Source organism: Rissa tridactyla, chromosome 5 (genome assembly GCF_028500815.1).
Source record: "Rissa tridactyla isolate bRisTri1 chromosome 5, bRisTri1.patW.cur.20221130, whole genome shotgun sequence".
Lineage (NCBI taxonomy): Eukaryota > Metazoa > Chordata > Aves > Charadriiformes > Laridae > Rissa > Rissa tridactyla.
The window spans coordinates 66,283,814-66,427,660 of record NC_071470.1 but is presented as its reverse complement, the minus strand read 5'-3'; the positions used below and the strand labels follow the sequence as shown (position 1 = coordinate 66,427,660).

General features: G+C 38.5%; 5 protein-coding genes and 2 long non-coding RNA genes across 23 annotated transcripts; 3 read left to right on the top strand and 4 right to left on the bottom strand.

The window, feature by feature from the left end:
- Positions 1-20,500: 20,500 nt before the first annotated feature.
- On the bottom strand, positions 20,501-27,486 carry LOC128910552 (uncharacterized). The gene is made up of 3 exons (XR_008466756.1): positions 27,415-27,486; positions 24,691-24,791; positions 20,501-20,613 (listed from the first exon to the last, which is right to left on the bottom strand). It is a non-coding gene; the product is annotated as an uncharacterized LOC128910552 (long non-coding RNA).
- A 7,440-nt stretch (positions 27,487-34,926) lies between these two features.
- On the top strand, positions 34,927-47,880 carry PGRMC2 (progesterone receptor membrane component 2). Its single transcript, XM_054202574.1, has 3 exons — positions 34,927-35,275; positions 45,139-45,294; positions 46,042-47,880. The coding sequence occupies exons 1-3, from the start codon at positions 34,927-34,929 to the stop codon at positions 46,137-46,139; spliced, it is 603 nt and encodes a 200-aa protein (XP_054058549.1). The 3' UTR covers positions 46,140-47,880.
- Positions 47,881-51,796: 3,916 nt separating this feature from the next.
- Positions 51,797-83,379, bottom strand: LARP1B (La ribonucleoprotein 1B). Of its 7 annotated transcripts, none has more exons than XM_054202562.1 (19): positions 82,893-83,376; positions 74,986-75,047; positions 73,872-73,931; positions 71,647-71,815; positions 70,135-70,278; positions 67,605-67,748; positions 67,186-67,354; positions 63,261-63,405; positions 62,877-63,045; positions 61,886-62,058; positions 61,023-61,397; positions 59,153-59,276; positions 58,067-58,272; positions 57,578-57,684; positions 56,883-57,043; positions 56,428-56,572; positions 54,963-55,072; positions 54,608-54,735; positions 51,797-53,801 (listed from the first exon to the last, which is right to left on the bottom strand). In XM_054202562.1, exons 1-19 carry the CDS (start codon positions 83,128-83,130, stop codon positions 53,568-53,570), a joined length of 3,063 nt encoding a protein of 1,020 aa, XP_054058537.1. In that variant the 5' UTR covers positions 83,131-83,376; the 3' UTR covers positions 51,797-53,567. The 7 variants fall into 7 exon arrangements, 6 of the variants coding, with proteins under 6 accessions (XP_054058537.1, XP_054058540.1, XP_054058539.1 ...); XM_054202565.1 differs by having other exon boundaries at positions 56,883-57,040; XM_054202564.1 differs by having other exon boundaries at positions 58,067-58,269.
- A 128-nt stretch (positions 83,380-83,507) lies between these two features.
- LOC128909962 (uncharacterized) lies at positions 83,508-90,118 on the top strand. 2 transcript variants are annotated; one of them, XR_008466569.1, is made up of 3 exons: positions 83,508-83,756; positions 83,995-84,156; positions 90,036-90,118. It is a non-coding gene; the product is annotated as an uncharacterized LOC128909962 (long non-coding RNA). The 2 variants fall into 2 exon arrangements; XR_008466570.1 differs by having other exon boundaries at positions 83,508-83,790.
- ABHD18 (abhydrolase domain containing 18) lies at positions 88,684-111,132 on the bottom strand. Of its 4 annotated transcripts, XM_054202572.1 has the most exons (14): positions 110,945-111,132; positions 108,684-108,832; positions 108,186-108,294; positions 104,777-104,861; positions 103,582-103,682; positions 101,810-101,888; positions 101,636-101,720; positions 100,808-100,835; positions 98,405-98,543; positions 96,335-96,424; positions 95,523-95,624; positions 92,921-93,299; positions 91,313-91,475; positions 88,684-90,286 (listed from the first exon to the last, which is right to left on the bottom strand). In XM_054202572.1, exons 3-14 carry the CDS (start codon positions 108,275-108,277, stop codon positions 90,235-90,237), a joined length of 1,395 nt encoding a protein of 464 aa, XP_054058547.1. In that variant the 5' UTR covers positions 108,278-108,294; positions 108,684-108,832; positions 110,945-111,132; the 3' UTR covers positions 88,684-90,234. The 4 variants fall into 4 exon arrangements, with proteins under 4 accessions (XP_054058547.1, XP_054058546.1, XP_054058544.1 ...); XM_054202571.1 differs by lacking the exons at positions 101,636-101,720; positions 101,810-101,888; positions 103,582-103,682; ... (2 more) ...; positions 108,684-108,832; positions 110,945-111,132 and adding an exon at positions 98,948-99,036 and having other exon boundaries at positions 98,405-98,548; positions 100,808-100,874; XM_054202569.1 differs by lacking the exons at positions 101,636-101,720; positions 101,810-101,888; positions 103,582-103,682; ... (2 more) ...; positions 108,684-108,832; positions 110,945-111,132 and adding an exon at positions 98,948-99,036 and having other exon boundaries at positions 100,808-100,874.
- A 212-nt stretch (positions 111,133-111,344) lies between these two features.
- MFSD8 (major facilitator superfamily domain containing 8) lies at positions 111,345-123,710 on the top strand. 6 transcript variants are annotated; one of them, XM_054202818.1, is made up of 13 exons: positions 111,443-111,512; positions 112,379-112,447; positions 113,070-113,155; positions 114,102-114,145; positions 115,319-115,559; positions 115,877-115,990; positions 117,406-117,550; positions 118,188-118,246; positions 119,325-119,433; positions 120,526-120,660; positions 121,044-121,147; positions 121,246-121,505; positions 122,263-123,710. In XM_054202818.1, exons 2-13 carry the CDS (start codon positions 112,428-112,430, stop codon positions 122,476-122,478), a joined length of 1,533 nt encoding a protein of 510 aa, XP_054058793.1. In that variant the 5' UTR covers positions 111,443-111,512; positions 112,379-112,427; the 3' UTR covers positions 122,479-123,710. The 6 variants fall into 6 exon arrangements, with proteins under 6 accessions (XP_054058792.1, XP_054058791.1, XP_054058793.1 ...); XM_054202817.1 differs by lacking the exon at positions 112,379-112,447 and having other exon boundaries at positions 111,345-111,512; positions 115,928-115,990; XM_054202816.1 differs by lacking the exon at positions 112,379-112,447 and having other exon boundaries at positions 111,346-111,512.
- A 2,286-nt stretch (positions 123,711-125,996) lies between these two features.
- Positions 125,997-143,573, bottom strand: PLK4 (polo like kinase 4). 2 transcript variants are annotated; one of them, XM_054202815.1, is made up of 16 exons: positions 143,429-143,573; positions 142,825-142,920; positions 142,012-142,107; positions 141,805-141,919; positions 138,791-139,823; positions 136,645-136,745; positions 134,623-134,999; positions 133,656-133,760; positions 133,172-133,274; positions 132,186-132,335; positions 131,147-131,277; positions 130,301-130,392; positions 129,766-129,907; positions 127,940-128,080; positions 126,909-127,015; positions 125,997-126,192 (listed from the first exon to the last, which is right to left on the bottom strand). In XM_054202815.1, exons 1-16 carry the CDS (start codon positions 143,456-143,458, stop codon positions 126,093-126,095), a joined length of 2,919 nt encoding a protein of 972 aa, XP_054058790.1. In that variant the 5' UTR covers positions 143,459-143,573; the 3' UTR covers positions 125,997-126,092. The 2 variants fall into 2 exon arrangements, with proteins under 2 accessions (XP_054058790.1, XP_054058789.1); XM_054202814.1 differs by lacking the exon at positions 143,429-143,573 and adding an exon at positions 143,061-143,165.
- Between the last annotated feature and the right edge of the window lie 274 nt (positions 143,574-143,847).

Genomic DNA, 143,847 nt, shown 5'->3' with positions numbered 1-143,847 from the left:
ATTGCTTCAGTCTGGTATTTAATTGTTTAAGGTTTCTCTTTCTGTATGTTTGCAGCTGATTTTTACCTAAAAAAAAAGCAGAACTAAAAGAGAAAACTCACTATATATTTTTTAGATAAGTAAAACCTTTTGGAGATGAAGTAGGTGTTTTGAAACTGCTGTTTCTCTTTTAGCTTTAGTGCATAACCGAGCAAGTTTGCAACAACTTATGGATATACATAAACACATTATGGCTGCCTACCTGTATAAATGCCATGATCAACACATGGATATGTTGGGATGCAATGCAGGTGTGTTTTGCAACCAAGCCATAGAATCTTAGAATCATTTGGATTGGAAGGGACCTTAAAGATCATCTAGTTCCAACCCCCCTGCCCTGGGCAGGGACACCTCCCACTAGACCAGGCTGCTCCAGCCTGGCCTTGAACATTTCCAGGGATGGGACAGCCACAGTTTCTCTGGGCAACCTGTTCCAGTGTCTCACCACCCACACAGTAAAGAATTTCTTCCTGATACCTGACCTAAATCCACCCTTTTTCAGTTTAAAACCATTACCCCTTGTCCTATCACTACAATCCCTGATCAAGAGTCCCTCCCCATCTCTCCAGGTGAGACTGACCAGCCTGTAGTTCCACAGGATGCCTTGTTTTCCTTTTTAAAAATGGGGGTTATATTTCCCATTTTACAGTCGGTGGGAATCTCACCAGACTGCCATGATTTCTCAAATATGATGGATAGTGGCTAGATAGATGCATCTATATAGCCTGACCTAACACATGATCAATCACACTTTTGAGAGAAACTTATTTTCAGAGAAACTTATTTACAACAGCAAGTTGGAGTGAGTGAAGAAGGGCAAAGGACAATATGTTTCTGTAGAGCAAAAAGTGAAGTCTTCAGACTTTTCTAAGTAAAAGCTTGAAGGTTATTTTTTTTCCTTCATTTAAAAAAAAAAAAAGTTAAACCAGACTTCAATAATACAAAGGAAAAAAGCAAAACCACGGGACTGAGTACAGGAAAATAAGAGCTATTTCTATCACACTAACCTAAAGCGACTTGAGTGGTATGACATGTTCTTCCAGTGCATAGCTAAGGTAGGAATAAAAAGCTTAGTTCAAATTCAGTCTGGAAACAAGAGGAAAATGCTTTCAGTTACATTTTGGTCTTGTCCAGAACAGTTATGTTGTCATTCAGGATGCATCCACAATTTTTAAGATATGGGGTACCTCCCATCAATTGTTCGGCTGCATTTCAGCCCAGAGTGCAGCAATAAGGTCAAGAGAAGTTCAGCATTTATTACAGAGAAAAGATTGCTGCTGTGGGACCTCTCTGGCATCGAGCCCCGGAGAGCAGAAAGCAGCCCCCCCATAACTGCTGGTCTACACAATCTCCATTGTTCTCTCAGGTTTCACAGCTGCAAAGGTTGCTTCCTCTTGCAGAAAGCAAGAGCTCTCCTCCCTGCAAAGCTGCACAGCAGCTCCATGACAGGAAGGATTTTTCTCTTTCTGTCTCATTTCTGTCAGTGGTGGTGCTGACCTTGTACGCTCTTCACCGCTTATATCGCCCTGCCCCAGAACCAATTAACTTGGCCCAATCACCCAGTGGGTCTCAGGTGGCTGGGGCCTGATAAGGCATTTCCTCTCTGTGTGCTAGTCTTGATAAAAATTACTTGAAGGATACACCTCCTAAATTATTTAATCTTTTTTTATTTAATCTAAAACCAACTTTTGCCTCATATATAAGAGTTTGAAGACAGGCCAAGAACGTATGAATTTATATTCTAAAGCCCTGTTTAGTTGATTAACTGTGTTCTTCAGAGTCACTCTTGATAGTTACTATCTAAGAGGATTCTTCACTCAACAATTTTCTTCAACGGAGGGAGCTTAGGCTAAACATGTTTCCCAAAATTTTTAATAACTTGATCCCTTCCTACATTGGGATTCCCCTAAGTCTCCTAGCAGGAATCACCCGCAATTCCCAGCTGATGACCGTGTGAGAGGCAGGATATTTGTGGCATAAGGAAACTACAGTTTGAACAAATCTCTGGAGTTTAAAAAGGGCTATATGCATGATATAAAATGGGAGCTGTAGACCTGGTATCCTAACACCCTGCTGTGGCCTAGTGCCATCTCGTGGACACCAGTGGTTTCTATCAGAAAGCAGAGGGGGCAAGGAAGGTGGGAAGGGGAGAGAGGAGGTTTTTTCTGAAAAGAAACTAAACCCCGTTTCATCTGCTATGTTCCTGGTGTAGTAGAGCATTCAGAGCAACTTATAGGCATCCGATTACTTAATTAGCATTGCATATGTTTATCCTGGAGTGCCTTCATGGTCTTTTCCTGGCAACGTGTGTGAAATCTGGGTGTGACCACTCCAGAAAGCTCAAACATAAAACATGTGAAGATTTGGCCCAAAATCTGAAATTTAATCATAAGTATCTCTAAGTCACAAAGGCAGTAAAAAAAATTTACTAAAATGAAAGATATCTAAGAGGTTAATATAGTCCTTCCATATAATTACTATTGTTTATTAATATTTGTGCATCATTTTTCATATTTAATGCAGTTAAAAATAATTAATTTACCCACAAAACATCTCTGTGAGCTAGGTACCAGAAAAACCTAAAAAAAAAAAATCTTTTGTTTTACTTCACAAATTTGGTGGTCTGAGAAAGACAATATGTCATTGTTTTTTTTCCAATGAAGTGATTTCATGTTGTTTACAAATGATCCTATTCCACTCCAAAGGGAAGTGAAACAATTTTGATTTATAATGCGTTAAAATCACAGACTTTCATTGGAAAGCTAATCTGTCATGCTTCTGAATTCCCACTTTGGCTGTGCAGAGGCATTATTTTGTCAGTACAGTAAGCTTTTAGTTACTATACTTCCCAAAATAAATGCATCACTAATCAGCAACTACTAAAACAGCATCCAGTCTGAATCTAACCTTTTGCAGTAAAGTAATAAAAAAAAATATTATCCAGATTAAGAACTACTTTGTTTTCCTAGGCAGATCACTATCTCCTTCACTGCTTTGTCTAAATTTTTTTCTGATATGACTGGAAACTCTTTTACTAAAGGAAATGTATCTGCCTTTATTAGATTAGGATTTGGCAGCAAACTCTGAAATATTATAGTCTGTCATATCAGATGACACCAGGGCTTAAAACTTTTCACATTCCTTTAGTTACACATTCTAGCAGAGCTCTGCACGAATTCTCACATCTGAATTTTTAAAAAGCCTCATTTTTGCTTTCTGTCTGATACTGAATGAGCACAAAGAACTCTGGCATTTTATTTTGTTGGGAAAACTCAGTTGTTTTTAGAGTAGAAAAAAAGAACTTGGCTTACTTCCATCATGGATGTATGTGTTGCAGTAAAATTCACATTCTTAAGAGAAGGTGCCCACACTCCCCATAAAATGCAGGAAATTTAGGCATTCAAACCAGCAAATTTAATGGACTGACACCTCGGCTACCAGTAAAAGATGCCAAAAAAAGGAGAGGATCTAATATTTGCCACCCATAAGTAGTTAGGGGCCTATCCTTATTCGTGATTCTCAGCTACTGACTGTCTTCTAGAGAGATTCAAATCTTCTGCTCTAGGGAAGAGCTTCGACTACTGTGTTGGGGGGGGGGTGCACATAGAAAAACTACATGTCTTGTTCCTACACGTCTTTTGCATAGATGGATCTAGACCCAGTTGCCATTAAAAGAAAAATAAAAATCACAAGCACACTGTCCTTCACATAACATTTCCAAGATTCCTTAATCTACCAATACAGTTTAATGTCAAGCTGGTTTTGTGGACATTCCTTATAAAAACTAAGTTGTTCAATTTCTGACAAAAATACATATTGAGAAGGTCTTTTTCTCTTTTTTAAAATGGAAAGACATGCCTGTCAGGCACAGTAAGATTTTAAAATGCTACTCCAATCTTAGAATACATAGCTGACATTGACAGAATGTTTTATGATGTGATCTCTCTCTCCTACTTCCAGCTAAGATTAATAAAGTCCTCACCTCCCCTTTGGCCTCCAGATCTTATTCCAGCAGGAAATCACACCTTAAAGCAAGCGATCCTGCCAGATACTTCATAGATTCTCATTAATAGTGAAAGTGGCGGGCATGTTCCATCACAGATCTTCCCAAACGCATTGAAGTGAAACAGGAAAAAAAATAGGTGTGTTTATCTACACATGTAAGTATCATCTGTTGTTATAATTAGTATCTTTTCTTTCTCGACAATACACATGTAAGAATTTGGTTCACCCTGAAGTTTTTAGGAATTTCTTGAAAAATTTTACCAGAGATGAGCCAATGTGCTGGAGGTACTTTTTTAACCAGTTCTCTTCTATTCAGGCTGGGCCCAGTGAGGGGACTGTATTCAATGCCATACGTGACTGTCAATTTTAAGTATGGTGTGACAATGCAGCCACGTGTTCAATCACCTTTTTTCATTACTCTGGAAAGTGATATCAAACCTGTGTTTTGTAGGCTTTTTTTCCTTTTTCAAACAGTAACTTTTCCAGGATATAACTAGTTTATTGTTCTATACTGCGAGTTATTATTCTAGATTTCCAAGGGGAAAGGACTGGTATTTTTGCCTTCAAGATTGCTCTAAGAAAACACCTGCATTTAAAATAAGAACTTCTATAGAGCCATGAGATATTGTTCAGGGTACAAGTGGAAATATTAAGACTTATATCCCATCTGAGGCTGAAATTAATATATTTTAAATTTCTTTTTCACTCTTGCACATATGGAATATGTTTAATATAATTCTCAATGCCTGTAGACTTCTTTAAAGCCTAACTGAGATAAATTTACTGTCAGAAGAAGGAACTGTGTGTCCACACAGGAGTCATTACTTTTAGCCTTATTGCACATTTTAGCCTGAAACCTAGTGAGCATTTTTGTTGCCACCACAGAGAATCTGACATGAAGAAAACACCTCTAATTGTAATCCCACAACCTCTAACTTATTTTTAATTTAACTCTAGCTGTTATTATGATTACACTATAAAAACAACTGCTGGAAGATCAGTTGTGAATAGCACCAGAAAAATAAACTTCTTTTCCTTCACTTCATACACTATCACAACATAGATGAGATTTGATCAACTAGCCAAGTTGAGCAAAAGATTTGGATATCTACATATTGACAAACACTGTCTAGCATGTTTTCTCAAGCCAAATTTAGTACTAAGTAGCAGTGTCCAACATAATGGCTCAGTCCTGCTGCCATGACAAGACTTTTGCCTGGCAAATGCACTTGAGGTCCAAGAGGTTGGCTAGAGTTTTCCAGATTCCAACACAACAGAGCCACATAGCCAGTCCTACACTTCCCTGCACACCTAGAAATCACAGCTGAGTCATAGTGCACCTCATTTTTGCCAGGGCAACATATTTTAGTAACAGTATAATAAAATATTCTGTAGTTTTATAGAGCTTTACAAAGGATAGAGAAGGATGGTAGTGCAGAATAATCACATCCTCCTCATGGTCGTTGTCCTTGTCTATTTTTTCAGATTTGAGATACGAATATGTTATGGGATTTTGGGGTAATTTAAAATAAATATTCACAGATAAGACACACCTTGCATTTTAGCAATGTTACAAAGGTAATTCTGCCTAGAGGTCTTCACGGTTTTATAGATTCCACACACACCCCTAAATGTCAGATGTTCTTCTGACTAGCTTTTAGATACTGTATTTTTGGGCTAGACCTTTAACCTCTGAAACAAATTATGTTGTTTACATGCTTAAAGCTCCTTCAGACTAAGTATAGTAAATATGGAACATCCTTCAACGTGACCACAAATTATTTCTTATGATTACTATGCTGCACAATGTGAAAAATAGGTATTTCTATAGAAACAGGTTATTTTTCGCTGTGACTGAGTTTAAGCCTGATAGCTTTGGCTAATAGACAGGACATGCTGTTATTTTGTCTTTTTCATTCATTTCATTCAGGGAACTCCTCCCCCTCTGGGTCAGAAGCAAATGCAGTTGGGCACTGTCACTCTGATTCTGCCTACAGGTTTCAGAGTAACTGAAGTGCAGTGCAATTTGCAAAATATACCAATTTTTGTTACTAAAGCTTATGGATTATTTTTCAGGAAAAATTTAGTTCAATTTATTTTTTTCGGAATGTCACTCACTGAGGTTATTCCTCCTTTGTTACTACTGATTGTCATCATTGTATGGAAATTTTAGATTCTTAGTCTTAAAATTTTTCTGTTGCATTGCCATGACAATAGATCATTCTGTTATTCTTTAGTGCATAATTTATATTAATTATCTTCCTAACTTGGCTGCTTAAATCTGTACTGTACTAACATGTTTTCTCGTTTTATACTTCAATTTATATACCAACAGCATCTTAAAGCCCAAGATTGTTCTATGTAATATCTAATTACAACAGCATTACAGCCAGGAAATTAAGTAAATTGTATTGAATAAGCTCAGAATTCCTGTTTGAGCTACATCCATGAAACACAATTGTATGCATCTGTCTGTGGCAATGATAGAATAAGACATCTTGTAAATGTTTACAGTTACCATTTCAGTGTCTAAGCTTGATTTCTCTATTAAATACCATTGGCTTTCTCTTGCTATTTATAAAGGAGCCCTGCTTCACAGAGAATAGAAAAACAGCAAAACCAAGCAGGACAGTAAATTCATCTCAGGGTTCTGCTGACATCAGAAACCACTCAAGCGTTTCTTGAGAGACTCTTTCTGTATTTATAACCCTGTAGTTTACAGTTTCCTTCCATGTACTCTATACTTGGTGACCTACCAAATATATGCATGACAGCCAATACGGATCCCTTATATGCTCACTGTGCGCTGTCTGATGTTAGGACCCACACTCCAATCAGGTTTGAAAATGTCCTGGACAGAAACATTTATCATGTAGCAAAAACTATAGGAGCTGCCTGCTAAATACTATCTATAACCCCAAAGCTATTGGAAAGTGAGACTGATGATAAAAGTAACTTAAGAGTCACTTCAGAGATGAGAAGAACATTTGGTTTTTGCACAAACAGTGCTGGTTTTGCTTTAGTAATATATTTCTTTGTTAATAGATTTGTGCTGGGTCCCAAAGCAGAACTTTTTATGCCATGTACTCAGCCTTTCCCCAAAGCCAGGTGAGGGTAGCATTTAATAAGGGATGCTGCACAGCTGCTACCTGCTCAGGTGATCTTAAGTTATGTTATGACAGTGGTTACAGTAGCCTTGTTCTCCTCCCAGTAATTCCATGGATGTCCTTTCTAGGCTTTTTTCATCATTCTGAATAGTTCCTGCCTTTTTTGAAAGCCATTACCAGCAAGCACAAGTTTAAGTAACGAGACTATTAAAGATCAATGCATTGGTCCCAACAGCTTTTCGGCAGCACACAGAACATGAGACAAGATACAAAACTCTCCGACTACAGTGAAATCCATATATTGGGTTTTTTGGCTAAGAGGGGTGATCTGATGAGCCAGGGATGTTTCTGGTGTGCATGTTAGTATGAGCATGCTCCATCAGCATTATATCCTTCACTTACAGAAAAGTAGAATAATTTTCTGATCTTATCCAGAAAGTAGTACAGTATCATTCATGTTGAATAAAAACTTGTTCTTAAATGGGCTTGATGGAACAGTTTCTGTTAACATCTCTTCCAAGGTAAGCTAGGGCTTACAGCAGGAATAAATCAAATGACTGGGCCCATACTACTCGTGATGTGTGCTCCGAAGCAAGTCATTGCTCTCTCTGCCACACTTCCTTCAACTGTAAAATGAGCATATTGTAGTACCTTCCCCAGAGCAAGAATGGAAAAATAAACAGTAATGTAAACACGTAAAAAAATTTGTGATCCTTAACTATACACTTCTAAAAAGAGAAGGGCGATGGGACTGGCAGCCTTTGTTATACTGATTTTACTATAGTAAAATTAAGAAACCGTCAGAGAAATTACCAGAACATGAAGATTTGTTGTTTAATCTGTCACTAAACAGTTGTCAGTTATCAGTTTCTGTAGGCAGGATTATGGGAGAGTGAACAGCCCTTAGGACTGGGTACCCAAAAGTCCTACAGCTTTGTCAAGAGATTAATTTAAGGGAAGCCCAGGAGCCTACACCACCAGCTGCAGGACTCTGTGCAGCCAACAGGAGCAAGCACACCACTCGGTACTGCCTCCAAACTGAAATAATTAAGAATCGGTGTATGACTCATCTATAATATGCTGTCTTTTCAGTCTGTGCTTGGTTCATAAACAGATGGACTGTAAATATTCATGAAATAAATTTTTCAAAACCAACTTGTAACCTCATAACCAAGTACTAAATGGATAAACCTCTGTGAAAAGATAATTGAAACAGATCTCCAGGTTTAAGTGTAAGAAATACAGAACATAACATCATAAACCCAGACTAGACATTTTTAGAATGATTTTAGAATTTGAAAGACACTATTAAATGACATAATGACATTTTTACGTGACACCCAGCTCTTACGAAACCTATGTTATGCTTCATCCCAAAATATGCTGAGAGTCACAGCTCAGAGGGAAAGGAGAATTAGGTGCTGATTCAGTGGTTCTATATCACTCAGATCTTTACACTTACAGCGGAAAATGAATCCGTAAGATATCAGCCAACTTTGTGAAGTGGGAACCATGCAAAAAGCTGCTAGAGTGGGGTCCAGAAGTGAGTTGAATCCTTTCTGCGTTTTTTGGGTTTAGTTCATAATGGTCCTAAAAGTATAGTTTCATTGTGTTCCTTTGCAGCCATCTTATTTTAATTTAAAATCACATAGAGCCCAAATAAAGGCCTATGTTTTCAGCTCTGGAGAGTATTTAGGTTCCCAAAAAAGGTGCCATAACTGGAACTAGGTATAAATTCATTGTTGCCCTAGTTTAAAACAAAAAAAAAGAAAACCAAACCTGAAAGCAGTCGCTGTAGCAAAACAGGAGATTTGAGTTTCGTTATATCCACAAAACACTGACGTTTTCATTTTTATTGTAATCATTGCAGCAAGAAAGGAATGGAATATTCTAACTTTAGATGTTATGACTAAAACCAGATATCTTGTTGGAGAGAAACTGCAGGAGTTTACAACCACAGAAACCTCAGTAGTGGCACTTCTAAACTGAAAATAAACAAAGATCTGAAATGTATAAAAACCTCAAAAGGAATATAAAGACAACTGTTGTACCACAGCATGCAATAGTTACTATATGGTTATTTCAACATGTACAAAGTACCTACCATGATAGGATCTTAGACACACTTCTGAAATTTTCTAGGGTAAAATTTATTTATGTTGATTGAAAAATGAATCACTTAAAATTTAAGAAAAGCTAGATTTAGGTTGGTGTTATAAATGTCATTCTCTCTTTATGCCTTCCCAACCCATGCACTAACTGAAGCAGGGCACACCTAGGCAAATAGTAGGCTATTGTGTAATTGTACACTGTATCATAATGTAATCACTCTAGAAGGCAAAATTAAAGATACATTTACTTTTATGGGAAGAAAAAAGCAAGTAACGATGGTGAAGATTTTAGAAGCCTGTATTTGTCAAGAACAGAGAATTAAAAGGCTTTTAGCAAATGGACTTTTTCTAACTGATAAAAGTATCACATTGATATTCTCCACAGTTACAACTCCAGCCCTGGTAGCAATAATGGAAGTGATGTTAGAAGTAGAGCTCGAGGCACTGAGGCTCAAATTGCTGTCATCACCAAGGGGAAATGCTACATCTAATTGTAGATTCTCAAACAATCAGCTAGCCTGTTTTACCCTGATGACCCATCAAGATTCAATACTGAACTGGAAATAGTCTGTACATAAATTCTTAATGTGACTTATGGAACACACTGTTCAGATCTTGTCCTCTTTACATTCAGTTTTTGAATTACTTTTTGTAGTATCTTATGGCATTTAACAAAGGACATATTTAATGATCAGAAGATGTAATTTCGTACAGGTTCACTTCAGTAGTAACAGAAGCATGCTGAGATCTAAGAGGACAACTCTCACAAGAGCTTGTATTCACAATTACCTCAGTTGTCTCAGTTTCAGAATGAAAATAAGCTAAAGCTTTTCACTCAGCAGGTTTCTTTTTCTTGTTCTAGTAGGTAATTAATTTAAATACTAAAAAATTATCATCAACTTTTATCCTGGTCCTGTTACTGCGATAACAAATCAATTCTCAGTATTATTCAAAGGGTACTTTACAGATATAGACTTACTTACCACCAAAGGGTGGGAGTATTCCAATTGTACATTTTGGTTCGTTTATTTCCAGTAATAATATTAACTACACTACTCAATAAACTAAATTGCACAAAATTGGAATTTACCTTCTAAAATATGCAATTCCCATATGCAGCCACTGGATGGACTTACAGAGCCAGTGAATATTTTTTGATTGTAGACAAGATGCACAATTAAGCGAGCAACTGGGAAGAAATTTCCCTTCTGGGCAGTAGGAGAAGTTTTCCATAGGAAAGGCCTGAGCCTAAAAAGCAAGGTACAAGAAGGAATTTTAGCCTCTCCAATCAATCATTATTTTTCAACACAATCAGTTTAAGAAAAACTAGGCCATGGAAATGAAACAAACAGAGTGATAAGGAAATTACTTTGTAGGAGAACATACAGGTCAATTCCAAATGCAATTATTTGGCATTAAAGTTTTAGGGCAAAAGCACTAAAAATTGTATGGAAAAGAAGCTGGGGTTTTTTTGATAGCTCAGTTTGCAAACAGAAGCAGATCATAGTATTAAAAGTTCTGCTTAATTTTTAAAACATATGCTACTTAAAAATGCTCATATTCTTTAAGAATAAATTAGAAGTATTTGCTTAAGCTATTTTACCTTTTTCTGGAATAGAAACCACATGAAACTTTGAATTACTTGGTAATTACATAGTAAGTATAAAACAAGCCCTGCATTAAGTAAGAGTACGATCATTCATGAATATAAAATTTTTATTTCCTTTTTTATTACAGCTGGCTGTTGCAATTACTTCAGAACATTTTGGGTGTATTATATTTAACTTTACTACAATCTATTTAATTCACTTCTTACCAGTTACCATTTCAGTATATACTGCAGTGATAAAATATATATGTGATTCCATATCCTGTGCTCTGCTGTTATGTAGCTAAGAGAAGTAGTAGATTCAGTTGTAGCAGGAAAATTCAATAAATTCACCTCAAAGAAACTCCAAGTAAATAGAGTTGCTGTGGGGAGAACTAAGTGAAGTTGGGGAATGCAAGCATACATGTACGAGCCTAGGAGAAAGAAGAGCTGTTGCATAAATCTCCCCATACCTGCTGTTCTAAATCTGTGGGCAGTGACAGTGACTAGCATGGCCCCTTCACTCCCCCTCTACAGATACACTCACTTACAGGATCTAAATGTGGATTGCATGGTTTTAGCATTTTATCTGACTGCCATCGCCCTATTCTGTCCCAAACAATTTAGAATGGCACCAAACTTAACTATAGTTGAGGTTGCTGCGCATGCCTGAATTTCTTTTGTCCTTGTACTGTGAAGGTCATATGCAGAGTCTGTGTAATGAGTGAATGTCCTCTGACTCTTTATTTAATTGCATGAGATAGTCTTACTGGGTATCTATTATAGCCAGGATGAATGAGATACAGTTTAAAAAAGCATGCAGCTGGGGAAGGAAGGCTGGGTCAGGTTCAGTGCTACCATCTACTGCTTTCAGTCCTCTTCTCTTCTGGAACAAAACATGAAAGGAGACTATAGACATGTCTCAGCTAACAAACTCTTCCCCATCCTAATTCACTTCTTAACAGTGTACAGCAGCAACTCTGTGCATAAAACGACACCTGCAGAAAGATCAGTCTAGATCTCACCTGTATTTTGCTGCTTTCTACCATAATCTGTAAATTCCTGTTATTTTTTAGAAAAGCAAGCAAAGCCTAAGATAAAGCCCAAAACAAACTAACTTAGTAGACACATTTAAAGTTATGCATGTACTTCATCTCCATTCTAAGTCAGGAGCTGATATCCATGAATTAATTGCCTGCGATGATCACACAGGCCATGGAATAGGATGGAATGACACCTCTTACAATTACAATAATTGCGGTGCCCATCACTGGACACGAAATGCGTGCAATGTGTCTCTGGCGTGCCAGGGCTCCTGAATGCCATATGCTGTCCTGACCTCAGGTGGGGGAATACCATCTGGCATAGAAGCCCTGCAGTTGGCACTGCAGACTGCAGGCTCCTCTCTCTCTACCTCCCCACTTCCCACCCTACGTCTCTGACAATTGCAAAAACAGCGATCTTGCAGGAATGAAGTCAGGCCACAAGGATATTGAATGACTGAGTCAGAGACTAGGAATGGGGCTGGCAACTCTAGAGACTGCCTGATGTATATCATTGCCTAAAAGCAAAATTGTGACAAATCAGGTTTTCCTTTACCTCTCACTAGGTAATGAGATCCCCTCCCTGTTCTCCCCACTGCATACAGCGTCATGTCACAGGTCTGCGCCTCCCTGCTAAAATCCTCCTGGAAAACATCATACCTCAGCCAAGAATGCTTCCCCCTGTGAAGCCCCTGAGCACGACTTGCTATTCTTGGCTTGTTCTGACCTCCTTTAATTTCCTGACCTTGTTCTGGAACTAGGTGTTGGTCTGCTTTTGATCATGCCAGACCAACCAAACCGCAATCTTCTCATACCAGTGCTGATTTAGGAAGCCTTTGCTAAGCTGCTGCATTGGGAATCTTCAGCCATTCAGAGATTAGGTCACAGACTTCCTTCCAGGGTAGGTGGCACAATGAGCTGCCAGCTCCAAGCTGGGACAGTATACTGGGTGGGGCAGCATCCTAATATTACAGAGGGCAATGTAGACAGAGCCTATGGAATTACTAGTACCACTAATCTAACCACCTACATAAGCAAATCAAGTGAATCATCTACCTTGCTGGTCTATCGAGCCTCAGACACACATATGATACTGGATATATAATGGTGGACTGTCTCACATGAATTAGAGTTTTAAAATGCTTCTAAATTACATGTTACAGTTCAATCTACTTAAAGACACATGCTCAGTTTGGGAGCGGTCCTCCTTCAGACAGAAAATCTAAGTAATTTATTATTCTAGATGAACCACTGAACACAAAACCGTATATTCCTATGAATAGAATATTTGTCTAAAGTTCTAAAACCAAAGAATTGCAGGATAATCTCATTATTCTACCACTATGTCAAACTTTTCAATCTACTCTAGTTAGGAAATAGGAAGTAAATATCTATACCTATAATGTTGCTTTTAATTAAAACGCTGTCAGGCAATTAGTTGTTAGATCCACAAACGACAAAGCTGATGCAAAGCTCTGAATCTTTTCACTCACAGATCGTTTGGTAAATGGCTTTATTTGCGTTGGATGCACTACTAAAATCATTCAAATTAGTAACCAATCTGTTCCTGTTACTGTACACCTGAAAGTGTAATAGCAAATCTGTCCTATTACAGCCAAATGACAAATATCAGAAAAAACATTGCCAAGACTGCCTGGTTTGTCTGTGTTGAGGCCTGTGGATTCCCACCTGTTCTGTGCAATGCCACTGCGTATATTATGTCGCAGCACAGCCTAAGCACAGCTTGGAACACTGCAAGTGTGGGTGACATATGACATTCAATCTGAATTCCCCTCACTTAATTAACATCGTGTACTTTCTTTGACACACAAAAATTTTAGTAGCATATTCTTAAAATTTAGAAAATTGGCTTTGATTTCTTTTTGGGCATTCGTGAGTGCCATTCTGAAGAAGTAACAAGATTACAGTACTCACATTGCTCAACCCCGACATTTGAAATGTCTAAACCTCGTGCCAAATTATTTTCTGCATATCCAAAGTGCTTGCAAATACTCATGCCGATAGGTATTTCTTATCTCCTGACATTTCAGTGTTGATTTCAGATTAGCTTTTTAAAGGCATAGACTATCAATACATGCTTCCATGTGTCCTGTAACCTATTTCTACTCAATTCAGAGTTTAATTTCTGACACCACATACACAGCCTTTGCTCGTTGAAAGCAAATATCCATGCAAATATGAAGGAAGAAGGAATTTGAAAGAAAAAATAATAATTTGCAATTCCTGAACAACAGATGAAAAAAATTGATAAACCTATCTTGGAGAACACCTGCTTTTATTCAGGTATAATCAAATTCCAAAGCCAGAAGTTGGTAACAACAGGCTTCTCTCCCCACTAGCAAATGTGTATCCAGAGCTGACCAATTAAGTTCCTAGGCATGCTCAATGAAGCAAGTCCTGATCCAAAGGTAACCCTACCCCTATTTTGCTAGTCTTCAGTGCTTTAAGACTCCTTGTTCTTTGTCCCAGCTATCCGTACCTGACTTCGATCCTCGCTGCTTTATAATGAGGTATGTGTTTTTACAAATTGGTTCTTTATTTAAATTTAAGAAAATGAGATGTGAGATGTGAAAGCATATTACACTGTACTTTTTACTTGAAAATGTGTCTCACACTGCTTTCTGATGTGCAAATTGCATGCCACAAATCCACGCTCATTAGACATCCAATCCAGCCCTAATGAGGGAATGGATTCCTTCAAAAGGAGTGGGTAGAACAATGCAGGGTATTAATTTCATGTACCAATATGCATACTAATTTCATGTACCACTACGCATTTTCCTTATCCATGGTTCAGAGCCTCTGGATGAGCTCAGAGATAATGGTGACTATGAAAATCAGGGGAATAGTCCTTATACGTACACTTGAGGCAAAGACTGAGGGAAATGGATGCCACAATTACATGGGGAAGATGTACATTCATGTGTGTGGTAATATAGTGGTCTAGCATAAATTATAAAACTTGTAGTACTAATAGTATGGAGAAGCATACTGTGATCTTTTTTTGTAGTATGTTGTTCTTGCATTAAGGAGTTCAGTGATTTCTAAATATAGAAGTATTGTGTAGCAGCATTGTGTAGCAGCACTACTTAGATAAACTGGAGTGGCAATGTCATTTAACCTAAAAATAGAAAAATGCTTCTCCCTAGAAATACCTAAAGACTGTAACTGTGGTTTCACAGGCAGCTTAAGGCAATCTAAGTTTGCACAGTCATGGAAAGCAGCTGTTCTGTCCTCTCCTCCACCTCTGGCTGTAAGTTTCTTCTCTTCCCTTGACAGGGCACTATGCCGTAAAACAACAGCATGCCATCACACAGCCATTCAGTTGCCTGAACAAAGCTACCTTACATCCAGCCAGCTCAGAGAACACAGCAGTGTACAAACTCAGTGACAATTTGTATGGTGGTCTTAGGTAGCGTTTAGGTTAGATATTAATGAGATGTGAGTGAGTCTGGAACCCAGAGATCTGGTTTCATGCTTAAGCTCCTGAGAAATAGATGTCTGCATGCCTCAAAACTAAATCTCAGTAAATTCACCTCAAAATGAAATCCAAAGCAACTAGTGAGCTGATCAGGAAGCTGCTTGAAGCCATTGTCTTAGGAAGTACTTGCCTACAGTGGGTGAAGAGGGAAATGTCAGTGCAGGGCTGCAGATGCTCTGTTCCATCTACTTGTCTGTCATCACGCAGAATTTCCAGAAGGAAGTCAGGACAGATCATTGTCCTCTGCTAATGTGATCCAGCAGGGGAGAACACCATGGTGGTAGCTCTCCGATTTACAAAATGGTATTAGTCCTTGGTCAGAGGTGGGATATCTGGCCTAATTCCTTCTTTGGCCAAATGTAGTTAAACACAGATCTCTCTGAGGTGTGCTCTGGTCATCAGGCTAACATTTTGCTCTCAGATGAGGGCTGTAGTGAAGTAAATGGTCAGGCACTTGCAGTTCTTGAAGTTGTGCCACTTGAAGAGAAAAGGGAATGTCAGACTCCTTGGGCAAGATAGGAAACGTGACACTAATCCTTTAATGTAAAAAGAAATAAAGAAAGAACATATCCTAATGACATGATGACCAGTTTCCCAGTATGGGAAACACAGCTCGGCATCTGAGTATAGGGGGAAAAAAAGATTTAGCTTTCTTACATGTGAGATGCTAATTACTGTAAATTAAAAACAAAACAAAACAAAAAAAATGAACCCAAACCACAGATTTGTCTTATAAAACTTTAAGAGTCTGGTCTTTTTTCATGCATCCAGATGGAAGCTGCATGTGTCACACATTACTTTATCAAGCCTGCAGTTTCTACTGCAATATAGCACTCACACAGAAGTCCCTACTTCCATCAATGCAAGGTTACATGAATAATGATGAACGATAAGAGGTAAATGTGGCTTATATGACTGTATTTTCACTCTCTCAGTCAGAATGCCTCTAGGTCAAGTAGCAGAGATGCATGCCATAGCCCCATCTGTCAGACTTTTTGAAAAGGTACAGACATATCACTGTTCCTATTTTTGGATTCTTCTTTCCTGAATTATACAAAATAGTAATGAGGCTACAGAGCAATTTCTACTTCTTTCCCCTCTTTTGTGCTGCAATGATTACCTTTCCTTTTTAAGATGCTTCCAATTGTTAATACCAAGGAGCACAAAATATATATTGCCGCTGTAAAGACTGTAAACAAGGAGACTTCCCGAAATCCTGTGTCACAGGCCTTCTAACATCTTTCCACATACATCATGCACAGAACTTGCATCCTCAGCCTTAAAACCAGTTAAAGCAACCTGAAGACTATTTCAGATTGGACTGTCCTGCTAAACCAGTATCACTGCTGCTCTTTACCTAAGAGTCTTTTTATGAGTTGCCAGACAGGTCACCGAAATTCTCAGTTCAAAGAGCAGAAGCATCAGCTACCATGTTATCATGTTTCCACAGGAGCTCTCACATCAATGCAGAACATCTCACTTACATGAATTCCCAAGTGCAAATCAATAGAAAGGATACAGAAGAAAAGACCAAGTATTAGCCACAACCTCTGGTGATCATCAGATTTGTATTGAAAAGACAATCATAAACTGGCTGTTCTAGTTAAAGACCACATTCAATAACAGAGCTTTGTTTTGTTTTGGAGAATGAAGATCAATTGCAATGTTATTTCTAATCCACTTTCACAACACAGAGTAAAAAGATATTTAAACAGGGAGGTGAGGCTGTATTAGCTGCTCTTTGAAGCAGTCTATAAAAAAAGGAATTGCAGCTGCCATAATGAGGTAACACCTGTATTGCTGGCTGTAAAACGTCTGGAATTCAATCAGATTTGAACTTTGCAGAGTGTTTGCATACATGGGTCAGTTCACAGTTCTCTGCTCTCCGGACAGACCAAGACAGCACGGACTGTTCCCCTTCGCAACTAGAAGAGGAACTGGCTTTCTTTCTAAATAAGTAAAGCTTTTCTACCCATCTTAGCAAAATTAGCATTAATGGACAGCTTGGGACTCTACATTTGGTCACTGATTACAGCCATAAACAGCTACTAAGCCTGATGCAGTTCTGCTGTATTTAATGAGATAATTTGTGTATTTCAGAGTACTACATCTTAAATTCAGCCTTACAGCCAATCCATCAGGATAGGAGGAGAAAGACAGAGAGAGAACACCCCAAATTTAGCGGCTATGACTAAAGCACAAGGCAGGACACTGCAAGCTGTTTGCCGTATCTGAGAGACATTTTACAGGTCTAGATCTGAGAAAGAAACAGAGACTGCTGAGGGTGACCAGGTGACGACGGGCTGGTAGCTGGAAGCGCTATGGCACCCTAAGAACAGCTGAGAGGGTATTAGTGATACTGCAGCATCTTAGAACGCGGAAATATTTTCTAAAATAATCTGTTTTAGCTAGGCAGGAGGAGGTAAAGGGAGCTGTTTTCTTCTGAATCTGCTACTCTTGAGAGGGCCTCATTCTGGTTGTTCTCTACTAACCATGATCTACTTCAGACTAGAGAAAGAAGGAGATGTAACCAGCTATATATGGGACTCCTGCAGTTAAGAAATCTGCTGTTTCCTGCAGCACAGCTAGAGTCATAGAAAATTTAGCTACAATGTGAGATTTTATGATTGTATTAGCAAATATCTAAGTACCACTGCAGAACACATTATATAAATGGGATGGAATGGAACTACTCACAACTGATTGTAGGAGCAGCAGAAGGGAGGAGCACAGGCACGAATTATGACAAACACTGCTATACTGATGCATGAGGGACTGTAGTCTTGTCAGACCAGCAGAAGATTATTCCCCTTCCCCATCTCATTTTGTACAATGGAAGAAACAGAACTTATGTGCACATGATGGTATATCTCCAACTGGGCTTCTTGAAATTAGAAGTCTCTGATGGCAGAAATAGAACTCCTGCTTTTTCATAGGCAAGAATAATTTTTAAACTTTCTAGCCCTGAACAACCTTTTTGTAAAAAATATAAAATGTCTTTTATGAAATCAAAAGCAGAGTATGAAGGGTCCCACAGTGAAAGTATTTAATTTAAAAACTCTAGCTGTGCTTCATTTTCCAAGTTTAATTATCAAAAACTGCTAAGATCCTACTAGAAGGAACGGAACTTTTTTTTTAATACTAGATCAAATTTTATCTTTTAATAATTCTATTCCATAAAAGAAAAGGCTTTTTTCTCTTCTTCTCATGTATGCAGCCTTTAATTAGTCTGTTCAGACACAGGCAGTATTAGCTAGACTCTGTCACAATTACCCACATTTGGTAGCTAATTACTCCTTGAATAGTCTTAAGGCTACCAGCAATTTTAGTACAATTGGCAGCCTGGGGCCCCTAGGAGCTGTTCCAGCAACCAAGAATAGCTGGAACGGAGAGGCGGGCCAGCCATGACCCTTTCTCCTCAGCCACAACCTAACATATCTGCTATGCCAAAGGCAAGAGCAACACAAAAATGAAAATATTCCCAAGTGGCTAAATGTGCTCTCTTTATGGCCTTTTTAAACTAATGGAGTAGCATAAAGGGACTATGGGGAAATGGGAAATAGGACCTTTTAAATGCTAAAGCATTGGCAGGACTACTAATGATTTTTCAATTTTGCAATGTTCCATTAAAACAACAGTACAAAACACTTATATGGGATCAGATTCTGACACAAGAGTTTTATTCTAGTGTAATTTTATTCACTGATGCCTTATATTGCAGTAATTTACATCACTGCAATATGAGTGTCAAGTGGGTATAAAATGCTGACTTGATTTAGTAACATTTCAGATGTATTTTACACAGGTAGAAATTACTCCACGAGGGACACAGCAGTGTCTGTGATTTCAGTAAAATGATTATTGCTGTACACTTTTGTGACATCAGTGGAAGACTAAAATTAACATAAAAATTTAAATGAGAACCTCAGTTTTAAATACACTGTTAATTCAGATTCTATTCCACAACTCCAGAGTGTTGCTTTGCAAATTCAGCAGTAATGGGTCTGCAAAGAGCAAGGAATTCCTTTTAAAAAACTTCACAAGGTTATGAGTGATCCTTTCTTAGTGTCTCTGTAGCTACATCCTCACTGAAGCAGTAGCTTATTACCTCTGTTTTTCCTAATCCCTTCAATTTAGGCCAGTGTTCCCACAAAAAAAAAAAAAACCAAAAAAAACCCCATTAGTTATACATTAGATTCTCAAAGTGAACTGTCTCTTCTTGCATTGCACAGCCATTTGATCTGGTGCAAGAGAAGAGGTGCCAGCACTCAATGTACACAAGTTTGGGGGAAAAGTAGAATTGGCTCTTCCACTGGCTGCTCATTGTTACTCTGGATAAAGTGTATGCTAAAACTGCGCCTCATTCAATGCCTCTCTGGAAACTTTTCTGCTGAACTGTTGAGACCATGAGAACTGACAGATGTTGCAAGATTATTAGCCCTCAAGTTAGTAGGTATCCATAGTGCAGAGTTGGCAACTATATTCTTTAAATTTAACTTTTAGCTTATCACTGCTGATGAGCAAACTGGTACAAGTATACCGATGGATGTATCAGCATTGCTGAGGTTGCCTATACGATAGACACTGGGCTCTGAGCAACAGCAGTAGCTTAGTTCAGCTGTCACCAGCAACACCTCAAAGCTGTAAGTTTCAAGATACATTGCCTTTGCCAGCAATATTGACTCAAGGTACTTCTAACAATTTTTCCTTCCTTCCTGCCTGTCCCGTTCTCTTGACAGCCATATGACTTTCATCAAGACAACTGTCTGTAAGGCCACACTGCAAATCAGGCCCAGGGAATTAAACAGGTATTAAAGAAAAATTCTGCAATAAGAGCATTGTTAGGCAGTTTAACCCAAATTAGTCTCATGATTTGGTTCCCAAACACACACATAAACAGCTGTGTTGGCACAGCTGAAAGGGTGACAGGGACAAGCAGCTGGCAGTTGAGGTAGGTCCTGGGAATGCCTTAAAATAGGCTGCTGCTGGGAAAAGTGTGCATGGAACAATACCTTTACTGGGTCTGTCTTGGCACTGTGTACCTGCATGTGCATTGGCCAGTTCCAGAGCTACGGTCCATGACTTCATGTACTGCAGTAAGTTGAGGCATGAGTAATCCTTTCCCGATGTTTGTGAGGGAATTTGTCTGCCCTTCTGGGAGCAGAGCAGGGATTGGAGAAACAGCAGTTGTCTTAGCACCTGATTGCAAATCACCAGCCTAAGGGAAAACAAAAGTGAAACGTATCAAATTTGGGTTCCGCTGAAGTACACATCCAAACGTTGACCCTCCTGACTATCTACAGCAAAAGATACTCCTCAGCTCAGTTCCTCAGTGGAAGCTATGCTAAGACGATGTCCAAACCACTGCACAAAATCCTCTTCTGGCTGCAAGAACCGGAAGGCTTCCCAAACTAATTCTATGGTGTCCTGAATTGCGATTTCAGAGATATCAGACTCCAAGACTGGAAAAGCAGACAAGAGCAGCAGATTCTGAAGAAGACATAAAATGACTTCCTGAAATGGTTCTGGTCATGGATTGGATAATAGGATGGACAGATTGTAGGGCAGATAAAACAGATATTGTGAAAAAAAAAAATCATAATGTGGGTAGTCAAACACTGGAGCAGGTTGTCCATTGGGGTCTATTGACTCTCCATCCTTGGAGGTATTCAGAACTCAGCAGGACATGGCCCTGATCAACCTGATCTCAAATGGCCCTGCAATTCTGTGACCAAGAAGCATGATGCACATGAGTCTGATGAGGCTTTAAGTGCAAAAGACAACATGATTTAAACTTGGCAATGCTCAGGATTAATCCTAAACAACAGTCAAAGCAAACGTCAGCCTATCCTTTTATCATTTATCCATTTCCCCAAGCTCTTCTTTCTTTCTCTCTCGACCTTCTCCTTTCTTAAAGTATTTCATAAGGTCACCACAACATTTCCTTTTTTTAAAAAAAAATTAATTCCCCACTTAAGTTTGCCATGTAAGCACTAGATAATACAGGTGGTTTTGAGGAGCTCAGAGCCTAGAAGCAAAACCTGAAAGGTGAAGAGTTACTGTTCAATTTTCAGTTTTTATAGGAGCAAAGAAGGTGTTAATTTTTTGTTGTTTTGAGTCTCTTTCCAGACTGTGGAGATCATATGTCTCTTTCCACCTCTTATTTCATATGCTTACGAAATTAAGGAAATGTCTGTATCTCTTATACTGTTAGTAGTTGCATCAGAGCAGTGAGGGAAATGGGGCTGGTTTGTAGTAGTTGCATGAGAGCAGTGAGGGAAATGGGGCTGGTTTATGGCACAGGGCATGTTCTCACTCTTCCTTAATATTGCTTATAACAGTAGAGAGCCCACGTGAAGCCTTGATATAGGGAAAACAAGGCCGTAACTAAGTGCAATTCAGTAATCATTTAGAGGGCTAAAGCCTTGGGATAGGTGTAAGGCCTTGATTTATGTTGCCAAAAAGAAAAGAAAAAAAAAAGAAATGTCCTTATTTACAAGAACATTATTATACTCATTTTCTGTAAGGCTGGAAGGCCTTATAGACCTACTCAGGAAATCAGAAAGTGGTTTTGTCTTGCATTAGGGCCTTTCCAAGCATTTTTTGGTTTGGAGAATTTCTTTTTCTGTCATCTGTGGGCAAATCCTAAGTTAGGTGTGCCATTATCATTGCTGTGCAATGAGATTTAAGCACACTGGGAGTTAACAGCATAACAACTATAATAATTGTATATAATTATAAATTGTGTTGTATAAAATGTTTCTGTGCATTTTTCCTTACTGTTGCAATGTAAGGGTTTTCTTTTGTAAAGATTTATATCTGGAAAAGGTTAATTAAGATTTTATTGATTAAAAAAATGCATTGTTAAGGTTTTATTACTGTATAATGATGAATTATTTCTTGTGCGATCAAAATGTTCTTACTCATACATGTGTTGATGAGAAGGCATGTTCTCTGGCGGCTGATATGATTGGCATGGGAGCATAAAGAATGGTGCCTACTTCACTGCAGAAACTACCAGCAAATGAGCTGGCTCTTACCATTTGAAGCCACCATAATTTTAAGCATGTGTTAAGCACAGGCAGTTGCCTAGAAGGCTGAAGAGGGAACTTTGAATGAAAGAGGGAAAAAAGTTTGCGGCTTCCTGGCTTACTTCTGGGAAAGAAACTGTCATTTGGAACATGTAAGGATGACAGTAATTTAAATAGAGTTAAGCAATATCATATTTACACCAATATCTTACAACGGTAAGACCAACGCTTCTTAAGAAACTCTTCTACAGTGCAGCTTACAGACAGAGTATTTCTTCGATAGAAGACCAGCCCACAATAAGGACATTGGGAGGAAGGTAAGCAGGAAGGAGATGGAATACAGAACTACACCCATTCCTGAGGGATTAAGCTTCTGTGCACCAAAGATCCCTTGAAGACATGGTTACACAAGCATTCCTCAGTCGCACCACACTAACTGTTCTCTTCCACATTGTCCATGTCCAAAATGGAAGAGTGAGTTGTCAATGTCTTTTAAAAATACCCTATTTAGTTTGAATTCTGATAAAGGCACAGCACGTATCAGTTCTCTTGGTTTTGGATATCTTCACGTCTTTTGCTCTAATGCGATGTTGCGTGAAGCCTGCCTGTGACTCAGCTCAATTCACAAGTTCCCTCAAAAAGTTTGAATTCTAGTCTTTCTGTACTTTTGCCTCTTCCATAGAACAAGAAGACTTAGGACCTCAGCACAGCACTTACGGGAAGCACAAAGGAGAGCTAGACCAAAATGCTGACTCCTAGGGCGTGTGTACAGAGACATAATAAACCTGGCTGTAAAGGAGCATTTTAACATTTAATCCACCCAGCTGTGGCTTCAGAGTGGAAACAAAAGCAGGTTGTTTAGACAAGCGTGGAATCTATGTGCACGGTAGTTGGGGGAATATAAAAAAAAATCTTATGTAGGTAGAGTTACACAAGTATTATAACGAAGTAACAGTATAAGATGAAATGAACAAGGATTTTAATTTTTAAAGGTATTACACAAATTTCCCACTATTTTATAAGAAATTTCTTCAGGAGAAATCACACACTTTTTTTCACATCACTCTCATTCCCACATGGTTTACCACAAATTAACAGGCCCTATCATTCAAGGAGACAGTAGTAGTATCTGGGCCAACCATACTCAATAGTCATCAGTAGTTTCTTTGCTTTAGGATTTGTGGTGACTCCTGAGTCTCTGAGCATCCGAAGCAGCCGATCTAAGAGAATGCCTGTATAATGTCTGCTGCTCAGTAGCCGGACCCATTCAGTCCCAAGTGCACTGTAATCACACATAGGATGGCTGTTGTTTCTCTTGCAGGTGGAAGTCAAGTACACAAATCACGTTTTGGATTAAGTATCTACATATGTAGCAAACTGCTATATTTAATCAGCTTTCTCTTGGAAGTGTTTTCTATTGATAAGCTATTATGAAGTATCACTTTTTGCAAAATTCAACCCCAAAGCATGTTTTAAGTTTTCTTTGTTTCTTGTATACATTTAGTACTTGCATATAATGTAATGTGTTTGCAGATAAAAATAGCACTGCAAGTACAGATTACATCGTAATGGTCATGAGCCCAAGCCTGTGTCTAGAGTAAATGATGTGAGTGCTTTGTATGAATTGAATAGTGGTAAGTTGCCAAGAGCCTAGGTTATTCCTCCACAGGAAACTGTATTGAAAATACCAATCTCTCAGTACAATCTGGCCCCACTCTGAGAACAAATATAAGCTGTTAAGAGGTGGTAGTGGTAGAGGAAATAGTAGTAGAAGAATGCTAAAGTTGCTTCAGCTGTGCCGGTAATTATTTTGGAAAGTTCACCAAAACGTATCAAGAGAAACGGAACGGCTCTTCAGCTTTTAAAAAGGAACTTCTGCATTCTCCCAAAGTGCCAGCTTAGTAGAATTACAGCTCTACAAACTCTTAACTAAGATCTGCATAATAGGAATTCTTGCTGAATTCGGGGTGTGCCATGTTCACATTAGATAGGTATACTATTTATCAATTATTCCAATTTTTAGGGGTCTTGTACCTGTAAAACTTGTATTAGCATGACTCTGTCAGGAGAACATTTTTATTAACATTGTTATACCAGCATAATTGGTATGGATGTAGTCATACCAGAACAAAGCTGACTTACAGCCCCCAGAACATGCTGTACTTTTCAAAAGTATTTCTGTATTCATATGACTGCATCTACTTCGGGATACTTTTTTCTACTTTAACTTATTCCGTGGAAAGAAGGTACAAGTGTGCTCTTACCTTGAGTTTGTCAGGAATAATCCTTCTTTCAGTTTATACCACACCACCATTCCCTTTTGGCAGGTCTGCTGTAAGTTCCCAGCTCCATTTTTTTTCATACACTATGTAGTTGGAGGAGAAAAAAAAATATCAGTGGCAGTGCCACTTTCATAATCCCTGCTATTCTTCAATTAAATCAGTTCCATGGGCCAATCCACTATGCACCCCAAAAACTTGCTGTGCTAGCCTTGTAAAGACTGCAGTGCAGGTGCAGAAATGAGTAGCCAGGGTTGCCTGGACAATGTTAAGCAATACTGTCATTCAGTGTTGAACTGCAGTTAGTTACAATCCCTGGCCGAAGACAGACAATACTGCAGTGACAAAATTCATAAATTCTAATAGAATTTAGATAGCAATTAACAAAATTCCAACAAAATCTTAAATATACTCAACCAATTTTGTATCAAAGTTATAAAACCTGCACTCATGTACTGACAGATTTGGCCCTTTGACTTTGGAAATCTCAAAAATCATCTGGTTTACACTGTAATGTTTGTGTTTACTATCTTCACCTCCCCTAACTAGTGTCATGATAATTCATCTTCAGAATGAAATTCCAAGGATCCATAATATGACACAGCAGCTGCATATTTAAAAGAACAAACATAGCGGGAAGCACAGATTTCTCTTCCATAATATGGGCCCAAACCGAACCCCATAATTTCAAGGATTATGTTCCTAATTATCATTATGACTCATTTTTCCCATCTCATTATTTACATTTATACATGGGTACACTTGAGATTTCTAAACAAATCATATTCTGAAACATTTCTGTATTTGCCTAAGGTGTAAAATATAATTTGAATTTGTGACTCTCTCCTTCTTTCCCTCTGAGGAAAAAATTGTCAGTCTATTTACAGCTAATCAGATATAGATATGCTCTGACTTGAAAAGATTTGTTTAAGGACTATATAGGGTTTACAGCATATTAGGGTGGTAGGCTATCATTCTGTGAGACAGTAAATAGCTTGAAGAAATAATTTTGTCCCAGGAGAGTTCCTATCAGATGAGATATTGTCTGTTCATACCACTCTAACTTTATGCTGGATCAGGCATAATTTATCCTCCTGAACTGACAGAAAGCTGGCATAAAATCTGAATAAACACTGTAACACATGCTCTGGCTGATTCGATAAAAATGCAGTCGTGTGCTCACGCCAATACAGATCAAATTTTTACTGCCAGGAAATCCAGCATGCACAGATTTTATATTACTTAATGCAGAATCACAGACTTATATTGCTTCATTTTTTTATGCATATTAATTGATTTTTAATTACTTTATTATGGGTACAAATAAAGAATACAGGTTTATTTGAAATCTCCCTGACAAATACTTGCATGGAGTGAGTCTACTGTAGTATAATGGTTCTGCAAATAGGGATAGATCTCCAGACAGTAACAAATGTCTTTCATAACATGGGCATGTATGATTTTATACCTTTATGGTCTAAATAGAAATTAAATTACTCAAGGCAAAACAGGGCGTAACACCCCTCTGTAAAAAAGATGTTGCATTGGCAGTATATCTGCCCCACTGGAAATACACTCATGGGCAATGTAGCTATGTTTGTGTTATTTTTCACCTCTTTGCAGCCACTAGCAGCACTGGAACAGAGAAGACAGGCTACTCTGGTTTTCAACGAGAAATAGTCCTGCACAACCTTTATGCTGTGTCTGATTTCTCCTGCTCACGTTGCACTGTCTGCATAGCTGAATCCCTGTTTATCACAGATTACTAGAAGTACATGGCTGCTGTTAGCACTGGAGGAAAACTTTAGTCTCTAAAGACTACTTCTGCAAGACTGCGTTGAACATGGATGTTAACAGGAAAGTTCCCAAATCCTTACTTGTGTTAACTCTCTCTGACTCTCTCCAGGCTGTTTCTGTCTAATGCCCCTCCAGCTTCCAATTCTAACAAACTGATTATTAAATCATAATATTGTATTGCTTCTTTGGAACGTGAATTTCCCATTTAGATTCAGCCTAGCCCTGGTCATTATTCAAAATGAAAAGGAGGAGACAGGGGTGCAAAGAGATAAAATATGAATACATACACAATAAGCCTGCTTTTCCAGTGTCTTGTGTTTTATTTAGTTGCACACAACCCTGCTAGGTGAGTGCAAAACTCAGGTCAAGGGCTCCTGTTTGGATTTGTTAGTATTTATATTTATATTGCAAGGCATTCTAGTCTAACTCTCTTGTTGCTACAGTATCTAAAAATTTGCCATGAATGTATTGAGGAAAGTATGTATTTAACAGCAGAGTGAGCTTTAAAAGATTTCAGTCCCTTCCCACTCAACTTCCCTCTCCTTGGTAGTGCAGGCTAGCTTGGCAGACGCCATCCTGCTCATATGATACAGCAGCAACCATGTGACTGAGCAGCTCTATCATCCCGGTGTAGCTGCACCTGACCCCTGACTGAGTAATGCTACCATCATCTACCATATGTCTGGTGGTCTTTGTATCTGTCTCTTCCAAGGGGTGGGATGTAAAACACATGCACTGGAGTGTTTTGCTTGCACAGCATTTTGTTTTGTTTGGTGCTTTCACTTTTTCTGGCAGTAAAGAATAAAGGTTTGCACCCTTATAATATATAAATAAAAGATGAATTGGAATGAGACAACTAGTTAATATTATCCTTCATTAAAATGTTCCCTGTAAAATGTAACTATTCATTACCCTTCTAAAAAGCGCCTTCTTTCCTCATTTTTACTCATGCCATTAAGTTGTCAGAGTTGTCCCTTGTTCCTGTTGTACCTGCAGCAAATCTTAGAATGAGATGTCTTAGAATGACATCTCCACAGCGATGTCACTGGGAATGAGATGCACTTGTTTGCTATCTGTAGCAATGGCTTTGCTCAGTCTCGTAACTGGGCCTTCCATACTCAGAGTATCTGCAAAATTAGAGAAAGGGAATTCATTAATCAGAAATTCAAAAGAAAAATGTTGCCAACCTCATTTGTGATAAAGATTTTTTTTAAAAAAAAGTTTACAAATTTTAACACAATGGCTATGCTGCCTTTCTAGGCAAGGAGAAGCTATTCTGCTCCAGTACAGGAATTTCTTCAGCCAATGAAAAGAATAATTTGTAGACCTTGGTGACAATACCACATATCAGTGAACGTGCGTGTTAATAACAGATGTGACCCAGAAAAATTTACCTTATTAACTAAACAAATCGACCAAAATTCTGGCTGCATAATAAGTTTGGAAACATTATTTATTAAAAAGGGGCAAAGGCTGCTGATGAGTTACTGATGTAATTGTTGCTACCTGATAAGTATAACCTGGCTGTATTCTGCAACTTCCTCCCCTTTCCACATCAAAAATAGAAAAACAGAAAAAGGAAGGGCAAAAAGTGAAAAACATGGACTTTGCCACAGAGGACTTCAGCAATTTACTCCTCACTATGAACGCTTGCCAAAGAACAGGAGCTGCATGTGTGCACAGTTTTCACACAGTCCTCTCTCCCCTCAAAAAAAAAAAGAAAAGAAAAGAAAAGAAAAAAGAACTTATAAGGACAGACTGACTTTTGGTGACTTTGAACCCTGACACATTTTGTCCAATAAAGAGGTCTGTTATCAGTAGCCTAAGTGATGACTTAATTCTATCTCAGTTTGCCATTATGTGAGAATTATGTAGTTATACGGATTATGACAACACACTAAAGAAAAGACATCTAATTGCGTGAGTGGTCATGTATACCTATTTAAAATGATTGACTACTTTGACACATTTGCTCTTGGTTGTGTACCATTTTCCCCCCTCAATAATGGATGTGGACTTTGGGATGGAAGAGAGGCAACAAACTCCTGCATAAGCTGCTTAAATGGCTTTTGCCCCTAATAGAAGCCAATCTCTCTAGAAAAACCAACACTGTAACAGATATGGCTAAAAAATGTATATTAGCTTGAAAAATTGGTTCCTTCACTTTGATCCTGTGGGGGTACCTGTGAATTCATTGCTGAAATCTCCTAGGATAGCTAATGACCATTTCTGAAATGAACTCAAAACTGGGGTGTGCGGTCTATTTCCCACCTCTACTTATCAAAGACAGGTCTGCTTCTGCAGTCAGCTACTATGAATTGCTGGCTTGTCAAAATAGGGGTTCATTAGCTGTCTCTGACCAGTAGCCCGGAATAGTCCATAAAAAAAAATTGTGATTTAAGACTGAATAGAATGTAAAATGCCTCAAAGACTTAATGGAACTGAGATGGAAAGGCAGGTAAGCAGGACAGAGAGATACAAGAATGTCGAACGGGAGCAATGCCAGCAGTGGCCTATTTCTGTTTGCAATCTTTAACTCACAGCTAGCAGTGTTGTGTGTCAACACTAACACTTATAGAGAGAAGAGCAGCTGAGGTAGACACCTGTGGACAACCTAGCAGATGACGACTGTGGTGAACCAAGGAAATTACCATAGGAATTTCTAATGTAAGTGATATCATGCTACAGAAAAAAAAATGTGCATGTAAACACAGCAGTATTTTACAAAGATAATCCCAAGACAGAGTTAAAATGCGGAAAAAAAAAAAAAGCATCAACTGAAATTGGGCTAAATCAGTATTAGTTTTAAAACTAAATAAAAAGTATCTACATTAGTGTTTTTCCTATGGGGAAACAAACAAACAAACAAACAAACTCAGCTCTTTTTAAAATCAAGACAAGGTTAATATTATTAAATTTGTGAAATTAAAGCCACTGGAAAAGCTCTCATTGACTTCATGGGATTTAACTCTCACTGCACAGGTAAACATAGTCTGGTTACTTAAGCGCTTGGTTTGCCAGTGTTGTAGTAAAATACACATGGTACAATTCTGCCCAGTATGCAAAAGGTCACACCTGTAAGGTCGAGAACTGAGTTGGAAGAATGGAAGCACTAAAATTATCTGCAGTTGCATTGAGGAGTTCAAATTATTTTCTGACTTTAATTCTACATCTTACGTACACTATTTCATTATCTATAGTGCAATACGCTACCAGTGCTAAAGCAAGAATACACATACCTGAGCTCATGAACTGCAATGTACCAGCAAAAAGTCTACCTCCTTATCAGGTCTTATCCCCAGACTCCTTGCTACACTTTTACATCTGTGTAACTTGCTATTTTTGTCTTTTTGTGTTCCTTTAAGGAGAGCTGCTAGAGAATATTCTTCTGCAGCTCTTACGTAGTGTCTGTACTTTTTGTGGATATATCCCACAATACAGTGAGGTTATACAATCTAATAATGATAGCTCTGCGCATTTAGTATTTGTCCTATAAGCACCTACAGTCAAATATGAAAACATAGCTACTTAGTTACTTGAAAATCTGCCTTCTTCCCTACACATGGCTATGCCCAAAGGCCTGCCTGGGTACTTCCTCTGCTGTTTCATTACAGCCTAATTATTGCAGTTCTGAAGTTAGTGTTTGAAAACACAGCTGCATACATACAGTTGCAAAAATCCCAAATAAGTTGTTTTGTTAAAAACCTGGCTTTCTAAATGCATTGGCATACGTTTTTTGAAGATGTATCTCTAGTACACAAGTCAGTCATTTACTTGACCAGATTTGGAATAATAAATGCCAGAGCCACTCTGAGACCAAGAGCTGAGAGCCAGAGTAACCTGAGCTTTTCATCTTTGAAGGAAAGCTGCTCTCAGCTCCTACACCAAGCTGAGCTCCAGTTGCAGCAAACCTACCCCTAGATCTGTAGCAAGGCACCACCAGTTACTCATCTGGTCAGCGCTTGACTGGTGCTTACAGGTTTCTGCTGGTCCCAGTCTGGGCTATAGAGACTTTTCTGTAAAGCACACCATCGGACAGAGTAACTTTATAATGGATGAACAATGTTAAAGATTAACTTAATCTATTTCTGCTATATCACAACCATGCACTTCAGATATCACACCATTTACAAAGACTAAGAAATAACAGTGGACTTTTTACCAATGAAAAATTGAGCCCCATACCGGCAACTATGAAGAATATTACCTCTGTCCTAGCCAAAACTAGCAAAATGGGTTGATATGAATTTCACTATATTATTCATACTATATTTTGGAATTTTTGAAAGAAATTTCTGAATAACTTGTATGTGTTCAGCATTCCTTCATTGAAAGACCCTATGACATTATATAAAAAAAATTTAGATAGGTCTACATGTAGCACTGAAAATAAATATGAAAAAAGATGTGTTAAAGAATGTAAGCAGATACTATTTTGAAATAAGACATCAAGCATTGCATTGACCTAAACGGTAAGCATTTACCAGCTGTATCAGCATAAAACAAAACCATCAGTGCATCCCATACATTAAGCTAGGTTTAAAAATATCCAAAATCAATGGAGCTGATTGATTGTTCTATTATTCCAAATTTACTGAGACATCCCTACATTCCTTCACACACAATTAACTTCCTAATCTGTCCTGAACATAGCCCATCTTTGCATTATGAGATGCTTCTTCAGCTTCAAAATCAATGGAAAATAAACTTCAGACATGATAGTGGCTTGTATCAGAGCTCAATTTCTGCTTGTAAAGTTGTGCTCTCATTGTGCTTTTCACTGAGTTCAGTCTTCTTTCCAGAGCCTGTAATGAGCAGTGGTTGAAAAGAAAAAGTGAAGAACGTAATTCTGAGTTGAGGCGTTCACCTCCTAATGGAAAAGTCATCCAGAAGCATCCTACCTGCTTCTCTTTAATAAAAAAAGTTAAAGAATTTTTTCATATGTGGAGCAACAAAGTAGGCGGCAACTGATCTATTTGTGAAATTCTTAGGACAAAGTTGCAATAGTCAGTCATAGTATATATCTGACACATTACAACACAGAAGGCTCTATTCTGAAGAAGAAAATGTATATTGATGTAGAAAAATATTGAGCATATAACACCAGTGAACAAATAACTTTAAAAGATACTACTGTTTTTCCCTTGTTGCTAGAACAAATCATGTCAGATATGGCAGAGAGACTGCTATGAAAGTTAATGGCTATTAACCTCCAAGAACTAGAGGATAAACAAGTAACAATAGATGAGATTGCATACGAATATAGCAATAAGTTATTCATTTTCTAGGTATTCTTCAAATTTTATTAGGTAAAAAAAAATCTATAAATAACTACTCAAGAACAACAAAAGCTATAATATAACTAATTAGAAATTTGTTAATATTCTTTCATATATGTTTTTTCAGGACTCACTAAGCCCTTTATGTGAAACTGTGATATGCAAGTATTACCACTTCGTTTGCTCTTCAGATCAAATCAGTACAAATGTGCTGTGCATTAATTTCAGAATTTGGAAAACTCTGAGATTTTTTCCACAGGTAAGCCGGAATGCCCAATTTTCCTTTCACTCCTCTCATCATATTGCTGTACTGACACTGAATTACATACATTAGCAATACCTGAGCTCCCCAACCATGGGTCAGGATCTATGACAGCTGTCTGTCAATTAGATCAAAGTCAGATTTGTTCACACGACGAAAAAAAAAACCACCAAGAAGCACAGAAAGAACAGCAGAAGCAACACAATAATGCTAAGAGACTTTTGGGGGACCCTTTACCAGTTGTAGGTTTGTAGAACATAACTTTTTTACTTTACAGGGACAGACTTTTTGTCTTGGCAAACCAAAGACAGGCAACAAAGAAACGGCTGAAAATGTCATAGTGGAGAAACTTTTTTTCTGGCATTTCTCTGGCAGGTAACACTAACAGCAGGGTAACAAAATTTGACTGAAGTTGAAAGTAGTCTGCCCTGAGACGGGAAGACATTTGTTTGTCCTATTTGAGCTAGCAGATCTTGAGTGTTTGTCTTCTACTGATGGTGCTCCAGTACTGAAGGTGGATGTAGCTGCACTGGGATCTTAACATCCTTGGTGCTGCATATCTGGACTTGGTCTGAGGTGTACACTAACAAGGGGACAACCAGACAGTGTTCCTCCAGGTCAGAACCTACGTGTTTTCAGTGGTTTCTTTCCGCTAGGTTTGAAAACGTTCTAATCCAAGTATACTTAATATATTTAGTATTTGCCTTATATTATTTCTAATGTATTTGTCTATTTTCTAGCATTTAAATTCTTTTAAGTAGAAGTCTTCTAAACTTTCACTTCCTTAGGGTGGGTTCCTGGAACTCCTCTTGGCTTCCAGCTCTTATCTGGGGATCAAAAATAGCCACTATTTTGTTGCGCTAGATCCAAGGCTCACAGAAATAAATCAAGGTATTTTAGCCAAGCCCAGGTAGCAATATAATCTCTTAAGCAGGCAGCCAGAACTGACAAATGAAGGCTAGAATGTTTACAGTAGCCATGCTGATTTCTGAAAGAATTCCTTCCAGAATATAGCAGAACACTACATTCGCACAATGGGAAACCATGCTCTTTCAAAGAAATGTCTAGAATAATCTAGCCAGTCTGTATGAATTTAGAGATAAGATCATGGTAGGCAGATGGGTAAAATATCCCTTACTACTTGTTTTTGTTTCCTGAAACCTTCTTTAAAATACAAAGGAAGTTAAGAGAATGTAGTAAAATGTTGTGGAAAATCTAAATTAAACTAATGACGGAAGGAAATCTGGAGGTAAGAGTGCAACTCGTCTTTTTCTGACCTGAACCATAGCTGTGCCCAGACAATCCAAACATATTATGATTCCTTGATAAAAACTTGTTAACCACAATCAAGCTGTGACTTGTGGAGATGAAAGGACTTTCTTAATAGAGTTTACTTACACACATATTAAATAGAGCCTGCTTGATTAAGAGGAATAGTAGTAGTATTTTAATTGCAGGTCTTTAACTGGCAAGAATTTCATCGTGTTTCCTCACAGAGGTAGTCATTACCAAACTGGCTCAGAGGGCAGAAGATTAAACACCTAAGCAAAGGTGTTGAAAATGCAGAGCTTTATGTAAATGCTATCATTAATGTTATTTTCCACTGGGTTGAGTCTCTTGCACTGTCTACCAGCCTTTGTGAAAAACATTTGAGCTTTCCAACTTTTTGTGACTGAGTTATGTTAATTGTGATTTATTCTGGAGGCTGAAGTTATCAGGCAGGGAAGCTTTAGCACCACAGGGCTACATGGAATAACAATGTTTCTCAACTCCAAAGTACTTCTTGAATCACCTTCCAACCACCGAGAGGGCAGCTGAGTGCCGTTTGGGTTCCCCAGGCCCAGTTACACAATTGTAGAGCAGCTTTTCAGCATTAACTGATGAGACATTAAGTTTTGCTTGGGAGCACATCATTGACAAGATAAGAGGAACTGGAGGGATAAATTTTGCCCAGGTCTTTGCCTTTTCTGCAGATGTGTCGTCCTACTGAGATGCACCCACTCTCTCTTTGAAAATAATAAAAGCTTTTAGTCTTTCTCCTCACATAACTGAGCAAACTCGCTCCTGGGTATGGGTTCCACTTAACATGATATAGTAAAGCCACCTATGGGCTGCCACTGCTACATTTGGCAGCACAAGGAGTAATTCTAGTGTATCAGCCTACTGTTGGTAATCACCCCTTTCTCTGACAGGAAAAAAACGGAAGGGTGTATTTACCCTCAGCGCACCAAGCAGTCCCTTGAGCTACCTCCAAAGGTTTCCCTCCAAAACTGGCTGCTGTGTCACCTCAGGCGCACGCCTGTCTTCGCTCAAGCGGTCAGCAAAACCACCTCCGCCCCAGAGCTGCGGCCAGACGCGCCGCTTGACTCGGCAGCCGCCCAAAGGGCGCTGCACAACGGGGCTGCACCACCGCCGCCGGCGGCAGCCCTCGACCCTTTTCCCAGCGGCGGAAAGAACGGCTCTTAACGCCTCAAGGAGGGCTGCCAGCCCCCCTCGCCGCCACGCCGCCTCCTCCCCGCGCCGTTTGCTGTGGCGGGCAGCGGTACCCACTCGCTCCCGTGAGGCAAGGTCTGAGGCGATTCCCCCCCCCCCTTTCTCCCCGCTCCCGCCAACGCCACCTCCACGCGCTCTGACGGTGTGGAGGGGGTGGGGGTGGGTGAGGGTGGGGGGTGGTCACTGCGCAGGCGCGCTGGCGGCAGCGGTGCCTCTCGCGAGCGGCGGCGCCCGTTGGGCTGGCGGGGCGTGTCCGCACCCCATTCGCCGGGGGCGGTGCCGCTTTACCCGGCGGCCAATGGAAAGCGGGAGAAGGGGCGGGGCGCGGCGGCGGGCCCCGGGCGCGAGCGGGGCGGAGCCGTTGGGCGGGCAGGCGTTGGCCTGGCAGTGATGGCGGACGATGGGGACGGGAGGCTGAGGACTGAGGGGAGCAGCGGCGGCGGGCGAGGGGGCGGGGGCGCGGAGGAGCCGCCGGTGGGCGGCGGGATGCTGCTGATCGCGGGGCTGCTGGCGCTGGGGCTGCTGGCGGCCTACCGGCTGTACCTGCGCTGGGGGACGCGGAGCGGGCCGGGGGGCGCGGCCCGGCAGAGCCAGGCCGCCGCTCTGCCGCGGATGAAGCGGCGGGATTTCTCCCTGGAGCAGCTGCGCGAGTTCGACGGGACCCGCAACCCGCGCATCCTCCTGGCTGTCAACGGCAAAGTCTTCGACGTGACCAAAGGCAGCAAGTTCTATGGGCCCGGTGAGACCCCGGGGTCGGGGGAAGGGGGTCCCGAGGCCGAGGACGCCCTCCCGGCAGCGCTGGCGGGAGGCGGGGGCGGTGCTGGGGAGAGACGGCGGGGATCGGCGGCGGCGGGCGTGCCCTGCCGCCGCGGGCTCCCTGCTTGAAGGCTCCCGGGCCTCAGCCCCACCGGGGGCGGGGGTGGTGGGTTTCGGGGAGGCCTCGCTGCCTGTCAGCGGCGGCGGCGTCCCGCGGGCCCCTGGGTTTATCTCGGACGGACAGCCCCGTGCTCGCTGTCCCCACGCCTGATAGGGCCGCCGGCTGCCGGTGGTGGTGGTGTCAGATGGGAGACAGCCCTGCAAACCGCGACCCCTCACCAAACCGCGACCCCTCACCAGGCTGGCCGGCCGGGGGACGAACGGTAGTTTTAAATAGGTGGTGCAAAACGGGTCTGGGTTCTGTTCAGGCTTCCAGCTTTCCAGTTGCCTAGATTTGGATGTGCAATGTTTAATTTTATTTTATTTTTTTTTCCTTCTGTCTTTTCTAGTAGGTTTCCCAAGCGCAACTGAGCAATGCTTCCTTCATTCTAGCTCTGGCAGTTCAGAAAAGAAAAAAAAAAAAACCAGCTGGTTACTTATTTAGGTGCAAATGCCATACTGAGTATGAATCGGGATAGGGGTGAGCAGGAAGAGTTCAGGGACTGATATGTTGCTACCATTGAGAGTGCAGAAATCAACCCAATCTCTTAAATAGAAGGACAGACAATAGTTCTTTGGAGTGGAAACGTATATTTAAAAGGTTCAGAAAAGTATGCTTCAAAAGCAATGTTGTGTTTCCATATTCACAATGTAGATTGTGAAAATGCAGCATATTTTCTCATAATAAACAGTGTTCTTAATGAAGTGGATGAACTTACTAGTGAACACCGTGTTCACATCTGATGCCAAAGGAAATGAGGGTTATGACTGCTGATAATTTTCTTCCTTAAACAATGGTGGTTTGGAAAACTTGATCTAATCAAATTATGCAGGAGTTTTCATAGTAGGTATGGCAGGTGTTCTTGTATGAGGGGTGGAGGAGAGAGAGGATACTTTTTTTCCCCCCCAGGAAATAGTTCAAGTTAAGTAGTAGTAGTAATAATAATAATAATTATTATTATTATTATATTTAATAATCTTAGGTTACAAAAATAAAAATGCAGAACTGGCATGTTACAAGTCTTTGGTTCTTACCAAGGAAGTGACAAGCAGTTGTACAGTTGAGCTGGGCTAGTATTTTGTAACTCTTGTTACCCTCAAAGTTTGTGATACCAGTTGCAGAAATTAAAACTGCCATAATTGAACCAAAATGCTTTTCTGACTGGGTACTGTAAAGGTTAACAATGTAATCTTAGCTACCTTGCCATGCCTTATTTTCTTTATTGACTAGTAAAGCTGAGAAAATGCGGTCTGGTGTGCTGCAGCTTTCATGACACTTAATCGGGCCAGTTCTTTTGTCTCTCTCACTTCAGGGTTTTTTAAACTGAGGCCTATGGGCTGATAGAAAATGCAGGTAATACATATGCTATGTGAAGCTTAAAACACCAGTAAGCCGACTGATTGCTTCATAAATTACTCTATGATATAATAATCGACCATAATCTAAACATTAACTCTTTTGTGTATCAAATATAAATTAAATTTTAGACTCTCCGCTGTAGATATCATTGCTGGTTCACATTGCCAGCCTCTGGAGATCTATTATTGAGAGGAAGCTAAAGCTTTAAGTTCTAGGACATCATTCTGCTTTTTTGATAACTGGCAGCAGCTGGTTTCCCTAAAGCAGTGCTTCCAGCTTTTCATGGAGAGGAAAAAAGGCTTTTCTTTTTCTCCCCCCTCTGTGGTGAAAGATTGCCTTTTTATAATAGAACTGATGTCATCTTTGTCTGTCACATCTCCATTACTTGGGACCACGCATATTAGGACAGTGATGCTCAACCTGTGCATCATCAGCTGTGTGCTTTCTGCCAAACATGTTGATTTTTGAATCACGCTGACGTGGTTTCCCTGTACAGATGCATGTCGGGGAATATTTTCTTGCAACTGTTTTGTGTCTGAAAAGAAAAAAAGCTAGTAGATGGTTTGGAGGCCTTAAAAGATCTGAGAAGGGTTAGGTGGAAAAGTCTTCTACAGCTGGTTGAGAGCTTTTCAGAAAGACTTCAGTCAGAGGAGCAAGATGTCCGCAGCAGTTCTCTTGGTAATTCTGTGCCTCGTAGCTGGAGTATGCAAGAGAAGTGCAAAGCATACCAACAGAGCCATGGCCAAATTTTCTTTAACAGAAGAAATATTTGAAGGCACTGGCTTTGCTGATGTTGCAGGTTCGGACTGTGAGCCTTTTGTACTTTGTTGCAGTACTGATGTGAAATAGTCCTTCAGCTTTGAAGGCAGCAAAAAGCATTGGCTGAGGGCTCACTATCAAGTCTTAAGTATGTCTTGACTGCTGGGTTAACATTGAATAACGTGACTGTCTCAGAAGGCTTCTGATGTCTTGAAATTAAGGTCTGGGTTTTTTTTGCTTCAGTGTAGTTTGGATGCAGAGGTGTTCCTTATTTTTCTACTTATAGCATAAGGCTAAAAATGCACAGAATTGTCATCTAATCCAGATTTTTGTCCAGCAGTTGAGATTCCCTTAAAATTCCCACCAAGCTTCTGATTTTATTAGAAGCTCTCCTGGTTTTAAGTTTCCATCCGCTGAATCCTGTTATACTTTCGTCTTTTTTCATTGAAGAGCCCTTTACATATGTAGAGTTAAGATATTTTTAAAAATTGATAGACTGTTGAAGTCATCCTTTCAAACAGACATGATTGAAAACTTCAGTTTCTTGAACATTTCATCAAAATGTTTTCCAAATTTTTTTGTTTTTTCTCATGTTGTCTTCTGTAAGTCTTCCACAATTTATCTTTGATATGTCTAATGCGTTTTAGCTAAGAGCAAGAAAAGGTTACATATCACACATTTAACTGTCTGGGCCTCCAAAAATCACTTCACTTACATTGAACTCTTAATTTAAAACTTTACTTGCCAAGTTCCTTTACAAAATGCTGCTTCCTGGGATAGTCCTCTGTCCTGCAAGGATACCCCTTGTTTCGGCACTTCACTTTTAGTTGTATTAAATGCCACCTCTGTTTGTGCCCAAATGAGTAAGTGTCCTAGAATGCTTTGCTTGGTTATTAAATTAATTACCTTTTCTTTATCACCCACAAACTCTAAAAGAAAGAAAGTAAACAATTAGCAGTTTGCTATTAAAAATATCACCTAACCAGAATTTCACAGAGGCTGTTTTGGGGTGACTTCCCCACCTGTAATCATATCTCATGACTTGAGTCTAATGATTAATAGCTTTAGTGTGTGCCGTGTTGGTTTTATATCCATATAATGAGAGACAGTTTTTACTGTTTCATTTATTGCAACATTAATTTCATGTTTGTTTGTGTCAAGGTTCCTAGTAGTGTACTGTCAATAGAAGGGCATAATAAGAATTAAAGTAATATTGGCAAATCTTAATATTTAGCATTTAAATAAGCATGACAAGATAATGCTGCAAATATGTTTTGATTAACTTATCAAATGCCTTGTGCAGTTATGAAAAATATATGGCTTTGAGCATGACAAAGCAAGATTACATGCAATACAGTGTATGCAACTGTTCCACGTCACTTCTTGGTTCTTAATGTTTCATGATCTTGAAAAAAATCAATTTCCTGAGTTTCCTTTGCTGCAGTACATTGTCACTGTCATTCTCATCCCACTCTTGTCTTTGAAAGCATCATGTAGATTTCTGCTTTCCAGTTTGCCAAGAGGAATAGATTAGGTAGTAGTAGTTCCTTTTACAAAAAAAATCCATCATAGTTCTTTTTTCATGAGGGGGAAATTACCTTTATTTCATGTTGCAAATCCAGTTAAGAACTGTGATTTCTGATGTTAAATACTTTGAAAAATTCTGTAGTAAACAGCTGTCAATTTTTCCCATCATCTGTGTAAAAATAATCTGATGCTGTTAGACTTCCTTTGGAATCGAGTGCTGTAAACTTCATTGTGTCTCTATTTCGAAGGTAGCATTGATGCTTTTCAATACATCCTTTACAAGGGTATGGTTAGAGTGAAGTGTTGGAGGAGGGACATCATATATGTTGTGTCTGGAGAATTCTGTAAAGGGTGGCCTTATCTTAAGAACACAACAGGCCGAGGGGTTACAGATAAGTACAGAGGATAAGACTGGGGGAAAGAAGTGCTTCCTGTAAGGTGTATATCTTCTCTGTGTTTTTGATGTTTGTCAGCTCTTTGGTGTCTGTGTAATGGAGGTGTCTCTTGCCTGAGACTCAGCTTTTGAAAGAAACTGCGTTTGTGGATAAAGAAGTTCCTACCAGTAGTTAACCTAGAAAGGTGTATACGTGCATATTGGTGAGAGATAGTTCCCATACTTCTGATTAAAGGGAGTAGTGCCCTTGCCACCAGTATGAAGGGGTTGGTGTAAGCCCTCAGCCCATGTTCATGGGGAGCAGTAAAGTGGTTTTGTACAGGAAGATGCATCACTCTGTCTCCTCCTCTGCTTCTGCTTTGTGTGTCTGTCAGCTCCCTGTGTTGTTTGGGTTTTTTTTCCCCTTTTTTTAATAACCTGCATGTATTCCTTCAAACTCGAACAACTCTGTGTTTGGTAAAGAGTCTGTGTAAATCTGTAGTTCCTATTTAAACCATTCAGGTTCCAGTCACCTGAGGTTTGAGGGGCCTGATCAAGCAGGTATGCTTAAAGCAAGATATATTAGGATGTGATAGCGGCATCATTGTTAATGACATATAGATGTTAAATCCAGTATGTAGCAGATCTCTTTCATTTAATCAAAAACCTGGCCAGCATTGCTTGCCTTATTATGAAATAAACTAGTGGCCAGAGCGCTTCTCACTAAAGCGAGATGTGGGATCCAGGTCCTTCTCAATTATGGAGCTGTCTTCCAGGAATCTCCTGACTACTGAACTAGAGGCTCCCTAGCAGTGCTCATTGTCTGCCCCTTTAGTTGAAATTGGGTCATTGATTCTTGCACTTTTTTTCACGGAGTTAAAAAGGAAGCAAGCGAAATAGAGAGTGAGGCCCTCTGGTCTTGTGCCTAAGAAGTCAGGTTTAGACCCTTCTTTCTAAGCACTTCCCATCTTAGCATGCAGACTTTGTGGGTTGCTTTCCTAACAACACTTACTTTCCATGCAAGTTGTAACTTAAAATTGACCCACATCTTTCCTTTCATGTAAATCTGGAGCAGTAAAGTTAAAACTATGTCACCTTGAGTTCCCAGTGATAAATGTTATTAGAAAGCTTCTGCTTTCAAGCTGCATCTCAAAATGGCTTTGTCTAATTTGTAGCTTTTTCATTCCCTCATAAAAGATGCAACAGTGAACAAACACATGTCAGGATTCAGATGGAAAATTTTAAACAGACAGTGGAGATGTTGCTTTGATTTGGAGTGGAAAAGGTAGACAAAGTGGCAGAATAGTGCAGCTGTCAATAATTTCATGGTCTGTATTATTTTGTTCCTTTAACTTACACTAAAGAAGAGATTAGTCTATTCTTGTCTGCAGTTTGAGAAATGTTGTCCATGAATCTCTAAGCTTCAGACAAAACTAGGTTTTATTTGCAGTGGCTGCATGGAGCCCGCAGATGCAAAGAACACCTGGTGTGCTTTGCATATTTGATGATTGCTTCAAAGTGCTTTTTGACTACTTGAAGAAACCAAAGCTGGTTTAAAACTTAACCTTGTTAACCTGTGTGGCCTCACCAAAGAACTTGTATGGGCCTTGTGGCAATGAATACAATTCTTAGATTACAAATCACTTCATTAGATATAAAGTCCGCATGCAGCTATCTGTACTGCGGTCCCTGTGCTGAACAGTTGGAGCAATCCAAAGTTCAGTGTACAGTGTTCACCTTCATTACTAGTCTTGGAGCAATAGTTTGGGGTGTTCTGCAAAGCTAGTAGAGAACTAAAATGGCCAGATAATCTCTTTGGTAAACCAAGAATATCTGCTCTAACACTGAACACCAGCACAGGTTTTGCTGGGGGAACTATTGACCAAACCAGTTGACAATTGTAACATGTGCTGTTCCAAGATCCAGTTTAGCCTGTTTTGGAGCAAGTGACTAGAAGCAGCACTTCCAAAGAAAAGCTTCAGCTTGGACAGCTTCGTATCTCAAATTTCTAAATACAGTGCTTTAATATTAGATTTATTTTTCCTCACCTGCTGTTGTTTTAGGTTGTCTGCAAAGACAAAAGGTAAATGCAGAATTTATACAGGGGAAAAAGGCAGCGCATAAATGTGGTGGTACAGATGTGGAGATAAGTAGGCAAATATGTTTTCTTGATAGCTGTTTGGTCTCAGTGCTAAAATAAATGCAGCCCCTGAAACAAAGTGTTTCAATATGTGAAAGCAAAGATGGGAAGAAAAGCATTCTTCAAGGAACAAAGTTTTCCTTCACATAAGGCTCATAGCTGCCTGTAGCCAACTAACGTGTAGCAAGGTGTTTTAATGGGTTTTGACACTTCCCTGGCTTTCCTTTTGTTCTTGTGAGATGGCAAATTGGAGTGGGAGGAGAATTTTTTAAAGAAATATTTGACTATGAAATAGCTAATTTTGGGGGTACAGCTAAAGAAAACCACTGAAACTTCGTGATATGGTCTTGAAAAATCAGTTTGGTATATGTACCTATGCTAATAGCATCTATTTTTGCAATCTCTTAAGTATGTAAATCATGTCATGGGGTGCAATCAATTATTTAGAACAGGAGCCAGTCTAAATAGATAGGCAGACAAAAGGAAAGAAAAGAAGGACTACGGGAAGGGCTTGCAGAGTAAATTACATCTGGTAGTGAAAGAACTCTGAGGGAGTATGTCTAGGGTTGCACTAATGTCTCTACCTCAGAATTGTGTTCTTGAAGCACGTTTTTTTCCCCAGGGTTCTCTGAGTTGGCACCTTTCTGGATGCTTCTCCAAGCGCAACAAAATCTGATATGCAAAATACCTTTTTAATACTGTTGCACCAGTATTTATATAAAAGCAAATAAAAGGCTAGGGCTTAGAGCAAAACCCCAGACCTGTAAATTCTATATTAATGTAAAATACTGTACTTCATCTCTGTGTAAAAGAATCTGAATGTAAGCTTTAAATCTTGAAGTAGATTGCTCATACTGAGATCTCTGAACTTCTGCTTTAGCAGCCCTGCAACTAAGGTGAAGCCAGGCTTGCACTTTTTTTTTTTTAAATCATCATAATTCAATATTTGCTGTTTAGTAAAGGATTAAAGAATGGGACGCGTTCCTAAGTTACATTTGTGGAGCTGGAATTTAAGATGCTGTCTGCCGAGTCCAAAGGCTGATTTTTAGTAGTTAGCATTCTTTTTGAGTGCTTGGACCCAGCTTGATGGTTTCTCTGTGACTCCTGAATACTTCTGTAGTAAACATGCTGGAATGTTAACGTTTAAATTCAATTTTAGAAAATAAAAAAAAATATTGGTATAATAACATCTGACATTAAAATATATTTGCAGTAATTTTGCGTCCATTAAACTTAATGCAAACTGATACATTCTCAAAGCATTCATGCTTTCAACTAAGTATATTATTGAAATGTATGGTAAATATAATGTAATTCTCTTTTTAATAGAAATAATTGGAATCAAGCTGGTGGACGAAGAGGTGGCATCTCAGCAGGTGCTGTAAAACTCCATAAACCACTAAATGCAGGGTAGAAGGGAAGGGGAACAGCGTGCTTCTCTTAACTCTGGTTAGCCAGAATTTTGAAAACGCATTATGCAAATACCTAGTAGGGTTTATGGAAATATTTGGTTTAAACACTTCAGAGAAAGGAAAAAGGGACAAAATACTGTTGGTGGTGAGCTTAAGTAGCAATTTATGATTGGTCTTAAGGATTTACTGGTTGTCTGTGGTCTTTGTAAGAGCTGTTTATAGCTCCTGTGTTCTTCATTGAGAACATCAAAAACTAGATCGCTTGAATGATAGCTATTTTGGAGTGAAGCAAGACTTTTTGTTTGAAGAAGCTCTGTGTTATGTTGCAAATGATGGCCATCACTACCTTGTACACTGTTTCATGGGAAGTGACTGAGCATGCAACTTGGAATTGATTTCAGTCTCTGAATCCTGTTTTTCATATAAATATCTAATTCAGGATACAAATAGGAGAAATAGAGTTCACAAGGGCTCTTGACTTTGATTCTCTTAAGTAACATGAATGTAGTCCCTGATCCCAGAGGTAGTTATTGTGAATGCCATTAAGATGCTGTTAATCATTATGGTTGTCTCTTATGGCCAGATTTGTACAGTGCAAGCTTCCAGTTGATAGTTCTTTCTCTGATGTGTACTTCTTGTGAAATTTTGCTTCTAAATCAGTTGGTTTATTTCCAGAGAGACAGGGAAATTTTCATTGGCACACGAGACACCCTTCTGTTCTCAGGTTTGACTGTAAGCAACTTACAGTGCCAAGCACTCTGGGGTGGAGAGGTGACACCAGTTCTGGTGAGGACGTAGTTTCTTCTAATCCATATGGTGCTCAGGTTCCCTGCCTCAGGAGTTCTTCCTGCTGCATCCAGCCTCTGTCTCAACCCTGAAGCCAATGCCCGGCAAGAGCAGATAGGTGTTGTGGCTGGAGCAAGTGGCCTGGGAGGAAACCAGCCTCTTGGAATGATTTCCCGTGGCTCGCCCTGGTGCAGAAGAGGTCTGAGGTGCTACAGCAGGCAATAGAGGGGGTGAAGGACAGTGTGTTGCCACTTGCTTGTGTTCATTCTTGCCCATGGGTGCTGCCTTTTCTTCAGGCTGACGGCCACTGTCGTCTTCCGAGAGGTAAGCCAGCGAAGGGGTCTGGCCTGTTTATCTTCATGTAGTGACCACTCTTTATGATGCCTTGGGCATTTCCCTGCTGCTTAGCTGCTGCAGTTAGTGCAGAAAATTTTAAAGTGTTTTTTTTTGTTTGTTTTGGTTTTTTTTTTTTTGTTTTGGTTTTTTTAAATTGAGCTGAATTAAGGTAATTGTTTTTAGGTAAAGAAAATCTAAGGTAACAATACGCTTGAAGTTCTTTAGATTAATTAATATTCAGGAAAGCCAGTTATCAGCCTCGTCCTGAAAGTTGTTGGTTTGCAAATCATCCAGTTCTCTTTGTAGTAATATTTATTTGACAGTCATTGCTCAAAATTTTGTTAGTGTATTTGTGGTGCTTGACATCAGTCAAAAAGCACAAAAGAAGTAGTTGCTTTACATTCTTAACATGAAGATTTGTGCAGTTTTCAAGAACAATATAGGATATGGGTGATCTGCTGCCCAAAATAAATGAGGTTGTTTCCACAGAAGTAAGAAATGTGTCAAAAGACGCACTATCACGTATGTAGAAAGTCGTGGTGAGTCTATAAGTGAAGTGAAAGTATTAAGTTCTATTTATCGATGAAATTGATTTCTAATTAAGATGTCTATATAGTTTGCTTCTGTTCATGCTTAACTTGTAAATATTCTATGTTTTGCTTAATAGAAGTGCGTTTCTTTTGAATTCCAGCCTCCAGTCTCTTTGGAATTTCATTTACATCAACTGACTTGCATCAAATGACAGGGATTTTTTCCAGATATCCCTTCAAAGCTATTTTCCTGGTTCTGCTTTTCCCAGCAGACTTTATCTCCTAGTGACACTTTAGATTTAATTGCGGTGCTGTTGAATATCGAACAGCTCTGGCACTGAAACTACTGCTGTTCCCATCACTGCCAGGGTTTAATGTATGGCTTCGGCAGACTACATAAGGAACTGAGATTGGTCACCATAAACAAAGACTTGAAGGTATCGCTTTTGTCTTTTTGTTTTCAGAGGGTCCATATGGAATATTTGCTGGCAGAGATGCCTCCAGGGGACTAGCAACTTTCTGTCTAGATAAAGATGCACTCAGAGATGAATATGATGACCTATCGGACTTAAATGCTGTACAGATGGAAAGTGTAAGAGAGTGGGAAATGCAATTTAAAGGTAAATTCTCAAATTAGCAGCACATCTTTAGTTTAAGGAAATGTGTTTCATAAAAATGACTGATTTGGGCTTGGGGCAGCTTTTAAAGAAATGTTGACAGTAACATAAATAATGCAATGTAACTTTCTTAGGAAAAGACCAGGGGTTTCAGGCCTTTCTTCCATAGAGAGGATTCCACTATATCCAACTAGAGCTTTTTCAACCTTTTACTTTTACAAGAAAGCGGTTCCCTTCTCAGCTCTTCAGCACAGAATTTCACTCTGGAATCTCATTGTAGCTTAGCTGATGGAATTCCCGCTCATGAGTTGTTGGCTTTGGCTGCCATGGAATCATGATTAGGACGAAGAGTTGTTTTGGCATGAAGGGTTGAACAAGTTTGTCTTGAAATAATTTCTCAGAAGTATGCCTCTGGAGGGAGGGGGAGTCATTTTTCACAGTAATGGAAATCAGAACAGGCTGAGGGAATTTGTGCCGGTTTTAACAGCAGCGTTTTCAGCCATTGTGTGATAAAGCTTGCCTGATTCACTGTGGGAGAATTGAAACAAAGTACTCAGAGTTGAGAAGGTAGTGAGCAGCAATGGTAGCAAGATTGTTTTAGGAGGCTGAGCTTGCTGATAAATTGCTATCGGTTTCAGTGATTCAGGTTGAGAACCTGCGTGTGTAAGAGAAAAAGGGATTTGCAGCAGTGCAGGCTAACGAGCAAATGCAGCTGTATTTGATTGTAATGGAATCGTAAATCTTTTTCAGAAAAATACGACTACGTAGGTAGACTCCTAAAACCAGGGGAAGAACCTTCAGAATACACAGATGAGGAAGATACCAAGGATCACACTAAACAGGAATGAACTTTGTAAACAACCAAAGTCAGGGGCCTTCGGAACTGCAACCTCTTATTCCCCATCACAGAATGTCCTGCATCTTTGGGTACAGTTCATCTGCTGCGAAAAACATTCAACAGGTTTTGTACAAGGAAAATAATAAACTCACAAATGAAGATTTGAATACTAGACATTATTTGTGCTGCCAAACCTTTTGTTGCAGTTTATTTGTAATGTCTGGTTAGGCTTCGTTAGTGAAGAGGGGCCAGGGATTTAAAGACAAAAACGCTATTCCTTTTTATCAGTAAGCTGAAGCCTTCAAATAGTATATATTACAAGCTCTCTAAAAGACGTGAGTCTTCAAGCTCAGTGAAAGGTTTGAATCTTGTTTCGTATGTGTCTTCTCCTTCAGCATTAAAGACGTACTCATGTACATCAGTATCAGTAGGTTAGACTACTGAAACTGGTGTTAAAATGTGAATTTCCAATTTTGTTTTGTATGTGGGCGTTAGTAGCCCTGGCAGAATACTTCAGTTCTCTAAGAGAAGTCCATGTAGATTAGGATGGGGGTAAAATTCATCCTTTTCTCAAAAGGATTGGGTAAAACTGTTTCCTCTGCAACAACTATTATCTGAAGCCTGCCTCTCCCCCTTTTCCCATCCTCTAAATCAAATCAAATATTAATTGTGCCTTATTTCGCTTACATAGACTTGAATTGTTTTAAGGGACAGCCCCAAAATTGTGGTTTCATAGTCACTACAAGCAGCATTGAGACTGAAGTTAGAATGTTCTGTTGACTGGAAAACCTTTGATGTTATTCTGTGTATAGAATGTAAAAGAGGAATACTCAGTGTTACTGCCATATGTTAATACTACATATACTTAAATTAGCATTGTGATGGCCAAATGCATACTCCCATGCTTCTTTTTAAGTAATTACACAAAAAAGTCACCCTTCCTCCTCTTCCAGAAGCTGCCTAACTTTTGGGAGCATAGCCTTCACACCCCTGTAGAGCGAAGGGGCCTGCGCGCGTGTGTATGTGTGTGTGTCTGTCTGAATGCAAGACTTGGGAGGAATTATTTCTGCAGATATTGTAAATACGAGTTCCATTTTAATAAAGCATGTACAATACCAAATGTGCTGTCAGACTTTATGTAGAAGCTGGTAAGCAGAGCTGGAATGTGGTGGGATACAAAGTAAGGGGAAGAAGTCTTGGATATGAAACATCCACCTCTATTAATACTGTTTCCTTGTTCTTGTGGTGTTATCTTGCATTTTGAGTCCCAGCTTTTGAAGAATCTTGAAGACTTACTCAGGTAAGCTGCATTTAAGAGAATAAACCTATGCCGATGCATTTGTGGTGGGGAAAAAAAATAAGTAATGTAAATAAAGGAGAAGCATTTTAGGAAATCACCTAATGTACAGTAAAAGGAGCGTGTCTCATGGCACTAATAGGACAAGAAGGCTGGAGATCCAGACGTGCGTATCACTCAACATATTGTAGAAATTTCACTGCCTGTTCTGCTAAAGTGGTAACAGTGACACCATTGAGTTTGTGACTGGCGGCTTTGTGGCCGACATCTGTACCTCTGCAGACTTTCACCTGTGATAAGCCTACAGTAACAGATTTCTATGGATACATTCTGTTGAACTGTAAACTGTGAAATGCCGGGAACTACTTCCTTTTTATTACTGCTTGACTGAAAGAGATTTATATTGATGTACATGAAACAAATAAACAAAAATCCTCCCTTGAATCATGTGTAACTCACGTGTCCTAGAAGGCAGGTTGAATTCTCTTCCTTGCGTATCCAAGCTTGGAATAGAGCAGCTTTATCGCAGCAGAACTGGAGCCATTTCTCCACAGAATTTAGGTGACGCTTGCTGGATCTCGTACGGGAGATCTTGTACGTCCCGTGTGGGGCTGTTCAGCTACTGACTGTAATTCAGTAAAGCACCGGTTTCTGCTTAGGTCACATCCTTATAAGCTGCACGTTGGGGCGGTGCCCAGACTCGGGTTTGCACGTTAGTACTATAAGTGTCTGCTAATTGTCTTCACACTGCTGAAAAGCTGGCCACACTAGTGTAACTAACCACAAAAATATGTGCTTTAGATGGAACAGTGGAAGCTGCCAAGGGATGAAGAAAACTTTCTTGCACAGGACAGGAGGTAGGAGTCCTTAAGCACCAGTTCTTCACCTGGCTGCTTCACTAGGGAATTTTTTTTCTTTTGACTAAATCTCACTATAAAAGGTTTTACATTACACTTCATTGACAGTATGCCTTTCACTTTTAGCTTCTGTGCCAGCTGGTGCACCTCGCCATGGCACCAAGATGTGTGTAGCCATGGAGCAGGAAAAGGCTTACCCAACTGTCAGACAGGACAACCAGATGATTATTTTTTTTTCCCCAGGCTTCCACATGAAAATACCGGCACAGTCTGTGTGACAGCTTCTGCTGTATGAAGTCAGGGCTGGGGGTTCCTGGTATTTGCTGTGAGTTACCTCTGCTCTTCGCTCATTACAGCTATTTGCATTGCTACGTCTGGCACAGCTGTAGTGTTAGCAGTCTATCACACTTTTATCTGTTTTACGTAGAAACTTTTTACTGGAGAAAAAAGGGTAGTTTTGCACATGCCGTGACTCCCTAACCCAAGTTTCCTTGTAAAAATCACAATGAAGTTACGTGAAGTTTTGTTTTCTTTTGCCTTTTTTTTTTTTTAATTATTTTAAAAGAACAACACTCAAATCTTTATGATTTGGGATCAGTTGGACAGCAAGCTGGGTAAAGGATGAGATTTGCTTTGAAGCAGTTTAACTGTGAAGAATACAAAACTGTCATCCTATGGCAGCAGTATGTTGCATAGACTTAATCCTGTATTTTGATGCCTAGTGGATCTAAATTAGCCTCGTTCATCCTACATACAAAGTCACTAGTGATTTACAGCTGACAACCTAAAAATAAATTATTTAAAGCACACTAGCTTTCATTTTTATAAAAAGTTGACACACAGAGAATAATTTAGGATAACAGCAGATCCATCAAAACCAGCGCAATTAATGTAATAATTTTATGGAGGTGTTCATCCTTGTCACATTTGCATCAATCACTATTGACACAAAATTCACTATTAACTAAAATGACAGGCAGGTTGATACTGATAACGTGTTAAATTTTGTTTAAGCAACATAAAGGACTTGAAGGGAATATTTCTTACCATCTTTAGAAACAAAATATATTTCCAGTTTAATACATCGCTTGTTTTCCCAGGCTAGACTTAGTGTTAAGCTAGTTTGAGTAGTCATTTGTTTTGACACTTCTGCCTCATTTATACACTGCTTCCCAAAAATGCTTTATTATGGCAGGAAATCTATTTCTAAACCTTCTTGATGCTGTTACTTGATACGAACATCTTGAATTTCCACTAAGGACTACAGAATTATCCTTTTATGTGCTTGCACTTGGGTGTATCTTTTTAATGAGCTAGAGCTACTTTTCTTTGGCTAAGGTTCAAATTTTCTGTCCTTCAGAGTTGGACACGGCCCGTAAAATCAGTTTGACGCTCTGCTTCTGATCTTGTTTCACTTCTAAGCTATTTTCTAATTTATTTATTTTTTCCTGCAAAATCAGTTTGATTTTACTGCCTTCATTGTAAAGGTCAAGGAATAGTTAAACCTTACTTGTGCTTTGAGTCTCTTTGATAATTGTTTTCTCTACAGTGAAAGTTTGTGGGGGTTTATTTCCTCCAGGAAATACACACATTGTTGTGTAGAATAGTACAAAATATTGATCAAGACCTAGTGCTCTGAATATAATGGTCTTCCTGGCTCTGCTTTGGGGTGGGTTTTATTTTTTTTAGGACAAAGCTGTGCAGTTTTTCATGATGTATAACTCACTAATTCAGCAACCCGTCTCTGAAGCGTTGCTGAAGTTTAGTGATGAAGCTGAGAGTCGGTTTGTGATGAAGTTCTGTGCCCTTGGAGTCCTTCCTGCAGTCTCGGTTCTCTCCCATTCCCATGCTGCAGGGAAAAACCCCGCTGTCCTCTGACTGCTTTCTCAGGCATGAATAGAATGATGCAATGGCAACCCTAGATTTGGCTATTTACTCCTTTTCCTACTTAACGCTAGTAATAATGTAGCCCTGGCCTCGAAGGCTTACTTAAATATGGAAACCAAATAATTAAGTATGAATGTTACTGGCAAACCCTTCCACTGGCTTCTAATTTATGGTTAAAGGTGAATGTTTACTAACAGGTATTAACAGATTGCATTTTAAACTTGCTTTTGGTAGAACATGTGTGCCAAGGCTGGGTCAAATGCAGGTGAAGGGCTGCTTACCTGAAAACTTAAAAAAAACAAACCCAAACTGTTCCTCACCCTTTTTCTTTGGGGATTGTTGCGGTTTTGTGTATTTCTTCCTCTACCAGAAGGCAGCAACTTTAAGGTGTTTCACAGCCGTCGAGTCTGGTATTGCAACCTTCCTGCCAAATCCATCAACAAATGGAATTGTCCCCGTTCTGGTTACAAAGTTTACGTCTTGGGTTTTTTTTTGTGACGATCATATTTTTACTGATCTGTCACATTTTCTAGGTAACTGGGCAAAGCCTTCAAGCATACACTCTGTAAGCATCTAAAAATAAAGCCCTTTGGAGGTGTGGAGTTCCGGTGACAAGTCTGGATTTGTCACTTGACCACAAGCATTCAATTACTGTTTGTATATAAACTCCCTTTCTCTTGGCTGGCTCTAGCCCCCACGCAGGCTCCTTAGAGCAAAACATTATCGGGTCTCCATCAAAAACAAGAGCCACCTCAACTCTTCCCTTCTAAAAAGCCTTTAGAATCCAGTATCTTGAGCATGACTAAAGAATTCAGGGTTTTAGAAATATTTGTACAGTCATTTCTCAACAGGAGAAATGAAGAGAAGCCTAACCAAAATTCTTTAATAAGCACAGGGGAGAATTTTTATACAAGGAAAGGTCTAAGACTTCGTAAGTGTTCAGTAATAGACTACTGTTGGAAAGACAAACGGAGGGTTGGTTTAAATGGACCTAAAAGGCATCAGAAAGGATGCTGGACACACGCATGGGTGTTCAGAGACAAATTTCTGGCTCTGCAACAGGCCGTTATCAACACCCGTTATCAAAAGGCGATAACCACTTTAAGCCGTATAGAGAAACAAGCTGCTGAGCCAGCAGAGCCTTTGGGGTTTATTCTAAAATTCAAGGGTTTTGTTCTCAGTTCAGTGTGCAAACAGCAGTAATGTATCATTTTCTCCACCCATCTGCAAGGGAAGATTTGAGCCTGGGGAAGTGAAATGGGGCAGCCAGAACTGGGGACGGACTTGCGTGGGTTTTTGTCCACCTAAATAAGGGGACACTGAGCAAGTACCCCAAGGAGGCCAAGAGTAAGGCAGCAGTAACATATTTACTCTGTGCTTTCAGCCATATTTACCATTCACCTGCCATATTCTTCTTTGACAAATACCCAGTCACATGAACAAAATAAATCGCTATTGAACTTGACGGTATCTCACATTCTAAGAAACTGCTTTAGCGGGTTCCCCCAATACCTTAGTGCACCAGAGGCAACAGAAATTCCCAGGCACAGCTACAGCCTTACACTCTTTCAAGTTGTTTTTCTTCACACTTCGGAGGAAAAAAAAAAAAGTTGATATACAACACTGTTAGGGTTTTTTGTTGTTGTTTTTATAAAATTTGTCAAGATATCACAAAATTACACACACTAAAAGTTTAATCTGCACATTTTCCAATGAAAAAGTGAAAGGAAATATCTTAAATCTCTTACTTGTATATACAATTTCAATCCAAATTTACATTCGCATCATTTTCTTTATAGCAAAAGGCATGGATCAAACACAGGACTGAGATGTGTCACTTCAGCATATTTATAAGATATTACTTTAAATATTGGTATGTGTTCATTTAAATTCATTTAGGACAGGCCACTTACAAAAGGCTCAATTTTGTACTGAAATTGTATTAACTATTGGGAAGGCCACTGCTAATTATAGACTCCTTTACAGTGCAAACATTCCTCATTTGTTTCACTGAGATTCACAAGACAATGACTGAAAATATTAATGGTCTTTTTATAAACTCTGAGATCAGATACAAGTTTGAAACGCCCCATGTGGCCGTGCAGTCAGCCAGGACACCTTCATGGATTAAGGCATTTGTGCTAGATACAACTTTTTAACTTGAAAAGTTAACTGAAGTCTCTTCTGCAGTTGACTAACAAAAAGCGGAAATCCTTCTCACCTACCCTTGGAAGAGAGAAGTGACCCACTCCGTTCTTTTTGAGTCTTTAAAAACAAAGTAATGAAGTTAATAAGAAATTACAGGATATAAACATCCTCATCTTTCAGCTACAGAAATGGATTTGTATTTGAATAACTTACATTCAGTGAAATTCTAGTTAGACCCGTTTGAAATTATTTAGGCTTAGCTAGCACAATTCTATGCAGAACTTCATTCAGATATTGCAAAATAAAGCAAAAAGTAAAATTTACAAGGAATACTTTGTTTCCCTCCAAACTCACTTTTATTACTTGAAATATGGATAATTTATTTTTTTTAATTATGCCTCTCCTGTTAGAGTACTTCATAATCATGAGAATTCAAATGAAGACACCTCTCAAGCCAAGAATAATTTGAATAGTTTGCTATTTTAACACCCTGCACAAACTGTAGATACTGTATGTTAATTTACGACACTACGAAATTAACAGATCCATTTTCCCCTGTGTTTTTCTGATGCTTCAGTTAGTAAGAACCAGTACTGAAGGAAATACCTGCAAAACTATCCCAGTTATGTCCACTCAAACTCCATACTTAATAAAATACTAACTATGGAGACCCTGAAAAATATAAACTATGTCTTTAAATAGAATCCAGAAATGCAGTTTCATATATAGCTGCACATTCTTGAGCGTGCTTTTGCACTAAAACATACTTTTTAATAGTTAGATTCAAGAGCAAACCAATCTCATAGATCCTTCCTTTCCATTTAAAATTCTACATATAATGTAAATCTTTTTTGCTTTGGTAAAATACAAATAATGGGAAAATCCAGGTAAAGACAGCACAGTAAGTAACATGGGTATATCATACCTTTTTTAAGAAATAGGAGCTGAAATGTAAGGCATCCCCAAAGTATTTTTTGCATATGCCAGGAATGCAGTTCTTTGTAAACAAAAGCTTGAGGAAAGCAATACTGAAGCCAAAGAATCTTCCCTAGGATCCTTCCGATGATCCCAAAACCAAGAGCAACTCTCCTAGGGTGTTTTGGAACTAAATCCTGTGAAAAAGAGAATCCAATCCTCTGTCTTCCCATACATTTTTTTAATCACGTGTTAGATTGGCTCGCCTTGAAGGTCTCCAAATTAGAAGTGTGACATAAAAGTTGATTCTCAAGGGTGCAAGCTTGTCTTAAGTCTATTTTTCTGGTACATCGCTTTCTATAGATTTTGTGGCAGCGTTGTTATGGCCTACAGACGCTTGCACAGTGTTCCCACCGGTGACATTTCCCAGTGCCTGGGACTGACAGGCAGCCGTGGATTTAGCGGCAAGAAGTGTTTTAGAAGAATTAGGCTGATGTCTGCGATGACCTGAATCCTCACCTGTTGCAGCGACCGGTCTCTTTCTGCCAGATTCTTCACTAATAGGAGGCTGAAAATAAACATTGGCAACCCGTTAAATGTTTTTCTGTAAGGCCAGGTATTTGCCTTTTCATATACTTCAAAATACTTACACTTCATATACTTAAATACAGATCAAAGAAAGACAGAACATTCCATAATTAGGCCCTTACTTAGTCCTAGTAATCTTAGTTATTCACAACTCACTGATGGTATTCTGAAGGTTTCCTGGCTAGAAGTGACACATTAAGGACTTTAAACAGTCTTACAGCATTATATAATTGCCACAGCTCCTAGGAAATGGGGGATTTTAGAGGATGGTGGTAACGTAGTTCACCATAGCCCAGTTATGAACAGCACGGCAGCACTACACTCTGGAATCACACAGCATAAGAATTCAGTGTTCTACAGGAAGGATACATTGAATTTGGCATATAAAGCCTCAGTAAGGACAAAGCTTGTCACAGTTCACTAAGGAATGCTGGTTGGGCATTAATTCATTTGCCAAATTCTTAAATAGTATAGAAAGTTATCAGTCTTACCAGATGACAAATAAGCTATTTTTTGCTATTTATTTCATTACAGAATTAAAATGGATCAACACTTCTTACATTTTTAGCCACCACACCTCAACACCATACTATGGTTCAAAAAAAGAATGTCTAGAATAAAACTGCATTTTTAATTTGAATTTAATTTTCTTAAGCATGCTTTTTCTAGTCACTGACAGGATTTGTAAAGCTGCCTTTTTGTGAATTGGAGTACTGTTCTCAGTTTACCTAGCAGTAAAAATATTTGTACACCAAATATTTATTTAAAATAGGTATTGAAACTTACATCCACTCTGAAGTCCTCCAGTCTCTTAAATTTACTAAGGTATTCTTGCAGTTTGGGGTCAATGGCTGGAGTCTTGTGCTGAGAGTATTTTAGATAAGCCCAAAATTTTTCCAGTCCATATAGCTGACCTAATAATGGAAAAAGATAATTTTACCAATTCACAAAGGTCAGATTTAATTAAAAACTTAATTATTCACTGGTAACTAGATGTTTAACAGAAAGGTAAGATAAATGGAACGTAAAGAAAAGCTGCTTTTGGGTTAGTTAACAAGTCAGCGCCAAGGAATTGGGATTATCTCCCAACCCAATCTCCGGTTACCCCGGTGTGAGCAGTGACTGGCCTAAGATAAATTACCAGCTTCGTAGTCTCTCTTTGTTTCTTCTTGGAAATCCTTGAATATTTCTTGCCTGAATTTCTTTTCTAAGCCATAGCTGTAAAATCTAAACAAGCATTCCAATCCGTACCTGTAACAGAACAGAGAGGTACGAAAATCTTATACATACGCTCCTCATTCCTCAGAAGGATGCAAGTTTTCAGTTTTTCCTTGCATTTAAGTAAATGGCATAGTCTCATTTCACCCTTCTCGTAAAAAACACTTCTTTTTCACATCAATTTTTATCGCTCTATTGTTCTGAAACATCTTCACAAATAATCAAAACTGACTTGGGAAAACCAGCTTTGTCCCACAGTTTGAACTGATAAACTACAGACACCATACACACATACAAGATGAAGACAAATGCTTTCACGTTTTCAGTATATTTGTATACACAAACAAACAGTTTCAACATCAAACCAGACACAGCGGGTCGGACCGAAAGTCAGCCTAACCCCCTATCGGTGGGCAACTCGATGTGCAGGGCAGGACCCAGTCTTCTTTCAGCTCCCACACACCCCAGCGCCAGGGCTTCCGGCCTAGTATTTAGTCACACTCTGGCTTTGGCTGCAGCCCTGTCACCAGAGCTGCCTTCAGCCTCTAGATATGTGGGACCTCCTCCTGCTCTGCATTCATCTGCTGCCACCTTAGTCCCCTTTAGAGCCTTCTGAAGTTTCTCCTGATAGAAAAATCCTAGAATGATTCGGGTTGGAAGGGACCTTTAAAGACCATCTAGTTCCCACCCCCTGCCTTGGGCAGGGACGCCTCCCACTAGACCAGGTTGCTCAAAGCCCCATCCAGCCTGGCCTTGAACACCTCCAGGGATGGGGCCTCAACAACTTCCCTGGGCAACCCATTCATGTCTCACCACCCTCACAGTGAAAAATTTCTTCCAGATACCTGATCTAAATCTACCCTCTTCCAGTTTGAAGCCATTACCCCTAGTCCTATCACGACATGCCCTTGTAAAAAGTCCCTCCCCATCTTTCCTGTAGGCACCCTTCAGATACTGGAAGGGGCTATAAGGTCTCCCCAGAGCCTTCTCTTCTCCAGGCTGAACAGCCACCTTTTTAGAAAGCAAGAAGCAGTTTGAACAAGTTGAACGAGGTTAAGAATGTCTTCACATATGGAAGGAAGAATCTTCTGAGTATTAGTAAGTACGGAGCTAACTTGTTACAGTCAACAAGTTACAGGATTTTGTAGAATTCAGGACCTATTACGCATCAGGAAATGCTGCACGTTTAACTATTTAACTGCAATGCACAAATACATACTAACAAATTTTTGGTATTAAAATAACTCATACAGACTGCTATTTTAAAGATTTAAAAACAGTCAAAGCCAATACTAAAAATGTTTACTTCAGATATACGTAAACTTCACAGTCATTAAAACGAAAGGCGAGGCCTCAACAGTTTTTAAATTCCAGGAAAAAACAAATACCTGTAGTGTTCTTTTGCATCATCTAGAGCAAGTTGTTTGAATTCTTCATACATTTTCTTGTTAAAGTGATCTCTCAGAAAAAAGGACCAGAAACGAAAAAGTGTGTTCATTTCTTGGGACTGGCCAATTCCCAACCGTTTCCTCTCTGGAAGAAAAAAGAAAGGAGGAGGAAAAAAAAAGCTATTTTAAATTTCTCAGCAGAATATTTTCAAGTGCTTTTCCATTAGTAATACACACACAAGATCTTCCAGTAACTTAAGTTTAAATTTGAGGGTAATTTTTTTGTCAGGGGATGTAAGGTTAAATGGAAAGCAGAGTTCATAAAATAGAAGCATCGAATAAATTTTACTTTCCCAAGAAAAATTGAGGATGAGGAACAATGTGGAGAAAACTGGTATGAGATGACATGTGGTAACTTCTACCTAAATTTTGAGGAAGGACATTTAGCACCTTACCCATTAGACACCTTCGACGATATTTGTGGTACACCTGTTGAGTAAAGCCATTTTCCTTTAACAGTTCATGAGAAGGATGCTGAAATTTTGGAAGAGAATTCGGGGTACACCCATAACTTCCTGCTATTGGAGCTCCTTCTGAAGGCGAAGCATTGGAACTGCTGAAGAGAAAAAAAACCCAAATGTATTTATGTATTTCTGTCCTATAAACAGTGCTTTTCTAAATCAGTTTTCAAGCACCCTAATCTACACAAGAGCTGTCAGAATAGTACAGTCACCTGATGACCGCTACAATGCATGCTTGGGGTCCCAGTCATCTGTTTTCCGCTGCAGCTCAAGAAAAATCAGATTCCGTGCAAGTATGTCAAAAATCAGGCAGTTTTGGATGATGATAATTAAACATTACTGTAATGCCTGGTTTTAAATGACACTTAAAGGCAAAATCACTGAAGTGAACATCAGTACTTCAAGTAATATTACTGCTACTATATCATGGATCAACGATGTTGTGAACATAGTCAGTTTAGCTAGCTTACTTGCAGATAGCCTTGTATTCTGTTTTTATCTTTCTTAATCACTCTTTTCTTGCTTCCACTGTATTTATAAATTGTCTTTGATCACAGCCTGTTTCTCTATTAGCAGTGAGAACTAATGACACTGCAAACAAATCTTCTACAAAAAAAAAAAAAGTTTACCTCACAGAGGAAGTTCTTGGCCTGTGGTCTCTGGAATCCATCACCCAACCAACGTGGCACTCTAAGGGAGGATTTGTACTGTGTCGTGTTTTTCTTTTTCTTGGAGTCTAAGAAAGTAAATGAAGTATTTATTTCCCTAATTTGATTTCACTCATTCTCTCACTCTTAAAACAAAGTTCTAAAAATTTTATATTCTATCTATCACACTCCAGGTTCATAACCTAAAGATCAGTCTTATGTAACAAATTAAAAATCTTCAGACATTACACTTTTTCAGCAAGGACTTAAATGGTACAGACAAAACTCAGAAACCATTTTGTAGGAATAAAAAAGAATGAATATGGTAAATATTTTGAAGATAAAACAATTAAAAAGCAGAAGTGTTTTATTTTTTGCCTTTTCATTCTTTTTAAGTTGTATGCACAGACATGAGTTTTCTAGGCATTTTCTGGTTTAAAAAAAAAAAAAAAATTATATCTTTCCATTTACCTTTACATCAATGGACCGGGCTTCTTTAACAACAGGGTAGAACCTGGGTGTTTTGTTGGGATCCTGTAGCCTCGGGGTGCGAGGTGTTCGTGGGGTGAAGCCAGGATGAACGCAGGGGGAATCCGGAACTGCTGTTGGCAGTGATCGAGCTATTGCTGCTGCTGGAGGTACTTCAATCCTTGACAAATTACAAGCCACCTCCTCTGCTAAATCGTAGGCAGGAAGGAGAAAACATTCATGTTCAAAAGAAACTCAGGATTTCAAAGCCTAAGCTCCCCTGGTATCTAGTATCTCAAAGGCCTGTTTCATTTCAAGTGAACTAAATCATCCCCAAAGGATAATCAAATTATAACAAAAGCACTTGGTATACAAGCAGCACTAACTCCTCAAAACTATGAAATAATGTCTCAAGCATGTCCTTGCTAGAAAATTTAAACCCACTTCTTTCTTACCTGCTCGTTCTTGTCTGTCTACACTAGCAAAGTAATGGAAAATAAACATTGGTGAAAGCATAACCACGTTCTTGCTTTTTGGTGAGGTGATGCTTTTAGTGAGGTGGTTTTCTTCAACTATAAAAATGCTATTAGCATGTATCCTAGTAAATGTTAACACTACTACTACTACATCAGAAATACCTCAAAAGATAAAATTTGGACATTGTGACTGCTCAGCAAGGTTATGATACAAGTAGGAAATTCTTCTAATCTCACTTTGTTCTATCCCCGTTTCCCATAAAAATATTGGTTTCTAGAAAATGTTTCACAACATCGCTAGCTATTAACTTTACACATTGTAAATGCCAAGTTACACAAAAAGCACCTGGTGTTGGTATACGGTGACAATGAAATACAACACTGGCTACTGATGCTCATATATATCCTGAAAAGTACGAGTACTGGCTTCTTCTAATTCCATGGAAACCACACTACTGATGAACAGCTGACAACTTGAAAAATTAGCAAAGAAAAAGCCCCTCAGGCTGCTGACTGAACCAAAACTAAAATATTACACAGGCAGAAAGAGTTAACACACCTAGAAAATTGTTGTTTATTACAGAGATTCTAAAAACAAATATGTATTACCTACCTTTCCGTAACCCTGGAGGTCCTGGAAGAACTTCTTGGGTTGGGTCGGCAATTGGTTCTGGTGCAAGATTATCAAATTCTTCCTTACTAATGAGATTTAGCTTCTTAAAGTTCTCAATCTCTTGCTGAATTAGAGAAAGCAAATTGTAAATGCAAAGCACAGTGATGGATATCACCCTAAGAAACAGGTGAATTTCACAGAAGAGAAAACAAGCAAGCCAGAATTGACACACAACTACCTATACACAGCCAGTACAGATTTCTTTTAACAAAGATGGAAGGAGTCCCTAGCACATGTTATAAAAAAGTTGCCATAAACACCGTATATAACCGAACACAGCTCACACTGCACTAGGCTAAAAGAAACAGTTACGCCAACAGATGGGCGAATGGAGGCAGGTAAGGCCATTTACATGTGACTTTTCACAGACAAATGAGAAACAGAAATGACTAAGATCCTGCCCCTCACCAAGCTTAAAAAAACCCTGTTTTTCTTCTGCAGTAAGTGTGCCAAGGAAGGTCCTAGCAATTTAGGATAGCAGAAGAGTCCCTGCTCCCTTCCTCACGCTACATATAAAGAAAAGCCAATATTTGTAAATAGTGTGTTCAGCTTTTTTTTTAATCTTTTTTTTTTTTTTTAATGGTAGCTGAAACTGCAAAAGTATGGGATTTCCCAAGATGTGTAGCAGGATCTCAAATCACTCATGCCTCTACTCAGCTGATGGGGTGGGACGTGTGTGTGTGAAAAATCTTGTTTAAATCATTGTCAGAAACATAACATTCACAAAAAAGAAAATATTTTTTCTTGCTGTGTGCTATTTCTCACTGTCCTCTTCCAGTTTGCTGGTTTTCTCGGTCCATTTCCTTTGTAATAAAAACTCCACATTCTGAATTCTACCTTTATTTCTTGCTCTTATTCTCAACATTCATTTCTTTGTCAGCTCTTTTTTGTACCTACATGCTCCATTTGTCCTCTAAGCTACTTCCCCACGCCCCCCTTTGCCCATATGCACAGATGAAGTTCCTTCCCCTCACCACTTAGTGTTTAGGTAAGTTTGAATTTCTGTAGACGTAATATCTGCTGGTGATACCGTGGGATCGCCTGCAGACCTGCCACTGGGCTCACTCGCACAAAAGAAGGGGGTTTCTTGATAAATCAAGAGTAGTGACAAGACTGCAGTGTTACGTATTGACCTCTGCCTAGGCAGTGCTGGAGTTCAACTCATCGGCAATTTTACAGCTGCTTAGTATATTTTAAAAAATAATATTTTTTTTTTTTTTTAAATCACTAAGTTGACAATCTCCTTGCAAAGTTCTGAAAGCCTCAAGGACAAGGGCCCATGTACAGGCTAGGAAATAAAAGGGTTTCTATAATAAAATAAGGTGTGCCATCCCAAGTTTCATTTGCTCACAGAGCTATCGTTCTAACAAGCTACAAGGCAATCAGAATCTTAATATAAAAATACTTTAAAATGACTGTATTACCTTCCTCTCTTATTATCTCATCTCAGAAGTGTGCCCCTCTTCCCCTCTGGTAGGGGTTTGGAAATGTTATGAAAGAAGCTATTCATAGAACAAGAAAACACTGGAAAAGTTGATCCATCTCCAAAATGTTAAAAATAGTTCTAAAAAGCATTCATTCAATGTTTTTGGTCAAAACTCTGACAAGAAAACCTTGCTGGTTTTGCTTTCAACTGTTTACAATATTATCAAAATAAAGCAAAATAAAGAGAATAGATCTGTAAATTGAACTACTATCACTTTTCTTTCAAAAAAGTGTAGCATTTTACAATTACATAGCAGACAGCTAGAATTAATTTTGGAACTGTTAGGACAGGCATAGTTTTCAGGTCAAAAATGAAGAGAGTTACCTTCGTCATAGTGTCATTTTCACTCTGCAACATCCACAAATCCTGTTCATAGTAGTATAAGCCATCGTTAATAACTTTAGCAAGTTCTGATGTAATCTTTGCCCGGCATACATGGTTGCCAGTACGATCTCCACCAGGATGTTTTCTTATATATGGTGGTGTCTGTGTTACAATCAAAATCTTGTTGACGTCCTGATCATCAATTTCATAATCGGAATCGCTGTCTGACCAATCAGTAAATTTATTCTTCCGGCCTTGAATTTGTTCCATCTCTTCGTCAAACAAAAAATCAAGTTCTTCTTGTTCTTGTTCCTCTGAAGGTGGGGGTGGTTGATGTTGTTGATCTGATGTTTGATCAGGTATAGGAACACTTTCCTAAGTTGGAAAAGGTAATGCATTTTATATTTTAATTGTATAGTAATTATCCAAATGGGAGACAAACAAAATGTGATAAAACATTTTCAATAAATGAATGTACAGGAGTTAGAAACAACACAACCACTTTCAGATGTTTATTAAGTAAATTACTGTTCTAAATAATTCTGCCATAAGCTTTTAGAACAATTCTCAATGCACATTACAATACATTTTTTAATAACCAACAGGTACAACTATCCCTCAGCAGGAAAAAAAACAAACCAAAGAGTATTTCCTTTTTATTTCAGTGAGCTCTGGATCAGGATTTTAAATGCACTTATTGCATTCTAGGTCTGGTAGAGTGAGAAGTATGCCTGCTAACTGTATTGCATTATCAAGCACCACGTACGGGAAGACGGGAAAAATCTTGTTTTACAGTACAATCTGAAAGTTGACAGGTTTTAAATTTGTTTATTTAAACATTACTTGAAGGCTTTTGATTTTACCTTTAGTTTGACCGTGGATGCTCGATGCCTCTTCTTCACTTCTATCCAAGGTTCAGAGTCCAAATCAGGCAAACTTGTAGACAATCCTTTAGACATTGCCTGAAAATTACTTGTTTCAGTGTTTTCCTTTGGACTCAGCGGGCTTCCCATTCTTGGAGAACTCGGTGCAGACTCTAGCAGTAGAAAACAGTAGTTCAGTTCCTGTCGTGAGCTGTTTTGGTTTTGTTTTGCTGTTGTTTTAATTGTTTCGATAGTCTTTAATTGCAGCGACCATTTTTCTAACTCTCTGGTCAAACATAACACTGATCAGCAGAATTTGTTTTCATTTTTAGGAGATAGCTTATCACAGTTCACTCAGCATTTTAGGAAAAGATTGATTCTAGCAACTTATTTACGTGGAAAGTTTCTAACAGTCAGAGAGAAAAAGAAGTGTTATTCAGAAAAAAAGAGCAGCAGCATTAGGGACGTGTTTTCTCCACACCATCCTCTAGCTCTATGGACAGGTGCCTAACTCGGTCTTTGTTCTTCTCATTTAATTCCAGCCAACATTTTAGTGAAAGATTTCCTTGCCAAGGGTTTGTCAGCAAACAAAGCCATCTCCCTATTAATAATGAGAATGAGAACCCCATCCAAAACCCAGATGCAGATGCACCAAATAGAGTTAACTTTCAGCAGCTGCCAACACGAAGCAAACTTTATGACTAATTTAGGATTACTATTACTACTTCTACTACTACTGCTACAGGACTGTAGTCGATCATACTAGATTCTGGAGAACGGTGACAGCCCTAACACATAAAAGACATTTTTATCCACTTCACATCAGCCATGCCAGCTATGTGACTTGGCAACTGCAAGGCTGACAGGCGTATCAGCTGAATAAAACGTTACCAAATGTACAACTTCTATTATGAAATCGGTATCAAGGGGCAAACTTCCTAAGCTAGACAGACAGTCCCGAACTTATGTTTCTATAAAAGAAATCCTTTACCAGTATGTGAGCCAAAAATTTGGCCTGGTATGAATTCTGGACAATTGATGAGCTGAGAAAAGTCAGTTGGTGGGAGACTGCATGGAGTTGGAATTGGCCACTTTTCTGGATCAACCCTTTTTCTTATCCTCTGATCCACAGTTTCAACTTCTGTACTGTCCTTTAGGGCCTGTGTGACAAGCATATTATAACTTTAAAAACTTTACATATCTAGCACTATATAAAAAAAAAAAACAACTTACAAACTTCGCCACTTATAGCCTCTTTATAAAAAACCTTGTCTTTGCAAACAGAAATCTTTCTTAACTTTACAGCACTGACTCTAAACGGCAGTACAAAATTAACCAAGCAACTTTCTACAAATGTACTTCTGAATTATTTTACCTCCAAAATGAGTGCAGCATTTGTAGTCAGAGCTTGCATGCGACGGAAGCTAGCAATCAATGAAACAGGCAGAAATCCTTGTTGGTCCATCTTTCTCCTCAGAAAAAAGTCTCTTTCCAAGTTTTCTGTGCTGAAATAATACTCACTGAAGAAAGAAATATACAAACATGAGCCTACTGTAGGTTAAAGAAAATCCTAAAATAGCAACTTAGAGATTCCTTGTTAAAGTCTTCCATTAAATACAGAGCATACTTCGTCGTCAACAAAATTGTTCCTTTGACAGGTGTATCATTATAAGCAAGGCTTACAGAACAGCGTGAACGCTCGACATGTTAAGGACTTATGATGCAGTACAGCACATAGGGGTATAAATCAAAGCCTTGTTACATTTGCATATATGAACTGCATAAGGAAAAACTATGCTCTATTTTTCTTTCACCCATCCCCTCCCTTATTACTTACATGACCAGAAGGAAACAACATTCTCTTAGCCTCCACAGAGATGAAGGACAACTACTGCTTACAGTCAGGGCATAAGTTACTTCCCACACAGCAGTACCAGTGCACCTTCATCCTGAACTGTATCTTTTTTCCCAGTTTCCAGTACATTAGAAGGTTTAAGTATCCTATCTGAGTGTTGAGGCACATATATGTACTCTGAATCATTACTTCAAGCATGCTTGTGGGAAGATGAGAAAACAAAAATAATGATGTTGTATTTGTCAGGAAACTGTACCAAAAGGCACAACAGTTCGTGGAGAAAGGTAAGGTCTAAAAGAAGAGATGATGTTTAGTGGGTAAAGAGAAGAGGGACAAGGACCATTTCGGGAATCTGACAATACCACAGAACAAGCGAGACAAGGGACAAAGAAATAGCAGAAAGACAAATCTTCTTAAACAATGAGGCTGTTTTATGAAATGATCAGCGTGTCAAGGTGTTTTATACTTAGTGAAGAGAACAAGTAAGGAATTCAAATCATGATCTGTCACACAAAGCAAGGGAATGAGAAAACATCCTATGATAAAAGAATGGAAAAAAACCCCAATTTAATAATGACGACTAGAATCTTGGCCTTTCACAGAGTTTACACATCATACCATGATTTTGCATATTATATCCAAGGAATACTACTCCTCATCAGGTTCAGGAAAATGTAGGTAGTGAAATATTTAATGGAGAGCAATTAAAAGTCTATGACACAAAGATAGAGGTAGTGCAAAAATAAAACAACAGAGCATTACAAAGCTGAGAAAAAAACCACACATGCAAATGTAAATAAAGTTAATTCTAATTTCCATAAAATATAAAATACTACATGTCTCCACTGAAGTTGGGATCAAGGCCAAAGTTACCCAGAGGAGAGGACTCTAATGCCCTCATTGACCCAAGGAGAAGCTTGGTACCATTTCTTTCTCTAATTTTTGGTAGCTAAAGAAATTCGAAGCAAAAGCTCTCTACATGAAACACTCAGCTCCAAGACAGAATGAATATAAAGTCTCAAAGTTGGACAACAAGACATACGACAAATGAAAACATCGCCATTAAATCAGAGCAAACAAAGAGAAGAGAATAAGACTTTCGCAGAATTAAGCTCTTACTCAGAGCTAAGTAAACTGATCCGTGAAGCAACTGTGCACAAAAAGAAGGTTTCTTTCAAGAATATCCTATTTACTGTTCTGAACTGCTACATTTCTTTTCCCCTCCCAATCTAGAAGACAAGCAAGCACAAAAGCCATATATCAACATTTTACTAATGTTACCTTTACAGTCATACAGTAAAGGTAAAATCTTGTAACGATTCACCTAGTTAAAAATTCCACAAGCAGAAATGGACAATGACTGAACTTGACTCAAACTGCCTCACTTGATGTCCATCACTCTAGAAAAAGGAATGTGAAAGACCATTAATGATAAGTGAAGACAACGCACAAGTTTGCTCCAAGCAGAGGGACAAACCTAAACACACACATCCCCTTCAGCTTTTGTTTTCATTTTCCTCAGAGTCCCTTTGCTTATTCTTGAATTGATGCAGACTTGGATGCATGTCTTTTATTTATTTATTTCTTAAAGAAAGAGGACTTTAGAGTTCTACTGCATGTTGCAGACTGAGGAGTTGCTAAGCGTTGAAAATTTTCAGGCTGACAACTTCAGCCTGTAATTAAAAACGCTAAAGATATTTTTGTATGTAATACAAATATTTCTCTTGTACATCAATCTTGTTCTTGGGACAAGCATAAACTGCTTGATAGCAGTGTATTTCTTACTGTAATTACGCATCAACTCCATTGGACACAGTCTCGAAGATTTTTCCCTATTAAGCAGGTAAACTGTTTGAAAATTCATCAGTTCACTAGGATTCAAACCAATCTCACTTCTCTAACATATCCTGACTTACTCTACCCTCCATAAGGAACTCTGAGACCTAACAGTCCTATGTAGCCTTATTCTGTATATACTTCTTTCTTTAGCATAGTCACTTTAATATTTTATAACTTATTTATGAAAGGCAGACAAAACCAATTAGAAGCTAATAATTGGCAACTGATGAATAAAATTTGTTTCCCATCATTTTTAATGTGATAAAAGAAGTGAATGGATAAGAAAAACACCACCTTGTTTGTTTGTTTGTTTAAGGAGCATAAAAATAGTGAAGTTATGTTCTAAACCTGCTCAAGAATCTCCCTTTCTCTCACAGAGGCAAACTCCATCATCAAACTGCCTTAGGAGTTCATATCAGACAAGCAACCAGTGGCTCTGGTTAGCCAGCCATGCCGTGTCTTCTATTGACACCTGCCAACCTCTTGTTGCTAAAATAAAATACAAATATAACCAGAAGTCAGATGTGACCAATGCTGTAACTGACATTTTTCTCAGCAGATGGGGACATCATCATGTCCTACCTTAGAAGGTCTGGATTCTACACTGCATGCCCAGAAATCTGGCCAACAGTGGAGTGTCTGTGCTCCTCCCTCACTTGTCTGAGGACAGTGCAGGCCGATTATCCTGACATGGGGGTACATGTCCACTGTCAGGTCTCATAGGGGCCTGGCAGCAAGAGTAACAAAAAAGACTGCAATAGAAGTTTTGAAGTTGATAGCCACATGCCAGATACTTTCTGCCCTTAAAGAGGCTTTTTTCTTCCTTTTTGCGTCAACTGTAACAAAAGAAGCAAGAATAAAATAAGCAAGTTGCTTTACGGAATACAAGGGCAATCAAAAACCACCACAAAGGCATCACAGAGAAATGCCGTTGCAAGTACAGAAGATGAAATATCTGCCAGTGGTGGAAACTGTCTCTTTAAAATGAACTAGTGGTTTCCAGGCCCTTTCTGACTTGTCTCCTGGTGATAATCAGTCTTCCAGATGGTTTCTCATTGCCTAATGGTGTACACGAGAAAGTAAACATTCAGATTATTGAAAAATCAAGTATCATTGCAAAACTACTCTCTTTCAGTTAAATGTTTCAGATGAAACACTCTGAAAACATAAAACTAACAAGACTTCTCAAAGTGAAATTAAGAGCAAATAAGGGAAGCGTCTAGCTACATCACCCAAGAAGAGCTTTATAGGCAAACAGAACAACAGTACTCAAAAGCACAAGCTCAGAGACATCCATATCTCCATTACGTGACAACATAAAAAGAGGGCTATGTACCATAAATAAAGCAGGTATACAAGTTAGAGCCAGACTACAGTACAAGATGCAGCACCACTTCCTTAAAATTCCTCCCCATCACTCAAGTTTTTCCACCCCCCTAGTGAACAAATTCCAACTGGCACTGGTAATGGTCAAATCAAAAAGTTAAACTGAAATGCCTTAATCTCCATCTTTATATGGATAATCAGGATTAAACGCTGATTGAAGTGAGTTATTTTATCTTAACTAGATGTCTAAAAAGATTTGTACATTAAACAATCTACTTACATTTGATGTCTTATATATTCTTTGAGAAGTGCTTCATCCACAGAATACATCTGCACTCCTGTTCCATCACCATAGTAATACATCACACTAGCATTAAACTCAGGCTGAAATACTTGGTCAGTTCCTTCACCATACAGTTCTTGATAACCAACTGAATATTCAAAGTTCACTTCAAAATAAAGGAGAACATAAAAGAAAGATGATGAAAAAATACTAAGTCCAGCACACAAGCATTTTAAGGCATGATACACACTGCTATTTTACTGTTGGTTTTCAGCATCTGATTTTAAAAAGACTCAAGCTACTTAATTATATTAAGTTACAGGATATGTTTTTTGAGACAAGCCTTAATTGATGTGCAAACAATAGCGTTATAAACATAATTTTTAAATTTTTTGCTAAGCATCTACTTTGCATACTTCTAGGGTTTCCTCTGCCTCGTCCTCTTCCTCTGCCTCTACCTCTTCCTCTGCCTCTGGAGAATCCTCGAACACTGCCACCCTCACTCCTCACGCTGCACACTTCGTCATGGTCATCTCTCTTTTCTCTATCACGCCGCCAATCTTTAAGAGAAAAAAGCATAATACTTGCAATCATAATTAAATATCACAGTCCCAAAAAGTCGCTTGTAACAGAGTTCCTGGCTTGCACCCAGGCAATCCACCGGTTCAGTCATGCTGGCTGAAGCAGAAGGTCAGATGTGAAGCTGCAAGGGTGAAATAGTAAGGTTTGCCTGGCCATACCCAAGTGGCCAGAAGCTGTTAGCAATAGAGTGAAGGGGCTTGACTGGCATTCAATCTCAAATGCTTCTGAAGCAACCCGACACTCTGGTGCCAGCTCTGGGATCACAATACCTACAGCCGGCTTGGGAGGGGAAGGAACGATCATGCAATTCTCCTTCCAGGCATGATAATACAGTCTCCTCCTGTGGGCAAATTCCAGTACCTAGACAGCGCTAGGAAGACTTGTTAGCTCTTGATCCTGATTGGGGTGGGATTTCCACAGCAATGGCTCTCTGGAGCCACCCTTTTGTTCCCAGAAGCAGCCATCAAACGCTGCCCTGACTGCCCGTGTAACAGCAATTGTTTATCTTCTGCTGGTCTCATCCCAGACTGAGCTTTGAAGTTAAGGACCCCTTTTTGGTAACACACGCAAATCTAAGACAACTCTGTAAGAATCTATGTAAGGTTTTCATATAAATATGTGGTCTGCACATAGCAAAAGAGAGCAAGAGAGAAGCAGAAGAAAGGAAAGCAAGCAGATCCAAACCAGATCCCAGAGAACCTTGGCTCCACTCACCACAAAACTTAAGAACAGGTGTAATTCTCACTTTACTCTTGAAGCCCTTTCTTTCTCTTTTCCTAACACTCTCGGAGACTTCAGTCTTCAGTCAGTCACCTTTGCTTAAAGTTTCTTTAAGTTGCAATTGGATAGTCTTGCGGATACCAGGGGACCTCTTTGTCAGATGAATGCCTGGGGATAAAGCCCCTACTTGATCGAATTGAGAGTTGCTAAATTTAACAAAGGACTGACTAAAGATATGATTCTTTGTTCTCGTTTTACTAGCAACCATTTTAAGTGAACCCTTCAATAAAATATGCATGCTCATACATTCAAGTTCCTGTACTTTATTTTCTGTCAAATAAGACTCTGAATTTATGAATATCGTAATCTGTATGTGTGTGTCTCACTGGGAATTCAGACTCTAGCCTTCACACCTGCTACCCTCAACCTTAGAAATCCCAAATGCGTAGACATTATTGGAAGTATTTCCCCAAACCAGTTTCATTTTTGCACTCTGAGAGTACATGTGGCTCAGACACATGCAAAAGTCCCACAAATAACATCTTAATGAGCTAGCATTTTATTTAAGCCTGAAAAAAGTGTTTAATTTAAATAGCCAGCGTCCCTGAAGAGCAAGACATGTTTTATGTTCTCTGATATTGAAACTGGTCTTGAATCACGAGAGCCTTGAAGTAGAGTTCATGCTACAAGTTTCTGGTCATTTGACCATCCTGAGAAATAATTGCTGAAGAAAGCGATACGCTAGTAAAAATCTTCCCCCTGACCATCCCTCAGGCATCCAGATCAAACCCTTATATCCACGTTCCTAAAATGACTTCATAAACAAATCCCATCTTAGTAGCGTCCAGCACTTATTATAATGAGCAAACATTTAAATTGTTAATGTACATTGCGATTTTAAAACTTAAATGCAAATACATAAACCCAGGAGTTACTCTCAGCCTAAGATTTCTGCCATCTGACAAGCTGTATTCAGAACACCCGACAAGCAGAAGCAGTACCAGCTGCGGTGCATTTCTCCCTCTGTTGTGCTAGTACAACTTTTTGCATGGCTGTGCTGAGAAATAGGTCAGGGAACTGAGGGCATTGGTCCAACTTAAAGGAAAAAAACATCAGTAGAATTGCCAAAGCAGGGTTCAAAGTGTAGGTCCACAAGCAATTGCTCTGCTAGCAAACAGCTGCGGGAATAGCAGCCAAGCAGAACAAAGCAACCACCTTATGAGAATATCTCCAAACTTTCTGCATCATAAAGCTGTGGCCCAAGACTCTGTACAGAGCCGTGAAGAGAAAAATATATGCTGCTCTGATTCAGAGGACCAGCACATGCTGTGAAGATAGACTGTTTCCAAACTCAGTCACTCATCACAGCCAGTGATTGAGACATCAGAATTCTGATCAATTTGTGAAGAGGTTAAAAAAAAATCTGATAGTAAGGTTTTAAACAAACTTTCCAATTTAAAATCTGTTAAACTACAGTGCAATTTATTTTTTTTTGCTGGTTATTGGCAAATATTAACATTAGGTTTTACTTAGTTATCGGCAAAGTCAAGTTTCCAACATAAACTGCCAATCTAATGCCTGCTCAAGTGGTATTATACTTTATTTGCCACAAATAGGAAGACCCAGAGATTGAGAACTACTTACTTCTTGTCTCATTCCGTCTGTTGTTATGAGGTATTAGCTTGTTTGTTTCCAGCAGAAATCTCGAGCTAGTTCGAGAGCCTGGTCTTTCTTGACTGTCTGACCTTACGTCATCCAAGTGAAGTGGCACCCATTTCTGCTTGTTACCTTGAAAAGTTAATATATTACTCTTAATTATAGTACTACTTGGGGTTTCAGCTCCTGAAAAAGATTCTATAGAATTCTTCTTGTAGAACTAGTAACAGTTAATTTCAAGGGTTAAGTACTGGGAGAAGCTTAACATTGAAATTTTAAGATACGACGAATGACTAAACAATAATAAATGTAAACAGGAATTTTCCAAACTGTAAGGCAACCTTATCTAAGTTTTAAATATAGGAAATGAAGGTAAACTTTTTCATTTAATGAATTTTTAGATGTATGCTCCATTACCAGGAATTTATAGCTACATAAGATGAAACTTAAAGGTAAAAAATAACACATCAAGTTAACCACTGAAGTAAAGACTTCAGACACAAACCATAAACATTTTCCTGAGAATTTAGCTGTGGTACTGTATTTTTACCTTGAGGTGTATTCAGAGCAAGTTCATTCATGTACATCAAAAATCATTAGCAAAGCTGTATTTTGTTGTAAGCTGGCCTAAAATATCCATTAACCATTTATTTAATGATAATATTTGCTGTTCTATATTTGATTGGTATTGTGGACTTTATACCTTTGTAGACAAGAAATATAAGCAAATACATAAAATGCATTATCCACACTGGGGGGGGAGCAGGGGAATAGGCTGTACCTGTGGAATGCTTTGCTTTAAATTTCCACTTAGACTGAAAAAAATCAAAAGCAATAAAGGATTTGGATTTTTAACATATACATAGGAAGATTAACCAAACAAAGGTCTAGGATCTGAAGAAATATCATCAGGGAAGCAAGAAAAAAAAACAGCTGATGTCAGCAGTATCTTAAAACTCTCTCAGCTGTTTCTCCAGCCTACTCAAGTCTAATGACCAAATGAGATACACGTTTGCTACTTATTTTTAACATAACAGATTGGATCAAAAGGAAATGAATAACCTGGTTTAGTTTTCAAGTGATCACTTCAAAGCGTAAGCTAATAGTAAAACATGAAAAATTAAAATGTTAGTATGTATAGTAACACACACACATATATATGAAGTTAAATTCACATAGTACTATCAAGTTACTGAAATAATGATGTGAGAGACAGTAATGGTTTGTACAGCCATGCCAAAATTTTCCAGAAACTGTCAGAGCTCCATGGACCATCAGTAGGACACGAACTGCTTTTTCCCCAGAATTCCTATTTGACTAAACAGGACACTCCAAAACCTGAGATAGAAAGCCTGTTTTAAACTTTCTAGCAGAAAGCAATATATCCTGTTATCATCTAGAAAATGCAAAACACAAAAAGTTTCATCAAGTCATTCAACTGGAATTAATGTAACTGTATCAATGGTGACTTACTGCATTATACATACCGCCCAGACTGACCTTTTTTCCTTTGGTTATTAGTTTGAGCTTCATCTTCACTAATATTATCTCCTGGACCATCTGGCTTTGCCTCCGGGTTGTCCTTGATTCCATTATTGCTTTTTTGATCAGATTTCTCGTCCTTTTCTCTTCTATTTGTTGGCTTCTTATTGTGACTTACAGTCTTACACTGCAAGAGATACTGGTAATTATTTCTGACAGTACAGCCGCTGATAGCAAAAGTATAAATTCCCTTTACCTATTAAAATTCCTTCAGTATTACCTGTTCTCAACCTTTTCAGTAGGGTGAGTTTTAAGAACTGTGCTGTTTTGTAAAGTCTCATTTTAAATCATTCTATTTTCTGATAACTTGGCAAGACTATAAAGAGAAAGGTTTTGTTCGTTTGGTTTTTAACTGAAGATGTAGAATGGTGGACTGCACAATCATGTTTCAATACCTGAGAACTGAAATTTATTTTACAGGAAAGAAAGAAATATTACTCACCAGTACCTACTGTTCAGACTGATTATCTTTAAAAAGCCGTGCTTACAGAATACTGAATGGTAAATCAGAAATTCCCGTGACGTTGTGCAATCTCAACAGCATGACAAATGTTCATGTAAACTATAAGGGGCCATAGGTCTTAACTCTGACAATTCTGTTCCACTAAATCAGAACATGAACCAAAGATCAGAGAATGCGGAGGTATATGATTACAGATTTATTTCTTCCCACATCAGAATATGGCATTTACTGGGAACTCTGTGCCTTTGAGTAGCTCCAGCATCCTGCAGATCATCACTTCTTGGAAATCCCACAGAATAACGTTTCAAAGAAGGTAAAATGAACAGCATTTTACCAAATAGTGGAAAGTTTTGTTTTTCCCTGGTATCAATACAGGCTGGGGGATGAAGGGATTGAGAGCAGCCCTGTGGAAAAGGACTTGGGGGTACTGGCGGATGAAAAGCTGGAGATGAGCCGGCAATATGCGCTCGCAGCCCAGAAAACCAACCGCATCCTGGGCTGCATCAAAGAAGCATGTCCAGCGGGTTGAGGGAGGTAATTCTGCCCCTCTACTCCACTCTGGTCAGATCCCACCTGGAGTACTGCGTCCAGCTCTGGGACCCCCAACAGAAGAAGGACATGGACCTGTTGGAGCAGGTCCAGACGAGGGCCACAAAAATGATCAGAGGGCTGGAGGACCTCTCCTATGAGGATAGGCTGAGAGAGTTGGGGTTGTTCAGCCTGCAGAAGAGAAGGCACTGGGGAGACCTTATTGCAGCCTTTCAGTACTTAAAGGAGGCCTACAGGAAAGACGGGGACAGACTTTTTAGCAGGGCCTTGGAGACAGAACAAGGGGTAACAGCTTTAAGCTGGAAGAGGGCAGATTCAGACTAGATCTAAGGAAGAAATTTTTCACAATGAGGGTAGTGAAACACTGGCACAGGTTGCCCAGAGAGATGGTAGAAGCTATTAATTCTTTAATTAATTCTTTTAATTAATTAATTAACTACGTTAATAGTCTTTTTCAGTTTTCATTTGGACACTTTCAATTACACAATGCATGTTGTTGAACCCACATCTTCTGGTTCCCCTCACCAAGAACACAGTAAAAGCATCACAGGGGTGCTGCAGAACTAACGCAAAAAGTGAAATGGCACCTCATAGCTTGCAGTAATCTGTGTTCTGTTCTTCTTTTAAATAGCATAAAAGAGGTTTAAGATACATTATGCACTTATCACTTGAGATAAAGTGAAAGATAATTTGATGGAACAGATGTTAACTTAAGATCCAGCAAGGGTAAAATATATCGGAGGAATAGGGCAAGGATAACTAAGTTGTCCAAAGACAGCCTGCACAAAGCATTCTGAGGGAGGGCAGCAAGTTCACAACCCCAAAGGCCTTCTCATGTTTGCATAAACTTCCCAACAAGTAGAAAAGGGAAATACAACTTTTAAAATGGTGCAGTAAATATGGCACATTTTTACCTACATGTTGATGGCACACCACTAACGATAAATGGAGTGTATGTGTGTGGGCTTGTGAAGGGTTCTGAAATTCCAGTACCAGTGCAGACAGTTAAGTACGGACCAGTAACCGGAATTATTTCTGCTGAATTATTTCAGACAAAAATTCTGCTGAAACTGTACAACACCCAAAGCACATTCTGGGGGGAACAGTATTAGGCAGAGACGTCAATATGTTTTTTAAAAAAATAATACTAAAGATGACAAAGGATACTTACTTCATTGTTTGCTATTTCGCTTGGTGTTGGCCAGTTTGTGATATCACCAAAATCGCCAGCCTGAAAAGATGGCAAACAGTTTATACTACTTCCTAGATTTAGTCCTTTTTAATATATGGAAGATGTCAGTCATGACTCAGATGGGCAGACTACTGCTTTGAGCAGAACTGTTAGAAGTAGCAATTTTTAAAAACTGAGAAATACAACAGAAAACAAACACACATCTTTTGAAAATGGAATACGATCAATTGTAGAAACAATTATTCATTGCAGTTACATGCAAACCAAGGTCCAATACATCTTAGCTTGCACTTAGTATAACTGTCTAAAGAATGCCTTCACGAAGAAACCAAAAAGAGCAGGCAAGTAAAATTTTCTACATTCTATTATAAAAAAAAAGAACAACCAAGAGGGCTTATGACTTTTGAACACACATAAAAATTGTCAGATTAAATGGTGTCTTACACATAGCTTTCTATGTGATTTAAAGGTATCTACTGCTTAAAAGTCTTTTAGCTTTTAGAAGACCCTTGAGGACAGGTATTATCTAACCTAAAAAGGGGTGGCTGTACAAAATTTTAGAAACTTAATTTTTCAATAAAAGGATTCAGTGTCTCCTGTTGTCATAATGATAATTTTATAAAAGCACATAAAGGAAAAAGGATTTTCCAAACCCATCTAGCATCACTTGTGCTCAAGTGATGTTGTTTCTTTGCAGCCCCTTCACATTTTCATATAAGCCCACTGCTTTTTTAAACAAAAGTGATTTTCCTTATCCCTCATACATACACCACTTTAGCATCCCTTTCAATTTTAAATTTCCCTTCCTTTTTTACTTTTGTCTGTCTTCAAAATTAACCATTACCCAAGGCAAAACATGACACTTCTGGTTGTAACTTCAAAATACCTCGCTGTCTTTTTGGTTTAGTAATATCAGCTATTTACCATATTGAGTATTTACAGCCAGAAATACTCCTTTGAAATAATTTCATTTTCCTACCATATTATCAGCTGAGCTAAATGCCAGTTCAGATTAACAGGTTAGATTAACTGGGACTTCTAACACAATTGGCCTAGTAACTCAGAGCTAAATGTCCTTCTGACAAATACAAACCTTGCTGTATTTCCTCGTCCTGGGTTTTGCTGCTTTTATAACTTTAGCGGAATTTTGTAGTTCTGAAAAGGAAGAAAAATATTTTCAGGTGAAGAATAAGACTGTGCTTTAAAAGAGGAAGGAAGGTATACTCTAACAACTCTGTTTAACTATCTATCATGCTACACCAAAGTTTTTTTGAGGTCTTGGTATCAAAGTCAATGAACACTTCCATAAAGTAACTAACAGTACATGACATTGAAAAACTCCCATTCCTATTGAGTTGAAATAATCTTGAAAACCAGGTGTACAGGATACTGTATAACACAGTATTTAAGCATTTGCACAGCTATAAGGTCAAGACTATCTCAAAATACTGGTATTTTAACCTAAGAAGTAGCAAAGAAAATGAGTCCCTGAAACATAGTAAAAATGTTATCCTATTAGATGCTATAAGACAGAATTAATTTACAAAATCTATCATCATACAAGCATTAAAAAAACCAACATAGAAGCAATTACTTATTCACAAATTCCTAGCAATTTCCTTTTATAAGCAATTACTCAAATGCCAAATAAAATTCAGCCATATTGCTCAGAATCAAGCCAAAGCAGTGGAAAAAAAAAAAGTAAGGAAAGGTGAAAAGCAAAAATGACTATAAAAACCACATTGAGACTAATAAATTTTAATGCACAAATTCCACAATGGGTATATTTACGATAAATATGAGTATTTGCAACGAAGCTGACACTCTTATGTTTTTAGAACCGTCCCAAGTCAGGACCTAAACTTTATAATAATGCTCCCACCTGATCTCCTCAGCAAGATTCCAATATACTTCTACCAGTAATATCTGCAATAAACCAATTAGAAATAACTCTCTTTCATATATGGCAACATTATTGTGCCTAATGATCTAGGATCAGTAACCTACATTGAAAAAAAAAGATCTATTGAAACTTACTGTGCCTTTTAATACATCCGCAATTACCCTTCTGTATATGAATCTGATTTTCTTATTTGCAATTTTTCCCTACCCATCTCAATTGTGTTCTACTTTTTGCATTGGGAATTTAGGGTGGGGAAAAAAACAACAGTAGTATCAGGCAATTTTTCTTGGAGATTAGAATTGAGACAGAGGAAACCACCTCTTAACTTCTATTAAACCCTGGTTCTGTTCTCCCAATGCGTATTTTCGCTGTAGAGAAGTAGTCACAACCTTTCCTTGAAACTTCTTATTCAGTATTTTATTGCAAGACAAGCTGGAAGCATTGACCATGACTGAAATCACTAGTGGATTATTATTTCATACAGGGATAACATCACCTCCTCAACCCTTATCTCTTTCACATCCAGTGACTAATCTTCCTTATCGCAGCTTCACACTGGGAACCCCACCCTCCTGCCCCAGTGACTCTGAAAACCCCCTCTGTCTGCTTCCTGGAATATACTGTAAACGTTAGAAACATAAACTAATGTATACTGCATGTTCCACTGTAAATTGTATTAATACTGCTATATACAACCTGCACATCACAAAAGACATATGAATTCAGTGAACCTTGATGGGCCTGTGACCTTTGCCACACCATTTACCAGCAGGTTTTTTTCCTCTCCTACAGATCCGCTTTTTAAAACAAAGACAAAACACACACCCCCAAACTGCATCTTTCTTGTTATTCAGCCTCAATTAACTTTAGACTGAGAGCTTTCAGAAACACACGGTGACTGGGCAATCCTAATTTTTACTTGTCATTCAACAGTAAACTAATTGCCCTTTACAAAACAAGACAAACAGCTGTAGAGGTGGAGTAGCAAACAAATTTGTAATTTTCTCCAACAAAACTACCAATTATCTCTAAAGGTAAACCGACTGGCCATAGCATTTGTCCTCCAGTAGTCTGTAAACACACCTCTCTCTCTAGCTGTTCAATTACCTTACTGAAGCCCTTTTTCCATCTCCCAGCACTTATATTGGTGCTGAAGGACTGCTCCGCCAGAACTTCTACCCTGTGTGTCACCAGGGTGTAGCAAGGGATTCAAAAATAAAAGACTCAATGTCGCTGCACTATCTTAATCATGGGATATTATTCCAGGCAGCAGGAGAGACGATCTGCAGCAAGCAGAATGAGACCCAACTCGTTTTAAGGAATCTCTCTTATCTGCGTGTAGTAATCCCAAGACTTGGAAGGTGCATTTGCACACTAAATGAAAAGAAAATTAATATTAGGCAACACACCACCTAGCTGACGATGCCCTTTCTGAACTCAAAGGCCCGCGATCTCACCATGCTCTGTACCTCCCTACCCAAAAACAACTGCACAGAGTTTCTGGCCCTCCCAAAAGAGCCATGCTGAAAACCAAATTTAACTGATCTTTCCCGACGGGCTTTCTGGGGCTTATCATGTGAGAGTTGGATTTTAGCGCAAAGCATGAAAGGGAAGATAAAGGGGAAGGAAAAAAATAATATTGAGGGTAGGAGAATAAAAGAACAAAATGTCAGATGAGTTAGAAGTTCTACCCAGGTCACATTTGTTATGCTGTTATGAACAGGCCTAGAGCCACTGCTCAGGCAAAACTGACTATAGAGTGCATTTAGATAAAAGCTCTACACTTAACATTACCCCAGTGGTTGGTTTCAACATCACATAACAGTGCTGAATACCCAGAAATGGCATCTTTAGTACACTGCCCCATCAGAATCCAACCAGCCTTTGCAAAGAAACTATTTCACTTATTGTTAATTCCAACCTAACTGTATTAAAATGATTTATTCAGTCATACGATACAAGGTAACCTGTTTAGTAACGGCACGCTGCGTTGACAAATAATTCGGTTATCTTCAATTACTTTACTTGCTGGGTTTCAGGTGAGTTTTGATGGGGTGAGAAAAAAATTAAACCAACAATGAGGAAGTTTAATTGCCAATGATCATCTTTCAATCACTGAACTCCATCCAGCAAAGATGCCATCCGCATGAAAACCGAAATCAGCCTTCAAAGCCATTTTTATTATGGTTCTTCCAAGTCTCTTAATACACCGCATCCTAACACACGGTATTTTCTGCAGAAAGACATGGATGTGCAAACGTGCCAAGTGCAGTACATCAAGATACATGGGACAACAGTTCTGAAAAATGAAAGATGAACTTTGGAACCACCGCAGCAGCAGCAATCCTCTGGAACAACAGCAACAGAAAAGGAAAAGCAGACTGGATGCTGTACAGCGATTAAGAGAAGCAAAGTTTGTACATAAAGATGTAACCCCAAAGTACCGCTGATTACAAGGAAAATAATGTTTTCAGTAGTGGTACTTCAGAACGGATGCTTCAAAGTTCTGCAAGTAACTAGTCAGCAAGTAATTTGTTCTGACAGAAGGGGAGGGATGGTATTGATAATTTCTTCTGAAAGCAAAACCTATTAATAAAAGGTGGAACATGTTCTAATTTTAATACAAACGCAGTTTATGTTGCAAGGATTTCTAGACAATATTCAAGTTCTATTTTTACTTGGACTACACATGTATTTCCTTCAGTGATGGTACAACATCGCATAAATGCCAGAAGTGCTTCAGGAGGTATCTGAAATCACCCAGCAGAACAGCTCGTCAAAACTTCAGTGGAACATGTTTGTTGAACTTGTACAATGTTTTCCTTTCGATGCGTAGTTTGAAACTTCACAGTATAATCCATTTTTAAACAAGGTAAGCTCTACTTAAATCTATTGTTTTAATAGATAAGTGTGAAAGTCTTGCAAGTGTGAGAAAACAATCTGTTGGAGTATATAATAATTTAAATCTGTGTTGGAGTATATAATAATTTAAATCTGGAGCATGGATTTACATCCAAGATTCTGGGAAATAAAAGAAACAGTAATTATGCTAACATTCTTTACTACAATAGTTTTAGCATTTTATAGCAAAACTACATTAGACTGACCTTCTTCACACTATTTGAACAACTAACCAAGGCAGTGAGTTATGACACCTGCATCCTTCCACCTATTTAAGTTCAAAATGTTTTTCAATACAACAAGCAATAGGGGAAAAAAAACCCAACCAATACATGATTGATTAATCATTATACTGTTTATTTTCCTTGCACTTCATTTCTCATCTCATTTTTTTTTCTTAGCTGCTTCATAGCTTCTGCAATGTGTGACTCAATTTCTACAAAAGCTTTCATGGTCTAATGTGCTAGAGCACAGCAAGCCAGTACCATGTCTTAGACTCTGGGCAGCAGGGTGAATTTGTCTCTCATAACAGGTCTCCAGCTTAGAAACAAACAAACAAACGAAACCTACCATAGGAAATTACACATGTGGTTATATACAACTAAAATACAGAGAGCAGGTTTGTAGAGATAATGTTTTTAATCTCTTCAGGGATGGGGTAATTGTCAATGTTGTACTTTCTGATAATTCTTCGTTTTTAAAAGCTGCTATTCAAACACTCAGTGTTCATAAGAACTAGTGATAATATCTGCCCTAGATAAACAAAAAAAAAATTTATAATTAGATCATTTACTAATCAAAAGCTTACTACTCCTAGTAACACAGTATACCTTTACTAAACTGTACTTTTACAACCTGCTTGCTAACAGACTAAAGTAAATTAATTTACACAATAGCACTAGAGAACTGGTTCTGCTACCAAAATATCAATCAGATAAAAGCCATTCTTTGATGCCCAGAAATAAACGCAATGAAGAAAGACAAACTGAGAACAATATAAGAGTGAAGTGTGCAGTCATTTTAATTAACTACATCATCCAAGCATGCTAGGAAGCAAACCTACTTCCACCACTTAAACAGCACAGGTATTTTCCTTCATTGAATATATTCATAAGTTTCATGAACAATTTTTGAATAATTATCTAATGAATCATTAGAGACCCACATCAGCTATGCAAATCGCACACACACTAGAGAACTAGATTCCCCTTTGCGAGCTTACAAAACAGGGCTGCACTTTAGGTTTCATCAAATGAAGAGGTGGGAGAACTTTTGTAATAATTTTTATTTCAACGACTAGCCTCTTCTGTGAGCGCCCAGCTCTAGGGGGTAGCTGAGGAAAAAAAAAAGACTCAGAGGAAAGTCAAGGAAAATGGGACTAACGCTGGGTTGTTCTGCAGCTTCCACATGGACACATCTTGTCAGCCCAATTTCAAAGAAAGCTTATCTTGTTACCTTGTAAAAAATTATCTACAGGATTATACAGGGTTTATTCCCTTGCAACCGTTTCTCTCCTCTTACTCATAGAGCTTCAGCTTGAAGAACCGCAGACTTGCTGCAAGATATTGGCTGGGCGCTACGAGGGAAGGCGAGGGGAGGAAGACACACTGCAGAATCACCTTTCATCATTTGGCGGCCTATGCTAAAGCTAACTCCCCGTGTTCACCACCACCGGGATTAGACAGAAGCCTATTAACTTCACTAGCAATTTTATACTACCAGTCTTTTTCCATGAGTTAAATGCAGATTAGGATGTAAAAGTAGCTGTATAGTTCTGAAATTATTCTGTTTAAAAGACAAGTTTAATAAAAGGCTTGGTCGGAAACAATGAACTGTGGTAACAAACATACCATGAAAAATTAAAATATGTTTACTTTAGGTGCTGGTTTACTATAACATGATTAAAACCTACTAACATATCTGAGACAAAAAAATAATAGGTCATAGTAACAACACTTTGATCAAATTCTTTCACCAAGATTTTTAAGCCTTTTACATTACTTTTTTTCTTCTAGTGTTGGGTGACGTTAACAGTTCCCTTCAGTAAGAGTCAGGTTTGCCTCTATTACAAACTAACACCATGCTAAACTGAAAGTCAAAAGATGACAGACGGGGGTCAATTTTCTCAAGTGTGTAACTATCACTGAACACACCATACGTGCACATCTCGGGAAACTTTCAACGAATTAAGCCAGGATCAACAAGTCGAACAGGATTCAGTCGCTACTTTGATGCAAGATTCTTCCACGTTTTATTATCCTCTTTACGGATAGTTTTACATTCCATCCCAGTAGTGTTTCTGCTCATCTACTTATTATTTCACATGACTAATTTCCATACTACTACATTCATAAGGGCCTAGTGTGAGTGATTTTGCTTTGCCAGCATGCAATTAGTTGCTTCCAAATGCATCCCTTGTTGCAGACAGAGGCACACAGTAATTCCTTCCTTCAAAGAGACAGGAAAGATCAGCTGCTTCATCTTTGACAAGAGTGGTGACACCTTCAGTGGTGCTTTTGGTGGTGGCCAAACCAAAACACGCACCCTGGTAAGTGTTCTTCACCGATGCCACTACCAGCAACAGCGGTAGTGTTTTTACCAAATATTTACCATGTTTACTAAATTATACATTTGCCACTGAAAAAAGATATTCTGATGCAACTACTCAGTTTAATATTAATTTGATAAAGGGTAAGCACAACTTTTACACAGAAGAAAAAATTTAAAGTTCTCTGAAATCATTAAATTAAGCATTAAACGTCCACAGCGTATGAACTCACCACCTCCTTTCTCTCTTCTCCTTCTTTCAACAACTATTTGTGTGTTTTATCTTAAGTGGAAAAGTAAACTTTACAGAAGGTGAAGCACGAGGTGCTAATGCAACAAAGGAAGTTTTCCCCGTGCTTTTGATGTACCATTATTATTACTGCCGCCACAAGCCAAATGAGTGACAAGTTCTCTTTCATGTAGGGACAAGACCACAAGCTGCTGCCCAGCAAGCCAGGTTGTAGAGACTATGCATAAATAGCTATTTACGAGTGCATCAGTACATGCAAATAAAACAGTCGGGATGATAATGGTGACTATATATGTCGCCAAAAGGTTTGATCTTCAGCTAAGTAGAGATTTTGTGGTCTGGAGAACCTCTCTGCTTGCATGACCTGTATACTTGAAACTATAAATTACATATTTCTCTTTGTGAGGGAAGTACGTATTTAATTCAAGGATAAAAGTGACTGTGAGATCACGAAAAGGTTTGTCAGGTGCCTTCAGGAGCAAGCGCTGAGATTGAAATTCTCAGAAAACACAGGCTGAAATACGTATTTTGAGGTCAGCAGTTTACTTCCAGCCAAGAACAATACTCCAAGAAGCTGCTCGCTTCTAGGAACGCTTTGCTAGCCTAAGCTTAAAGCCTAGCAATTTCGAGTCAGGTCTTCAATGACCAACTTTGTAAAGTTACCTGCCTGTTTAGTTGGTAGGGAGCCTATAAGGCAGCTTTATCTTAGTAGTGATTAAAGGCCAGAAAATTATACCACAGCTACTCTCACTCTGGCTCTTTCCACATAAACAGTTTGAATCTTGAGAGCAAGCAAACTGACAACTTCTGTTAACATTTAAAGCCTCCCCAATCCAAACCTTCTGGAAAGCACAACCCAGTAACGGATCATACAGAGGGCCTTACTATGTAATTAGGCAAAGACGACCTGCGGTAAAGCGAACGGGATTCGGCGATATTTCTCACGAAAAGCAAAGCGAGGCAAGCAGCTCACCGGCCCTGTTTGCCAGTACCAGAGCCCAGCGCCATGCGGTGCCGGCCGGAGGCCACCAACCCCCATTCCCCAGGCCGGGGGTGACCCTTTGCAACTCCCGGCGACCCCAATCCTGTCCCCGTGTCCCCCCCGCTCCCGCCCAGAGCCGGGCGCCGGCCAGACCCCCCCCGCCTCCCCTCTCTCGCTTCCCTCCTCTGCCCATGTATGTCAAAAGCAGGAGCGCCCGGCTGGGCTCCCGCGGAGCCGCACCGCCGGCCGGCCCGTGCCCGTCCGGAGACTAACAGCTGCCTTTCGTTTTTCAAATAAAAACCGCAAAACAACCTTCCCCCCCCCACCCCAGAACGCCCCACACACACGCCAGCCGGCACCCGGCCTGCCACCCCCACACACACACAACCTTCCCCGGGCCCGGCCCGGCCGCCGCACCTGGGTCCTGCGGGACGACCTGCCCGTCGGCGGCGGGCGGCGAGGGGCTGTCGCCCGCGGCTCTGCGCCTCGTCCAGGGGTTCTCCTTGGGCGGCGGGGCTTCCACCGCCGCCGCCCGCCGCTGCCGGCCGCCCTCCTCTGCGGCCTCCTCCAACTCCCGGGGCCGGGTGACCGCCGGGCCGCCGCTCTCCGCCGCCCTCAGCTCGGCGGGCGCCGCCGACACCTGCGCCGCGGACATGCCCTGCCGCCCGCTGCGGGGGAGCCGAGGCGGAGGAGGGGGGGGTGGGCCGCCTCCCTCCCCTCAGCGCCGCCCCGCCGGCCGGGGCTCTCCCCTGTCAGCTCCGCCGGCCGGGCCCGCAGCGCCGCTGGCTCCTCCTCTCCCTCCTTCCCCTCAGCCGACCTGCCGTGAGGGGGGAAGCGAGGGACAGAGAACCGCCGCCGCCGGCCTCGCTCGGCCCGGCCCGCGTGGAGGGAGCCGGGGGGGGGTGCGCGCGGGCGGCGGCCGCCGTAACGGAGGGGCGGGGCTTGGGGAGGGCGGGGGAGGGCACCCCGTGCGTTATGACCTCACGGCGGCCGCGCGCGAGCATGGCGGCGCGAGCACACACCCCCTCCGCTTTCCGCGCCTTCCCCCCCCCCTTCTCTTAAGCATATACTTAAGTAACGCGCCTGTGAAATACAAGCTTTATGATTTCTTTATAAGCACCCTTGTTAAGTGACGTAGCCCGCTCTGAGCTTGTATTTATTAAAAAGAAAAATTAAAAGACGGTGCCAAGCGCCGAGCTCAGCCCCGCAACCGCAAAGACACAAAACTGCTGCTAAAAAAAATAATAAATAAATCGCCCGGCAGCTGCTGTAAAAGTGAGGGTACGGCTCAGTTTTGAAAATCTCGTTAGAATCGGTGAATTTTTCATTTTTATTTTTAATATCAAGGCTACTTTGTGTGAAACTGAAAGGCAGGTGAAGGGGGCGGGAGAGCACAAGGTGCTGCTCTCTATTACTGACACATCCAATTAAAGATGGTTTAAGCTTCTCAAGCAATGCTTACTGGAGATTTATATTTAATTTATTTTCATCTATTCCTGTACTCATTCAATACAACAAGGGCCTCAAAATGAGGATGAACACGTGTGGCTGAAGGGGAGTGGACTTCTCTGGTTCAGCACATCCAGCACAGCCTGGAGAACGTCTTCAAGGGGGACTTGAGAACCCACTGGGGTCTGAGGAGCAAGGGACTCGCCCATCATTTAAGCATCACGACAGACAGGTACCTTCACTATCACACCACATCTCCTCTACCTTCCTACTTTCCACCAAAGATCCCCCAGAAATCACCTAGCACACAGGCACTCGTACACTTGTTGGGTTTGTTAGGAGATTCTACCCCCACTTCTGCTGCTGCGTTATCCCAGAAGCACTGTGGTCACAGAGCAAGGAAAGCCACTACAGCCTGAAATTCATCACCCCTTTCCCTCTTGGCAGCCTCCCAGTGCTCCCTCCCTGGTCACACCTTGAGACACCCTTTCCTCTCCCGTTTCTTGCGTTCAGTCTCTCAAGCGACAGATGTAGGGCTTGTCCCTGTTTTACTTTATAAAATGTCTTCCAAAAAAATAGCCAACATCTCTTTAACAAACTAAGTAAACTCTTAAATAGGCTTTTATAAAGCTAGTAAAATGTTTTTTAAAATAGTGTCACAAGTAACCACATTTCCAGTTGTCTGGGGTAACATTATTCTTTGCTTTAATGAGATTGTATGCAGGTTTACCTCAATCAGAAAAAAACCCACAAACCCACCAAAAACCCACCAAACACCCACCGCAGCTCACTCCTCTTCAGGCACCGAGGCATTTCTAGGATTATTCTGGATCTGTAGGTCCAGTAGCAGCTCAGAAGAACAGAGGCCACTGTCTACAGCACTTCAACTGTCCCCAGAAGTGGCTCTGGATGCCTCCCGCCCAAGCCAAGTGTCACCAAGTCAGGTGTGATGAGATCACCTCACCTGGTGGAGGCCAAGGTCTACCTCAAAGAAGAACACGTCCCCCTCCCCCCAGTGCTCACAGCTTTGTTCAAGGTATTTGGAAATAATTGACCTTTTGCGGTCAAGGCTTGAAATTAAAACATCTACCACGATTGTTATGCTGCTATAACCAAACCACACCGGTACTTTAATGCACGTTTCTGTAATTGCAGACTTAAAGCTCCGAACATTGGTAATAAGGGAGGAGTTTCTCTTTTCATAAATGGAAAAAAAAAATAATACTGCTTCTAAGCACTTTTTGTACAAAAAGTGACACATGTATTCTTTCTTCATTTTAAATTTCTACCAAGAAAGAGAAAAAAAGGTAGAACGATTAAAATTAAAGCAAATCTTCAAACTCTTGGAAGCATTTTTCTTTGCGACTAAGAACTTGATTTTTTTGCCATAAATTTACTAATCAAGGACACACCAATTGCATATTGCAGTGACAAATGAATTTGAAATGGAGGAAAGCATTCTTAGTGAATAATTTTGACAGGGGAAAAAGGCAATATCTGTATATGTTTCTATCTACGTTCCTGAAAACAGACGTATCAGTCACACTACCCATTCAAAACCATTTTTACATCTTTTACTTGGTTTCCGAAACCAAATAAAGAAGTTAAGCAGAGGTTAGAGGGATATGAAAGTACAGAGGCCCTACCTAAATCACTGGTCAGAAGGGGATTAACCTCCTGTTTCCTCTTTTTCTCTTACAACCGCTAGAAGATAAGGAAGCAGACAGGGAGGCCGGCTGGGACTTCGGGAACATTGCAATGCTGCAGTGCGGGAACCTGAACAGACCAGGAAAAAAGCAGGAAACTGATTAAGGATTAACTCGGCAGGGGTGGGGGGGAGGCAAAAAAAACCAGTAAAGTTGACCAGTAAGGTGGCAGCTTGAGAAATTTTTGTACATAGTTGTTTTGCTAACTTTACAGTAGTAGAAGGCTTACTGTGCCTTTGATTGGATGGACTGGGCCTGAAGAGTATATAAAAAGCTTTTACAGTTGCCTAAGACTCATTTGTCCCTCAAATTTTCTCCACTCAGAAACTCTTTGTCCACTTTGCATTGTCCCTTTTGTTACTTTCCAGCAGGGTGAGTCAGAACTTCCTCGGGAAAACTCACAGTACTTTTTCCTTTGAGAGCACAGTATTTAAAATACTCGTATTTGTATATAACAATTGTTATGAACTACTTGAAATTTTAAAGCTGATGTTTTATCTTGTGTAGAAGCATCCAAGCATACCGGGAAAGATTGCAAACTACAGGATTGCATAATATAGTAGCGTTTTACTCATCTAATAGTTTTTCATGAGGAATTGCATGCCTACAGACTATAGGAACCTCCTTTCGATACTCTAACTTATCATTACAGCCGAGCTGACAGAGAACCTGACAGCTTAAGATAAAGAAAGTTCCCTGCCCAACCAACTGTAATTAAGATCAACATTTTAAAAAAAGCAACACAAGACAGAAGCAATTAAGATAAATAAACAAACTGCCTCAAAATATTAGCAGCTACCAAGCAAAAATAGGAGGACCCAAGGATTTTTACTGTCTAATCCACTATTTAAAGAGTATCTATACACATGCATATGACATTCCATCAAGACAAAGCAGCGAGACTCCATTCCTTCATATAATAGCATCTTTTTGCAGATTTTCTAGATTAATACAAGAGAAGAGATCTATCCTCGCTAAAGAAATTGTTGAGCACTTTTGAGGAGGGTGTTTTTTGGACTTGGTGGAAAAGCTCCATTCAACAATAATTCTGTTCTAGATGGTGATCAGCACTTCGAGAAACAGGGAAATAAAACACTACAAAAATAAAAATTACCTGGGTTACTCAGGGATAACACACCAGACCTAACCTCGCGCTCTGTCCTGAGCTGTTCCTTTCAAATGTAGACAAAAGCAACTTTTTTTTGGTGCATATAAACACCATCAAGACTCAAACATGCACCCACCAGTAATATTTAGAGCTATCTGTTCAAAGCAGCCTTTCAGCTAGCGTGTGATATTCCCATCCGTAGGACAGACTGCTACAGACGATGAAACGGCCTCCTCTTCTCCCAGAGGCAACACTCCAAAAACTCTACCACCGCTTTCCCACCTCGCAAGAGCAACAATCAACAGCAAGGGTGATTTTTTCCAATTACAGCTGGACAGTCCCGCAATACACTCCAAGTTTATTACAGTACGACACACCTTTGCTTGGAACACAGCAGCGAGCAGGAAGAAATTGTACAGATTTTAGACCCTTTTAAAAGTAGAAGGGATTTTAAATAAGTCCGGGGAAATTCTAGCACAATGCAGCCACTGAAAAAAAAAAATAAAACTGGAATCACAATGGTATCTTAATTAGGTCATACAAGCTTATTTTCTTTATTAGGTACTGCATGTAGAAAAACATGCAAGCAGTATCACTGTTTGTTATGTGAAGCTTTTATCTTATATTGTAGATTAACTACTCTTCTTGTGCTACAGTACTAGAAGGAAAAAAAGAAGGAGTACAGGATGACAGTGAGATGCATTTTGAACTCCTGTTAACAAGAAAAAAAAAAACAAAACCTCACACCCATTCTGTTTTGGTTTTTATTTATTATTTTTATTGAAAAACATTAAAACCAAAAAATGACCAAGGCCAGTTTTACACTACATTTAAGACATACAGAATGGCTTACCTGCTATTTGAATTTAGTGCAAGAACCTTATTCCAATATTTTTCTCATGCAATTGCTGGATTAAAATCACATTCTCATTTAACATCAAAATGGATTATTAGTAACACTTTCTTAGGATTTAGCCTTAAAATCTTGTTTAAAAAGTCAGTTTTCCAAAGGTTAAAAACATTTACACATCAAGATTTCCCCCTTTCATAGACCAGCTAATAGCTTCCTCTGTCTGATAACTGGCAAAAATAGACCACATAGCTCATTTTTCCTTTTTGTTATTCCAACTTGAGAAATTTGTTAAAATGCTTCTTACTGGGCTTTCATATTCGGCAACGTTATTTTAGTTATATAGCAAAGTGTGATTTCTCAGTCTCATCAGAGACCAGTCTTTCACTACTTGTCCTGAAAGCCACTCTCACAAACAGGAGTTACATTAGCAGGAATCTGCTTCTGTGAATAGTATGCCCTTTTGGCAAGTTAAACCTTGTTAGTAATACCAGCAGAACACTAACCTCAGGATGTCAAGTTCCCATCAGCTGTGTAATTCCTAGTATTGTGCGCTTTGAAAATATTTACTTTGGCATGTTATACTTTGTAGCCTAGAGAAGTTTATTTTTTTTTTGTGCTTACTCCCCGCCTTACAAAATCTGTCTTTTCTCTCTTCCATTTATTCAAGCCCTTTCCCTTGCCACCAGTTATCTCCCTTTCTCAGACCTGCAACAGGACACAATAAAGCACACAAATACATTTAAAATGTGAGATCTAAAAAAGTTGGTGAACAGCAGACAGTGGTCTTGTAAAACACTCTTAGTTGATGAATGAGCTTGTAAAATGTAGACCTCATAAATCTTTTAGTATTCAAGCCTTCAATTTTAAATTTCTAAGCTCACTTATATTTGATTTCAAACCTTCCAACATTCAGTGTTTCACTATATTTAAATGTGCTTCACACTTGCTCACAATAGATATAAATACAACATTGTCTGAAGAAATGATGAAAAACCACTTGAAACAAGCAATTTAACTTCCAACAGAATATAACTTCTTTTGCGTTTTCAGTAAATGTGTATGTTAAATAATTTGGGTTATTACAAACTGCTGCACTTCGGTTTTACCTGAACTTACCTGATTTTCAAGTGAACCATGATTTCTTCCCAGCTACTAGTCCTGTCTGCCAGACTAAAATTCAAGAGAATATATTTATATAAACTGAGCTTTTTTTGCTTCATACTCTGCCAATTCAAAACCATTATGCTAACCACAGAGATCAGTGAATGATTTGAAAGGTGTAGAAATCACATATTCCAAGAAATTGATAGATTTTTCTGTTTGTTTCTGGGTATCTCTAGTCATTACTATGCTAAAATTAATACTGAAGTGTTTCAGTTTTCAACTTCTCTGCAAATTAGCTTTAAAAGAATGTTACAAGAGATTACCACAAAATAACATGTGGACAGATACGATATACAGCTGATGCATGATAACAATTTATTCTACTGTAATTTATTGGCATTTTTGATCCCCAAAGAGGAAACAACAGACTTTGGATTTTCTTACATGCATTCATAACCCTAATTTTTTTTATTTTCCATCCAATTAAAAAAACAGTGTTGAAAAATAGGGAGCTAACCTAACTGTTTTGATAACCCTTAGTCTCACGTACATTTTTAATATTACACAGTGAAACTGTATTTTGCATATCAGCACTGAATGCACTTTAAAAAGGACCTCTGTTGAAATATTTCAACAGGTCTTTATAGCACCATAAAATCTGCTGTTGATTTAACTGCTTAGAATCAGACTCTTTGTGCCACTGCTTCTAAAGAAAAATTATTATATTTTTATTTCCTCTAGCATTCTATAAGAGTAAAATCTAGAAGAAACAGATTTTGTTATCCAACTGAATGCATGTAAACAATTAATTACTAAACACTCCATTTTTACTTATCCAGTTTTGTGAAACTGATCAATGAATTGCTACATGATTCTTCTGGAACTGCATGGTTAATTCAGTGGCAGAAAAATCTCATGGACACATTGAATGAAAATGTCTGTGTCTCACTCTTTATTGAATTTTGAAAGTCTCTTTTTGAAAGATTTGATGCTGCCCCTTCTATTATAGTTCATTTTCAACTCATAATAGAGAAAATCAACAATCAAACACAAGAGGCCTAGTGCTGGCAAAGCCATAGTACAACACAATAGGAACAGCAAGGGGAGAGGGAAGCAAGAGGAAATCAAAGTACCTGGAACAACGTAGAAGTACACTAAACACTTGACAGCATCTTAGCCCTACAGCAAATTTTACATTCTTTCAATACTTAGATTGGTCTGTTTTCAACTGATACACAATTCAGAATTTATTCAGAAATAAAAGAATATACAAGGTGATTAAAAATGAAGTACATGAGCCATTCATGCACTAACAAATGCTGCCGTTGTTTTTTTCACAGGTAAAGCTGAAGCAAGTGTGTCAGAATGGCACTTGGTTGAAATGAAGGTAATGATGGTACTTTACCGTTTTGGTAATTGTTACCTACAACAGAAAGTCAGTGACCATCTACTCAATGTTGCAAGAGGCTTGTTTTCCAAATATGAATTCCAGTAAGCAGAAGTACAAATGAGATCAGTTTTAATGCATTATGAAGATTTTTAAACTGCGTATTTCTGAAGGAAGCGGTCAAATGCATCATAAATCGCTTGTCTGAAACAAAAAAAAAAGAAACAAAGAAGATAATTTGTATAATTTGCAAAAGGGCAGCTACAAATGGCATATTTCCATATATTTACAAATGTATTTACAAAATTATCATCACAATTTCAAAACAGCATTCAATAAAAATGTGATATTAGGTAGTCTTTTCTGCTTCACTTATTTCTGGGATCTCTCACTTCAATCCAGTAATATATTTATGTTTCAGGAATGAGTGGGACTGTTTACCAACTTTAAGACAAGTGTAAATTTTAATGGATTAGGAATTTTCTACTCAACCATGTCAGGAAATGGGTCAAAGAGACATGCTTAATTTATAATTTTTGAGCAACTATCATAAAATATGGCTGAAGTTTTAAATAGCAATAAGCTAGTGGTTAGCATTGCTTGACCCAGTACATTGCTATTCCTTTTTTGTTGTTGCTGAGACTTCCTAAATGGGATATACAGTCTTACTAATTCCTTATATTTTAAAATCAACAGCACAAGCATTTAACTTTTTAAAACTAAGGAACTGCAGTTATGTAACTGTCTTCAGAAAGTCAACACCTCATATTACTAAGGCAAGACTTCATGCAAGTACAACTCATTTGCAGGAAAGCTTATATTTTAATTCTTATCTTCAATTATGCTGGTGTTTTAATTCTCAGAAGACAGCAAAAAGACGACAGCTGCACAATACAACATAAAGGGTCACTGCTTAAAAAAATATCTTCTAGTGTCCAGTGAGCAAACTAACTGAAAGCTTTTATAGGAAAACAAGAGTGAGAAGGATCATTCTTTGCCATTGGCTTACTGAATGATCCAAGCTATATTGCACCTCATCTTTGCTCATAAAATGGAAATGCTGACATTCTATTTAAGTTATTTCAGGTCTGATAACTTGTTCTTCAAAGCAGTATTTGGTATTTGTTGCTTTAGAGTAATTACAGACTTGCTTTTAGAAGAAAAATTATCTGTCTCAAAATGATGCTTTTAAGCGCTCAACTATTTTTGAAACTTTCCTGTTTACCTTACCTAAAGAGCCCTTGTTTGAAGAGGTAGGCACTGACATGACCTCCATCCAGATACCTAATTTCACATCCAGGCCAGATTTCTTGAAGACTGCGCACCCCAGTTCGAGGAATATATGCATCTTCTTTAGCTTGTACAACTATGATTAAACTTGGGTCAACTGGAACTAAAGAAAAACAGATCAAAATTGATTTAACCTAAGATAAGAAACAGAAACACGTCATCTGAGATTTCTGTTGTAAAAATGCTATTTCTAGATAGATTCTAGTCTTCCATTCAACTTTCCATGAAATCTGAACGTCAGGCAGATTTTCTGAAGCTCCTCTCTAGACGTACTCCAAGGACAGCCTAGCAGGGGATGCAATGTCTCCCAGACCACAAAGAGACCTGGGAGACAGTTGACACAAAGGTCTACATCGCAAGTGCATTAGGATCACAGATCCTCTTAAGTTTCAAGAGAGGTCAATGCTTTAGCTAAGTGATACCTGGATAAGTGTCTAGATACGTAAGAGTGTCTGTACTTAGATGAAAGCTTACAGGGTTTTTTCCGTATACTGAAAAAAACTTTTAAAGCTTTAAGGAAAGCACTTCACTGGTATTTGTCACAGAACATCCCTGGCTAGCAGTGATCTGGGACACTGTCCTAGTCAAGAAATCTATGCTAGTATAGAAATCTTTGGATATTTTTTTAGCATTTACCAGTGGAAAACTGAATGCCAGAATTAAAAAATGAGGTGGTACAGGGTCTCAATGTCAAGAATGTTTTGACATTCAGACACAACTCTGTCAGAAACCTGTCTGAAGTCAAAGTATGTTGTAGGACATGTTGAGAGACCTCAGTGCATACATGCAGAGTTGAACTATTTTGTCTGAAAGGTCTGCCGCAAAAGCAATTCCGAGCCCCCACTCCAGCAAAACCCTTCCAATCAGCTCCAAGAAGAAATCACTTGTTTGCATTGCCTGCAAGCGGGCCATTGAAAGGGATTTGTCCTAGACACCAAGAAACCCAGGTTCATCAGACTGAAGGCTCGCTGGGCTACAGCTCCCTGTGTATGCTATGCCTGTCTTGAGAAACACTATATTCACCAGACTGCATCGTCCCAGAAGGACCTCTGTGCATTTTTACTGGTCACACTTGTCCAAAAGTATCATTCAAGCTCAGTTCTCAGCTACGTAGGCTACTTCCTATCTGAAGTCAATATCAGATTTCTGCTATGAGATTAACTTGAACCTACTTGAAAAACCTATTAGCAGATTAATTAGATCTAGATATTACTCACATCACACAGATGTTTTGTTCTTTTAAATAATACAAATTTGCACTAACTCATAACTGAAAATAGCCACAGCAAGGCAGAGAAAAAAATGAGCAAAGATACCGAAAGGCAAATTTTTAATTCATTTCATCATTGGTTGGCCATTAAGAAGAAACAGAAAAACAACTAGCAAATGGAGTGGTACATAGATGCTAGTGAATAACACTCAAGATGTTTTCATACTTCAGCTAAGGTGCCAGCAGGTTTATACAATGTAGAATGAAGAAAATACCTTTCCTTCCATCGTATTTTGTTCAGTTTTCCAAACTGCACATTAAAACAAATAAATACGTACCTGAGAAGTTAGCTACGTGGGTACATTCATCCATTACTCCTTTCATGAACCTTAAGGATTCTCTCTGTAAAGTGTCACTCTTTCTTCTTTTATTTATCCTGTGTTCTTGTTGGCTGGTTAAGTTATTATTGCTATTGCTACTGGTTGAAAATGTTTGATTTATACACTGCATATTAGGAGCATCTTGTATTAAGAGTCTTTCTGATGAGGCACTTAGAGTACTTTTACTTGTGGTAAAGCTGTGAACGCCTTCTTTAGATACAGTCTTGTATGAGGAATCAAGGTCAAACATTCTGGAAGTCACAGCCACATCCTCCAGACTGTCCACACTGTCAGGGAAGTTTTTAACAAAGTCTTGTCCCATCTTGAAAGAATCCGTCTAAACAAAGATAACAGGTCATTTATTAAGGGTTTCTCCTTTAAAACAATCGGGTAATCTTATTTTTAAGATCAACTCAATGCTAAAAAAAAAAAAAAAAAAAGAAAAGAAGAAGATACAAACAGCACTGCTCACACAACTTGTTATTTTCAGCCTGCATGTCACTCAATTAAATCCTAATCATCATAACCTCTTGACAATTTAACTCTACATTTCTGTCAGCTTTAAAAATGCAGGAAGTACTTATGTATGGTAGCTTATGATACAAACATTTGTCTGTTTTTAATTCTGTATTAAACTCTGAATTTATAATTGCAGTCATTTAAGCTTAAATTTCTGGGCAAATAACTCATAAAAGCTATGCATTTCTCAGATTATTTTTTTTTCTACTCTCAAAAGAGCAGCCATGTCTTTTTGGCAAAGTATTAAAAAATTAACGCTTACAGCAATTTTTCATAGACTTGAAGACAGACAGACAATAGCAATAAACATATGTGTCCAGGTCTAACGTTAGGTCTAGGTCTGAAAAATCTATTGTCTCTAAACACTAGGAAGACACAAGATGAACATTTTGAAACGTTTCTTCTTCTCATTTCAGAATCATAGAATCATTTAGGTTGGAAAAGACCTTTAAGATCATCAAGTACAACTGTTAACCTAGCACTACCAAGTAACCACTAAGCCATGTCCCTCAGCACCACACCAACCTGTCTTTTAAATACCTCCAGGGATGGTGGCTCAACCACTTCCCTGGGCAGCCTGTTCCAATGCTTGACAACCCCCTTCTGTGAAGAAATTTTTCCTAATATCCAGTCTAAACCTCCCCTGGCGCAACTTGAGGCCATTTCCTCTTGTCCTATCGCCTGTTACTTGGGAGAAGAGACCGACCCCCACCTCACTACTACCTCCTTTAAGATAGTTGTAGAGAGTAATAAGGTCTCCCCTCAGCTTCCTTTTCTCCAGGCTAAACAACCCCAGCTCCCTCAGCCATTCCTCATAAGACTTGTGCTCTAGACTCCTCACCAGTGTCATTGACCTTCTTTGGACACACTTCAGACCTCAATGTCTTTCTTGTAGTGAGGGGCTGAGTGCAAGGGGACAAATATTTCCTTAGTCCTGCTGGCCATACTACACAAGTCAGGATGCTGTTGGCTGCCTTGGCCACCTGGGCACACTGCTGGCTCATATTCAGCTGGCAGTCAACCAGCACCCCCAGGTCCTTTTCCACCAGGCAGCTCTCCAGCCACTCTTCCCCAGGCTTGTAACACGGCATGGGGTTGTTGTGACCCAAGCGCAGGACCCAGAACTTAGCCTTGAAGACTTTCGTCTGCTCCATCAGTATTCCTGGAGCGTATTTTACTTAAAAATGGCAAGCGCCCCAGTAACTATCTCCACCCTAGCCCCTCCTCTCCTGTTGTAAGATACTTGAAAAAGGATTGTCACAAAGTACAGAGTCTTAGGAAAAAAGTTATTTATAAGAACTGGCTAGAAGACGGTGTTGCAACATACAAGCAACTCTCAAAAAGTTATCACTCCAATCTAAAAGAGTGGTGAGGCAATGAAATTCCCTTCCGGAAGAGTCTTTCAACCCTGGTCAAAAAAAGTCAAGACGGAAGAAAAAATGCAGACAATAAATTATATTTCATAAGAAGCAAGGAGCTAATTACAAAAGGTCTACTTCACGTATATCTTAACTGCCTGTGCAATAAAAGTCTAAAGCTGAGGGAGCACTACACATAGAAATAGAGAGATCTAACACTCTAAGCAAACTAGAAACGTAACTTAATGTTGCTACATATTAAAAATATTCTACAGCATTGAGTATTTGGAAGCAATTGCTTCAAAGGGCAATAAATCATGTTTTTATATTCACATACCAGGCTATTGGCTTTCCAGACTATAAAGCCAGTTACTGGGAAACATTATCTACAATGTTTTCATTGAAACCATTTTATGTTCCAGATTACACTAAGTGTGTAATCTCAGCGGAAAAAGCTTGCAGCAAGGGATATACTTAGCACACATTATACAACAAAATATTAGCTTCTGTTTTTCAGAAGGTTTTCCTTCAAAGATGAAATTTATCAAAAGCATAAGGAAACAAGAGGCAAGCATGTTTTAGGTAACAATCAGCTACTTTTAATGGAAGTAAAAAGAAGTTACATTATTTGTTAGATTTGCACATGTAAATATTAGCAAATAGGGAAAATAAACTATACTTACACCACAGTATTCAAGCATTTGAATGATTTCTTCTTCATAAACAGTTTGCGTAAAATACTGCTTCTCTAGCTCTCTCCAGTTCACTGCCTTGCTCAACACACCCTGAGATTATAAACACAAGCATCCAGTACATAAGTAAAACCCAGAGATCAATCTAAAATAACAATACACAGAGAAAATTGATCTGTTCCTCTCTGTGACTTGATTTTTCCAGTGGACTTCTGCCCAAGTTTCCAGATAACCCTTAAAATTATTGGAATCAAAGCATAAGCATATATGGTAACATAGGACATGGAAACCCACCTCCCTTTAAAAAACAAACAAGAAGAACCACAAAAAAAAAAAAAGCAGAAAACTTAGGGTTTACACACATTTAGACCAGGTTAAACCAATGATGAGTGTGAAAGCCAGTCTATTCATTCACTTACTCTGGCAGCAGGAGTGAAAACAGGTAACCCTCATGGTAGTAGCAGCATTACCACATAACTATTTAAGCCAGGCTTTGAGCAGAAGAAAACATTTTTTCACGGTTTACTCCCTCACCTTCCCACATTCAGGCCAGGACTCTAATTGCTGTCCCACAAACCAGCCCCAGCTTCTAATTTGGTACATGACCCACTGAAGTAGCTCAAAGCTACCTTCCTTATCATGTGTTGTATATCCTGAGCAGGAAGGGTGGGTTTTGCCACTAGTCACTAATAGAGGTTGAAGGGCGATGAAATGCCCTAACTGAAAAGGTGAACGTGCCCAAACCTTTTAACGTACATATCCGATTACATTCTAGATTATTAACAAAAATATATGTTAATTACCGTAGTAAAGACTGCAGAAGCTGTTGACCAGGAAAGACACGGAATCAGTGGCAATGGTTTAGGCCAGTTTGTCACTGCCAGTGAAGCCATCTAGAATCAAAGGCACTTAGTACATATTTTAATACTGAATTCACAATATGGGAGAAAGAACTCTCTCACCTTCAATTTATTTGTTTATACAGCATTGAACAATATGCAGTGTCAAAGTAGTTAAGCACTGTGGCAGCTAGATATATTTTAGGACTAATTTCAAGGCTGAATGGATTTTTTGTTATAAGAATCGCCAATGGAATATTTATTCTGACCTTTTTAGTTGTTTAAAACCATGAAAAACATCTATAAAGCCTTTTCATCAGGCTCTTGCAAGCTTATTTCAAGGCAATTTATGGAAGGACTATTTAAAATTCTATACTTTTAAAATTTGTATCTGGAAACAAAATGTGGAAGCGAAGTAATTCAGCACATTCCGTGGACTTTTTTCTGTCCATTAAAGTTTAAATTATTACTTTTACATCAGTTCTCAGAATACATTTTTGTGAATATTGTGCTTATCCCAGGAAAAAAAAAAAACAACCAAAGCAAGCAAAGAATCTTAACATACAGAAGTTCCCTATATGATATGTTCTTGACAAGTTTTATTTTACTGCTCTAAACTGAATAACAGTGTAAATCCCCTAATACAAAATACACCATGTCTATGTCAGATGTTCTAATAAATGGATTTAGACAACTGAGCTACAATTCTATTCCAATTCTTTTTTATTAATGAAAAGTTACAAGAACATATCTACATTCTGATAGCTAGAAAGTCTGACTTGTGCCTTTTTAATTCCGCCTCTCCCCATCAGTAGAACTGAATTAACGCTACCTACCTTCTGTTGTAAAACACATGCTAAAGATGATCAACATAAAATATGATTTATTTCTCTGGTTTTAAATTGTACCAGAAGTCCTGTAAATCAGGACTAGCCAAAACCTTATATTCTTAGACTAAGAAAAAAAATTTCAAAGGCGTTTCTAAACTTACTCTCTCAGATCCTGCCTCACTCTATACCCATGCTGTTTATCACCATTGATACAGGATACAGTACTCAGTTATTCCCATAGCATTTGCACAGCATTTGAAGTGTCCTGCATGGTTAGTAGTGCATGTACCAGTTTGAGAATTCCAATCCAACTTATAAATAAGACAGGGAAGACATGTTTAACACAAAAGTTGTTGTTTCAACAGGGTGATGTTTATGTAAATCAAAGGTGATTTGTACATTTCCAACATTTAGAGTTATAAAATTGTGCTTTGGCGGAAAATTATTTCCATTTAGTAGCCACTACCATTACCAACATTATTTACTTCTCTCCTAACAACAAACAAACAAGGATCAGCAAAATAGAGGTATGTTGTTTTAATAAGCTTTGTACCTATGTCTCACAGACCAGTGATTACACAAGCAGTAATATTTTAACTTTGTACTAGTCTTTCAAGCATCTTACTAATACACTGCTGTTTTAGTTTAAATATGCACAGTATCATACAAAAAATCCTACCCACCTCATCACAGAAATTTTCTCTAATCGATACCAATGATCGGGGAAAAAAGATGAGTTGAGAACAAAACTGACACCAAAAGCCACCTCAATTACAACATGCCTACAAAGAAGAGGCGTTTCACACAATGCATTCAAACGCAAAAGTTTAAGCAAGAAGAATGGAAGAAAAGAGGGAGAACTAGCAATTGATCAGTACAGACCTTCTTTCAGAAAATATTTACCTCCCCCCTCTCTCTTGTAAAAAAAAAAAAAATCACAATTATATGAGAAGGTTATATTCACATCAAGCCTGTCAGGAGCTGGCTGACAAAGGGCTCTATGATTTGTCAGTACTTATTGAGGAATATACTAATTCAGCACCACAGAACATGAGAATTGCCAACAATTTGTTTCTCATGACTCTAAATGTTTATTTTAAAGTACTTCTGAGAGGAATACTATAAAACAAATTGCTTCTGTATGCTAAATGATCAAATGAGAAGTTAAAACAAAAATTACTGAAGAGGAAATATAAAAGCTTACATGTCCTCCCATGGATATTCCAGTCATCCCTAGTGGTCCATAGCCTTCTCTCTCTAGCCAGTGCAAAAGAGCTGCCGATTCTAGAACAAGAGCTCCTCCCATCACAAACAGGTCCGAGACATTTTTTAAACATGACCGTCTTTTCTCCCCAGAAAAGGAAAATATAGCATTTACTTTCTAAGATTAGATTTTCACATTTCTCATCATTCTATACATACTTTTATACAATGCCTGATCACATTCCCCGAGAATTTTGGAGCTGAACTTCTGTTGATTCAACAGGAGAAAAAACAAGTCCAGATTCTCTGGCACTTGTACTTTTTCATCTAAATGAGTACTAGGAACAGACACCTGCTAAGCTTTAGTGTAATACCACTAAGAGCCTGGTCTTCTAGATATTAACAACATTAGAATCTCATTCGCAGTAATCTTCTGTCCTGGATAGTTATAATGATCTTTGAGAAATAGAATCAAAGTGATACAGTCCTAGGCACACACTATCTAGTTTGCAGAAACAATTCTTTATTTTTTTTTCTTATTTACCTGTTTTACATCATTGAAAAATTGCACACAACATTTGAAGAGCAATCAGTATGTCAGCTTTGGAAGCACTCATCAGTGTCACTGTAAGACTGAAATTGTAAAGTGGGAAGTTTGTCACTGTACTGAGAAATTCATGTAGTGTACTACAAAGCATTAAAACACAGGAGAAACACAAAAAAAAAATAGACAGCTATTCAGCTGAACCATCAGAGGGACTCTCAAAAAGGGAAAAAAAAAAAACGTATTTTACAGAGCAATTAATACATCTCTAATTTGGGACGGAGGACTGTGTATTTTCAGTATCACACAGTCAGGTTACAAAAGGCTACTGGCCTCTTCTGACAGTGTACAGTCACATTTGAGACGCTCTGAAGCACAAGGACAAAGCTTACTGTGCCAGCTACAGAGAAATGAACATAGCTGCCACAGGCCAGTATTTATAAGCTAATGTAATTCTTTCCTACAGCTTTGTTATGAGAGAATCCTCAGCCCTCTCCAGCTGCTATATTTATTAAACACTGTTACTAGCATATTGACTAAAACCACTGCTGCTGGTTTGTAACCTTGTATCGAAGAGCAAAAATTACAGCCGGGGTATTAGACTGAGCACTTCCCTTTTAAAGAATCCTTCTCTATATCATACATACACTAAGCTGTCAAGCTAGGCAACTGAGAACGGAGTTAGAAATATCCTTGCCAAAATATTTAATTTATTCTTCTGCATCAGATCCTCAATAACTGGAAAAAAAACCCCACCAATGGGTATATTCCAGCACACACTCTCTCCTATCACTTTCCTATAATCTTGCACTTCTAAATGCAATAGTAAATCTATATATGTTTAAGCGGTTTTCCTATCAAAAAACAATTTTACAACAATCACCTTAGTAAATGTAATACGCTTTTTTTAAAAAAGCGGTTCTTTGTCAAAGTAAACAAAATTCAGCATCTGCTCTGGAGAAAAACTAGAAACTATTTTTTTAATTAAAATTTTCTTCATTTAGGAAATCCAAATGATGCAATCTGAATAAAATCTAGAAAAATCTAAGATTCTGTAGTGTGAGACAGTGCTCCTGGAGAAGTCCTAATACAATGGGCAAGTTTAAGAATTTAATCAATCACTTTCTATGCATCCTCTATTCATGTTAAATACCCAAGTTATGTTTAAAAAGGATTAAAACACCAACTCATATTTGGACTTTAAGAAATATTGGTAAACTGAAACCACAGCTTTGCCTCAGACAGACAGCCTGGTGAATTCTGTTTATACTCCAGGGGTTTGGAAAATCTGAAAAGCAGAAAACCAGGACTGCCTAATTAGGCTTCTAAATTCACCTTTAAGAAACCAACTGAGGGAGCCAAGTCTTGTAAAATACTGAATATTGTAGTTTTTGCTGACTAACAAACAAGAAACACCAGATTTATTTACGTCTGACTGCGGTCCCCTTAAAATATCTTGGAAAAGCAAACTCTTGGCAATTATAACAGGAAAGTACACTATCTGAACAAAGATTATTCAGAGTTGACTGAAGTACAATTGCAGCTTTTGTACATGCACAGTTGTGAATTAGGAAAATAAACTGCTACTTGCTTACATTCACATTCATCTCACTCTATACTGCAAGTTCATCTTTTGCAAACTTTCCTGATCACTGTGATCTCTTCATGCAAAAAATGACAAAGCAGCCTACCAAAAGGTAGACAATTTCACATTAGCAGGTTACAAGTGGTCCATGCTTGAGATTTTTTTTTTCTTAATAAGCTATCAAAGTTTACACTAGTTTGAGCTTCTTGAGGAAAGAAAAAAAAAAAGCAGTATTTCAAAAAGACAGTATCCATGAATGTAACGGCAATACTTACAATTGATCCTTAGGTTTTCTACAGCCATGTAGAAGAATCAAGTTAAAGAAAGTAAAAAATTTCTATATAAAAACTAGCAATTAAAATAAAAAATAAAGTAAAATAAAATAAATCATATACATCAATACCATACTGATTAATTAAAATTTGGAACTTAAATTTCAAATGTTTAACAGGACTTAAATCAAGTTAAATGTAGTTTGATGATGTACTTTGCAACGTAAGATTTTACTTTTATCAGGTAGGAAAAAAGTCTAACCAGAGAGCATATTTAATAAAACGGGATAACAGTGTTATAGATGTTACTGATAAGTTGTTGACAGGACAGAACTTAACTTTTTTTTAAAAAAATAAATCTTAAATGTTAAGTTTCTCAAAAGCACCTGAGGTATCAAAGGGTTGCATTTGAGAAGGAAAGACAGGAGAGGCAACTTTCTTTTCTGTCATTAATACATTCAGAAGTCACACAGTATAATGTAGAACGAATGCATAGTTTTCACTCTGTCATCACTAAAAAAAATCCTATCGGTACTTTCATCAGTACACAGATTCATATTGGAACTTTTACTCTAATGACTACAGTAAGAAGCTGCAGAAGACATTTTCAAAAAAATCAGAAAAGCAATACTTGGTGTAAAAGTAGCATATTATATTAACTGTGTTCCACATTGTGTTTTATGCAATGGTCATACTTTGCTCTTTGCTTCTATCCACTGAAAAACCCACTGGAAAGTGATCCACAAAGTACATATTATACCAGTGTGATAAGTTTTCTACCTTCTGGAGAGAACGTCAAGAATGAGTATCTTGCTTTCCACACAAGGATATAATAAGGATTTTCTAGCAACAGGGAAGCCATACAGGCTTCTTTAATCATTGGGCGTGCCATTAACGTGCGTCTCCTCCAGAAGTGCTAAAGAGAAGATGTAGAAACATATATTAAGATAAAATCTGATTATTTAATTTCTTGATAACAACCAATTTTACATTTTACATACTCACGTGATCTCCAGTGCCTGCTAAATGAATGCACACAGGTCTGTGCTTGCTATTCCATCTTCTGGGTATGATAAACTGAAATCTATGGCAAACAAACACCTATTTTAACAAAGTAAGTATATCTATTTACAAGCCATGCCAGAGAAATTAATTTAAATCAAAAAAAAAAAAAACCCAAAACACAGAATAAAGTATTTTCGTAACCCATGCAGGCAAACTGCCAGTGATTCTGCAATATCATTTTTCATAAACACATCTAGCAAAGAAAGGAATCTGAAAGTAGGACAGAATAAATGCCAAACAAGAAAAGGAGCCAAGCCGAAAGATCATGTTCCTAAAAAAGACCACTACCTCATCAACATAATTTAAATTTTGCAGAGTGGAGAAATGGAACTTCAGATGAAAAGCAGCCTAAGCAAGAATAACTACCGCTGCTAGGCAGCATTGCTATTTTTCTCCTGAGGAAACAACAGCTGAAACTGAAGATTAAGAAGAGCGATATATTTAAATTAAAAGAAAATAATATCAAAAACCAAACATACAAACCATGAAACTATTCTATACACCGAACATCAATCACTTGATGTCTTCTGCTGCTACTCAAGTTACTTACAGGCTAACTACTTGGGGAAAAAAAACAAATCACTTCGAAGCTACTAGTATTTTCCCCACAAGATGGAGCACTGTTACGTACAACAGTGTTACACAGCGGAAAAAAAATATTCCCACAATAATCTTAAGGGAAATGTGTAGAGCATTTCAAAACTGTAACAATCCTGTTCAATGTCACCGTTAGCATAACTTGACTACAAACTGTAAGAGAACATAGATAAGGAAACAATTAGTACGCTATATTTTCCAGTATGGTACTAATTAGTCCAATAATGCTAAGAGACAGTTTCTTTCTCTAATCAACTGAGAGGTGGAAGAGAACTGATATTTTGACTATCAAAGTTTTTCTGACATTCCTTAGTGTTACATGTTTAAGTACACATAAAAGCACCAACCAGTAATATTGATAACATTGACAATGCTAGTATCAATTTGAGCAGACAAACTTTTATTTTTAAGATATTACACAAAGCTTGGAAAAAAAAGATTCCATCATGAAAGTTTACCTCAAAACTAAAAGCAAACAGAAGTTATACTCTCTTTCCAAAACTACTCCTCAACTGCAAAGCAGAGTTAGTGTAAAACTAGCAAAAATGCCATGACTATTTAGGATTGTCTAGGTTTCTGTGAGGAATTTTTTTTTTTTGCTTGACAAGTAAGAAAGGCACCGGATTCTTTTGCTTCAATTAAATGAACTTACTACTTCAGGACACATACAATATTTTTGTATTCGATGTAAATGGAAGGCTGGAATGGCTCCTTCAAATACAATATAACATGCTGCTTTCATATAAACAGCTTCTCCTGCTACATATAAACCAAACAACAACTTAATTTCCAGCACCCTGCTCATTTGGAAAAAAGCCAAACAAATAATTAAAAAAACAAACAACTGGGTTTTGTGCAATATGATTTCTACACTCAAAAAAAAAAGAAAGTCCCCTAGCAAAGGACATACTTTGCTAGGGGACTTTTATTTTTTTTTTAACTTATTTGCACACGAATTAAACTATCATATGAATAACACTTATTTTCACTTTTGAGATCAAAATTTTACAGATAATTATTTCAATACATTAGTTTCACAATAAAAATATTATAGACCGTTCTCATTTCTCTGCAGTACTAGTTTCAGAAAAGAAATACCATTTGGTTTCTCTTACCTTGCTACAAGAGATTCAACTGGCAGGATACCTGGGACATAATGAGCCATTGGGGAAATGAAGTGCCCCTCAAGGATTTTACAGTCAGATTGCTCTTCAACCTATAGAGAGAATGGGACGATAGCAGCATATTTCATTTCAGTGTTTAACTTGCTCTGAAAGCCAATCTCTTAAAATAGAAGTATTTCTTATAGGATAAAAATGCACTTAGAAAAAAAAAAACAAAACAAACCCGAGGTCTACTTCAAATACAAGGATACACACGTTATCAACACAGGCAAGACATTGGCTTCAAACTTTGCTTTTATTAAATGAATCAAGGAATAAAGTGTAATATTTGTCCCACTTAAATAACCTCCATACCACATACTAAGTTTCAAGCATTTTTTTGAGCTTTAAGATCTGACATCCCAGCTACCGAACTATTGTATTACTGGGGAAAAAATAAATCAGTATCTGTACAGCCACCGCTTTTTTTTTTTTTTGCTCCGTTTCCTTCCATTCCGCACTAGGAGCCCATGTGACCGCTCATTTTCCCATCCCTTCCAACCCCATTTCACATTTTTTGCCATTGCCTCCTAATTCTATCCACAGCAAATTGTTCAAACTAGCAAACTGCTAAAGCATTTAGCTTGCCACAGCATTGACCACCAGCGCATTCCTTTTTTAGAACTACTCTTCATTTCTGATCCCTTATTCACACTTTCTAGATTGAAAAATCTTCAGGGCAGTGATTCCTTCTATCTGCACACCTCACTGGGAAGCACGGGGCCTCCTTTTTTCAATCAAGAACATTTGAGAACTCACATTACATTGATTTCTTTTGCCTCTACAGCCTCACTCCCCTCACAGATAAATTCTAACGTCCTTTTCTTGATACAGAGCAACTGGGAACACCAGTGATGAAGTCAGTTAACGCCACCTGTTAAAAACTGCTGATCAGCAAAAGCTAACTGAATATTGTCAGAGGTGGATTCACCACCCAATCACTATGTAGTCCCTAACTCGGGTCCCCGGTTCCCATCCCAGCAGCAAGTCATACTGTGATAACATCAGACATCAGGAAAACGTAGATCCAGATGACATCAAGATTCAATTCTTCTATCCTATAAAAGCAGTCTGGCAAGTACTAAGTTAATTTCACCTTCAGGAAAATAAATTTAGTTTAACTGCATTGTCTTTTTCTTTTAAGTACCTTGTCAATGAACACTGGGTAATCTTTCGAAACCAGCGTCTGGCATTTTTCCCTGTTTCCAATAAGCTTTCTGAATTCAAATATTCTGTTGAAAGGAAACAAGTAGAGAAGATTCAACTTTTAATCTAAAAAAAAAGAGAAGATATATATATAAAATTTCAGGAGCTAAAGCAAGCCACAAAGAAAATAAAAGTTATGAATCCAGCTTTACATTTACAGATTAATGAGGCTACCATAGGGTAGGTATATAAGAATATTTTTAAGTTAAAAAAAACAAACAAACAAAAAAAGGGGGCTCAAGTACATTGCCTGCAATTGCACAGCTCTTCAATAGTATTTTACACCTGGTATGCTGAAAACCTATGTAATTTTTCAGGGTCAAATTAAGACATATCAATCTCCTACACTTAAAGATCCTTGTAGCCACATTGGGGCAACACAGACTGAACAGGTGAAAAACCGGCTGGACTGCCAACATCAAAGCATAGTTGCGAATGACCTGAAGTCTAGCTGGAAACAAGTTACTTCCAGCACTTCGGGATGTTCATGAACAACACAAACTGGAGGGTGACGCTGATAGCTGGAAGGTAGGGTTACCATTCAGAGCAACCTGGATAAGCTGAAGAACAGGCCAACAAACACCTAAAGCTCAAAAATAAAGCTGCAAAATCTTGCACCTAGGACAGAACAGCCCCGTGCAACAATACAGGCTGGGAATTTCCCAGATAGGTAGCAGGAAAAGGCATGGGGTTTCAGGTAGAGAGCAAACTAAACACGAGTTAGCGGCACGCCCTCGCAGCCAGGAAGGCCAATGGAAGACCCTTTGCGTTTAGCAAGGCGGCAGCCAACAGGTCAAGTGAACAGGGTTTGCATTGCCCAGGGAACAGAAAGTAAGGAACAAATCTAGTTACTTTCTTCTGCTACTTAAAATGGGCTCCAGAGCCTTACAGAGAAAATGAAAAAGACTTTTCTCAGAGGTACACAGTGAGAGGACAAGTGGCAATGGTTGCCTGTTGCAAAATAAGAAATTCCTACTGGAACACAATGGAAGTTGTTTTGTTTTCTTTTCTTTTTCACAGTCTTAAGTACCAGAAAAGATTACCCAGGGAAACTACCAATAATCTCCATCCTCAAGGGACTTTCAAACCCCAAATGGATGAGGTGCCAAGCGACTTGAATCAACTAAGAAGTCAGCTTTGTTTCAAATGGGATTTGGACTAGATACCCTCGAGATGGCCCTCCCAACCTTAAACACTCTATGCTAAAAATAACTTGTTCGTTCTTATGGTTGTAAATACATACAACAATGTTTCCTGACCAACTAAAACAACAGATTTGGGTGCAAAGTACAAAACAACAGTATAACAGAAATGATCTGTTCATCTTCCCAACACCAGAGAAAACTAAACCAAAAGGATGGAAAGAAAATCCAGTTTACCAGCATATTAAAAATAGCTCTACTATGTAGCCTTTCCTTTTCTTATACAGAACAGCAGGCATATTAAGTACTTATGAAAAAAATAAGGGTAAAGGTATGAGACATTAAGCGTGGAGGTTAAGCTAATGAAGAGATCCTAAAATCCTCTAAAAACACTGCATTTATGTATTTGCTCTGCAGTTAGGAGGATACGGAAAGCTAAATCTCGCATGTGTTGAGGAATTCAACTCTTGCTAATGAGTTGAGGATAAAGCATTAGGATATCAACAGTCATCACATCAAGGGTATGCACATAAAACTTCGGATTACATCTAGGCAGGGTAGTGTGTAACATCAGTAAATCTCAGTTAATGCTTGAAGTCTAACAAATTTAATAATTTCTTCTAATGGAGCTTCACTGTGATTTTTAAAAAAAAAAAGTTAACGCTGACATTGTTTCTGGCACAACAGGGCATGCATACTAGGGAGTGGTAGTTCCTCCCTCCACTAGACAGCATGAGGAGTCAGGAGGAGGTGGTATTCTTCCTTCTTCACCCAGGTGAAGCCAGACAGCTGGGGAACAGCTCACCTTCTTCCCATACAGGGGCAATACATAGAACTCATTCTTCTTCCACTTTTCAGACCAGCAAGCCCACCTCATGTTTCCCCCCCAGCTTTTGATCTCATGTGAGAGGTTTCTTCTCTCACTATGAAAAAAAGCCATAGCTGATACCATTATTACTACCAGCAATGCTTCTTTATAGCTGTTTGACATAAGTATGATTACCCCTGCAGACCCCATGCAAGAGAAAAACCTTGCCTAGTATTGCAATAGCTAAAAGCAGAATTAGTCAGAAGTTCCCCTATATAGCACTTGCACTGGGGGGGAAACGGTAAGTAAAAGTTCACCACGTCTCACCAAGAACCTAAAAGTTTTTCAGGGAGGGTTTGATAACATTGAAATGTCCCATTTCAGATACACACACGCACACATGTAACAGAATACAGAAATGCTGCAATCAAAACAAAATGCACATTTTTTGCTTTTTCCAACAAAAGTAAACTAAACATTTTACAAATCCAACATTCTCATTTTGCAGGAAAGTCTGCTACTTGAGAGAAGAATCAACTGAAGACAAGACATACAAAGCAATCCAAGTGCCATTTTAAGATTAGATGTTATGAAGCTAACCAATGTTTCACTTGGACTTAAAAACAAACACAACCCCCCACATAACTCCACTGCTATCCACAGTGAACAAAATTTTATTCCAGTATTTTTAAAAAAGTTTTCTTTATTGATTTTTTCAAATACATAAGAATTATCTTATTAAATGCAGATTTATCATTTCCTATTTAAATACAACATAATGCACAATATACATATTTGGTCACTTAATTTTTAAACTTAAGAAAGGCAAGTGCATAAGTTCCAAGTGTTACTTTTAATAATTATTAATAAAGTCAGCAAATATTTAAAAATCGAGAGGTACTTCCATGTTTTTTTTTTATTTTCAAGACATCTAAAAAGAAGGAGTTCACTACTTTGGGCTATGAGAGAAACTTCTGATTACATCTTACACTTTTAAAGCTCATTATTACTAAGAAGCTACAGAAAGCTAGCAAGAACCTCTTTAATGTTAAACAGAACTATTCCTATGCAAAAGTTCAGCAAGTTTTGTTTTTAGAAAACACTTTTCAGAGATGCTGCTTGAAGTATGTTATCATACATGCATAAGTGAAAAACATTGGACACATACATTCTCTCAAGAAGAGCCTCTTTAAACACAAACACTTAGCAAATCCCTTTAAGATTTGTTTTAAATCCAGCTCCTCCCTTGGTATGGAAACACATGATTTCCTGAACAAAACAAACTTTAGGACTTTTTAAAAATACAAGATAGTAACAATTGTTGGTACTTCACGGGTTGCATTTTTCTTTTAATATAAAGTACTGTTTATGCTGTTATTTTTTTTTTTTTAACAAGTCACCTTTTCAGATCCTCTGGCTTTCCCCATCCTCTGATGAAAAGCTTAGTGAGGAGAAGCTTTCTGTACAAGACATCTAATTTACTCACACCCATTAGCAGCAAACTGACATCTAGAAAAAAGAACAGGTAAAAATAAGGCATTTAAAGGGGTTAACATGAGTGGCAAGTTCATTGATTGTAACACAAAGTAGGTTCTTATTCTGGTATCTGTATTAATGAAGAGCCACAATATTTTATTCCAAAGAAGTAAACAAGTATCTTATCTTTCTTTCCAATTTTCTCCCATTTCTTTCCATTTTTTTTCCCATTTCTTTGCAATTTTTGCCAATTAATTTCTTACAGTTTTGAAAATTATGCTCCCACTCCCTTCAGGGAAGAAATCATGCCATCAAAATCCTTACCAGTATAATTTTTCTTTCAGCAAATATACTAGCTCAAATATAGCCAAAGGCAACAATGTTTTAGGAAAGCTGAGTATTATTTTCGAAACAATACTTACTGAAGTAAACAGGGAGCCACTACTGTGCTCTTCCAATGAGGAAGGAAGAAAAAAAAAAAAAAAAAAAGAGAGAACACAACGCAAATCTGGTTTCTTGGTCAGTATGATACAGGTTATTCAATTAAAAAATGTCCAGGATCTGTGTACACCTAAGAAAACAACAAATTTAATAATCATATACTTGGTCAGTAAGTTACCTTCAACTATTTTCTAGTATTTGCAGATCCCTCAATACTAAATGGTCTAAATAACTTCATAACCCTCTAAAAGAGTGTAATTTAATTTTTTTTTTCATTTTAATCCAAAATTCAGTTATTCTTCCACATTTTAATATGGTCATTCTTAAAATAAATTTGTCTGAATATAACAAGTTAAAATTGTGGTCAGATTAATAAATACATTCCTTTGCACTCCTAAGAAGCCAATACTTAAGAATCAATATCTAGAAAAAAGAAAAACACTTTTACAAATGTTTTGATGCTTAACAAGGCAGCCTTGCGTGTTTTGTTTGGTTGTTTGGGTTTTTTGGTGGGGTTTTTTTTTAATTATTAAAAAACAAAAAAAAGATAGAGAGAAAACATTAAGATGTTCGTTTTGCTATCAGTTCAAAGGCTGGCCTGATGAGTTCTCTCTGTTGCACTAAGGGAATGCCAAAACAAGTTTCTAGACAAGTACATTATACTTAAATGCAACATTGATTGAGGTGAAAGGGTTGTCTCATCCTGTATTCTATTTCATTGATTGAATAAAGACTCTAAAGTAATTCAGGATGTTTCAATTAATCAGATTCAAGATTAAACCACTACTGGAAAGTGTACAGGAAACACTAAAACAGAAAAGTATTCTAAGTGTGTGAAGTATGTTGTATAGAACTTCACAGAAATATTACTGAGATAAAACTGGGGTCATCCTCCCATTTTATCTTAGTAACAAAAGGGTAGGACACGCTTCAGTCACTGCCCATCAATGTCCATGTGGAAAGACAATTACAAATACTTTGACTATCAGAAAAGGCAAATCCAGCTGTTGTAGGCTGAAGTTTTATAACTTCACGGTAGAAATAAAGACTGCATTTTAGCAGTGAGAGTTTGACCTTGAGAAAAGAATCAGCAGAGCTTGCTTTGGAATGCAACTGGATTTCCACCACTTGATACCACACACATCACATAATGATCCCTTTGTAAAACAGGTCAGCTGGAAGCAGTGACCTGATGAAGATGCTGCATAGTTGTGTAGCCCAAGAAATAGTACCTGTGTTATGAATATTCAATTAGTATATTGCTAACAGGATAAGCTTTACATAATTGTAAGTTGTGAATAGAAACTGTAACAGATACAAAGGCACATTAAGTGGTCCACTAAATAAAAAACCCTACATTTTAAAATAGTGTTTTCCAGAGGAGACAACAAGAAAACCTAGAGATAAATTATAACTAGGCTTTCGCTCTGGGAACAGTGCTTTTCTTTGCTTCCAGAACCCTCATAATGTATACTAACTATACATTTTTTATTTGTACACTTTTTTCATAGGAACAGATACAAAAATTCATCCAAAATCCAACATGCAAGAGGTCAGCTATTCATTTTTATCCAGTGTGTGCAGCTTCAGTTACAAGAAAAACACCGCTGGAAAGTACATAAAGGTTTTATTAAAGGCCGGGTCTACTGCTTCTATACATAGAATGTTAGAATTGGAAGGGACCTTAAAGATCACCTAGTTCCAACCCCCCTGCCATAGACAGGGACACCTCCAACTAGACCAGGTTGCTCAAAACCTGGCTTTGAACATTTCCAGGGATGGGGCATGAATACGGAACAGCTCCCACCAAGAAGTTAAAGCCTGAAAAAGCCAAGACAGTGTATCTGTTTTAGAAGACTGATACCTTAACTTCCCTGCCCTATTACTTTTTAAAAAAAACTCTCTTCCAATTAATGTCAGGTCATGCTTTTTTTTTTTTTCCTTTTCCCTCCAATAGAAAAAAGATGACTTAAAATAATCACAAAGAAGTCACCGTAACAAGTCAGAAACAAGCCCCACAGTAATTTCACCCACAGAGGAGCCTGCGGATAAACAAAGGGGCCTAAGCCAGAAGTTTCGCTATACCGAGCGGCTGCCTACCGGCCTCTCCTCTCGCTCCCTGTTTGGTTATCAGCGGATGGGAAGCCTAACCCGAGCGCTGCCTGGTCCAAAGTGCAGGGCTCCACAGACGGCGCCCTGCCGACCCCAGGCTGCAGATGACACACGCACACAAAAACCTCACCGGCGGCTTACGGAAACCCCCTCAGGCCACCGAGCCCCAGGAGGGGGACCCAAGCGCTCCCCAGCGCGGCCGCGGGGGGAGGCGGGAGGCGCCCTCGCCCAACGCCCGCGCCCCCTCAGCCCCCACGGGGGTGACACCCAGCCCGTCCTCGCGGCAGGAGAGGGGTCGGGAGCCCGCCGCGGGGCGAGGGGAGCCCGCCTCGGCCGTCGCGAAGGTCACTCACCCGTCGGGCCCGGCGCTGAGACACCTTTCGGGCGGGCGGGCGGGAAGGCTGAGAGGAAGGGCGGGACCAGCCGCACGCGCGGGCGGGCGCACGTACGCAGGCGCTCGGCGGGGCGGTGACTGTCCCCGCCCCCTAGCACGTGACCTGGGGCGGCTCAGGAGGCCGTTTGCGGGCGGACCCGGCCGCCGAGTGCGGAGGGCGGGGCGGGACCGGAGCCGGGGTGGATCCCGGCATGACGGTGCTCGGGAGCGGCTGAGGTATGGCGGCCGCGGTTTCCAGTCCGGAGGTGTCTGCTGAGGGGCAGGAGCCTTTGTTGAGTGGCGGAGAGGCGGAGGAGGAGAGCAGGTAGGGGCTCGGTTCCTTCGCGTCCCCCCACCCCCCCTCCTTTCTGAGGCGATTCCTTACGCTGCGCTGCGCCAACGGCCGTCTCCCGTCCCTCACAGCGCCGGGAGGGGCGGCTGAGGCGACACCCCCACGAGTGTCAAGAGGAACCACCCGTGGGCGACGAGTCCCTTTTCCCCCCTGCGCGTGTGCTTTACCCCGCGAGGGAAGCCCAAGCCTGAGGGAAACCGCCCGCCTGGGGACCCGGACGAGGGGTGACAGACCCGGCCGCCTTCCCCGGACGCGCTGGTGGCCTCCCGGGAGCTGGCGCCGGCTGGGGATGCATCCCTTTGTAAAAAAAAAAAAAAAAAGAAAAAAACAAAAACGGTCGGGAACTTTCTAAAATGCATAAAATTCCATTGTCGTGATGCTGAAGTCTGGTCTTTAGTAGGACTCTTCTTGTGCAAGCAGTACTTGATCACTTGTTTCTTTCCTTCTGTCAGGAAAGCAACAGTGTCTTCAATGTGCAGGGGTGGGCTGCCGCCGTCTTTGCTGAAGTGTTCTGCCTGAAGCATACCGCTTGATTTAACTAAAATCTTGAAAGTAACCAAACATAGCATATGCATAGCATATACAAGAGCCTGACAGGCTTTTTCCTATGCGCGATGGGCAATAAGGTTACAAAGTACATTTAGACGCATCATTTTGTTGAACCAAGACACTTCACTGGTATGAACATTTCTGAAGAAATAAATGTACAAATCATGCTGTGGAATAGTTATATTAGCTTTAAAATTGCACGTATGCCTAAGTCTAGGTATGAGCTATATAAACAATGTTTATAAACTATGTTCAGGCATATATAACCTATGTCTGCCTCTTTTGAACAGAGATTATCTTATTTAGAATACTTCAAAACCAAAAGAGGTGTACCCTGAAATGTTCTCGCTTCTGAAAAAGTACGTGGGTCTCGGAAGGTTCTTATGAATATTAGAAAAATAACTTCCGGCTCACAAAGTTTGTAACTTCTATTTTAAATTTTTTTGCAGCCCTTACAATTTTCAGCAATATATTTTACACACATCTTTTTGCATTGTACAGTTACAATGGGTAAGAATAGACTGGCCATACCTTTCAGTATAATCAGTAGTTATTGAGGTTTGGGTTTTTTTGCTTTAAAGTCACAATCCTGAGAAGATGTCTGGGGTTTTATGGTTTAATATGTACTTCTTAAATCCTTTACGTGATACCTGCCTGCTCCAAAGTGTCTATACAAAGAGATTGCAGAATTTAAGATCTCTCTAAATAAAGATCTCTTTGTGTAACATTTGAATCCAATGGTACGTGACAGCATTTCTATTAGTTTCTTGATTTGCCAATATAGTATTTTTCAGTGAAAAATTAGCTTGCATATAAAATAAATTCTTTGTATTCTTTGCTGTGTGGAAGTCCGTTGTTGCATAACAATTTACACAGTTGTATTGAGAGGTTTGTGAAAAATGTTTTCAGTGTCCTGTGGGAACAACTAGAAGAGAATCTGATAATGATTTCTTTCTCTCTTGACTTTTGGTTCAAAAACAGGGATGTTGTGGAAACACAAGAGCATTATAAGAGCAGGTGGCGATCCATCTGGATTATGTATCTTACTATGTTTCTCAGTAGTGTAGGTGAGTAAACACAGGTGGAGTTCAATGTTATTTACTTAATGAATATATTTTGGTTTGAAAATTGTAGGGTTTTCTAGATTTCAACTCCATAGCTCCTGTAATGCTGCTATTGTTTTATAACCTTAAAAAGATGCATTTTCTGATTCTTCAAAAGAGAAGATATGACTAGCAAATCAAACAGAAAGTTACATTTAATAAGATAAGTTAACTAATACTCTGTTTGAATGACATACTACTTACATCTTTGTTTTATGGCTTTGTAATAGTTGAGGGTAAAAGGTAGTTGCAGAGTAAGGTTATTGCTCAGAACCAAATAAAACAGAGGTCACACTTATATCATCCAAAGTGAAACTTCTAGGGAATGAAAATAGAATTGGTGCTGAGTTCTTAAGGGGTACGATTTTGCATCTGTACTGCAGTTTCATTCCTAGATAACTGCCCCTGGAAACAAGAATTCTGTTGTTTTTTGACTTCTGGTGATTTTCTATGGGCCTAGAAATTATCTTGAAAATCATAGCATACTTAAGTGTTTTTTTTTTTTAATCTGATGAATTGAAATTTATTTGATACATTAATACAAATATGTCAGTATATCAAGAAATTCTTTTTACTCTGTGGACCTTGTTGTCTTTCCATTGGGAGGAAAAATCCCTTGCAGTTTGCTTGGCGCATCAGTATTCTTTTCATGGGAGGGTTTTTTTTTTGTTTAGTGTGTACGCACCTATAAACTGTCCTTTTAAAAATAGTTCCTCCTGTTAGGAGGAATTATCACTCCTCAAAAAAACATATAATGTATTTTTTTTCAGGTGACAGACTGATGCGCAGTTTTACACTGTAATACACTGAGTGGCAGAAGAATGACCTTCTAATAACTGTTTCATTAAAGCAAATTACTGATAAACAAGGCAAATGAAGTAACTTCAGTTATGTTTTTACTATATTGCAGGTTTCTCAATTGTAATTATGTCTGTGTGGCCATATCTCCAAAAGGTTTGTAAATATGGGGGGGGTTTAATTAATAAGAGCAAGAAACTCCTGCTCAGAAAGTACGTAATACAAAACCTGAGATTTTTATTTAGGAAAACAAACAGTAAAGGGAAGTGTGTGGTTTTAAGAGGCTTTTATTTTGACATCCACTTGGACAGCTTTCATTATTTCCTGTATAACCTGTCAGTGGATTTCCTGACTAGATAAAGGTACATCATGACACAGAAATATTTGATTTTACAATATAATTTCACTGTTTTCTTGAACAGTGAATCAGTAGAAATTTTTTTATCTGAATGAATTTGTAGTGTTAAAATGTAATACACAAGGCTTGTCTGCATTTTGGAGAAAAAAAAAAAGGAACCTGAAGGTAGAAGTTATTCTGTAAATGTCACATTGTTGCATGTAGGTCATCTTGATATTTTTAACAGGAAATTGACTGTGTTACTGGATAGTGTTTTGAATTTGTTTGGGTTTTTTCCCCTCTTTGTTGCATTCTTGCTAGAAGTGGCATAAAATGTGTCTAAAACTTTAAGTTAATCTGTGCTAGGGTTTTACTGCTCCTGGAATTGTAGAAGGCAGTTTCAAATGCAACTGTGGAAGAACATGTCCTGGGCAGGGTCCTGGAGGTATTGTTAAAATTGAGGCTGGTGCTGAATTCTTGGAGAAGAAAAGAAAATGTGTCATTAGCCTTGTAAATCAGGACAGACTCAGGCATGTGCAGAGATGACTTAGGTGACTCCTTGCTCCTGGTATGTAAACTGTATACAAGTTATGTTTATAACCTATAACATCAGCAGTGCTGTATGAAAACTATTCGAGTTTGCTGCAAGCAAGCCATTTCCAGTCTCAGAAGCAAAGCACTTTTTATTGGTTTGGTGCATTGCTGGAGAGAGTTAGCCAAGGTTTATTGCCCCATACAAAGTATTGTGTGAAAACAACTGCTTCTGAGACCCAGAGTGGTGTATTTATATTAAACACCACATAATGCCATGCAGATACACTAACTTGTTTAGCGATAGCTTAGGTTTGACACTGCATTGTATAGTGCCATATACCCTCGGAATTACAGTGCAGAGTCTTAGGTATTTCAGAAACTGATTCTAAAATGGTTTTGTTGGTATTATAAAATACTATAATACTTTACTCATAGAACTGATTAATTTGTTTCTGCAGATTGATCCGACAGCAGATGCGAGTTTCTTGGGCTGGATTATAGCTTCATATAGCATTGGCCAAATGGTTGCCTCTCCCCTGTTTGGCTTGTGGTCCAATTACAGGCCAAGGAGAGAACCTCTCGTTGTTTCAACTACTATTTCAGTAGCTGCTAATTGTCTTTATGCCTACGTCCATTTACCTCATTCACACAACAAATACTACATGCTGACTGCACGTGCTCTTGTAGGATTTGGAGCAGGTAACCACAGCAGAATTTACATTTCTGGAAATTATTAAATTCTATGTCTTGTGTAAGATAGTTAACATGATATTTTAGTACCAGATTTACCATTATGTGAATGATAACTTTTTACTTAACAAAGCAGAGTCGGCCAATACTAGTTTATAATAAAATTGTGTAATTGTGCAGTTGTGTATAAATACTAGAGCAAGTACTGAGTTTTATTTTCCTGCAAAATAAGAAAGAACCCCCCCTAAAATAAATGGCACTGGACAATTTAAGAATGTAACTTGGTCTTTACATGAACACTTTCTTGGTTTTGTTTTTTTTTTAAGGAAACGTGGCTGTAGTTCGATCGTATATTGCAGGTGCCACTTCTCTTACAGAAAGAACAAGTGCCATGGCCAATACCAGTGCCTGCCAAGCAGTTGGCTTCATATTAGGACCGGGTAAAGCATATCTTCTTTTCTCACTTCTGTAATGGTTTTTAGGATGAAATTGGGCACTGGAAGTAGGAATCCTCAGCAACTGTATGTTGGGAATTTTAAGGCATAGCCATTGTCAGTGGTATCAAAATTGAATAAATGGGATCCACTTGTATATGCTTGTGTATGCCATTATAAATTAAATGTTCTAGTCGGAAGAAATTCTAATTGTTTGTAGTTAAAAATTAGCTGGTTTGGATTGCTGGCTGCAGGAAAAAAACAAGTTCCAAGATGCTCTCTTGTACCGGTAGCCACTAAATAGTCTATGACCAATTGCGCTTTATTGATGGATAAGGGAATTTAACATTACTGTACTCAGGCAAACATTCCGCCTTTCTGAAATGACTGAAAATTTCAACTTGCCTCACATATTGTAGAAAATCACATCCAACAGATCTTTCTGATCTTGTAGTGATGATCACAAGATCTTCATATTGGCAGAAATTTTAAGATATAGCACAAGTATTCCAGAGAGCTAAGGGAGCAAATAGCTCAACGTGTGTTTGTTAGATCAGGCATAACTGTGGCTCCTGAGATGCTGTATCTGCTTCATGGGAGAAATGCATTAAACTTGCCTTGTGTTGGAAAGAGACACCAGCAATTTTGTTTTAAGCAGCCTCTACTGATTACTTGTCTTCTATAGTTGGAGATTAAGGTTATCCAATTAGTAGAGATGAAGTGCTCTGTGTATGGCAATATAATGAGGTGAACATTTAGGGCTGAGAGTTTTTTCTCTAGTTGATTATTACTAGTGCTGTTGATAGAGCATTAAAGGGCCTACAGCAAAAAAAAAAAAAGTCTGCATTCTTTGTGTGATTTGCATAGAGTATAAATTTAGATAATTCCCTGTCCTAATTTGATAGGCCTCTCAGTCTGTTTCCTGACAGTAGTAAACAAATGACCTGATCTCACAATCTTTTGCTCTGCACCAATTTAAATTTTAATTAAAAAAACCCCCACAACTTCTTTTCTCTCTAGCTTCCCCTTAGCAGGAGGGATAGTCCAGTCCCAGGACCAAGGTTTTCCATGTAGGAAGAAGAGGAAAAAGAGTAAATCAGCTGTCTGCACATGGCCAAGAAAATTAACCATTGGTACACTAAGAATTCAGTTCCAGTTCTTTAAGTGTCGTGATGTTATTTATACAGCGTATTTGTATGTAACAAAGTAGTTTTCTGGCTAGTTGAGATCCCACTGGTATCCATCAGTTCATTTAGAATAGGATTCTCAAAATTTAAAAGGTTTGACAAGTATAATATTTAAATTTCACTTAGCAATTAGGACAACTTTTTGTTTATCTAGTTTTATATGTTTATTCTATATGTGTTCTAATATTTTCTTAATGATTCTCAAGATTTTCTTAAAGCGTTTATGTTTTTAAGTTTTTCAGACATGTTTTACACTTATTGGAGAAGAAGGAATAACATGGAAATTAATTCATCTTCAGCTGAATATGTATACGGCACCAGTTTTATTTGGAGCTCTCTTAGGAGTTATTAATATTGTTCTCATCTTTGCCATATTCAGGTAATCAAGGCGAAAAAGAGAAATGTTCTCTTGTGGGTGTAACAAATTTGTGGGTGTAACAAATAATATGCTGCTCTGAAGGAGGTGTAATAAACCTGAAATCTGGAGCGCTGAAACTATAAGCTGTTATTTATTTTTCAGGGTTTCTGCCTTCCTTGATACATATCTTTTTCATTATGCTCTTAAATTATCTTAGTGATGTTATGGCTAGAATGTAAACCAATGAAAAAACTTAGAACTGTTAGATTATTAGCTTAGCCTTGATATATTTTCAATTTTGATGGTTTCTGACTATGTTTTTTCTCTAAAGAGAAGTACGGTTAGCTTGTCTCTACGGTTCTCTCTGTCTTGTGTCTTTCATTTAAGAGTCTCAAGACTTTTATGCATTATTATCCCATTTGTGGCAGTGATCCGAGAGATGCACACAGATATGTGATATTCCCCCGCAATAATATTTCCTTTCCTGAATATGGTGGTGTTCACTGCAGTCAAATGTAGACTACACAGATGATGTTTAAAGGAGCTGGGAATAATTAAAATATAAGATTATGCCATTTAGAATTATTTTAACAGAAACTTGACTAAATAGTAGATCAAATAAATGTGTGGATTAATGAAAGCAGTTCTAAATTTCTAGAGAGCATCGAGTGGATGACATGGGACGGCAATGCAAAAGTATCAATTCTGAAGGAGAAGGTACCTATGTTTTCTTGAATACTTATTCTGTGATTATAATTTTGAAGTACGACATACAAGCATTTAGAAGTATTCCAAAGTCTGATGTGTTGGGAGCTCAATGTAGAAAATAGGCTACATCTCTTTCTAACTGGTCCGGAAATTGTTTCACGTCCATGTTGTGTCCATATGTGTCCATAGAGCTGTCTGGTAGCAAAGAAAACAAAAATACTGTATGGATCCTTCCAGATTTTCACCCTGGAACTATCTCTTCCCAGAGACAAGATAAAGCAAATATGGACATAAAAAAATCTCCCTTAACTTCTACTCTGCAGTCATACTTCTTTTTTGTTCTGTATCATGCTTAGTAATATTGTTATTGCGTATCAGCTTTCACATACAGCATCTTATTAAAAGGTGTATGTTGTATAAGTAAATTTGGTTGGTGAGACTACAGTACAGTAATTGCCACATACAATGCAACAGCTTATGTCCAATATATACCCATTTTCTATGCAGATCAAATTTTTAAAGTATGTGAGTATCCCTTTCAGTTGAAGAATAAAAAGTATATGCAAGGTCATCGTAAATCTCTTTTAAAATCTATGGAAGTCACTGGTTTCAGTATTGTATTAATTTTCTGTTATAAAAGGGAGCCGTATGTGCTCACCACACATGGGTGTTTTGTGTATGAAAACGCTGTGCCCGGGTTAGAGGAAGAGTATTCTATTGTGTACTTTTGACCTTGCAAGAGGAACAGAAAGTGTTTTGGTTTCTTTTGTTAGGATATTTAACAAAGTTTGCTTATTTTGCTGTCACTCAGGACTTGTCAGTCTCAATATTACAGTGGGACAACAGATGGTATAACGAATTTGGAAATAATTTTCCCTCATTGTCAGAGGAATTGAAGTTTCAACAACTTCATTTTGATTTAAAAAGATTATTCTTAGATTGTCAAAATATAACTGCCCAGCCACCCACCAGCCTGCCTGTTAAATACTTAACAGAGTCAGGAAATCATTACTGCTTGTAATTTCTAAAAAAGTGGTGTAAAAAAAGCTCAGTTTGCAGTTTGGGTTATTCTTTTGTTTTGTTGCAGAAAGTGGTGGTCTGGATCAGGACGCAGAAGGAAACGTTGACCATGTTGCTGTGGTAGCAATCAATTTTCTTTTCTTTGTCATCTTATTTGTGTTTGCTGTCTTTGAAACGTAAGTTTGTCTATTTTCTCTCAAAATGCTTAGACATGTAATGTAGTTAGACTCGGTGTGCAGGTAAAGGCTTTTCTGATGCACTTGTTTTTTTAACCGTACTCTTCATAAATGGAAGTCCAAGATCATATGCAATGAAATTGATGTATACTGATAGAGATTAATGAATTTAAGGTCGGTAATAGCTAAACATATGCAGCGTATAGTTAGTGGTATATGAAACACTAATATAAAAGCTTTTGAATGGATGCAAACCCATACCCTCAACTTTTTCAGTGTTAAAAAAAAAAGAATAGGCTAACTTCAGGGCTACCTAAAATCTTCAGAGAAAACTACGTCTTCAGTTGAGTACCTTGTTCTATACTTTTAATTTTAATCCTGTGTAATTTCTTACTGTGATTCTGATTAGCTCCAAAAGCTCCAGTGATGCTCTTCTTTCAGTAATGATTAAAACAGTTGTTTGATATAGTTGGTGCAATTGTATTCTTAAATACACTATTTTACATGACTGTTTCTTTTACATAAAGAGTTACTCAGTCACAAATTTTCTGTGTGCAAGAAAATCAGTAAAACGTAACAATGTTACCTCAGACTGAACTATACTTCACTTTTTCAATTTATAAAATACTTTGAGGATATAAGATTTATTTTGTAAGTTTTTTGAGCTCTAACGTAGCTAAAATTTATTTTAACAATATGTTTCTCTCTTAATTGCATTATTTTTAGAAAACTGAGTTCCTAGAGACTGGTTGGTTGCTAAAACTGAAACAGTATTAAATGTTTATATTACACTCACAGGGCCTGATTTTTTTTCTATTACTCTTGCTTTGCTTTAACTCCATCATATTTTCATTAACTATTGGAAATAGATTAATGATGTTTCAGAGCATGGCTGGTGTAATATAGTTGTGAATTTTGTCTAGTGGATTTAGTTTTAATAAATGATGTATGATAGGATTAGTTTATAACTACCCTGTCAGGACGAAAGGCTTCTCTACAACTATGTTTGATGTTTGGGACAAGATATGTATGGAAACGACTGTATAGAAGAAGCATTTTTTTAACTGATGTAATTTTCTTCTGTCCATTTAGTATAGCTACTCCATTGACGATGGATATGTATTCCTGGACCAGGAAAGAAGCTGTTTTTTATAATGGAATAATCCTTAGCGTGGTTGGCATTGAATCGGTTATTGTGTTCATGGTGGTTAAAATGCTATCTAAAAAGTAAGTTTTCGGACTTTATCAGAATTTTGTTACTCATATTAGCTAAATGGGAAAAGCTTTATGGCAAGGTCAAATCTTCATTACTTAAATCTTTTACTTGTTAATAAGCATGTGTTTACTATGACAATGAAGTACTTAAAATTTGACACAGGCATGATGCTGTGGTGGTTCCTTATTCTGTTAAAATACCCCCCTTCCTAGTCTGTCTTTTACCTTTGAATCACAAGAAAAACAGGTTTTCAGTTACTGTGATTTTGCAATTTTTGTTGTAGGTCTTTTGGTCAGGCATCTTTTCCACAAACTAATGGGCTATGTCATTAGCACCTTCATAAATTTTACTTTAATTAAATTATATATGTAATTGTAATGTCATTGTTTGATAGGACTGGTGAGCGTGCCATACTCCATGGAGGCTTACTGATTGTCTTGGTTGGATTCTTTATCTTACTGCCTTGGGGGAAAAAGCTACCAAATATCCAGTGGCAAGGTATAATGGAAGTCATACTAAAATATCATTATAATGTTTTATTGAAAGCTTTTTATTGTATTTTTTTTCTTAACAGCATATATAACTTGTTTTTACAGAAATAAAGAATAACTCCATTCCCAGAACAACTTCCACTGAAATGTTAATGCCTTTCTGGAGTTTGGAAGCCCTGCAGCTTCCGTCCAACCACACAGTGGAACCCGTAGGCTGCCCCATCACACAGTCCTGGTGCCTGAATACTCCCATGATCTACCTGGCCCAGTATATCAGCTCCGACATACTAATAGGATTGGGCTATCCAGTTTGCAATGTCATGTCCTACACTTTATACTCAAAAATTCTAGGACCAAAGCCTCAGGTGAGCATGATGCCTAAATGGTTGATTTCATTTGCTCTCCAGGACTTGTACCCTCTTTATTAGAATGAGGGACCTAGCTAAAATTCCTTTTGTCATCATCCAAATAATAGTATGTTTCAACTGGGGCAGAAGTTTCCAGGAACTCTAACCTTTTTTAAAACGCAAGGCAAATCCCTAGAGGAATTAGAAAGCAAGGCTTGTACTACAATTTATGGCAAATTTTACAGCATGAAAATTTCTGAACAACTAAGCCCAAAGCTTGTGACTTTCACAACTGTTCTGGAAGAGTCATTTTTGTGACAACCAATTATATATTTGCAATATCAGTATGGAATCATGTTCCTCTTACTAAATATGTTATATAAAGACTCCAAATGTGATGTGTACCTCCAGTTATGGACATTTTACAGTGGTGAAACACATAGCAAGCTGATATTACCACTTAACAAAAGATTTTCTTCCTTTTTCAACGCTTCTCTCATTTTTTCCGTGTTATATTTTGCTGTAAAAGACTAAGTGCTTTGGGCCAGAATGCCTTTTCATTAGAAAGCTATGGAGTATGTAGCTCAGTGGAGCGTTCAAATTAGTGCTTAGAGAAGCTGAGCAGTACTCTTGGAAACAAAGTACTCAGTACCTCAATGAGTTAAGAAAGATAAGCAATCGCTTAAACACTTCCGAATTTTCTAATTAGGATAATTGATGGGAATGATTGGCTAGCCAAATAATTCCTGTATCACTAACTTTTGATCTTCTGTAGGGTGTCTACATGGGATGGTTAACCGCCTCTGGAAGTGGAGCACGAATACTTGGGCCTGTTTTTGTGAGCCAAATATACACTCACCTGGGACCACGCTGGGCATTTAGCTTAATCTGTGGAGTAGTTGTAGTCTCTCTCTTACTCTTGGAGATAGTATATAACAGACTAATTGCATTTTCTGTCAGATATGGAAGGATGCAAGAAGAGAATTGTTAAATATGTATTTTAAAAAAAAAAAGTAAAACCAACCAGAAAGAAGACTTTAGTTTATTACTACTTTTTAATGAGGAGTACCTAACCACTGACATTATTGGCTGTATACTAAAAGCTCTAGACCTGTACTTACACATTGACAGAACACATAACTTGATCATATCTTAGTATACAGTTACACCTGCTGCAACAGAGCTTTTGTATTCTGCCTTTCTGGCAGTGGAGGAAGGGATGTGAACAAGTTACATCAATACAGTGGCACGTTCGAAGTGTGTACAGTTTAAATGATGCGCCTGTGTACTAAATGCAGCTGTGAAGGTCACAGGTTATGTGCATCCTTTCCAGAAAGAAGTAAAAGAAATATTTATCTTGATTCTGTGAATCAGGATTAGTAACTCTTTTGTAACTACAAGATTAGTTGATCTGCATGCACTTTGTATGGAAACATCACTACCTAAGTGAATGTTCGGATATTCAGTTTGCTAGCTCGTAAGCACTGGTTAATACAACATGTCTCACTTTGGAAACTGTTACGTATCGGTACATCTTCTCCAGGATTTCAACTGAAATGTGACAGAGGAAGGTAGGTGCCTATGTCACAAACAGTTTGTGTGGAATTTGGGTATTTAAGTCAGTTAAGAGCCATTGAAAATCACAGCCGCAGTGGCTGTTACTTGAACTACAGTGAATGGTACGTGCAATTTTTCTTCTACCGTTTTGCTGAATGCCTTTTTGTAGCAAGAAAGATAACCTGCACAGTGTTGAGTTACAAGCTTTTCTTAACTTTACTACAAGAAGGAAATACTAGGCATGATAGTTTACACTCTTGTCATTTGTGAGAACGCTGAGCAACCAGTGTTAATGTTAATTAAGTAAAAAGGAAAAAACCGGCTCCTTGGGTGTCGACTATTATTTGTAGACTTATTTTTTCCAATATGGTACGAGAACCAGGAATTTACAATGTTTGAAACATTCAGGGTTTATTTTAAAAGAGTGAAATAATTTTCCTTCATAATGGGGCCTAAGCTCATCTGTACGGGTTTGTTTTATCTGTTTCAATACTACTGGAGAAAAAAAAAATGGAATAACTCCAGTATGAGAGTTGGAGCTGCTACTTAATGTGTCTAATATTTGATGCTTACTGAATTTATTAAATGTTATTAAGTATTCCTATGTAATCAATTGTTCAAACACTAAAAGACTACTGAATTAAAAGATTATTTTTTCAATACCGATTGAAGGGTATATAGAAGTTTTATTCTCTCTCGGGCTTTCCTGTGGTGGAATCACAAAATGTTATAAGAAAGGACTTCACTTCTATAAACATTTCTTTTATATGCTAATTCATAATAAATAGTAACAGAAACACTGTGTTTTAGTGGTGAAAACAGGCTCCAAGGTGAAATGCTTAGAGTTACAGCAACCAAGAGTTACTTTGGTCATGAGCAATTGGTGTTACTTTAAACATGAGAAATGCAAGAGTTTTCAAAATGGCTAACATGGTTAGGATTTTGCGTTCTACAACTCAGTCTGTGCTGAAAATATGTATGTTGTAGGATTTGTATTACTGTTGTTCTTCAGGCTAGCTAACTTTGGATTTAAGAGTGAGAGAATGTTTGGGTACTCGGAGGGATTATTTTAGCTGTAACACATTTAAAGGGTTAAGAATAAAACTAGATTCAAGTCTCCCATTCTGCACTGAATACCTGTAAAATACAGAATAACCCTAAAAAAGGGTAGCCCATGCACTTTAATATGTGCGTAAGAATTAAAACTATTACATAATTAAAATAAGCAAGGTTTGGAATTCCTTGGCCATTCCTTATTTTCCCAGGTTAGCTGTGGTTTAAGCTATGGCTTGTTTGTTACGGATCGTCATCCTCTCATTCTTACAAAACGTTCTTGTATTCACAAGCAGGGCTTCCGGTTTTCCTTTTTATTCCAGTTAGCAATGTTGGAATGTAACTGCACTGAAGTCAGACTGTTCCTTACAAGCTAGGCCATTCTTCTTTCGAAGCATTTGTGCCTCTCTGCCCTCTACTGTCTCCCTCTTAGGCTTTCTTCAACTATTTGTATGTTTAGCTCACCCATCAAACTAGGTTATATTACGTCAGAAGTGAAGATAATCAATGTGTCTGATAATGCAACTTTTTAACATGCAGCGCTGACCCACATCTTATCAAGGTTGACTTCCTACTTTAAAAGTCAGTTGATTCAAGATTAAAGTACTAAACCAAAATGTTTCTTTTAAGAAAGCTGTATTTATGTTTGTATCTACAGCTATAGTCAAAAAAAAACCTTAGAGGCTGTAGAAGAGCTCTGCGTACTACTTGGTTTATCAAAGACTTGTAATAGTTATTTTACCATGCAGTCAATTCCATCTCCATATGAAGGTACAACATGAGAAGGTACACTTCTTGACTGAAAGAGCTGTTAAAAATACATTTTGAAGAATCATTTCAGGGTTGTTTTTTTTTTTAGTGCTACTTGTATATCTTTCTTGATGTTCCTACAGCCAAATTCTTTATTTGCAAGCTATTATTTCCTTGATTTCGACATGACAAAATAATCAAGATTGTCTCTGTTAGAGACAAGATGAATAAGGAGAACTGACTTGAAGTTAAGACTATTTCACCCCTAAGCTGAGGCTGCAGGTTTGAAAAAGCTGTATTGGAACATCTGTTTCCTGAGGGTTTTACAGCTCACGTTTATGGTGCCTAGCCCCTATGTGCAAGCCACCTTCAGCTCCTTTGAAGCTCTTCACCCTCCCCCCCACTCTTCCACCCAACTTAAGCCTTTCTCCTACCTTATAATGAAGTTGGAATATTTCCTTAAGTATCATTATAAGCACCCTCAGGAATGTTAACACACTTACAGCAAAATGCTTAAAAAAAAAAAGTAAGCTACTATTAGTGCTAAGCGTGATTCATAATGTGTAAGACAAGGTAAAAGCATCTCAAGTTAACTTTGTGCAGCAGTTTTGCACTGTTTCTCCACAAGCTCCCAACATACGATGCTCTAAGATATCAGTCAGCTCCTGTTATACATTAAGCTCAACTTACTAAGAGCAAAGGGCTCTCAACAAACCATCACTTGAACATGAAACAAATAAATAAATCTGGACAATTACCACTGCATTTATTTTTTTTGGTATAAAATGCTTGTGCAGGGAAGTTAAAGCTGCTGCTACAAAAAATAAAAACAAAAGTTATAAAACATATACATATTTACATATATTACTTATAAGATGTAAAAATATAAGTTATTTACAAATACAAAACCTTCAACAGCACAGATGCATTTTCCTTGATTGTTGGCACTGAGAAAGCAGTGGGGGAAGAAAAAAAAAACCAACAGATTCAGATTATTTCCAAAAAGTTGATGCTCGCTAGAACTAAACTGCTCAAAGTTTTGCTTGAGCAAGTTTATCCATCATTTTGACGAAAAACTTGTTTTGTATGACACTTTACAAGCAATTTGCTACACATAAACAGAGCAACCCTTCCATTCCTTTTCTTTTGGAAGAATTTCTGCATAAGCAGAGTAAGATCAGTCACATCACTTGAAAGACAGTGAGTTTATTAAGGTCTTGTGTCCTAACACCTGCTTTGCTTTAATCAGTGGGGAGCAGCTGGATTGGTGAACATCACAAGAATAGAAGACAGACAGTGCAGCTTCTCTTTGATGTATTCTGGCAACTTATCGTTTTCTCCATACCTAGAAAGGCAAATAAGCAGAAAAATTCAGATGCTTGAAATAATTCGTTTTATTTCAGGACAGTATAATTATTTCAAAACTTGCCTGTAAATAGGTAAACCACTAAGTCAAGTAGATGTTAAGTACATCTAGACACATTAATTGGAGTTTGATGGCTGAAATCTAGCCCCCCCCCTTCCCTATATATATTTAACTGAAAAAAGTGTTTCGGATTAAGCAAATACCTAAACAATGTTTAAAGCTGCAATAACATCTGAACAGACTGAATATTACTGTCTCAAACTTTGCACAGAAGCAGCATGTTACTGAGCAGCTATATTTGTATGAAAAGCACCCACTGTCCAAGAGATATGCAAAACTTCACCTGAGCAGGTCAGGTCTATGCATCACTGTTGACATGCTATCCCCCTAATCTAGCAGTATCTTGGGGGAGGGGGGAAATAAAGCCTTATTTTTCTCCCCCTCCCTTTTTTAAGTACTATACATGAATAGTGGCTTATTCCGGAGACTAAGCAGATGGATTCCCAGTTTTTTTTATTCCTTTGTTATCCAGAGTTCAAAGCTGTCGGTGTTTCTCTGTTTATTAAGCTTATATAAGTTAATCAACTGAGAAGTGATTGAAAAGCTAAGTTTAAAATATTTACAAAACAAAATGAACATCAGCTATAAAGTTCACCTGACAGTAAACCAGATTTTTCTAGCAGTAATAGACTCACCTCGTTGTCTGGCCATCTGGAGATGTGTAAGTGATAGAAGAAACACCTGCCTGGGCTACCAGTTGGGATCCATCATTAAACTGAACCCATACTGCTCCACTGGTCAGCTAATGAGAGAAGGTGCATTATGGCTTCAGGACATAAAATACAATATTACATACCTAAATTTTTTTCTAATTATTGAAGCTGAAAGTTATTCAGAATTGCTGAAGTGACTTAGGTACCTTGGTCAGTCTTTTAAAGATAAAGATAGAATGCATTCTACTTTGGAGTAAGTAGTCTCAGGCAGTCTCAAGTACAGGTTTCCTGAGGTTTCAGATACTCAGCTTCAGTCATCTTTTTCAACAAGAATTAAATAAGTACCTTTAGCTTAACGACTCCTACAGACATTTTAAATAGGACCAAACATAGAATAGGAGGCCTGTTTGTCAGAGTTCACAGCTGTATACATTTTGAAGTTCATATATAAAGCAAACTTTTTTCTGTTAGGACAGGAAGCTTACTTTATCTGGATTGCAGAGAACCATTTTTTAATTCTAAAGCTGGTCCCACAGAAAAGCAGGGGAAAAACTTTCTTCGTAAGGAAACAGCTTTTCCTGTTGTGTAGGCAGACTCAGTCTTCCTGTACGAATCTGGTACATAGCTGTTAAAGGCACTTTGTCACAACACCTTTACATCTATGTCAGTGAACAGACGGAAGCTTAACAGCTTCCATTTTCTACTAGAGTCAAATTTAAGTGACAGAAGACACTGAAATCGGCAATAATAAAAACGGGGAAATTGTGAGAACTGAAATGCTGAACTATTATTTTGTCAGCTTCTGCTTACATAGTTGACCATGGTATTTATTTAAGACACTTACTTGGATGGCTCTTTCCACGTACCATTTTTCAGATTTACACTGCAGCAGAGCACAACTGAATGCATTCTTCACAAATCAAGGTTAAAGTTAAACTTGAGATACATCTTTTTAAGTGATTAATGGGAAAAAAAAAAAGAACAGACTTCCCTCCTTTATCAGCATTCCTCACCTGAGAAGCCCAACCAACATTTTTCACAAAGACAGATTTTAAAAGTTGGGCTGAATTTGGACTGCATTCCTTTTGATGAACAGAGGAGCAAGTAGCTTCAGCAGTGTTAGTCACAAATGTAGACTTTTCATACGACACCACCTAAAACCCAGAAATGCACAGTATTAGCAGCCTTAGTATTAATCCAACTGATTATATACCAACTACAGTGGTCGACTACCAATTGTTTTAATCTTTTCATACATACATACAGATTTAGCCTATATACTTCATTTAACAGCATTACATCATAAAGACCCCACAGGACTTTGTATGACTTTCTCAGTACCATGACAGTTTTTCTACCGCTTCCCTGTACTCACAAAGGAATTGCTTTCCCTAAGCGGACTTTTTCTACTTAAACCCCATTTTTCCTTACTGACTGTCAGAAAACCCTGTCCATCTTCAGGAAAAACATTCAGCACACATTAGATTATAAATCAGCCCTCATTCAGATGACCACTTGGCCAATATTTTACAAAAATATGGACATTGCTATTAATTGGAAACTAGAATATTACGCATAAATAGAAGAATTATACTGCACAAAGGAGGTCTAATGAAGTGGTGAATTAAGAGTAGCAGAATATCAAACATTGCAGACCATTTAGGACACCACTACCACTACTGTCTAGGAGGAACAGGTCTGCTTCTATACAAGTCCTACTACTCGGATACCTCCTCCCATAGTCACAGAGATGACAGATGAGGTGGTGGTGTGCTTAGAGGTATTTAAGATTCAGGGTTCAATGAAAAGATGCCAGTCAGGGGATGTCTGTGAAATAGGAGAGCTTGGTCATGAAAGAGATCAGGATCCAGATAATTACAGGAACCTGAAAGAAACAGCAAGCTGTATCTCAGGATATACAGATCTAGTTCAGGTATAAAGAAACTGATAAAAAGAGTCAAGAGTAACATGGAAAGGCAACCAGCTATTGTGTTATTTTGCTTAGAAACACATACTTCAGAAGAGAAAGCAAACAGTGAAAGCCTTAGAAAGACCTAAGTGTTTGCTATTTGGCAAACAAAGAATAGGTTTGAATGCTGAACCCTTGAGTTTGAACTCCGCTGATGGGCAACCTTAAGGCAGTGTAAAAGTCAACACTAGTACTGAAGCACTGAGGAATTTTTGTTGCCAGGTTCATTTCAGTCAAGTGAAAACTGGCAGATTCTGCACTAAGGACACGTGCTCCGCAATCAAAGAACAGATGCAGACCCACATAAATTCAACAGAGTTAAGATGATACAAACTCAGTCTGCCAAGACCCCAGTATAATTCAGTCAGCTGGGGAAGCTGGGAATGGTTGTAATGTAGCAATTAAAGCTTGGGGGGGTCTTTTAAATGAACTAGATGAAGTTGCACACAAAACCTTGTTGGCTAGACATAAGTATATCTACACTTACACTTTTTTTTTTTTAAATACACACTAACCCTTGATTATTTCAAAACAGTAGCCTCAAGTGCTAATATCCTTTGTGATTACCATTTGATACACAGGCCTGAGGGCACACAGAGCTCTCCAAAACAAGCTGAAGACTCTGCTGTATAACACAAGCAAGGAATTTTCAAACTATGTTCCAAGGAGTCATTCATGGTAAAGTTTGGAAGGATTTTGATTCTTCAGGTGATCTTAAATCCAGACACCAAAAGTTAGTTGAAGTCAAGCTCACAAATGGCTAATAAAAGCCTACGTCCATACAAATGTAATCCCATTAGTTGAAATAAAACAGCAATATTTGAATTCCTACTGGACAGCAGTCTCCACTGTACGTTCTTGTGTACTTACAGGAGGAGTAGAGTTTGGAGTTTGAACTGGAGTAGAACTGGCAGCTATATTTCTATCCAGCACCGTAACTTCTTTCAAAGAGTTGGTATTGTCCAACAACAGAGGTGCTACAGCCTGTGGCGATTCAGTATTGCTGGGTTTTCTGGAAAAATAATGAAACAAACTGGGAAACAGTCCATCCAAAAGGGAAGAAGTAGTAAGGAGAAAGAAGACAAGTGAGGAGAGGTAGCTTTTCCTTCAGTTTACCACAGACTGTACAAAGCACTTGATGGCACTGGCCTTCTGCAGAATTGGTTTTACACATGCAAACTGTTAGCCTGGTTTAGTCTAAATCCACAGGTGTATGTTGTCTTAGTATCAAAGGGGGCTTTGCAGGTCCAAAATAAGGTGTTCATACATGTTATTAAGTTACTATTTATCTTGCTAATGACTATAAGCATCTGTTAAACAACCCTGGCTCTGCAAACATTAGCTGCATAAGACTGCTTAGTGTGAACATTCAAGTGCAAAAGTATTTTCAAGTGAAAAATATTACCTTCCAACAATTATTGGAAAAAATGGAACACTTTCACTCCTTTTTTCTTCTTCCAAAACAGCAGATTCCAGTGCAAGGCATATACGATGTCCCTGGAATTAGAAGGAACTTGTTAAAGTTTTTAATTGAGAACTCTAACTATTTCATACATGTTTAGCTGGCAGGTGAGACTACACAAGGAAATGCTTTTTTTCAATGTTACTGAATAGCAATAATAGCTGCACTCATGTGCCATGGAGGTGATTCAAAAGCAGGACTACAGCAAGACTCCCTCGTAGCTTCAGCACATCTGAAATTACGCTCTTAATAATCACATCTCCTCCCCTTCTAGCAGGGCTACATGGGGGACTAGAAGATCCCGGAATTCTATTCCAGAAAATAACAGAACATAAGGAAGACTGATTAGGAAATCTGTACTATTTTTACTGTTTCCTAAGATCATAGACAAAAAAAAAAAATACTCTTGTGACTGCTAATTGGGTGACATGAAAAAAAAAAAAAAGAGAGATGGAAAGCACAGCAGGCAGGCCAGTTAAACACCTTTTTTTAAAATTGTATAAAGCGGCTTCATCTGTTCTGTTTAATCCTTCCACCAGACAGGCAAACCTGCTTTACACACAAGTAAGAATTTCCTCTAACAGACTTCATTGCGAGGCATTTTTACTCTTACCTTTACATTGATATTTGCTCTTCCAAAAAACACTTATCCAAAAACCACAGAATCATCCCTCCTTATTAGTGTAATGAAAAATATGAAAAGCAACATCAGAAGCACATTTGTGAAAGAGAAACTGAATTTTCAGAAAGTTGCTTTGCGCTGGAAAAGGTCTATATGAAACAGTTTACCTCATTTGCATGATCCATATAAGCTTGTATTTCCTTCTTCAAACCTGCTTCGCTTTCTCCTTTCAAAGTGAAGGATTTCCCTGATTTTTCAATCACTCGAGTTATACCAGCCGTCTTGTGTATCTTTGCTCCTGTAAAAAATGTGAAGATTTGTAGCATGAATTGTATAAGATACCAGCATCTATAAAATAGATATTTCTGCCATTACATTCTACTCTACTAAAGTGCATCTCACTGACTTAATTACTGCAAGAATAAAACCACTCTTGCATGAGCTATATGTCTACCAGAAATAAAAAGCCACTTAAATTGGGACTATGATGTTAACGGAATGCCCTCTGTGGCCAAAGATCACTACTTAAATGGGCCGAATAATGCATTTATTACATATTTTAAGAACGTTAATCTGAGATAAAATTAACATCTCTAACTGTATTGCCAAAAATTGGTTCAGTAGGCTCTATGAGTATTCGAATATGGTTTTAAAAAAGAAAAAAATATGCCCATTCTTTCAATAGCAGCTCAACACTGAATCACAGAGCTGTTAAGTCATTTTTTTTTTTTGTCATAAGTTCTGTTGGGGTATATCTATGCATGCAGCAAATCAAATTAGTGGACAGTAGTCTATAGTGAGAAAGCAATCACTAGCACAGAGTAGTTTATGAAGGGCAGAATTGGAAAAGGCAGAAAACTGCTTCCTGCAGTGAGTGTTCTTGGATGTAGGGATGATTGGAGTAGGGATGCATCTTTCACTAAGTAGGTTAACTAACAAATGTAGATGCAAAGAAGAGCTTATGCATAAAAACAAGGCATAATTTAAATAACACCTTTGCAACATGTACCCCCTGAAGAAGATATCAGTAAGGAATTATTAAATAATAAACTGATCTGCAAGTGCTAGAATAAAGGCAGAGTGGCAAAAAAGTTTCTACTATTTTCTTCAACCTGAAGTGTTCCTTGTTTGATGTTTGGCAATATTTTAGTGCAGCTTTAATAGCATGATATAACTATTTGCATAATTGCAAAAGTGAATACATACCGTCATAAAAACAAACTTCAACATCCGCAGTGGGTGAATTTTCCATCAACATGCACTTGGCATATCTTGTATAGAACGTAACTTTGGGGGTTTTTGTTCTTACCAACTGCACGAACTTGGCTGCATACTGGTATTTTTTCCAGTACTTTTCTGAAAAAGAATATTTTAAAATCTTGTATCAAAAAGTCATTAGATTAAACACCGTGCACCAGCTTGGAGAGAAATAATTTAAAATATGTATTTGATAGTTGGAAGTTGCGAGTAATATTTAACTACCTTACAGAAGTATGTGCAAAGAAACTGACTTATTTCTACCAACTTTCAGAAAAGCGAGTATCTTCAATAGCTTCAATTAACGTATTTCAGAACCTAAACAACATAGTTAAGTGCTGCATATACCATTTAACTAGATACCATGCTCAAGCTGGCTTCAGGTAAAACCTGTCTCTGATCTCTAATTAGTAGTGAAGCCTGCTTGTCTCTTAGGAACTTATAGTTAGCTTATATTTGTTCTTTAGCTGTCTACGTTAAATACTCCGTCAATGCTTTTAAATATATATTTTTCCCCTTCCTCCCCAAGTTATGAGTGTTAGGAAGCACAAAGTAAAGCTGTTGTTTTAAAAATTACTTGATAATTCTTCCACTCATATTTAAACAGCTTCCAATAGGAACGAGGAGAAAGTTATGAAAGCTTTAATTTTAGTACACTACATTGTAAAGGGGTAAGTGAATTCTTATAACTTCCATACAAAATGAATTAAAACCTGTGGATTTACACTTTCTCGTCTTACACTGGAAACCCAGTTTGAAGTTGAACTTCAGTTGAAGTTCAGTTGAACCCAGTTGAACTGCAGTTTGAATTTTATTCTGAAAGGAGTTTTATCTTCACAATGATTGTAAAAGTAGTGGCTAAAGACGCTCCAACTAGATTCACCTAAAAAAAAGTCACATTAGTCATCATAATTTTAAAATAAATTTCAGGTTACCTGGCAAGTTGTCAAAGTTATACATACAGATGTCTTCAGGAGGAGGAGGAGGTCTGTCATCAAGAAGGAAACCTCTTCCTTCATTTGGATGATAAACTGCAATCTACAAAAAGGAAAAACCTGCGTTTACAGTTGCAACTTACTACAGCACTCCCTACTTTTAACAACTATGGAAATAAGTCACAGCTTAATTAATTATCATACTTTACCATGAACGGTCTATTATTACTTTAAGTAGCTATTTAACAGCAGCAGTTTTCCAGCAATACTTCACCTATTGCAAAAGTCAAGTCCAATAATTGCTTGCTACCTCTATTTGTATGGCTGCACTATGGGGCACAAGAAAAGGAGTTTACAGCTGTGCATATGCAAACATTGCATTTCCAAACAAATAATCACTTAACTGAAAATAAAAAAAAAACAACTCTGAAAGAACAGAATACTCTAAACTCTTTAGACAACAGTGAAGAAATTGAAGACATACCACATTTCCATCACAAGATATTCTCAGAACTTCTTTCACAAGTTCTTGTGAATGGTGTTCTTTTAGAAACTCCATACACACCTCCCCAGTATCTAGAATGCTCACCTAAAATATATGAAATATACAAGTTAAACAAAAAGACTTTTACTTCTTGGCAAGGTAAGATACCATTTTTTACAAAAATGCTTTTAAAAAAAATGGTTTTCTTCTTCCTCAAATGCACTGCAAACTTATAAATGCTTCTTACCGTAACTCTTGCTATTAGTGCTATTGAAACAAAACACTCCAACATGACTGAAGGTTATAAGCTTGGTCAGTGAGGGTGTGGCTTCTCAATCAGACAGGTCAGCCCTATTATGTTCTTTTTTAAAAAAAACAAATTGCGGGGGCAGGGGGAAAGCAGCAGGGTAAGCGAGACTATAAGAAATGGAACAAAAGGCAGAAGGGTGATACCAGGAACAAGCCACCCAGAAAATCTATGTGATCAGTAAGGATTAACGGAGTTTGTTTTGCTTTCCCACCCACAAGACAGGGAAAAAGTAGCACTATAGGAAAAAGAGTCAAGTTTTCACTTGAGAGCAAGATTGTTTTAGTTTCTAATCCACTTATTTATCTAATCTGTAAATGTGTCTGATGTGTTTGACAGTTAAAATCTTAAATGTAACAGTACAGCTAAGCAGTACATAGTTTTAGAACTGTAGGAACTATATATACACTTAATATTTGTTATGTCTACCTACACTTTCTTCACTTGTAAACCAAAAGCAATGCCACATCACTATTTGCAGGAAGTGACCACGAGTATTCCGCATACAAAAACTAAGATGCATCTTGCTAATATAACTTTAAATTATTATAGACTAAGTTTTCTAAAAACAAATGCTTCTAGTTTACCAAGTGAATTTTAACAGCTAGTCACACTGTATTTAATACTTCAGTTGTTTCTGTTTTAGGAACTGATACATACCACTGCATTTTTTGTTTTTTGCCTGATGGGTTTTAGCCTGTGAGCATTGAGAGGCGATACTAAACTTCGCAGTGTAGGTTTCTGATGTGCTGGTGGTTCTTTGCTGCACATTTGGTTTTGTTCTGAAGTTGACCAAAGGCCACATGTAGAAGATGATAGTTGAATTTTCTCAGATTTGCAGAGAACTCCAGGGTTGTATTTCTTTGGGTTTCTCTGGTTTAAAGAACGTGGACAGTCGACAGATGTATCATGATTCCTTATATCTTTTAGGGTGTTCCATGCATTTCTTGATGCATCTTGCTGCACATCCAGATGATACCGAAAGCCCCCGTGTGCATTATTGTTGCCAGTTAGATCTGCAGGTGGTCTCAGTGGAACTGAAAACATCATAAAGGTACGTTGTAGATTCAGAGTCACAGTCAGAAGAAAAAAAGCTATTATGCATTTAAAAGCTTTTAAAAATATCATCTTGGAAGGCTTATTTAAGTGGAGAATAGGATTTCTTTAATCCTCAGTGCAAATTATTAGGCTATGACTTTAGTAGCAATCAATATCAGTGCTAACAAAATTACAGTGCTATTTAAAAATAAACTGTTACTAGATTTCAGTTATGATGGCCTTCAGTCTTAACATATATCAATTCATTTTGCAAAGCCATTTATAAATAAAATACTGAGATTTCAAACAAAAGTTTGCAAGAAATAGTTTAACTTGCTGAAACACAGTTTACTTGCCACTCAGATAACCACTAGAAGCAAGTTTCGTTTAAGTTCCAGCTTATCTAACTAGTGTTTTAGCATCAACCATAGGTTTTAGTACTCAATATGTTAAATGCACGCTCCCAAACCCTTGTTTTATTTCCAGTCACTTGTTAAAAGACAAAAACCTATTTTTTTTATATTAAAACTGCCTATAACTGCTTCCCTAGTTTTGATATTTAAGCCCTTGATCAACTTTCGCCTCAACCCACAGTCGTATTGCACTCCTCCTGCCATGTTGCAGAACAGTTGAGAAGGGACCAAAAATTAAATAGGATTATTCAGATCATGTGTCATAGGATTCCAATTCCCTATAGACAGGAAGGGAAGGAGTCCAGCAATACCAAAACAAAAAAGGCCAGAATGGATTTGTGATTTAGTTTTATGATTAAATTACATTATTTGTAAATGATGTAACATGATGCATGACAAAGAACACCTCCTTCCCTTCTGTGTCTTTTATCCTTTCCTCCACCCCTCCTTCTGCAGCCTTATTATCTTTCTCATTCACCAAGGTCCCATTTTCTCTTAAGGTGTATTTGCTCAATTAAATTAACAGGGCTTTTGAGTCACCTGCCAACCTTTTGTCATGTATTTACATTTAGACATTTCAGGTCACAACTGAATAATTATGGCAGGTTCTATAATTGTGTTTTTCTCTTTTTTTTTTTTTTTGCTAACATACTAAAAGAACAGAATGACCTCATTTTAGGAAGCTAAGAATTCAAATTCAATGTACGATTTCTTCATTCTTATGAAGTCAGTTGCATACAGTTCATTATACTGACCCAGAAGCTTAAGAGAAACACTAACTACAAAATCTTCTGAAATTAATTCCTACCTCAGGAAACTAAAGTGTTACATTTTAGTCCAAGAGAGAAAACAAAACAATGTTTTCAATGGGATATTTCTTGCTTAAGAATGATTCTACAGATTAGTGATACCAGAAATAATTTTGCCCCTGTCAATACCTGTCAATACCTGTCAATACCTGTCAATACCTGTCAATTTTTTTCGGTGACAACTCAGTTTAGGGTCTCCCATGCTTTTCATTCAGAAAAAAAAAAGTCTGTTTACAGTAGCCTCTGTTAACATCCAGTTGCTGTTATTTAGGATGCCAGCATTATACTCTGGTACCACAGTTACTTAGCCATAAACTTCTATCACATGTTTAAAGAAATAAAATACAGAAAAACCCACAGAAATTGTTACAAGTCATTACTCCAACTTGAGTGCAAAAACACACAACTGATTCATAACACACCATTTGTTTGCATGCTTCCAAGCCACTGCTGCATTGTTTCAGCCTGGGACTTCTGCTCTAGCAAACCAACCTGGGGCTTCATTGGGCAGAGATAATTCAAGCTGCAAAATAAAAGTTACACACGTAATCAAGATTACATCAAAGACACTTAATCAACAGAAGTTATGATGTTACAGCTGCAGAAACCACAACACTTTTAGAACACATGTAAGAAATGCAGGCGGCATTTTGCAGCTCTAGACAGCATAGAACATGCTTCTTTTTTCACAGGGAACGTTTACTGGTTAAAGCATAAAAGATAAAATACTGTTTCCAACTGGAATGAAAAATTATTACTAATCTTTAGCACAAATTTAAGACTGTTAGCACTCCCTATTAGGCTCTTGTAACTGACATACATGAAGAAAAAAAGCCATTGATAATGCAGCCAGCAGTAGCTGTTCTTACATCTAGTTCTTAATTTACAGTACAGGAAACAACCTCAGAGAAGGCACAGGGATGGGAACCCATGACCCCAGTGTACCTCATTCAGCATACCAAACATGCAGCTGAAATACGTAGGCAATCTTACCACCTAAAATAATATGAGTTCGCATAAATATAGTCAATCCCAAAGATTATAAGATTTTTTTTTACCAGCTTTTTAGACAATGACATGTATGTAGTCAGAGATGAACTCAAGCTATAATCCACGTGTTGAACAATAAAGAATACACACAAAAATAGTTACAGCAGAATCACTGATCTGTTGTAAATTCACACTAAGCTCCTGTGAGGTAGCCTGCACCTGTCTGTACTTTCTTTTTGCAATGATCCCTACTTTAGCATTGGCAAGGACTAAGTTATCACCAAAAACAACCCCAACAGCATATAAGCATCTAATTTAGGTCTTACAGCTTTGCATTTAAGATTGTTGTGCAGGCTAACTATAGATGTAAGAGTCTCTCCTATGTAAAACCATATAAAAAATGGTAACCATTCAGTTAATCCCCATATTTATTAATATTCTGTCACATTTACATTCAGCATATCTTTATGAAGTTATGGGGAATACAAATAAACATTATGTTATCAATTGCATAAATAATTTCTTTTTTGATTCATCAAACATTTCTCAAGCTAGGAAGAATGCACTTGCCCATTTAACTTGCTGGACAGAGACTTATGTCAAACACTTGTGAATAGTCAAGAAAAACCTTCTTACTCAATGTACTTTTTTTACAGGGCAAAGTGCTCCTTTGCATTTTCCCTGAACTAATTTGCAAAAAGAACATATGAAGCCATCACACAAAGCTGGCATTTCTTAATGTAGAGAGAAATGCAAGAACCAAGATATGCAATAGTCCTTATATCAAAATAGGAAAGCACTCTTTGTTATTCCACTGATGGAAAAAAAAAAAGCAAACTTCTGAGCTTACACTAAATTTATCACAAAGGCAGGCTCTTGTTGCCTAGCAGTGCACAGAGGGCAAAGATGAGGCCTTCAACAACAGAGAAAACATCCTAGCATCACTTGTAGTTGTAACACCTGAGCTCGTTTGTATCTGCTGGGGAAGTCCATCAACGTATTAAAAGGCAGGATTTTCACCCAGAAACTACAACTAAGGACAGAACTAAGCTTCAGACAGTTATCTTTGAATGTTATTTTCCTTTCTGGTACACCAGTTTTATAATCCATCACCTAATCTTGTACTTCATTTGTTTCTTTTCCTTTACCTTATCTAAGCATAACAGAAAAAAAACAAAAACAAAAACAGAGCAGCAAGTAAAAACGTTAGTATTCACACTCAAAATGCCTTCTACACTAATCTGTCTCTTCTACAAAGAGCAATTAACAAGGTGCTCTGCTACAGTTACTGCAGGGAAATACTTAACTTGCTGCGCATGGAAATAAGTGAATAATGAAGTATTACCAGGATAAATAAAAGCTACGATCCAGCTAGCTGAGGCACTGCATCTATGAACTTTAAGATAGGAACAGCAGGGAGACAAACCTCTACATAGCAACAGCTTCAACTATCACCCTCTCCTATTTGGTATTCAAGCTAGAAGTGTAGATACTTCTGACAGTTTAGTTACAGGACAAGTCATGCATTTAACATATAAGGCAGCTGTAAATTTTGTCATAATAAAAACTAATTCTTACTGTGGTTGATCTTTCACAGGTGGAGATATTTGCCCTTCAAAAGAACCAGAACTACTAGAAGTCTTCTCCTTAAATATTTCTCCTATATCGGTATAGCTGTTGGCAGGTGAAAAGTATTCTGTATTTTCCCGCGTTCCTACTTTAGGCTTAGAAAGCAGTTCCATAGAGTGACATCTCTCAACAACATTCAGCATGCCTTGAGTCTGACTATGGGATGTGCCAGACCTATCTGAAGAGTGGGCTCTTCGGAGGTAGCGTGAATGCGGTCTCTCTTCAGCAACTTGCATGGCTCTTCCCCTGCCAGTTATGCCAACTTCTTTTCCCTGAATTCCCCACTGAGGAAAAGAACCGCTTCCATCTACGGATGAAGCATCACCGGAATTCTTGGTTTTAGGAAAAAAAGTAATTTTATTTGGGAGTGGCTGTCCAACTAACAGCTTCTTCTTTTCCTTCAAGGAACCACTGGTACTGATGCTGGAAGAGCCTGTGAAGGTTGTAGAGATGGTAGCATTTCCACTGTCCATGGAATCTTCTGAAGTTCCCGAATCCTTACTCCGAGCAGAGCTACACCTGGACATAAAAGGATGATCCAACACAGAGGAAAGACTCAAACGATCTGCTGGATTTTTGCGAAGTAACCTATGTATAAGGTCTTGTGCCTCTCTTGATAAAAAGGCTGGCATTTCATAATCTGCTAATACTACTTTATTCAGCGTGTTCTTGACTGTGTCAGTGTCAAAAGGTGGCTTTCCAATAAGAAGAGTGTAAAACATACAGCCCAAAGACCACACATCAGATTCAAGTCCATGTGGACTCCTTGTGGCTATCTCTGGAGAAATGTAATTCGGAGTTCCACACATGGTGTAATGCTTTTCATGAGGCATTTTCAGCTGAGTTGCTAGTCCAAAATCAGCAATCTTGACATTCATGTTATTGGTGAGTAAGATATTAGAAAGGGTGAGGTCCCGGTGCAATATTCCATGAGAATGAAGGTACAGCATACCCGTGATAATTTGATGCAAGAAGTGTCGGGCTGTCAAAACACAAAACCAGATGGTTTAGTCACATAACTGAAACTGTATCTGTGAAAATAACGACTTTTTGAAGTCTGCTATTGGTTTTGCCTTTTTTTTTTAAATAACAAAGATGTTACAAGGATGTTTAAGTGTCATACTAATGAGACAATTTTCTGCTTTTTGCTTTAAGCAATATGGTATAACTATGTTCTAAGACAGTTCATAAAAGACACTCTGTAAATGCATTAATCAGATTTCTTTCTTTGCTAACAGAAAAACGTAAACGGGACTGGAGATATTTTTAATTGGCCTAAACTTTATAAAATTAGATTCTTAAGAATTTTAAAAGTGAAGTTGCTCCACACTTTCAGAAACAGCAAATACACAAAATCAAGCAGCTTCACTAACGTGCAAATTATAGAGTCCAGGCTACAATTTGGACTGTATCTGTTTTATCATTAGCAAACTGACATGGCTAGTAGAATTTCAATTTCTCAAAAACTTCTAAGTTCACGATACTGGGATAATCTTTCTGTTCTATTACATTAGAAACTCAGGGAATATTCAAGAGTTTTAGCTTACAGCAGGAATAACAAAACCTCATCCAGGCTGAAACAGCATCATTTATTATGATGCTGGAATTACAGTAATTTTTAGAATGATTCTCTCTAGAGCAAACAATTTACAATCCTCCTTCTTTCTTATCAGAGGACAAAGACTGATGAGTAATAAATGTTAGTAGAAACTACTCCTCAAAGGAAGAGGTTTCTTTATCCAGTTCAGTGGTTTATCAGCTTTTAGAACTAAGGTACCATCCGATGAACTATTTTTCTGGAGCAGATCTGAACTAAACACAGATGGTGCCTGTATAGCTGTACCCCTTTAAGCCAGTCCTGTGATATGGGTTCCAAAAAATCCATGTTATAATAGTTTCACAGAATTAGATTAGAAATTGATAGAAAAGCTGGTAAACTGGAAGAACTGTACAAGCAATGACCAGCATGGTAAGTCTGGAAGCAGTAAAGGCACTAACCACTGAATCCAGATCAACCGAAACCTGAACAGCTTGTTTGGCTGTGCCCTCAAACATTACAAAGCAGCTTGCTTTGCTGTCTTTACTTTTTAATTTATTTTTTTTTTAATTGCACTATTCTAGTTGGGCTTTCGGTGGTCCATGTTCTCACTCTCAACTGTAAGAAAATGAAACATTAGTAAATTTATAAGTGCAATTAATTTTTTTTCAAGACTTCTTTCTCAAAACACTATTCAGAAGAATAACATAGCCAATTCAAGAGTTTTAGAATTACTCTTACAGTGATCTCTCAAGGAAAGATGGAATTTTTCAGTGCTTTCCATAAGAAACAGAAGTAGAACCATAGTAGAATTTTGTCCCAGTTGCCAATCCTTCAAAAATTCTAGATGGATTGTCAAATTGGATATTTCCTTGGTAACTCAGCCCTTCGGCAACACCGTTACCTATATTATCTTCATTTCCACACACCTTGGAACACAGTAAATATTTCCAAGAATACTACATACGGCAAACTCATCTAGAAGACTTTCTAATTGGTGACACGTAATACAGTAATACTGAGGCGAAGAAATGCAACACAAAGCAAGCAGATCTGTGGATATGAAGCTGCCAGTCTTCTTCTGTGGAACTTCCCAGTCTTGACCTATACTTCAACATAATTTTACATACAAAAGTAAATTCTGCTTTCAATATACCTCTACCTTCTAAGTTCACTGTCTATTTTTTAAGCCCCAAATAGCACAAACTACTGTAAAATGGCATAAGCAGAAACAAAAGGATACAGAAATTCAAGTGAACATGTGCAATAGTAATTAGTCTCTAGATTATCACTTATCAGAAGATTTTAAGCTATACAAACTGGTTCAGAGTGATAGCAGTTTTAAATATCCTTTCACTAGAATTAAATATTTATTGAATAAGCCAAAACATTAGTATAAAGACAGCTACACAGAAATGAAGCTCACCTTCTTCTTCTGAAAAGGGCTTCTTTCTGTTCTTTATGTATCTGCTCATTTCACCATTGTGACACATCTCAAGTATCAAGTACACGTAGTTGCTATCTTCAAAATAATTATAAAGCTAGAACATAAAACAATGAAAAAATTAAAATACCTTTTGTAGACTACACAGCAAGTAACACATACATTCCTCTACAAAAACACAATTCTTACCTCAAGTATAGATGGATGCTTTAGCTGACAATGTATTTTCACCTCATTTTGAACCCTCTGAACCATTCCAACTTTGTGCATGGCTTTTTTATCTATCTGTAAATGGATCACAAAACATTTTTCAAGCACTGTAACATTGATTATGTACAAGTTAGTTTCAAGTGAACGTGAAATTCTAGATCTTCAATGCACGTTTGCCTGAAGACTTTGAAATATAAGCAAGTTTTCACATAGTTTAACCTACTATATGCTTTTAATGAACAAATATCATTGATAAGTGGAAGAACACACAACTGCCTGAAAGTAGACAAGTTTAACATTATCAACACTAATTAGAAAGTTTTCTGAAACACTTAATCAGTCAAACCTGATTCTGATTTTACCAGGCAAATATACTACATAATAGTTAATACTAGAAAGGTGGATAAATAAAAGTACTATAGATAAGTGAATTTGGGAAAACACCTGTGATGTGCGAGTTTCCTTCACAAATTTTGTCTTGGCAGTGAGGGAAATTTTTCAAGGCATTTTTTCCCATGACCTCTCCAGCCACATGGATTTTGTGGTCACAAGTTTCTGAATTAGAATTACAGGGCTGATTAGATGGACAATGTTGAACATTTGAGCTTAAGTTGTTTTAATAGCCCTGTAAACATTTCTATTAATTATCAATACAGTCTATTTGGATGTACTGTAGGATCGAATCCTAATCTAAATATCAGTTACATACAAACAAGCAATCCAGGCAACCACATAACCCCAACCTGTTGCAATTTGCTTGTTCAGTCTCTCAGAAGACTGTGACTTCCTTACCATTTTGATAGCCACTTCCAGACCGGTTTTCAGGGATACTGCTCTGTAGACCCCGGCGAAGGAGCCCTTCCCCAGGAGGTTCCCCACCTTGAAATCCTGCAACACAACAACAAACCATGGCCGTCAGACCCAGCTCAGGCTTTGAAGCCTCTCTCCTGATACAGACCCCCCTCCCTTCAAGAGACGGTGGGCTCTACACCGCCGATGCCAACCTCAGGCGCCCCCAGGGGGGTTACCTGGACGGAGCTCTCCGGGGCTCGGCGGCTCGGCATCGTCCTCCCCCCCCAGCGGCCAGTTCGCACTGGCACTTGCCGCCGCCCCGGGGCGGCTCGGCGCCGCCACCTTCCCGCCCTCTCTCCCGCCGCTCCAGGGTGGACGACAGACACCCGCCCCCGGCTCCCGCTGCTATGGCAGCGACCGCCGCCCGCCCCGCCACCACGGAGCGCCTGGGGCTCTCCACAGCCCGGCCCCGGGGCAGCTCCCCAGGGCCAGCTCCCTGGGTGGAGCCGCGCCCGTCGCCCCACAGCCACCTCCCACAAGCCAGAGAGGGACAAGCCCCCGCCTGGCCTCTCGGGACAAATGGCGGGGCGGCCGGCCTCCCCACCTCTATTTTCTCGCCGATGCAGGTCGCCATGGCGCCGGCCGCTCTCCCCGCGTCCCGCTATGGTTTCTCCTCGGGGCCGCCGCTCCCCATCACGGCGCCCTCCGCCGCCGGCCCAGGCCCGCTCGCTGCCGGGCCCGGCGGCCGCTCCCCTCCCCCGGCGCCTCCATTTTGAAAAATCGCGCCGTTACCCCCCCCCGGCCCCGCCTCACGCCCCGCCCCAGGTCGAGGCTGCGTCTGACGCAATGGCGCTCAGGGTCGGGCTGCGAGACGCCGCGCATGCGCAGAGCGCTGCGTGCCCGTTTCCCCGGCAGCCGTTACGGCGCGTGCGCTATGGGGGGTCCGGCGGTCGCTGAGGCGTTGGAGGTTCCCTGTTTCATCTCAGCCCGGTGGCTGAAAAATACCCGCTTGCCGACCGCCCT

Bases quoted from the DNA above. Each gene is read 5' to 3' on its own strand.
- PGRMC2 (XM_054202574.1), top strand. From the start codon at position 34,927: ATGGCGGACGATGGGGACGGGAGGCTGAGGACTGAGGGGAGCAGCGGC. The intron at 35,276-45,138 runs GTGAGACCCCGG...TTTTGTTTTCAG, and splicing joins CAGCAAGTTCTATGGGCCCG to AGGGTCCATATGGAATATTT. The intron at 45,295-46,041 runs GTAAATTCTCAA...AATCTTTTTCAG, and splicing joins GTGGGAAATGCAATTTAAAG to AAAAATACGACTACGTAGGT.
- LARP1B (XM_054202562.1), bottom strand. From the start codon at position 83,130: ATGTCCGCGGCGCAGGTGTCGGCGGCGCCCGCCGAGCTGAGGGCGGCG. The intron at 63,046-63,260 runs GTAAAATAATTC...CTTGTCACACAG, and splicing joins ATGCTGCACTCATTTTGGAG to GCCCTAAAGGACAGTACAGA. The intron at 56,573-56,882 runs GTAAGGTGCTAA...TTTTTCTTCCAG, and splicing joins TCGTCGAAGGTGTCTAATGG to AGAGGAAACGGTTGGGAATT.
- ABHD18 (XM_054202572.1), bottom strand. From the start codon at position 108,277: ATGGGTGTGAGTAAATTAGATGTCTTGTACAGAAAGCTTCTCCTCACT. The intron at 95,625-96,334 runs GTAATTAACATA...TTATAATCTCAG, and splicing joins CTTCTGCAGTCTTTACTACG to GGTGTGTTGAGCAAGGCAGT. The intron at 91,476-92,920 runs GTACGTATTTAT...GTTTTTCTTTAG, and splicing joins CCACGTAGCTAACTTCTCAG to TTCCAGTTGACCCAAGTTTA.
- MFSD8 (XM_054202816.1), top strand. From the start codon at position 111,427: ATGGCGGCCGCGGTTTCCAGTCCGGAGGTGTCTGCTGAGGGGCAGGAG. The intron at 113,156-114,101 runs GTGAGTAAACAC...ACTATATTGCAG, and splicing joins TATGTTTCTCAGTAGTGTAG to GTTTCTCAATTGTAATTATG. The intron at 114,146-115,318 runs GTTTGTAAATAT...TTGTTTCTGCAG, and splicing joins TGTGGCCATATCTCCAAAAG to ATTGATCCGACAGCAGATGC.
- PLK4 (XM_054202814.1), bottom strand. From the start codon at position 143,096: ATGCCGAGCCGCCGAGCCCCGGAGAGCTCCGTCCAG. The intron at 133,761-134,622 runs GTATGTATCAGT...CATATATTTTAG, and splicing joins AAAAAACAAAAAATGCAGTG to GTGAGCATTCTAGATACTGG. The intron at 129,908-130,300 runs GTAATATTTTTC...TTATTTTTCCAG, and splicing joins TTTCCAATAATTGTTGGAAG to AAAACCCAGCAATACTGAAT.